General features: G+C 41.4%; 6 protein-coding genes across 11 annotated transcripts; 2 read left to right on the top strand and 4 right to left on the bottom strand.

Annotated features, from left to right (window-relative positions):
* Nucleotides 1–34,620: 34,620 nt before the first annotated feature.
* gdf3 (growth differentiation factor 3) lies at nt 34,621–38,075 on the bottom strand. The gene is made up of 2 exons (XM_068329821.1): nt 37,513–38,075; nt 34,621–35,586 (listed from the first exon to the last, which is right to left on the bottom strand). The coding sequence occupies exons 1-2, from the start codon at nt 37,799–37,801 to the stop codon at nt 34,727–34,729; spliced, it is 1,149 nt and encodes a 382-aa protein (XP_068185922.1). The 5' UTR covers nt 37,802–38,075; the 3' UTR covers nt 34,621–34,726.
* A 617-nt stretch (nt 38,076–38,692) lies between these two features.
* On the bottom strand, nt 38,693–59,089 carry trappc10 (trafficking protein particle complex subunit 10). The gene is made up of 23 exons (XM_068329943.1): nt 58,918–59,089; nt 56,863–56,944; nt 55,420–55,555; nt 54,967–55,166; nt 53,682–53,877; nt 52,519–52,630; nt 52,193–52,440; nt 51,969–52,115; nt 51,555–51,669; nt 50,489–50,565; nt 50,221–50,312; nt 49,300–49,440; nt 48,944–49,053; nt 48,138–48,667; nt 47,859–48,000; nt 47,559–47,717; nt 43,905–44,134; nt 43,039–43,139; nt 42,787–42,910; nt 41,964–42,128; nt 41,591–41,771; nt 40,680–40,874; nt 38,693–40,039 (listed from the first exon to the last, which is right to left on the bottom strand). The coding sequence occupies exons 1-23, from the start codon at nt 58,976–58,978 to the stop codon at nt 39,792–39,794; spliced, it is 3,792 nt and encodes a 1,263-aa protein (XP_068186044.1). The 5' UTR covers nt 58,979–59,089; the 3' UTR covers nt 38,693–39,791.
* A 1,001-nt stretch (nt 59,090–60,090) lies between these two features.
* On the bottom strand, nt 60,091–65,609 carry cnga4 (cyclic nucleotide gated channel subunit alpha 4). The gene is made up of 8 exons (XM_068329311.1): nt 65,388–65,609; nt 64,836–64,937; nt 64,635–64,741; nt 63,937–64,516; nt 63,539–63,542; nt 63,197–63,442; nt 61,805–61,970; nt 60,091–61,321 (listed from the first exon to the last, which is right to left on the bottom strand). Exons 1-8 carry the CDS (start codon nt 65,537–65,539, stop codon nt 60,519–60,521), a joined length of 2,160 nt encoding a protein of 719 aa, XP_068185412.1. The 5' UTR covers nt 65,540–65,609; the 3' UTR covers nt 60,091–60,518.
* Nucleotides 65,610–66,136: 527 nt separating this feature from the next.
* Nucleotides 66,137–93,688, top strand: fhip1b (FHF complex subunit HOOK interacting protein 1B). Its single transcript, XM_068329310.1, has 12 exons — nt 66,137–66,429; nt 71,873–72,364; nt 75,020–75,415; nt 77,263–77,493; nt 79,771–80,016; nt 80,279–80,446; nt 82,495–82,574; nt 82,767–82,936; nt 83,564–84,928; nt 86,850–87,028; nt 87,889–88,051; nt 89,157–93,688. The coding sequence occupies exons 2-12, from the start codon at nt 72,236–72,238 to the stop codon at nt 89,468–89,470; spliced, it is 3,441 nt and encodes a 1,146-aa protein (XP_068185411.1). The 5' UTR covers nt 66,137–66,429; nt 71,873–72,235; the 3' UTR covers nt 89,471–93,688.
* A 16,546-nt stretch (nt 93,689–110,234) lies between these two features.
* Nucleotides 110,235–127,304, bottom strand: ankrd50l (ankyrin repeat domain 50-like). Of its 6 annotated transcripts, none has more exons than XM_068329987.1 (6): nt 127,228–127,304; nt 125,884–127,084; nt 125,139–125,208; nt 120,925–121,640; nt 115,412–115,629; nt 110,235–114,689 (listed from the first exon to the last, which is right to left on the bottom strand). In XM_068329987.1, exons 4-6 carry the CDS (start codon nt 121,371–121,373, stop codon nt 111,151–111,153), a joined length of 4,206 nt encoding a protein of 1,401 aa, XP_068186088.1. In that variant the 5' UTR covers nt 121,374–121,640; nt 125,139–125,208; nt 125,884–127,084; nt 127,228–127,304; the 3' UTR covers nt 110,235–111,150. The 6 variants fall into 6 exon arrangements, with proteins under 6 accessions (XP_068186088.1, XP_068186089.1, XP_068186092.1 ...); XM_068329988.1 differs by lacking the exon at nt 127,228–127,304 and having other exon boundaries at nt 125,884–126,474; nt 126,615–127,198; XM_068329991.1 differs by lacking the exons at nt 125,139–125,208; nt 125,884–127,084 and having other exon boundaries at nt 127,228–127,284.
* Nucleotides 127,305–137,182: 9,878 nt separating this feature from the next.
* hpxa (hemopexin a) lies at nt 137,183–141,080 on the top strand. The gene is made up of 10 exons (XM_068329857.1): nt 137,183–137,316; nt 137,425–137,450; nt 137,588–137,662; nt 137,857–138,011; nt 138,269–138,422; nt 138,578–138,787; nt 139,018–139,122; nt 139,312–139,442; nt 139,535–139,682; nt 140,542–141,080. Exons 1-10 carry the CDS (start codon nt 137,261–137,263, stop codon nt 140,769–140,771), a joined length of 1,290 nt encoding a protein of 429 aa, XP_068185958.1. The 5' UTR covers nt 137,183–137,260; the 3' UTR covers nt 140,772–141,080.
* Nucleotides 141,081–144,179: the final 3,099 nt, after the last annotated feature.

Here is a 144,179-nt window from a genome sequence, read left to right as displayed (position 1 = left end):
CACACACACACACACACACACACACACACACACACACACACAAACTCACCTCAGCCTTGGTCAAAGCTCCAGATGGCTATAAATCATACTTTATGGGCAGGACTTGATGAAAGTGTTCCCCTGGACACTGTTTTTCTTTATTTTGTTATTTTTGTGTGTTTTTTTTATTTATTTTTTCCTCTCTGGCAGAATGGGCCTTTTTACACCACCTCGATCCATCTGCACTGACAAGGACCAGATACAAGCAATACAGCATGCCAGAATAACATGAATTATTTAGATTCAGCCAAAAGTAGGTGTACAGCTTGCTAAAGCTAAACTTTGACAATGTTAAACTAAAAGTAATGCATGTCATCCTGGATGCATTTGTCATATTTAAAACCTTATTCAGTAACATTATAGTCAGCTATGTCCCAACTTAATCACACATAAACTGTCCTGTTGCGCCAAAAATCCCTTCATGAACAAAGCAGCTGACAGAAATCAATGACAGTCATGCACTTTCCTCTCATTTCAGCCCCAAACTCCCTAAATTATGACCAAAAAAAACATTTTTATCAACCAATAGTAATTTATGTATTTTTATTTTATATAGTGATTATAATCTCCGAAGGGAAATTAGTAGCCAACTCTAGTAACACTCAATCGTATGCATTTATATTAGTGTGTACAGGCCCCATGGTGCACCCCAATGAGCAACTTGCATTGCTCGGTAGGTGACCTGACATCATAGGTCATGCTTTTATTTGTGTAGAGAATTCTGGCTTCCTGAATAAAAAGAAACAATGTTTGAAGTGAGGTCGGAGGTTAACGTACAGGCAGCATGAAGATGGGTTGCAATTAAGCAAACTCCCTTCAGGAAAAAAACCAAGATCATCCTGTCGCTGAATTTCACCAATTTCCATTATTTTGAAAAAAAAGAGATGGAATTAATACACAACTCAACAAAAATCTACCTTTGAAGGTCACTTTTGAACTGTTCTTCAAGCAGGATTTTAAAAAATGACATATTCATTATTATCCGGGGGTGACACGGTGGTGCAGTGGGTAGCCTTGTCGCCGCACAGCAAAGGTGGTTCCCGGTTCAAGTCTTGCTCTGTGTGGAGTTTGCCATTGCACCACTGTGCCGCCCCAATAAGAGGAATAGAAGTTACAAAAATAGTTTCCATTTTAACAACAAAAAAAACATAAAAAAATCTCTCCACTCCATTTTTTTTTTGTGGCTTTGATGGCGGTGTGTTCTGAAGGAAACACTGACTGTAACATCTGGTGTTGCTACGGCAGGTCCTGTAATTTCCCTTATCTTTCTGCCTTAAGTCTCCATCATTTGTCATGACTGTGACAGATTTTTAGTCATAGTGAACCGTAGTGGGCATGTCGCTCTGAAGGCTGGGCTCCCACTGCTTTCTCTGCTGATGTGACAAGATGAGGAAGTGGAGGATGCAGGAGGGAAGGGGCTGACGGAGACAGAGAGGTCTGCAGTCCCTGGAGACTCAACTGAGATAAAGAGGGGAGGGAAAGATTGAGATGGGGCGCTGATAAACGTAGAGTTTGGGGGTCTGAAGAAAGGAGTTGATTAAAAGAGGTAAATGGAGCCACGAGGAACATACATTTAGAGAGGAGGAGAGAAAAGAGCCCCTAAAACAATTTTATGGGGCTCCTCTTTCTTTTTCTTTAATTTGCCAGCAGCTCTAGCTGACATTGACCCAGGGCGGTAAAATAATGGAGCTTGGTCTCTTTCATTCTGTCTCTCCCTCCTCTGTTACTTTAACAGACCTCGAAGCACATGGTCAACCTTAACAAAACTGATTTGACAAAGATTGTAGAAATAATTTCTTAAAAAGAATAAACCCAACCCAACCTGCACCTTCATTTCCTGTCTCTCTACCTCTGGAGAGTTTAAGGACTAGATATTCTGCACTGCAGCAGTGAAGACGAGGGTTTTGTTATACTAGAACACAACACTGACAGCAATTTTTGTGCATGAGTTAAATCCACGTCTTGTCAACCCCAATTAGAGGGATGGGAATTTAAAGAAGCTTCTGCAGCTTTGTGAAGAAGTTAAACCTTCAGTTTTACCTCGAGTAGAACTGGAATGACAAGATGATGAACATAGACAGAATACTGTAGTGATGTCTGGTAATTTTTAGACTGGCTTTAACATCCCTTCCAGGTTTCAATGCTACCAACTAGGTTAGTAGTGTGGGTCTATGAGGGAGATTTCTCCAGAGGATTGACCACCAGATGATCGGAGCTGCTCCTCTTCCTCGCAGACCCAGACCAAGGATCACCTTAAGAAGAGAGTTGGAAAAGCATGTTTTTCAGGACTTGAACAGGACTGGCAGAACAGGGAAGCAGATGAGTCAAGGGTCTCATAAAAGTTTAATTCCAAGACCGGGTTCAGGTAAAAATTACAGATTCAAAGGCAGATGAAGCCAACGAGGGGCAGACGAGTAGACAGGGTCCGAGAGTCAGGCAGGGTAAGTCACAAAGGCAATCCAAATCAGGCAGACAGATCGGACAAGGAGTAGGCAATAGGCAGAGTCCGGAGAACAGGCAGACTAAAAACCGAATGGGAAAGTCAGACAGGACACTACGGCTAGTGATGTCTGCTTTGACTCGAAGCTCCGAAACACATCAACACTCCTTGATATAGCCGGTCTTGAAGCCTGCTTCAAACGTGGAAAAAACACGTGACTGATGACATTTAAACCACTCAGGTGCTTCATTCACCAGGTGAAGCAGTTTAGTGGTTCGGTTCAACGGGCGGGGATTTGAAACACCGGCCGGTCCCAGATGTGTTGGAATGGTTGAAACAGTGCATAGCCTATCGTGTCAATACCTTCTGGATTGATTAGATTAGCGTTCAGATTGCTGACGGTTTGCTTTCGAATTGCTTTGCAATGGAACCAACAAGAGATCTTGAGTCTGGGAACATTTACAACTGGTGCCATCAGACATAGTAGATTTTAATTTTTAAGAAACGTATTTTCAAACTTTGTTGCTCATATAGCAGAAAAAATTAAACCACACAAATTTTATTTTTAATTTGCAGGTGTGTTTACTTTATTCCCAGCACCTGACGTACAGTAACAACACGTCGTCAGAGATTATGTCTCAGAATCCCAACTTTTATCTCACAACATAGACCTTGTTTTTTCAAAGAAGATACCCATTTCACTCCGCTACAGAACCGATCCGCGAAATGGGCCCGGACGGAGTCCACTTGCACAGCGGGACAGATTTGGAACAGACAAGGACCGCGGACCCAAACCAGATCCGGCGCGGAGCCATTCTGGATCCGTTCATAAAGCAGCTCAGCCATCTGGATCCGGCCCAGAACTGTTCCGGAGCCTGTAGCGGAGCCGGGACGGATCTGGGGCCAAGTGAAATGGCTATCTGGACTGGCTCCGCTCTCTTTCACTGTGTCTCAAGACTGATGGCTAAAGGCATCCACTGTTCCACTGAGTATCGACACTCCTCCGATCCCCTGAAGAGTAAATGTGATCAATGAGATGAGATCTACCCCCTGAATTATCAAAACGGCTCTGAGTGTCGTTCCTGTCTCCATCAGAAGCCTCGACAGGCAAGAGGTTGAAATCCAGAATGAGATTACGATGTACCACTTTTGTATTGCCTTTGTCATCTTCCAGCTTGTAGATGTGCGTCTGTGGATTTCTGTCTATGACTGTGTACTCTGTCGTCTCCCACTTATCCACTTATCTGCAATTATCTTTCCCCCTCTGTCACCCTTGTTGGTGAGGAGTACTCTGTCTCCCCTGTTCTAGTGATTTCCCTTGACTTTTTGGTTGTAACCTCTGGCCTGCTTGTCCTGTTTTTGGGTGATGTTTGCTGCCTCCCAGAGATGGGCCATGAGTATCTTGGCATAACTATCATAATCAACAACACTGTATCATGAAGCACTTGTCTGAACATAATATCAACAGGGTGCCTTGGGAAACAACCAAACATGGGGTGAAAAGGAGCGTATCCACTCCTTTCATGTACATCTGCGTTACATGCAAATGTTAATTGGTGTCCTGCAATTCATTGTTTCTTTGTCTGTATGTATGTTGACACTTATGTGCTACTGCGTTCTGTTTGTATGTCGAATGCGATGGACAAAACCTTTTGCCTCACCGCAGTCCAAAGCACGCTTGGAGATCATATCATTATACATTCAAGAAGCCGGACTAGTTTTTCTTTTCCTGCGTGGTCAACATTGCAGTAGCTTATGTCAAGATTGCCAAGGCCAGCACCTCGTGGTCTCTGTTCAAGCTATGAAAGACTCACGGGTGGGGTGCCATCCTGAAACTGTGTCCTCAAGGCCTGTGGCACTAGCATCCCACCTGATGAAGGCCCTGGGGGGACTGGTCCTCTCTCATCTCCGCCCCCTGGTGAGCCCATCACTGGATCCACTCCAGTTCGCTTACCAGCCTGCCATTGGGCTGGACAACGCCATCAACGTCATCGTCCTCCAACAACGAGCCATCTCTCACCTGGAGAAGCCTGGGAGCACTAAGAAGATTATATTTTTTGATTTCTCTAGTGCTTTCAATACAATTTGACTGTCACTGCTCAGGGACAAGCTAGAGAACACCAGGCTGGACCATCACCTCACAGACTTGATCTTGGATTATTTAACCAACCGCCAACAGACTGTGTGTCAAACACGGTTGTCTGCAGCACTGGAGCCCCATAGAAACGGTTGTGGCTCTTTTCCTCTTCACCATCTGCAGACTTCCACATCTCCCCCTTTTGTCACCTGCAGAAGTTCTCTGACCTGTGTGAGGTCAGTAATCCTGACCCAGGACTGTGTGGACTGCTGCCAGATCAACACAGGGAAAACCAAGGAGCTGGTGGTGGATTTCCGCAAGCAAGCATTCTGCCCGGTTACACCAGTGAACATCCAGTTAATGGACATAGAGGTGGTGTTGTCGTATAAGTACCTGGGTGTTCACCTCAACAATAAACTGGACTGGTCCAACAATACAACCGCTCTATATAAAAAGGATCAGAGCACACTATCTGCTCAGGAGGCTGAGGTCTTTTGGAGTTCAGGGGCCACTCCTGAAGACCTTCTATGACACTGTGGTGGCCTCGGCTATTTTTCATGGGGTGGACTGCTGGGGGAGCGGCATAACTGCGATGGACAGGAGGAGACTGGACAGGCGGATTAGGAAGGCGGGCTCAGTCCTAGGATCCCCCCTGGACTCAGTGGAGGTGGTGGGAGAGAGGAGGATGATGGCCAAGCTGTCACCAATGATGAAGAACAGCTACCACCCCCTGCAGGGTACGCTATGATCACTGGAGAGCTCCTTCAGCGATAGGTTGCTTCACCCGAAATGCGTGAGGGAACGCTGGTCTTTCCTGCCCACGGCTATCAGACTGTACAATCAACACTCCTCCCACCCGGCCAAAACAGACAATCATGCACACAATCCAGTTGACCGGTGTAGTTTTGTAGTTTCTAGATTGTATCCTGTAGTTTACAGTTGGCAATGTAAATTAGTTATTGTAAATTGTAAAATGTTAAAGCTGGATAATTCACATCAGGAGTGATTGAGAACATATCAGAAGGTCTACGGGTTGGAGATGGACACATTGGTAGACAAAACTCAAATGACTCTTAAGTGTGTGATAATGTCCCTTTGATGTGACTCACTGAAGGAAACCTTGTGTAGACAGTAGCCTCCGGTGACCAAGCTGATGTTGATGCATCAATGTAGCCGGTCTGTCCAAAGTTTGTCCTTTAAACCACTAGTGATGCATTTATTCCTGCATATAATGGAAGGACACATTCACACATATTGTGAAACATGAGCGGGACAGAACACACTAATCTGCAGCAAAGAAAACTCATGAGAAAAAAAAAATTCTTGCGGTGCTGCAGTGTCCCTGAGATTTTTCCTGTGACATACACATACTTTATGATAAAATATTCCATTTGCGACGAACCTTAAACAATAAATTAATTCATTTTGAAAATTAATTTCAGAATAAACAAATTATGTGCAGAGGATATTTGGTGGAATATTTTTTTTTGTATGTGTTACATTGGCAAAAGCATTATCGTATGAATGTCCAGGGGAAGGACTGGGCCAGGTGTTACACTAGTGTGTGCGTGATCCTGTCCAGGATACACCAGTGTTTGCACCTGTATGAGAGTCAGAATCCACAATATTGTAAGGCTTTGGTGATGCCTGACCTGTAACAACATGAAGCAAGCGGAAAGGCCTTGGGCTGAAGTAGCAATCCAGTCCTTTTTTATCCCATTCTCACAGCACCTCCGGTCTATAATTTCAGCAAAATTATTCCATGAAGCCTATAAATCGTATATGTAATAGCTTTATGGTGAAGGAAGGGTGTTTTTCAAGCACTGGCTGGAGGCACAGAGGAGAGACATGGTTCCTTCTGTTTATATACTGTATTTTGTGGCTTTTCCCCCAGATTTCTTCATGTGCTGTATTTATGAGGGGCTGGTAACCAGGCATCTGGGAAATATATTGTGGTTACACGATATATTATATAATGACTGCAAAAGTTATTGAGAACTGTCTAAAAACAGTGAATTTAACATGTAGCCCTCCACTGACTCATCAGAGGGCTACAAAAGGACACATGCCAGAAGCGACTCCAAGAACCTACCAGCCAAAGCCTAGTGCTAGTCCAGCTTCTTGAATCCATGTTACTAAATTTTGCTGTCTGATTGGTCCATGGGTTACCTCCGCAGAGCCCCCCAGGCTAAGCTCACCCTGCCCCAACACCTACTTTAGCAAAGGTTACCTAGTTCTTAGCACCAATCAGATCAATAATCCATGGCACCACACACTTCCCCATCTGGCTGCGTTAGCTCTCCAGCTTTTTGATAAGATTTTGAATTTGGAAGGGAGAATCTACACATACTACCCAATCCAGGTAATAAAGAAGCTGCTAGATGCCATCATTCTCAAACCAGTAAAACCCAGCACAGATTTCCAGTAAGCCTGGTCCCTGCTCATTATCCCTGATGGGTCCAGACCAGGTTCCTGGTCAGAAAGAGAGGGACATGCATCTCCAAACCTGAATTCCAGCCGGAAAAAGGGTTGATATCTTCAAAATGCATGATCTGATCCTTTTGAATGGGCAATGCTGGCCTCCATTCCTCCTGTTACATACCCCAGGTAGAGACAGAGAGATGTGACTTTATTGTGAAATACTTTAAAGCAGTGGTCCCCAACCCCAGGATTGCGAACCGATACCGGTCCATTGGTCAACTGGTACCAGACCGCACAGAAAGAATACATAAAAGTGGACATGGAGTGTAAATTTGACAGCCAGATTAAAGGACTTGTGAAGTCAAGCTTTTTCCAGGTGACAGTTGGCAAAAATTTGACCAATTTTACATTTTCTGTAGCAGCTGCTGAGCTATGGAACGGACTGGCGCTGCACATCAAGCACACTTCTCTCTCATTTTAAATCTCTCCTTCAAACCCAATTGTTTTCCCTGGCCTTTGACAACATCTAGAGTGTTGTACGTTATTTCACATATAATTTAGAGTTATATAATATATAGTTTACTGAACTTGTGCTATAGAAATAAAGTGGATTAGATAACTGATAACAATATTTCTGTTTTATTTATGATCCGATTCCTGAAGATGGAAACTTACCAAATTTTCTCCTCCACACCTGTCTATCAGTCACTCTGATAGACAGATATTACCCTCTCAAGAGGCATGCCTTGGTCACATGACTATCTTCTTAAAGGGGCCGCTGTGGAGTGTAACACAGAATACATTTTCACTAAATTGGAACTCCCAAACTAAGAAATCGAACAAAAAACAAACGTTGGCGTGATGTTTTACGAGGACGCTGCTAATAAAGTTGCATACACATTGGATTCATGTTTATTATTCATTCATTCATTTTCTGAACCTCTTATTCAATTTTTGGGGTTCCCAGAGTCTATCCCAGCGGACTTATGGGCTGTAGGCAGGGAGAATGTTCTGGACACGTGGCAACCACATTGCAGAGGTTTATTATTTTATTCAGGAAAAAAAAAAAAGTTCAATCTGGTCGCATCGTTTTACTTTGTCATATTTATCCTCCACACCTTAAAAGCCGGTCTGTGAGAATCTTGTCTGATGTTAAGTAGGTCCATGGAACAAAAAAGGCTGGGGACCATTAGTTTTAAGCATGGTTCTAGGTCCAGAATATAATTTACTTGTTTTTGAGTATTTCATGCTGAAATGAAATACTGGGGGGAAAAAAGGATTCATAAACAGTTCACAGCTAGGTGAAGGAGCATTACTGCAAAATCCTTTTTCTCAACCATAAGACAACATAAGTCTGGAGAAGAGAAAGTCGTACTTAATCTGGAAGACACTGGATGACACATTTACCAGACGTCATTCAATTTAGTTTCAGTTCTAACTGGTGCTCCCGTCTTTCAGTGGTACTGTAATACAATTATCTAAAAGCCAAATATGTATTTTCCCCCTTTCAGCGATTAAAAATTCAATCATCAGTTAAACCTATTAATATAAATGCTAGCTCATCTCTCTTCTGGATATTTCAATATCTCAGTTGCCGTTCATCTGTCTTCCTCCTCTGCTGCACCAACTTGACAATGGGTCAATGCTTTCTATACCGGACAGGATCTATTCCTCAGAGTACCTCCATCCTTCTCTCTTTGTGCTTGTAAAGGCTAATTGTGCCTCTCATTAAGCATACAGCAACTTTCAGCACTTAATGATGTGGAACTTTTTGATTTGGCTACAGGCTGAACAGAGGAGTTAGGAAGTTTGTCTGCAATGTCGGGATCAAATTAGGGAGATGTGGTCACAGTGCTGAGGGGGGTGGGGGGGTCGTGCTTCCCTCTTAATTTTGTTGTCTATGCTGTATACTGCCATTAAACCAGTCCCCAAAGGACTTTCAGCAATGCATTATGCAGGCTGCCCTTTAACTGGGACACTTTTCAATTCTGTACCATCCGCAACAGTTAAATGAAGGTAATTTATGTTAAAGTAGAGCCAAGCTTTGTCTTTTGTAAGTAGTGTATTGAAAGCAAAGGATATAAATTGGTACCAAAACATGGCCAATGTCCTTTATTGAGTTTTTATTGAAATATAAATCTATATTCTGCCACCAGCAGCAGAAAAGCAGACATCTAAATTCAGGTGTGCACATCTGGAGGCTATAAACTATGTTATTTATTAGTGATGTGAACAGAGAGTCCACTTACGATGCATATCATGGTCATCTCATTATCTCTTTTGTAGTAATGTGAAGAACAACATGCAAACTCTGCACAGAAAATAATCATTTGCCTCACTGTAAATGATTACAGTATTTCCGAAAAAATCATTTCAAGGAGAGGCAAGATGATCAGAACTGAAGGGCTCGACCTACCAGGGGGCAGGATAGGAGATGTCCAGGACAAATACCAGGTTACAAATACCTTGGGATTCTGCAAGCTAATAACAATCATGAGGAGGCCGGAAGGATGTCATCCACAGCCAAATACCTCCAGAGAGTAAGGCAAGTCCTGAGAAGTCAGCTGAATGGTAAGAACAAGGTCCGAGCCATCAACATGTATGCAGCACCAGTCATCAGATACCCCGCTGGGATCATAAGCTGGCCAAAGGAGGGGATAGAAGCCATAGATGTCAAGACTAGAAAGCTCCTCACCGTGCATGGAGGGTTTCACCCCAAGTCCAGCACCCTGAGGCTGTACACTAAGCGGAAAGAGGGAGGCCGAGGACTAGTGAGCATCAGGGCCACTGTCCAGGATGAGACATCAAATATCCAGGGGTCCAGCCATTTTCTGTTACCGCTTTATCTGCTGTCGTGGGTCACAGGGAGCTGAAGCAAATCCCAGCTGGCTTAGGGTGTGAGGCAGGGGAAGCTCTGGGCGTGACGCCAGTGCACTACGGAGCACTAACTACGGTCAATTTGGGACCGGCCAATCAACCTGAAGCGCATGTTCTTGGAGGTGGGAGGAAGACGGAGAACCTGGAGAGAACCTACACAGACACAGGGAGAACATACAAACAATAGAGGGTAATAAAGGCCATGACCTGCCACAGTAGATCTGACCCAAGGTGCAGGCTATGTAAAGAAGCCCCAGAGACAGTCCAGCATGTGGTAGCAGGGTGTAAGATGCAAGCCGAGTCAGCATACATGGAGAAGCACAACCAAGTAGCTCTGATAGTGTACAGGAACATCTGTACCCAGTATGGACTAGAAGTACCCGAATCCCAATGGGACATACCACTCTGTCCATTCTGTCTCCAGACTGTCTCTGAACTCTCAGTGACTGCAACTCTCCATCATCAACCACATTTTGAATGAAGCCTGAGGGGGTTTTTATCGCTGTCAAAACTGGCGGCAAAGTCCAAGCAACTTTCTGAGTCAATCAAGTGGCAGCGAAGCTTCGGACGTCATCATTTTCAGCGCGTCCCCTAAATGAAGCAAATCTTGATACGCGTATCGAGGCTTACGTATGCATCTTCCCCTACTTGGCACATGCTTTGTCATATCACTACACTAATAGTTCTCTGAGTAATGTGATTTACTGTTGCTACTTTGTTCCCTCTGCTATTTCCCTGAACAGGGTGATTTTCTGTCGCCATTTGATTCAATGTACTGTAGCTTTTCCCTGAGTAGGGTGATTTTTCTCTGCTACTTGGTTCATCTAGCTTTTCCTAGAGTAAGGTGATCTTTCACTGCTACATTGTTCCCTATAGCTTTTTAATATGTTTTTTTTTTTTTTTTTTATTGGGCTTTTTTTTGGACATGTTATTATAACAGTCTTCACCACCTTCATCTCATCTGCAACATCAACAACATCCCAAAAAAAAAAGGAGTGACGGGTACAAGCCGTCTTGCTTGTGTAGTCCCCATCCCCAGAATTTAATTTAAACACTTCTCTCATCACAATGTGTTTTTCAACCAATTCATATAATTTTGACAGTCATTGTGGTATTGTTGTTTCAACCATCCATTTCCTTATCAGTGTAGTCATAACATCTTACATCCAATTTTCTGCAACTCTAGGTATTGCCCTTCATCCCAGATATAGAGTAGAGTAGAGTAGAACTTTATTGATCCTTTAAGGAGTTTCCTTATGTAATCTAGAGCTTGACGATATTTACATTCTGCCTAGGTACAGCAAGGTTTGTTAACATTATAGCTGGTCAAAATAAGAAGTTGACCTTTTCAGTGTTCTCAACAAGAATATAAAGAGCATAGTAACCTCTCTCAGCAGACAGACAGTGTTTATCCAAGAATTAACCAGCTTGCCACAAATAATTCAACGGTTACACATTATATATATATTATCAAGAGCATGCTCTTTGAAGTCGGACACTTAATGTTATCCCTTCAAGCAGAAATCCATGTTGTTGTTTTATTAATCCATGTTTCAGACACTGAAATGATGTTGAATGGTCTTTCAACTGTTCTATGTAATAAGTGGTGTAGAGACTCCCACTATTGGAGTGATTTTGGTGCTGATCTTTGGTGTAATAATAACTCTTGTTCATCCAGTTATTGCAGAAGTTGTCAGAGTCAATAATTCCATTTAAGTCAGTCAGAACATAATCCACAAATTGGTCTGTTATCACCTCCACACTATCATGCTCGGCAGTCCTCTGTATAAGTCCGTCATTTCTTCAGACTGGATAAAGATGGTTATTTTCTGCTGTGCTGTAGTTAGTTTGTCTTTTGTTTTTTTGTCATACCTTATTGATCGTATTTTGCCAGCTTTTAAACACTTCTGATCATCATTGATTTCATTTCCTCCGGAGGAAGCCTCTTTGTTTTGATGAAGATCCTGCAGTTGTGTCGTCGATCAACCCGTTCTTCTTCAGTTGAACAGCTTTTTTGGCAATGTCAGCAATGTTTCTAGTGAGACTCTTGATGATGTCAACATTTTTTCCTTTCATTTTGAAGCCTTGTTTAAGACATGCAATCTTGGACCTACGGTTGTAGAATTTTATCAACCCTGCAGGTGGTCTCCTAATCCCAGATGACAGTGAATAACAACTTTGTATGAGCTCCGGATCTAAGATTATCTCAGTATCTCTGAGTTGGGGAATCACCTGATGCTCCACTGTCTGTCTGTGTTTTTTAGAATCAAATTCTGCTTTTCCTTTTTCTCATGTCATTTTATAGAGAATTACAGCAGGAAAACAGGAGACAGAAGAATGTGTTTGCCATCGTTGAAAGCCGGAATAGACCTGAGTAAGGTCATTTTCTCTTGATCTATGAATCCTGGTTTCTGGCCTTGCTTTTGCCTTATGGTACCAAAACAATATGAAGAAATATCTTTCATTGTTTTCAGTTCACCACCCTGACAAAGGAGGTTATTTTTCCATAACTGTTTATCTGTTTGCTAAAATATCTCAGAGCCGTCTCTTTGGTTTTCAGTGAAACGTTTTAACTCTCACTTTAAATGGGTAAGAATCAATCAATAAATTTTACAGACAGAGAAACCCAACAGAATGCTCCAAAAGTGATTGAAATTTCTGGCAGAGCTGGAATGGAATTCAGATACCTTCCTTACTTCTTCAGTGATTTCTGTAAGTTCTCTCACACGTGTAAGAAAATCTTATGTTTATATTGGTCCCATCAGTAAATCCCTGTCATGTAAGTTATTCTTTTGCACGTGTGTATTTTCCTAAGCTTCTCTCAGCTGTCATATTTAATATTCATAGTGCTGATGCTATGCAGCAGTGTGTTGTATCTGACTATGTCAAACATGAATACAACAATTTTGTGGGGTTTAAAACTTTGAAAAGGGTGGAAAGAAATCCCGAAGTGACTGATCACGATGCTCAAACCACAGATCAACTCTCCTGATTCTCTTGATGTAGAAGCTGCAGTTCAGTTTGTGGCGTTCCCCAACAAGTTTGCTGACCTGGACTGATGGTGAAGAAGTTAACACCCATCACACACTTCAGGATGAGCACTCTTCAGAAAATGACTGGCTGTCCTCCTGCCCGCTCAGCTGTAATGACATTTAACCAACCAGCTCAATGGGTCTGTGTGTTCAAGTCTCCATGAAGGTGTGTGTGTAGCATCAATGTGCAGCAACAGTATTTCTCAAATATTTATCGTATTTAAGCCTGTTCTGACATCTAGGAACATACAGAATGGTTCTTGACCTTTAAGACCAACAGAAATAAAACCAGCATGTCTTTTTTTTATTGTGTGAAGTATATTGTGTCTGTCTGCTTTATTGTCACTTGACATTTGGCTGTTCATTCATAGATCAGGTGGTAGAGTTCACGGTGAATGTCTGAGATTGAAAAGATTTTTCTTATTCTCTTCTACTATATTATATAGTTACTTGAAAAAAGTCTCTCTTTGTCTTTTTTTCATAAATATATGTATGTATATATATATATATATATATATATGCCATCAGCCAATAGAATGCGCGTACGGTATCGCGTGACTGCCGACCAAAAATCCGCGATGATGATTGTTGATGCGCGATCTCGTGAGGGCACACTGTATATATATATATACTATATATATATATATATATATATATATATACATATACTATATATATATATATATATTTATATATGTTTATATATATTTATATATATATATATACACTCACGAAATTAATTGGTTCCAGAAGAAATTTCGTAAGTAGAGACGCGTTTTCCATGCAAATACCCTAATCCGCTCCAAGCCCCCCAAAGTTCCGACATAAATGGAGGGACAAGCCCCTACACGGCATGTACCACCGTCAGATAGAGGAAGTGGCTGATATCAAGAAGACCTACCAATGGCTGAATAAAGCTGGACTGACAGACAGCACAGAGGCACTGATCATGGCAGCACAAGAACAGGCCCTAAGTACAAGGGCAATAGGGGCCAATATCTACCACAGTAGATCTGACCCAAGGTGCAGGCTATGTAAAGAAGCCCCAGAGTCAGTGTTTATTAAGACAATTATGATTCTATGTTTGTCTTTAGTCTAGTTAACTCGTTAAGGAGGTACTAGAACAAAGGTATACAGCTACACCTTGGCCTTTGTCATTTAACGTCACTCTCAGTCACAAGTTGGTTTTAAAAAAAATACAGGGAAAAATAAAAATCAAGTTTACGTCATTTTATTCCATTTTACGTCACAAATATTGGAACCCTAAAATCATTAATAAACCATTAAAACCGCATAATATGTGACCTTAATAAGATGGATGGATGGATAGATAGATAGATGGATGGATGGATGGATGGATGGATGGATGGATGGATGGATGGATGGATGGATGGATGGATGGATGGATGGATGGATGGATGGATGGATGGATGGATAGATAGATAGATAGATAGATAGATAGATAGATAGATAGATAGATAGATAGATAGATAGATAGATAGATAGATAGATAGATAGATAGATAGATAGATAGATAGAAATTCAGTTTATTATCTGCTCACAATAAATTATTGATTATACGTTGGCTTCTTTTCTAAAGCCAACGTATAATCAAGAATGACACAACTGGAAATGACATAGGCCGAGGTATACTTGTACAATCTAAAACAATATTACTTTCCTTCACATTACATCAATATTCAAGCACCAGCAAATCCGTGTTCGTATGTATGTATGTATGTATGTATGCAGCTGACATGCAGTCATCTCCAACCGTCTCCAGATCCTCCCTTCTCTTGTTTGCTCCTGTTTTTTATTTTCGGGCTGTTGTGTCTGCACCCACAGGAATGTAATAACAGCTTGTCAAGGCTCTTTGTGCACAAAATATTTGCATATTCAAATGTCATGAATGATGCTTGCCATGGCTAACTCTCTAATGTGCACATTCACACCCTGGGCTGATGCTCGTGCTCATTTTGCACAGCTAATGGAAACATCAGGAACATTATTTTAGCTTTTTGTGTCCTATTTTCACAACAATATTTAATGAAAATAGAGATTTCCTTAATTTGTGTAACTCTCCTGCATTTTCTGCATGTTTTTGTGCATATTTGAATTCCCTTATACCCATAAACAAATACACTTTTTTAAGGCCTGCTTATTCGCTCCCAGGAAACACTATCAGCCCTCAAATAAAAGATAATGGAGGTGATGTAAACACACACTGTGACCATTCAAACTCTGCAGTTTTATCACATCCACACACAGATGTAGAGATTTCTTATAGGGCTTCCTGAATCACACCAGAACCATATTTCATCACAGCGGTTTCCAGTCAGACAGGTCCTTCGATTTTGATTTGTCGTTTTCGGTTTTCAGAGACTTCTGCCACTCATTGAATTCAGTGAAGCTAAATGTTATTATGTTTCAAGAGTCCAAATTATTCAAAGTAATACCCAACACTCAACAGTGAGTTTTGTGTCTCCCCAGACGACGTTCCCAGAGTAAATCTAACAAAGACATTTATCGAAATGAATGAGACATCGCGCCTGGAATCACAAGCAGCTGTTGAGCTGCACAGATTTAACTGGTTTGAGAACTAAATACTGATTATTCTTGTCGTTGGCTTATGTCATTACTAGATAATTTTAATTCATACACATCTATTTTAAGCTTACAAACAATCAAATTCTACTTTTTAATAAAGCACAGAAAAAAACATCATCATCTCACCTTGTGGGTCAGGGATTGCTACGGGCTAATAATATGATATCATATACAGTAATTTATTTCTTATTTACTGTAAATTAAATTATTACATTATTTATCCCAAACTGGGAAATTTAAATAAAATATATCTGTTTCAGTAACATGTGCTTTTAATGGTTTATCAGAGATTTTACAATTCCGATATTTGTAGCAGAAAGATTTAAAGCTGATTTTTATTTTTCTGAGTATTTTCTTGAAAAATGTTGTATAATCAAGAACGACGTGAATCAAAACAGAGTAAGCCTAGCTATACCTGTGAAACCAAACTAGAATGGTAGATGTCATATGAGGGTATTTGGTGACAGCACGGTGGTGTAGTGGTTAGCACTGTTGCCTCACAGCAAGAAGGTCATGGGTTCTAAGCCCAGCATTTCCAACATGACCTTTCTGTGTAGAGTTTGTGTGCTCCAAGTGGGTTTTAACCAGATGCTCCTGTTTTCATTTCATTTATAAGCAATTGTTCTGCTTCCGCAGACAGTGGACAGTAATCTTCCAGCTTCTGGTAACTGATTAAGTGAATTACTTTAGTGAATTAATCAATACCCCCATGCAATGAGCCGGATCCATGAGGAGAGGTTTTTATAAAGTCACTGAGGACGTCATGGCTGGAGAGCAAACCACTGCAGCCTGGATCTAGAATCTGGTGCTGAAGCTACAACCATGTTATCTGTTGTCTGCTTGTGTCTGTCTTCAACAATGTGAGATGGGAGGATTTAACACTGCAAATAATATAAATATAAAATTAAAATGGATCATGCATCAGTTAAGTACAAACCTGGAAGGCATTCTCTTGACTCTTCAGATTTTACTCTCATCAACAGCGTCTTCAATTGTCTGCATATTTTTAGCCTCCTGTTTATTCAGCAGTGGCTAATGCTAATGCTAACTGGACTGCATCTGTTTCACACAAAAGAAAAATAACAGACCATCATAGATGGAGCCCAGTGCTGTATGAAACATTAGTCTTGGAAGTTGCTTTAAATTGACTTGTCAAAGAAAAGAAGGCAAAAAACCCAACATTTATAACGCCTGAGGCTGAAAAATGGGACGCAATGAGCCTTTCATAAACCTAATTTCTCTCCTAGGATTAAGTCGTTATTGGGGGGCGTGTTAATAAGAGTCTGATTTTAGCTCTAAACAGTCAAACAGAAATATTACAACTGTTGCTACCGCAGGGCGGCACAGTTTATATGTAGACTTGATATGTTCTCCCCCCGTCTGCGTGGGCTCTCTTCAGGTTCTCACATGCAGCTCATGGGAACAGGTCACTATAAGATGTTCATACGTGTGAATGTGTGCAGGCATGTTGGCGTCTTATTCAGAATGTACCCTGCCACTTGCCCAGAGCCACCTGGGATAGGCTGCAGCAAAATTGTGAACGCATCATGGATAAGCCCCAAAGCCTGTTCTCCTGTTCCCCTCCCCAGTGCAGGTGTCAGTTATAGCAGGACAAACATAAAATGCTCAGCAGTTCTTTGACAGTGCTTTGAAAACAACAACAACAACAACACCCTGACTGATTTTCTAATGATTAACTTTAGTTTATTTTATTCAGTGTAACTAAACTCTTAGGAGAGAATGGGGCAAAGGTAAAAACCAATGATACACTTGAAATGTGATGAACTCTCAATTGTAATATAAAGTCTAATGAAAGGAGGAAATTAGGAGTGGAGGATGACATTTTGGAAAAAATCACTTTAAAACTAGTCAGGATATTTATTTATTTTAAAAACAAAAACTCTGTTAAGCTCCAGAAAGTTGTTTTCCATTAATTATGAGGCAAAGTTATAATGAACTCACCACTGAACCTGAGTCTTTTTTGCACAAGAGTTGTCTATGATGGCATTAAAGGCATTCTATCATTTATTTATTTATTTATTTATTTACTTGTTTGTTTTTTGGTTTGTTTATTTATTGTGCATCTATTAAAACATTAATGTTACAAACCTTGAAGTGGAGCCCTGCCCAAGGACAGAAATGTGTCCCATGCTGTTAATGCTAAGGTCACAACATCACACACACGCTGTATTAAAATTGGATCATGTCAATTTAGTTTTGATGAATAGGGTGCAGTGTATTGAATTATTGGCTACTGTAAAACTGATCCATACTTTTTCATGAAAGACCTTGACCTGATCGATCCAGTGACATTATCAGGTTCCACACCAAGCATTAATGTTTTATTATTATTCAAACCTGGATAGAATAATGGGCGCATCGCAGACTATTATGGGATAAAAATCTTCAAATACTTTTTATTTTCAGCTGAATTCAGTATAAAAGTGCTGAATGTCTGTTCTGACACACGGCAGCACTGAAGCTCTTTTTGTTGATGTTTCATATCAGGAGTCTTTTGCACCTTGTCTGGTACTCAAATATTTCACTACATTATTTCTTTTGGGTGGGAGGTGTCTCAGCTATTAGTCACTTGTCATCCACCTAAAATAACTCCAACCTCCCGCCGTCAGAATCGTCCCATCATCTGAAAACTTTCCTCGCTCTGCTGCTCTCAGCCCCCATGAACTCCACTGCTCTGATCTCCTTTGCTTCCTCCATCGTTATTCTTCTCCATGTCCTAATTCTCTCTCCATAGCTCCACTTACCCTCCACATCTCTCCCTCCTTCTCTCCCTCCCTTCTTCCCACCCATCTTCCCTCCCTCTGTCGCCTCAGGACAAATTCTGCACTAACTGACAGTCTGATTTAGTTCCAATAGCAACCTCCCATCTCTGTTTCTCTCTCTGTCTCTCCTCTATTTCTCTCCAGAGAGAGGGTGTTGCACATAAATCTCCTCTGTAGCCATCTATTACTTTCTACATTCGAGCCCTGACCTAATTCCTTCCCATCTCCAATGTGTCAGTAGGTCCAGGATATAGTGTAGCAATGTAGCCCGTCTCCATCGCAGTAATCTAGACGGTCTCTTCCGAGTTTTATGGTTAATCATTGTACTAACACTATCTCACATTACCTCACACCACTAATGTAAGATGACTAATTGTTCAGACATAGTTCATTTCCCTGATCACGAGTATTCAGAAGCAGTGTGTAAGTTTATGTGCGTCTATCTAAAATCATGACATATGTACATACTGTATATATATATATATATATATATATATATATATATATATATATATATATATATATATATATATATATATATATATATTACAAGGGAACAACTGGGGTCATTATTATTCCTAATGAAATCAATATTTATACTCAGTATTTCTCCTAAACTACTAAACCACAATCTACCACTAATGTTAATCACTGATACGGATTTCTTTCTGGCACAGAGTGATATATTTATACAGGCAGTTAGAAGCTATGGTCCCTCAGAAACATCTCACTTGTAGTCTGACCAGTGAAGACAGCCAGCTCTACAGAGTCAATGATCTGATCCCTGCATGGATGACTTCACAGATGACAACCTTTACTGCGTGTCTGACATTGCATATGCACTTCCATTTAATTAGACTAGACCGGTCATCATCATGTAATGAGAAAATCTCAGCGGCTCCGTAATTAATCACAGAAAAAAGACACGCAGGGTCAGACGAGGGGAAAATTCATTTGGTAACGCTTTTGTCAAAAACGACAAATGGAATAGGTTGTACTCCAGGTGGAAAAAGAATATATGAAGAAGATGATGGTGGGACTCATTGTGGACCAGAACTGCATCCTGACTTTGTTTAGTTCTGCACCAAACGGAGATGCTGCACATATATAGATGGATATATTTATAGACGGATGTTCAGAAGCAGGAACGATTTCAATTGTCCTCTCAAAAGTTCTCCTTTAAGAGGAGCAATTATTTCCAAAGTGTCCTTCAAAAGGATTTCATCAGAAGGGAGAGTCAGTGTGGACTCACACGAGATGAAATGACCCGTCTCAGGATGCAGTAATGTTGCGTCGCTATGAGCTTGATGGCAAACTGGGGTTTCATGTCATCAGCAATAAAAGGTTAGCCTGAAGGCGCTCTGAAATACGAAAGCAAATACAGGGTTCTGAATGGATCCAGATAAATGTTCAGAACCACATTAATTGTATGGTGTTATCTGGAGCTGCTGTGCTTTCATATGAAAACAGCCAACAGAGATGGAACTAATCCAAACGTCAGCCAATCAGAGTGAAACACAACACAGATGTCAAACATTCCATCCAATAAAACTGATTGTGACAGAAAGAAACCACCAGGATGACTCACTCCTTCTACACTATTGTGAGAACTGTGTTGTTGTTGTTGTTGTTGTTGTTGTTGTTGTTGTTGTTGTTGTTGTTGTTGTTGTTGTTGTTGTTGTTGTTGTTGTTGTTGTTGTTGTTGTTGTTGTTGTTGTTGTTGTTGTTGTTGTTGTTGTTGTTGTTGTGGACACAGATTAAATACTTTAATCTATCAAAACGGATGACTGATAATACTGAGGTGATAATAGTTTTCTATAAAACATTAGAGCAACTAGCTGCCAGAGAATAAACTCACATTACACAGAAATATGATAGACGGTTATCAAACCTTATTAAAGTACTTAGTTACATGATATCACTGTAAACACGATAGCCTGTCGTTTACATTGAAAATATTGATTTATTTTGTAACTGTAAAATTAAAATGTGACTTAATCATTTTTTTAAAATTTCATTTAGTCCAAATACAGAAGTACCCTGAGATACGGGTTCAATCTGTTACTGAGCTCATTAGTCAAGCAACTCGTAATTAAAACAAGATTTCTAGTTTTCTCAAGGTCATCATCTCATTTTCATCTCATTTTCCATTATATGATCTAGCTTGTTATGTATGTTATATATTACCTAACTTGTTATATATGTTATATGTTATGTTGTGTTATATGATCTAGCTCGTTATATATGTTATATGTTATATGATCTAGCTTGTTATATGTTATGTTATGTTATATGTTATATGATCTAGCTCGTTATATATGTTATGTTATGTTATATGTTATATGATCTAGCTCGTTATATATGTTATGTTATGTTATATGTTATATGATCTAGCTTGTTTGTTGGAGTCTCAGTGGTGAGGTTTGGTTTGGTTTCTGCTCTCTGAGAGCTCTTCAGTGGAAAAGTCTGAATTTGACCTTTATCTCTGGTGTTTTATCTTTATTATTTTTCTACAGTATTTATGGAAATGAGAGGTGGGGTTTTTGCAGCAAAGGAGCTGAATGGAGGCATCCAGCATGACATTACTGTGGGTTTTTGGGTTTTTTAAAATGTATTTGCAATGCTCTCTGACGTGTGGAGACATCTTTTAGTTGGTGGCAGCTCAACATGTTTTATCTACAGTGGAGGAAGCAGAAGGAAAAATGTCAAAGTTACAATACATTCAAATCTCTTTTTTCTCAGAGGTCTGGTATTTCTCTTTACTTTTGTAGATGCTTAAACTGAAAATGTGAGTTGAGCTCACATCACTTTCCTGCTGTGAATTTCAGGTGAAGGTGAGGTTAAGTTGACATGTAATATTTTAGAGGGTAGAGGAGAACAGGACGCGTTTGTGGACTTTGGTTGAAGTTTTTGAGGTGGTTTGAAGGTTGGAGGATTAGAGGAGAAGGAAATGGGTTAACGGGAGGGTGGGTGCTTACGTGGGTTAGAATAATGAAGGACAAAGAGTAGGGATTATTTAATTTGGGTGAGACAAGCAAGTGGATCAGAAGGGAATAAACAGAGGTATTAAGGGAGGAAGAAGAATCAACTAAATCTGGACTTTCTTCATTGATTCATCCTGTTTTTTTGTCATCCTTTTCTTTCCATCCTCTCATCCGTTCATCTTTCCTTTCTCAACATTGCTTCCTTACGTCTCCTCTCTTCCTCCACCTCCTCATTTCTCATCTATCTGCTCCTCTGGCCCATTTTTTCTCTCCCTTCTCTTCTCCTCTTTATGTTTCTGATGGTTCTCTCTCTCCTCTCCTCTCAGCAGCTTTATTGATGACCTCTAGTTCTCTGTGGCAGCACAGACGGGATACACAGACCCCCGCATCACAACCTCTCAGGCAGGTGTCCTGGTGTGTGTGTGTGTGTGTGTGTGTGTGTGTGTGTGTGTGTGTGTGTGTGTGTGTGTGTGTGTGTGTGTGTGTGTGTGTGTGTGTGTGTGTGTGTGTGTGTGTGTGTGTTCCTTTCATGCCCATATTGAAGTTATGGTTGTTACACTAACACTGGCAAAAAAAGGAATGGGTTGGGGGGTCATTTTCTTCAGTGGGATGGGTGTGTGTTCACTCTGGCCCCACAGGCCTCTCAGAATAAATGGATTTTCTTTTTTCTATTCTGGGATGCACTGGACCTTATTTCCTTCTCATTCTCCTCTCTTTCAATCTCTGTCTTAATCTCTGCTCTCCCGGAGCAGCGAGAACACGGTCACAGATGTGTTAATCCCCAGGATCTCATTAAGAGACTTTAATTTAATATTGTTTTATTACAGTGCTGTATAATAAGGAGCTGAATCAATGAAGTGAGAGGAGACATGTCATACCTATAAAAAAATAAGGAAAGTAAGAACATACTACGTGTTTGAACGTCCTGTATGTTAAAACACCTGAAATCCAATCAGAGATTGGTATTCTGTGTCCAACACAAAAAGTCTTTGAGATTAAGCCCAGATTGAGCTTCAGATTTCTATTAATGATCAAAAGCTGACTGTTTTATAATTTGCTGCTCTGTTGAAACACATATTTAGGATTGCAGACTGAAAACAAAATATAATTTATAAAGGTTCAACCTTGACGCGGTCCAGTGTCTTACATATGCTGACAGGAAGGTAAGAGTGTGTGCAACTGAATCAGCTGATATCAATCTGTCAGCTAAAACACAAAGTACAGTGTACTGCTAATACTGCTAATAAAAGCAACAGGAACAGCAGATGGATGATGAAGAAATAAACCACAGACAGTATGCCATGCAAAAACTCACCCTTTTCAAAATATCATGCCTATCATTATCAATCCTACAGTAGTAGCAACCCAAAAGTGGATAAAGTAGTGATCAGGATGGCTAGAACCGGCCCAAACGCCAGAATGAAATCCAGAATAAACATAATCTTCAAACCACAGCAGCAGATTATACATCAAAATACATTTGTATGCCACTGCAATCACAGGCGTCCAGATGCATTATGACCAGCAGCTGAGCTAACAGCTATCAGCTTCGATCAATACGAGTAGGAATATGTCATTAAAAAATGAATAAAGCTTATAAAGGCTTTCATTCTGCCGTCACCAAGTCACCAACGTTACAGCAGCTGCTGGTCAATACAAAGTTTTTAACTTTGTAAAAACCGACATGAAGGATAAATTATTATAATCTTGTCAGAATAATCGCCAATCTAAGTGATATTCATGTCGGCTGTGTCGTTCACGCTGTTTCTCATGAGGCGTTCTGCTCAAAATCCTGTCCTTGAGTCGGCCTTTTTTCAGATTCTGCATGTGGGCGTTTGAGAGTCCTCCATCTGCTTTGGCTCTCAGCAGCTCTCAGGCCCGAAATCAAATCTGCACATACAGAACGAGACAGTGATTTTTTGACATTGTCCAAAGACGTCCATCTCCGTGTAATCTCCATGGTGATAACGGCATTATATCAGATGGAAGCTGCGAGGGAGACGGAGGAAGGAAGACGGCAGATGTGTGCAGACAAGTGGAAGCTTTGTGTGAGTATAAATGTGTTTAAATATCAGCAGCAGACCAGCAGAATGAATGGCTAATAACTAATTAAACAGGTGAGAATCATGTAAAACAGTCGTGGTTGTCATCTTGATCGTACTAGTGGATCATTAAAAACAAAGACAGATGAGAAACGATGCATTCACTGCCACGTATCTTTCTCTCCGTGGTGCATTTGTGTCCCCAAATGATCAGGTCGATCCTCTGTTCAGCTTCAGGTGCAGAACATTTGTGTTGTCTGTGTCTGCAGTGTTTCTTCCTGTACATTTAGTGATGCAATAAACTATTCTAACATGAGGATTAGTTATTGATCCTCTTGTAATGTTTCAGCTTTCAGATTGACTTGAATTTTTATCTTTCCTGACTAACTAACACATTCCCATCCCATCTCACCTTATAGCCTTTTTGGTACTACAAGAAGCACTGGATTATAAGACGCACCTCCAATGAATGGCCTCTTTTAGAACTTTTTTATATTTAAGGGGAACAAACGGTAGGCAATGAATGACTATAATTTGTTCAACATATATATTTTAAGTAGAGCTATAAGTCATGTTTTTGTTGTTGTTGTTTTTTTGGTTCTTCATGTCAGAGGCTTTTTCCTTTATTTTTGTGCTTCTAAATGAATATGTGGTAACAAATTCACAATCTGGGTTTGCTTTCTAACGACATACGATCAGGACATTGAACTGACTTCATTGTGATTTTCTATGCAGCTCATTCTGCTCCGTGCAGCTGCCATCGGAAATAAAACTAGAGCTGACTCTGCAGAAGAGAGCCGAGCAGAGAGACACTCCTCAATTTAAATAAACCAGACAAAACCAGCTGTCATAAAGTTGGATGTCTTTATTTTTTATATACCATTCTGCTAATTTCAGTGCTAAATCTATTTATTACTACGTTATCTTGGCTAAAGTAGTTTCAAGTTACGTTGTTCTTGACTACATGTCGGTTTTCAAAAGTATACACGTAAATATAAAAATCATTTTCACATTTTTTGCTCCACTTTACATCAGTCCGTCACAAATAAAATTAATAATAAACCATTAAAAGCAAATAATATCATGCTACCGCACAACATGACAATAAAAAGGCATAATATCATATTATTATCCTGTAGGAACCCGTCTGACCTGCAATGTGGAAGAAGACCGTGACGTTTTTCCTGTACTTAAAAAAAAAAAAATTAAGTAGTTTATGAGATTAAAATAGATTTGTATTAAGCAAATATTGTTCAAAATGCATTCATAAATAAAATTCAGTAGAGAACTGGGAATGGTTGTCTTCAACTTAGCCTGGAGACTAATTAATTTGACTTACGTCACTTTTCAATTGATCACTTCTCAGGTGTGACATTTCTCCATTTCCTTATCATCATCATCTTAGTTTTGTGATCACTGGAATTTAAGGCATTGTAACATTTGCTTGATGGGAGACGTGATCATATTGCAAATGAGATGCACAATTTAATCCCTTCAATTGCCCCTTGGGGACAAATAAAGTTTTTTGAATTGAATTGAATTGAATCTTCATTAATTCCCTAGTTTAACTCTTTCTCATTCACCATTTGCTGTATATTTAACCTTCCTCTTTTTTAAGTTATATATATATCCCTACCCATAAGATTACATTTAATTCAGTAGTGATCAGGTGATCCCAGTCCACCCAGTTCTGGACCTGCAAAACTCAGAGCAAACACACAATAGCCCTCACAACAACCAAATAAAACACAGCTTTAAAGTGATTCTTCCACTAAACTACTATTGGAACAGGAAAAATCATGACGTAAATAGTGGCAGACGACGTGGGAGATCGTTTACAACAAACACGTGAAGTTTCTGGATGAAAACAGTCGAAAGGAAATGGACCAAAGAAGGAAACAAAGCAGTTTTTCAAATGATCCTGAAAGCCTCATTAGAGCACATCATTGGTTCCCTGCTAGGCTGATAAGTGAAAGTATATCATGCATGCTAATGAGTTTGTTTTCATCGTTTAAGTGAGGTGCCTAAATGGTGGTAAAGACTGTCAAGTCTATTTTATCTGTATTAAATATGAGTTTTCATTTCATCATGTGAAACATGCCAACATATAAGTTCTCATTCTAATTCATCTACATGTCCTTCTGTGAGACGGTTCCCTGAGGGACGGAGAGAGAACCTGCACAGAACAGAGCAGGTTTCCTCCTCATCCTCCTGCTAATTGCTCGTGTTTCTACAACCATTGAATTGGATCGAAAGTGTATAATTGCCGCTTTGCAGATAAGAGGAAGGCCGGTCAGTGTCTGGGCCCCGGCACTGCCTGCGTGAACGTTTTACTGTTTTCGGTAATCATGAGTGTGGTTTTACCGATACAGTGTCCTCTGGAGAAATAAGGAGGAAGAAAAACACCGTTATCGTTGGACAGGTGATCATCCAGCGACAAAGCAGACTCTCCTCAGGCCTCATGGAGGAGACGGCAGTCGGCTCTGAGAAGAAATGAATCACTTATTGGAGAGAGAGAGAAAAACAGAGAGCTGTGTGTGTGTGTGTGTGTGTGTGTGTGTGTGTGTGTGTGTGTGTGTGTGTGTGTGTGTGTGTGTGTGTGTGTGTGTGTGTCAGCAATTCCCCTCTCTCACCTCCGACTCAGACAGACTAAAGCCTCGTTCAGACAGGATTTGTGTCCCCAGGTTTCTGTGCTGATCAGCGATTTTAACCTCGTTCAGAGTCGAACACAACTGTGAAGATTTTTGTCAACTTGCTCAATTGCTGATGAGAATTAAAATATATGAAAAAAAAATTTGTTTCTCAAAATTTCAATTACGACAGCAGTTTTTCCCGTTTTCTCTCGTTTACTCAAAACTACATACTATATCCTACATCACAGCTCAGGGGAGTCAAACCCATTTTCACTGAGGGCCACATCAGCATAACGGCTGTCCTCAAAGGGCCAGATGTAACTAATAAATGTAACTCAATGTAACTCAGTGTAATGTAACATAAATGTAACTACTCCTACTCTGATTTTAGTACTTATTCAGGTTACAAACATTACAGTTGCAGAGCAAAAATATGTTTGTTGTTGCTCTCGCGGGCCACATAAAATGATGTGGCGGGCCACATTTGGCCCCCGGGCCTTGAGTTTGACACATGTGACATAGCTGATAACTGTTGACTATTTGTGAACGGCAAAATGTCTTTCCCTTCACATACAGAAGGAAAAACAACAAAATCAACAAAAACTTACAATTTATTGAGTCGTTTTAAGCGCCTTCCAGTCTGGCGCTCTGGAAGCAAACAAGTTTATGTTTTCATCTTGCTTTTTTTTGGTAAAAGATATGCTAAAACTTTTTTTATGCTTGGCTGAAACATTCTCTCCATTGCAATGAAAACAAAATGCGACCAAATGCAAGTAAAAAATCGGCTGTGAATTAATCCTGTTGTGCATGCAGGCAAGCTTTCCTTGAAAACAAATAATGTAAACAGACAGAAAGTAATTTACACAAGTGTAATGCACAGTTTTCATTACTTTGTTTTGACTCATGTTCTTTTAATTCTATCATCTTATTTCACCCTATCCTTCTATGGTTAATGGTATATGACTGTAGAATTTGTGCCAGACACTGTTTGTCCTGATACTCTGAACATCGAATACTTATACAATAACAGTGAACTGAAATATGCATCCATTTGCAAGTTTGATTAACATTTCAACTACAGTTTGAAGTAAATTGAATTTCTATTTAAATAATAATAAATGTTGGTTTGTTTATTTTATGCAACTTTAATTTTAAATCCAGAATGTTCTGTGCAGGACAGTATAAAACCTTTCGTACGATGAAGCAGAGTAGTCTTAAAACTTTGTTATTAAGTGGGTTCTGGTTATTGAGGTAAAGTGAGGAGACTTAGCTGATCAATTTGATTAAGGAATTTGCATGAGATGATATGATGTCTTCTGGTCCAATTAGACTGTGACGAGTGTTCAGCCGCTCCTTGACCATGGGCATTGGAACGTGGTTTCCGGTTCCGGTTCATCTTGTGAACAAAGAACTGAGACCGCCTATGTCCTATAAATGGAATAGTTATTGTAAGGGAGGCAGACACTCTTAGCTTAATCACACAGCTATTTGTTAGTGCCTCTCCATGCTGAGCTGGCGAGCATCTTACACCCTGCTACCACATGCTGGACTGACTCTGGGGCTTCTTTACATAGCCTGCACCTTGGGTCAGATCTACTGTGGTAGATGTTGGCCTCTATTGCCCTTGTACTTAGGGCCTGTTCTTGTGCTGCCATGATCAGTGCCTTTGTGCTGTCTGTCAGTCCAGCTTTATTCAGCCATTGGTAGGTCTTCTTGATATCAGCCACTTCCTCTATCTGACGGTGGTACATGCCGTGTAGGGGCTTGTCCCTCCATGTTGTCTCCTCCTCCTCCTCTTCCTCCTCAGGTTTCTGCTGTCTAAGGCATTCACTGAGCAGTTCATCTGTTGGGGCCATCTTCCTGATGTACTCTTGGATTTTTGATGTCTCATCCTGGACAGTGGCCCTGATGCTCAGTAGTCCTCAGCCTCCCTCTTTCCGCTTAGTGTACAGCCTCAGGATGCTGGACTTGGGGTGAAACCCTCCATGCATGGTGAGGAGCTTTCTAGTCTAATATCTGTCGATTTCTCACTCATTCCTGGCATACAGCTTTATGTCATCCATGTACTGAAGGTGGCTGATTGTTGTCCTGCTTCGGAATCCGTATCCATGACCACTCTTCAACTATCAACAGTGGTGATAGTGCATCCCCTTGGTATATGCCACACTTGATGTTAACTTGGGCAATTGGCTTGGAGTTAGTCTCCAGGGTTGTCTTCCACTTCCCCATTGAGTTCTTGATGAAGGCTCTTAGTGTCCTGTTGATCTTATACAGTTCCAGACATTCCAGTATCCACGTGTGGCATTGAGTCGTAGGCTTTCTGGTAGTCAATCCAGGGGGTGCACAAGTTGGTCTGCCTATTCTTACAGTCTCTGTGTACTGCTCTGTCCACCAGTAGCTGGTGCTTGGCTCCTTTGGTGTTACTACCAACTCCTTTCTGTGTCCCACTCATATATTGATCCATGTGCCTACTCATCTTAGCCGCCATGATGCCTGACAGGAGCTTCCATGTTGTACTGAGACAGGTTATTGGCTGGTAGTTGGATGGGGTAGATTCCTTCTGTGGGTCTTTCATGATCAGGACTGTCCTGCCTTCAGTCAACCATTCTGGGTACGTCCCATCCCTTAGCAGCTGGTTCATCTGTGCTGCTAGACGCTCGTGGAGTGCTGTCAGCTTCTTTAGCCAGTATGTATGGATCATATCGGGGCCCGGTGCTGACCAACTCTTCATCTTTGACACTCTTTCTTGGATGTCTGCCATTGAGATGATTACTGGTTCTTGTTCTGGGAGGCAGCTGTGGTCAGTCCTTAGGTCCACTAGCCACTGGGCATCGGTGTTGCGTGATGCTTCTCTTTCCCATATGCCCTTCCAGTATTTCTCCACCTCAGCTCTTGGTGGGTCTGGCCGGATGCTATTTCCCTGCCACTGAGAGTACACCTTTGCTGGTTGAGTGGAGAAGGTCTTGTTTATTCTCCTGGCCTCAATCTCCTTGGTGTATCTCTTCAGTCGGGTAGCCAGAGCCGTTAGTCTCTGTTTGGCAGTTTGCAGTGCTTCAGGTATGGAGAGCTTGCTGTATTTCCTGGGTGCCCCTTTATTCACCATGTTCCCCTTCTGTAGCTCGGCTAGCTGGCTGACTTCTCTCCGTGTCGCCTTTATCTTGGCCTCTAACTCTAATTTAACTCTGATTATGTATCGGTAAAGTATGCATGTCTATTGCTTGATAAAAAAATGTTTTTTTCCTAATTAACGGGGTTCGGGGCTTTTCAAATGTGCAAATGTTGTTTGACTTTTGAGCTCAGTCACAGAACGGATTAAACTTGTGTATTTTGAGGTACTACTTTTGAATGAATAAACAATTTCACAGTTTACAGGAAACTGCTTCCATTTCACAAAAGCACCCCAAAAAAAAGCATCAGGAGCTCAACTGAATCACTTCACCCTCTGGTAATGATTTCAACATTCTGTAGGTCAAGAATAACTCAACTCCTGACGTTGTGCAGGCCCCTGATTAACAAGAACCATCCTTTATAAAAGTGGCAAACAAACACATTAACCTGAAACAGGTCAGCGACCTTAAGAGTGCGGCGTGTCTAACTATTTGGTGCGGTTATTAAATGCTCATTAAAATCATATTTGTGTAAGAATAATGTGAATATGTTGGACTCTAGTGGCGTGGAGCTTTAGCTCTGCCGTATGGTTTGCAATTAAAAACCACAACTGCCATGGCCCCTCCCACTGTGAACATGCAGATTATAGTGTCAGGGGTAATGGTGTCGCGTCTGTCTGCTGTGTGTCTGTGGAGGTGTCCTTGTGGAATGTTGAAGTGAGTATTGGAGGAGCGTGCTGTCACCTCATTACAGGAAACTGCTGGCCACAACTCACGCTGACATCCAGGGGGCATATCCACACAGCGTTTTATCTTACCACCAGTACTTCTCCTAAATGGCACCAAAAGTTCCGAGCAAAGAATTTTTCCTCTCATGGCTGATTCGTATCGCTGCTGGGACCAAGTTTTACCGAGAAATGGAGCAAACTGAAAGACATTTTAATCTCCATGTTGTTGTTTTGCCAAATGTGCTTAAATTTAGAGTTTGGGATTTCTCTCTTTCTACTGTTGAGAGTTAGGATTTGTCGGTCCAGCATTCATTGGTGTAATTAATATATTCATTGTGATATAAAGTGTTTGGATTAAGAACTGAATTCAAAAGCTACAAGTTTTCCTTTTATCCTTTATATTCCTGGAGAAAATGCCACCTCAACTTTCACTGAGTTGAGGTGAAAAGTGAAAATAATGAAGAAAAAAATAATTTTAATTGACTATTGAAACACTCACAGTTTAGTGTTGTCAATCCACTTAAGTTACATATTTTTTGTTGCTGGGAGGAAGCCGGAGAACCCAGATAGAACCCACTCAGACATGGACAGAGCATAGAGACTCTCCAAAAGACCCCAGGTGGAATCGAACAAAAGGACCTTTTAGCTGCGAGGCCCCACCATGCTGCCCTGCCTCAACAGCACACAGATAAAGAGAATATCAAATAATAATTGGCCAACCAAATTGAAAATACTCAGACAATAATAATTTATTAATTATAATATTTGGAATAAGGACATTTATAATGGGTTACAGTAATGTAACAGAGGGGTGGAGACACTGACGTTGCTTTAAGGTGATTTCCAGGGTCAACAAATCATGTGAATTGCGTGATGGCAGAATGCTCAGCTCCGAGTTCTACTATAATAGTGTTCCACATCTGATTAAACATACTGTTTAATGCACATACATGTTCCAACATGTAGACATGTGTGTCTGAGGGTCCATGTCAGTGTGTTAATGACGCAGGTTTGTGTTACCAGGCAGGATACACTGATTCCATTATCATTGATTAGGTGACAGAGGCTGTAAGGGGATTAGAAATATGGGAGCCGTGTGTGTGTGTGTGTGTGTGTGTGTGTGTGTGTGTGTGTGTGTGTGTGTGTGTGTGTGTGTGTGTGTGTGTGATGTGTGTGTGTGTGTGTGTGTGTGTGTGTGTGTGTGTGTGTGTGTGTGTGTGGTGTGTGTGTGTGTGTGTGTGTGTGTGTGTGTGTGTGTGTGTGTGTGTGTGTGTGTGTGTGTGTGTGTGTGTGTGTGTGTGTGTGTGTGTGTGTGTGTGTGTGTGTGTGTTGCATGTAAGTGAAAGATCTAAACATTTATTTCTTCTATTTCCTTGATTTTAATTTTTATTCTTATCGTACTCGATCTTGTTTTCATCCTCCTCATACTTACAATTATTCTTTTTTACTGAAAATCAATTCCTTGGAGCCTCATTGATTTAGCAGTCATCAGCTCTCCTAATTATGTGATACTAAATCACTGCTATGAGAAGTGTAATCAATCCAAAATTGATAAATGCAAATGATTGATGAATTCCAGTTGGTGAAAGAAAATGGGCTTAAAATTTATATATTTATATATGTATATATAACTATAGTTACGTTTGGCTTGTAGACCGCAACAAATACAGGAGATGTACAGCTGGTGTCCCCACGACCTGAAGCTCTCACTCCACCCCCATCAACCGAATCCTTGAAGCCCCCAGAAGAGGAAGGAGGGACACCAGGAGGGTGAGACACAGAGAACATTTCGATGGGCTCAGTCTCCAAAAGGCTCACGAGACGAGGCATCAGCAATCTCAATGAACCCCCAGAACATCTATCATTGTCCTGTCTCTTCCTGTCGCTGTTGGGTAACTGTTATGTGTATTTATGAATCTATTGTGAGCAGATGATTTACTGAATTTCCCTCAGGATCAATAAAGTATAGAGTATATCTATCTACTGTATCTGTCCTCTCAGCGCCAAACACTGTTAACCAAATATCACATGCTGAGAATGTTCACACACACACACACACACACACACACGCACACACAGGCCAGCCAACTCTGGACTTCTACAAGGAGCCACACTGCCCCCCTGTGGTCAAACAGTTCATTTCATTTCTCTCTAAAATGAATGTTAAACCCCCAAAGAACATAAAAGGAGTGATTTCAGTCATCCAATCAAATAAAAGTAAATAAGCTGAATCTGTTTGCTATTTTACTGTTTGGGGTCAGAAATAATTCAAACATGTCCGGTCTCATATAATAATATATGTACTTTTTAAGTCTTAATCTGTGAAATTAAATAATAGACCCTTAAACAATAAAGTTAAATTAGGGAAATTTTCTACTCAGTTTTACACGTTTATTACTGCACTATGATGTTATATCTAGCATTGTTTAGTGTATATTTATGGTTTTTTTTTAAATATCATACTTTTCACAGTAATACGCAGACAAACAAACATGCAAGTAGATGACTAAATGACCATTTTGGGAACAGGATCTGTACTATTTAAAGTCATGTATTTGTTGTTTTAAAATTTCATCTGATGCGATTTTGTAAATGTAAATTCATAATACTGTACTTAATTTTTAAAAAATTCTTATATTTTTTATACCTGTATTTTTCACCACAAGAGTTGTCTTGTAAATTCCTTTGTACCTTGTGTCTTATAACAATAAAAGCATTTTAATTCTAATTAATTTCTGAGCCCCAAAGCTTGGTGAACATTCAGTTTAAGTTGTATGGGTGTGAAAAAAACTGTCTAAACATTCCTGTTTTCTTCTTCTTTTATTCATTGGAGGACAAGTAATAAAGTTTCACAGGTAAATAATGTTTTAGAGTGATTTATGAATATTCTTTCAATAACAGCCAATCACGTTTTGTGTGAGAGAAGAACTGAAATCTTCACTTTTCTCCTCCTTCACACCTCAAACTCTCCTTCTCTCGCCAATTACTACATCCCGTCAGCCTGTTAGGGTTGCTATGGAGATCAGCCGTTGTCATAGCAACCTGGGTGGCCCATCTGGCTCAGTGATGGTTGGAACTGGGGTGTTATCAGTAGGGACGGTGAGATAAGATTGTTAACATCTCCACCGGTAGACAAGAGTGGCTGGTCTCTGTTGAAGCCACAGGAACCAGATGGGGGGGGGGGGACGTGAGACGACAGAGGGAGGGGTCGCCCGAACCTTCACAGCGAATCCATCCATCCATCCATTCTCTTCCGCTTATCCGGGGTCGGGTCGCGGGGGCAGCAGCTTAAGCAGGGAAGCCCAGACTTCCCTCTGCCTAGCCACTTCATCCAGCTCCTCCGGGAGAATCCCAAGGCGTTCCCAGGCCAGGAGACAAAGTCTCTCCAGCGTGTCCTGGGTCGTCCCCTTCACAGCGAATGTCATCCCAAAACACACCCGAGGCGTTGCTTCTTGACCTATTAACTGGCTATCTTCAGATTAAAGTTGCTGAAAATCTGCCTCAGTAATATCAGATCAGTCAAATCTAAAGTGCCAAAATGTTTACAGCGGGGGTGTTAAAGTCGTTTTCACTGGGGGCCACATCAGCATCACGGCTGTCCTCAAAGGACCAGATGTAACTAATAAATGTAACTAAATGTAACTACTCCTTAATGTAACTAATAAATGTAACTTAATGTAACTCAGCGTAATGTAACTAAATGTAACTACTCCTTAATGTAACTAATAAATGTAACTCAGTGTAATGTAACTAAATGTAACTACTCCTTAATGTAACTAATAAATGTAACTAAATGTAACTCAGTGTAATGTAACTAAATGTAACTACTCCTTAATGTAACTAATAAATGTAACTAAATGTAACTCAGTGTAATGTAACTAAATGTAACTACTCCTTAATGTAACTAATAAATGTAACTAAATGTAACTCAGTGTAATGTAACTAAATGTAACTACTCCTTCATGTTAAATAACTGAATTTCTGACTGATTCTAGTTCCAAACATTACAGTTAGACAGAAAAAACATGTTTGTTTGTTTCTCTGTTCTAACATAAATCCTTTTAATCTGTCAGGTTATTAAACCCACAGAACTCCATCAATCAAGGATCAAACTATCAATCAATAAAGAAAAATAACATCAAACACAAGTTAGGATGTTAACTTTGTTCAAAGCGTTGTTCAATTTGTTCAATGAACTACTGCATTGTGGGAAATGTAGTTTTGGTCAAAGCACACTTTTGACCGATTTATTTTTGGACACTGACCTTTTATGCTCTCGTGGGCCACATTTGGCCCCCCCAGCCGTGAGTTTGACACATGAAGTCTACAGGATGACTAGAAAAGGAAGAGTAGAAAGTATCGACTTCATCTTTTAGCTCGCGTAGTTCTCTAGCAAAAATTTAACTCACTCCCATTTCTTCCAGTCTTTCACTTGAGTCTAGAACCTCGAGACACGAGTTGTTTGAGACACATGCCGTAGCCATGTCCATATTGTTGTTTGACATAGGAGCCAAACCAGAGATCAGATCCGTGCTTCAGGACAGCAGCACTAGTGGGAGGATGGATCCATCAGCTGGAGCGGAGCCAGTGGGCCTCCGACTTTTCTTTTCCTCACTTATGGTTGTTTAAATAACTAACATACAGTTCGCCCTCGCGCATCAACGCTTGTGACTTCAATCAGATTACAAAATAATGCAAACAAACGTTGTCGAGAAGGAAATGCCTTCCGAGTTCAGTCTTCCAGGGTGGTTTTGTTGCAATTTTTATTTGTAATCAGCCTTCACATTAAAACACTTGGGAAATAGAAAACAAGTACAAATTTCAAACTCTTTAAAATAACTGGATGCAAGTAACATTATAGAGGAGGTGGAATCTACCAACCCAGAAACCATGAAGACCCCATCCTAACTTTGGAAAACAGTTCAGACGAGGACCAATCAGGAGCGTGTCCCGGGGTCACCGACACCCGCACTCGTCCACCACCATGTCCTGGTAGTGCCGCAGCACCACGTTGTCGTTGTTGTCGTAGTAGAGCATGGAGACGGGGGAGAAGTGGATCGGGACGCAGCAGGGCTGGGGGGTGTTGTGGGGGTCCAGCGAGTGCACCAGGGTCTGCAGGATGGCGTGGTTGGTCCCGTTCAGACTCTCGCTGAGCGGGAACGGACAGTCGCCGTGGCAATAGTTGGCAAAGTAGCCCTGGGGGGCGATGATCCAGTCCTGCCAGCCCACGTCCCTGAAGTCGATGTAGAGGCGGCGGGTCCGGCACACGTTGCTGGGGGCAACGGGGGAGCGGACGGCGTGCCGTCTCCGTCTGGAGCCGCACTGCTGGGGGTTGAGGGACACCACCACCAGGGTGGGGCGGACCAGCGGGAGGGTGAAGGCCCCCTCCAAGGGGAAGGAGGTCCTGGGCTGGAAAGGAAGGAGATCTTCTGCTTCCACATCCAGGGGACGCAGCTCCAGAACTAAACCGTAGTTCTGTCCCGGTTTGCGCCACTTTTCTGCCAGGGGGGTGAGATCCACATCCATGTGGGTGGGGGTCGGCTCCGCCTTCAGCTGGACCGTCTGGGACAGCAGGAGTCTCCGGTTGACATCAGGGTCGGCTCCCTTCAACGTGATCCGGAACACTTCGAACAAGGAAACGCTGAGAGCCTGGGGGGCCTGCAGGAGCTGTGCTGAGCTGGGGGGTGTCCTGTGGAATGTGATCTCCAGCTGTGCCAGAGACAACAGCTCCGCGGGCTGCAGGACCGACATGTTGAAGAAAAGCTGCTTCTCCAGGCAGGTTTGACAGCTGCTGCTCCAGACGGGCAGCAACCGGCCTGCAAAACATCACGGGGGGGGGGGGTGTATCAGGACATCAGAGGGTCAGCCATTATCTGGGTTCTTTGTTCTACAGGAAGTACCCTAAAGCAGAGGTCCCCAACCTTTGATGTGCCACAGAATATTTAAGGTCAGAATACATTTTCACGGTCCGGCCTTCAAGGTGTGGAAGATGAACACAAGTAAACCTTGGTTTTCAAACGCTTTAGACATCGAACAAATTCGACCGAAAAAAATCCGGAATTTTTTTTTTTGTCTTAGAAGTTGAAAAAAATTTGGAAGTCGAACGCGAAACACACGCCTTCTTCTCGCCGTCAACGTTCACGTATGCCAACTGCTCACCACCACAAAGGTAAAAATTCTTATCTTTATTGTTCTTAAGCTTTAACTGTAATATACTTTTTATTTTAGTTTACTGTATTCACTAATTTTTCACTTAATCTGCGTTCCATTGCCTCTGGTACGAGTTACGGTACCGTAAACGTCTGTCCAAAAGACGACGGTAACCCGTACCTTAGGCTAACAGGATTACGTCCATGTTTTTCTTTCTTCCGTTCTTGTGTTTGCTTCTTTCTTTTACATTTCTTTGATATGTTTCATTGCCATACAATTTGATATATAGATGACATTATGAAATAACATATAATGTTGAAAAAAGGTAGTTTTCTAAGCGTCTTGGAACGGATTAAGACCACTTACATTATTTGATATGGGAAAAATGTATTTGGAATTTGAACAGCCTTCAGGAACACATTGTGGTGGGAAACCCAGGTTTGCCTGTACAACAAAATAAAATGATACCAGCAGCATAAAAAATGCTATTTTGCAGCTTTATTTCTCTTTCGTAGATTCTTTTATATTCTGCGAAAAGAAACTTTCCAAAGACGTTTGTTTATGTTGGTTTTGCCGTCTTAGGGGTTTCAATTTAGAGGTAATGTCCTCCGTTATCGGCTGGAGCAGAACCTCTAAGAAGGTAGTTAATGATCCAGGCGAGAATCTCCACAAACTAAAGATGGACTCAGACAGATGTGGAGGACAGAATCCACTAATTTTCCAAAACTAAATTTCATGCAGGATCAGATGCCACTCCCCAAAAGCATTGAGTAGAGCCATTTCCCATCAGCAGTTACTTAAATGCCCACTATGGCGATGCAGCTGAGACTTACCAAAGTGTGTTCACTGAATGATTTAGTGCAGACACAGGAGTATAATAATAGGCCTTTTTCTGCTTATGTAAAATGAACATGTTTTAATTTCCCTTTGATTTCCCTAAAATCTGCACAATCAGAAAATATCTTTGCATTTACATCATTGCGCAGCACAGGATGCCACCATTATATTGTTTTGCACAAATGAGCTGAACGTCAAAGTCATTCCTTAAGCTGGAAAACTTATTTGTTCATCAGTAGCAATTTATGACTCAACAAAAATTAGGATTTTCTCTAAGGTGTGATTGGGTGTAGTTTTATCTAAATGTCAGCATATGTGTAATGTATGTATGTCATATATTCTATTCTTCGATTATGATCAGGAAATGTATCATAAGAATCGGGAATTATCCCTCACTGAGTATTTATTTTAACTTATTTTTTGAATTATTATAAATAAAAATCTTAAACTAGGCCCCAACACCTAGAGCTGAATCCTCATAATTTACTTTGTTCTTTGCAATCTGCAAAATTCCATCAAAGTCTGTTAACTTTAAGAAACACATTACAGACAAACAAACAAACAAACAAACATGTTCCAACACACAAAAGCTGTGGTGAAATCATTTCCTCACCTTCAACATTCAAAGATTGGAAGAATAATCCAAGAATATTATTCTTTACTAAGAATAAAAATGTTTTATTCTTTGGAATAAAACATTTTTCTCTTTTTTTGTATTTTTAAATGATAAATGAAGTCATGGTGACTCCTCATACCTTCGTCTTGCACGTATCGGACGATGTTTCCGCGGACTCCGAACTCCTCCACCGCGCAGGGCTCCTTCTCCCCGGCCTGGATGTCCTCCGACCTCCGGAACATCCTCCACAGCCTGGACGGGACGCGGTGCCGGGCCTGGGGGCCCCGTGGGGGCCTGGGCCGCCCGGAGAGCCCCATGGAGCGGAGGAAGAGTCGCTCCTTGTGCTTCATCTCCTCCGCTGGAGAAGAGGCGCTGATGTGGAGGAAGCAGGCCGCGATCAGCAGCAGGGGAGCGGCGTGGAGCCTCATGTCTGCGGCGCTCCGGGTGGAAGAGCCTCCGGAGCGGATCCGGGGCTGTTTGAACCTGGGGGGTGGGGGCGTCCAGTCATTAAGATAATGAGATGAGTCTGGGTGGGGAGAAAGAGCTGATCTCAGGTCAGTGCTGATCTATTTATTTCTGATCCATTCATTGATCCTGTCCGGGAGTGTTACCAGTTTAACCATGTCTGGATTCACTGATGGTAAAGTTAGGAAATAAACTTTGATCCAAATAACTTCATTTGAAAATGCAAACTAATGAATTAAAACAGTATTAAAACAGTGATGTTGTCTGAGGAGGCAGAGAAATCTTTGTTTTTACCCCAGACAGACAGATAGAGACAGATAACAGAAACTTTTTTGACATTAGTAATTTAGTTTGCTTTCCTCTTTGAAATCATACAGATGAGACGTGGTCAGGATGCTTGTGCTTTGCAAACTGTCACTCATCTTCTTCATCACATTAAAATGAAGGTGCAAAAGTTCACATTAAACCTAACTGTGACTCACACCTCACCTAGACCTTTTCTGTGAACCTGATCTGAGTTGGAGACGTTGTCTTTCACCCAACTTCCACAGAAGATTCACCTCCTGCTAAACTTCTTTTGTCCTGATGCATCTTATTTCTGATTTACAGCACTTCACCAAACCCCAACAAACGTGTAGATCATACAGTAAAGCTTCAGGTCTGTGCTCGTCTTAAACACAATGTCTGAAGTCATACATGTATTTGTCTTTATGGCTGTGAAGCCGTCTCTATCCACCTGTGGAACAAGGGTTTATGGGTAAACATCAGCGCAGATCCCTGGAGGAGGAGTGGAACTGAAGCGTTTTCTCCTAGACTGAGGTTTCAATCACACCACATCAGGTCCGTTCCCACTTCTTTAATATAGTTGGCAATTAAAGATGATTTAATTTGAAACATTATTTACAGATCAGTATGTACAGTACTCAGGAGGCTGTAGTTACTCTGTGTGTGTGTGTGTGTGTGTGTGTGTGTGTGTGTGTGTGTGTGTGTGTAGCGGGAGAAAAGTTGGTGACATTCATCCTTGAAGGAACTAACAAATGCAGTCAAGACTTATCTCATTCATTTAAGTGGGCATAGCTCACACACAACCAGATGATTCACACACACACACACACACACACACACACACACACACACACACACACACACACACACACACACACACACACACACACACACACACACACACAAACCACTTTTCTGAGCCTCTCATGTCATCAGTGTTCATGTATTTGAGACAATTCTTCCAATTACATTTCAGAAAATAAATCTGCTTTTTGTTCAAAATTAATAGAAATGATAAAAGCATAGATTTTTTTTCACCAGCAGGTGCAAAAACAATGTAAACTTGTCCAAAAAAAATGTTAATTTGAAAAAGAAAATATTGAAACAATGTGTACTGGGGCAAAGGATCACTTGTTTTTGCCTACAGCAGAATTTGTCTCCTTCAATGTGAAACAAAAAAACAAAACAGTTTCATGATAGTTGTGGACAAATTTAACATCAACAGAGTGAAATCTCAAATGAACAAGTACTGATGACTTGAGAGGCACAGGCGCAGCTGGACACTCAGTCAGAGGAAGAGTTTGGAGTGGATGATGGAGGTGTGCACACATCCTGGGACAATCAGGACTATCTTCCACCCATCAGGTTCATCAGTCCGTTCATATTTATATAGAGAGAGCAATAAATCCATCCAGTGAGCTATGTACAAAATATGGCAAAGAAAACTCTTTATTTAAATGTAATCAGCGGATGTCATTGGCCCGTCACTGTGTTCAGTCTGTCATGTGACCGGTGGTGTGAACATTCATGCCTGAGTCCATCCCAGAATGCAGCAGTGTTTGACATGGACTCCTGCACCTGTGCCTCAGAGCGACCGCTCCACAGAATGCGTCCAAGGCCCGGGTTGAGTTCTAAAAGATGGGGGCGGGTGTTCTCGTCCCCCGGGGGTCATGTGGCGTTGACCTCCATGATGTGATCGTCGGTGGAGGGCAGCACCAGGACCTGCTGCGCGTGGCTGTGGTTGGACACTTGTCCGGAGCTGAAGGGCTCCAGCCGCGGCGTGGCCACGCCCCTCTGCTGCTGGTCGCCGCTGCCCACTGAGTGGACGCTGCCCCGGCTGCGGATGCTGGTCGTGTCCGCCTGGTCATCCAGAGTCTTGTCCAGCAGGGACAGACTGTCGTTCTCGATGCAGCTGTCTGAGGAGACAAACACCGGCGAGTCAACGGGACGACGTTTGATTTGATTCATGGAAAAATGTACATTTTATTCTTCCATCTGTAAAGTGTAAACGTCAGTGTTCGTGTGTTCATCCGTCCGTCCGTTAGTCCACCAAATATCTTCACAACCATCGAAGATAGAAAGATGAAACAAAAAGCACATGACTCAGGCAGCAAAGGGGATGAAAATGAAATGATGACCTTCACCTTGAGAAAACTAGGGTCAAAGTCAAATTTCAACTTTTGTCCACTCTTTGTACGCTCTCTGGCTGCCAGTGCTTTGTAGCAATGATTTGCTCAGGCGGACTTTCTCTGATGCTCCGGATATTTATTGGTGTTTCGTTCTGTTCTTGACTGATTGCAAGATCAGTCGTCATGACGCTAAATACCACGATTAGAAGCCTGATTTTCACTGACGAGCTCAGCTAGACCGTCCCCTGTTGAAAAACGTAATTGGCGCCTATAGACGTCAATGAGAGTTAATGATAATTGCTTTAAAAGCCTGGTACTGGCTACTTCCTGGTGCGCACAGATGAACAGTACAAAGAGTCACACACAATGAAACCCAAAACCAACTATTAAAAAGAGAAAACTGCGATGAGAATGGAAACCTTCCTACCGGGGTCTGGCTGGATGGTCACTGCTGCGGTGTGGGGCAGGTACTTCAGCACCTCAATCTTGGGGAAGGGCAAGTGTCCCGCAAACAGGGGCATCACCTCGATTTGCACCTTGTGGGTGGCATTGGCCGCCAAGGGCATCGACACCAACCCTGAACTCTTCCCACATACCGCCCAGTTACTGCTGCTGTCAGCCACTGTGAACACACACACACACACACACACACACACACACACACACACACACACACACACACACACACACGGTGAAGTCAAAAAGGAACCTTTTACTGTCCGTCCAACAGTTTGGTAACTCTAGATAAAGAACAGGTTGTCCTCAACATATGAACACAACTGGTTCCGAGAGGTTGTTCATTGTTCGTAAGTTGTTATTAAATTTAGATTTATAATCGCCAGTTGAGGTCATTAAAAATGCCAATACGAGTCTAAATATAAAAGTACTATTCCCTAAGATTTACCAGAAACAATGACAGGATGTAAAAACAACACATAATGAAATAAAATACAGGTAGAGGTAGTTATGGGTTAACTCGCTCTCAAGTATATGTTGGTTTTCAAAAAATACACGAAAAAAAGTTGACATCATTCCACGCAACTTGACATCTGTTCACCACAAATATTGGACTCGTAAAATCACTAGAAAACCTTTAAAAGACACAACAAAGAACAAATGGAGGGGAAGCGGATGTTGGAGATGCACAAATGCAGCGGTGCTGCTCAGCAGGGGTTGTGGCTGGAAGGAGAACTGCAGGGCAACAGTCAGATATAACAGTGTATGTTTGTTCATATCTCTGAATGTTCTTATGTCAAACGTTCGTATGATGAGGACTACCTGTACAAAGAATTAAACAGTTCCATACAGGTGTTGATCCTCTTCAGAGCCCAGACGTACCTTCATACATGAGTTTGGTGGTTTTGAGGCCGTCGCTGTCAGTCTTGCTTTCCTCTGCCGTCTCCCCTGCCGCTGGTTCGGTCAGTCGTGTAATACACACCTCCAGCCCGCAGAGGACGCCAGAGCGACAGTACTGCTCGCCAGCAGGAGGGAAGATGTTTGCTCGCACGCTATACATCGTCTAGTGGAGTCACACGGCGTTTATTGAGAGAGAGGACAATTCTTATTCAGGTGAGTTCAGAAAACAGACAGGAAGACAGGAAGTGCATGTTTTAATATCTTCTGTTTTTCCTTCTTTTGTCATTGAGCCACTGAAAGAACAAGTAGCTTGACTTACAGAGAATGAGCGTAACAGAAAGTAAAGTGGACTCACGGTAACTCTCTCAAGTTGGAACTGGTAATGGTAGGGTTTGAAGGCAGAGATGTCTCGGTTGAGTGGAGAGAAATTGGTGGAGAAAACACACTGGAGATAGGAAGACAGGTCGTCCTTCCACTTCACCTCCCACAGGCAGAACACACAGTGCTTACTGCACAAAAGCTACACACACACACACACACACTTCGTTTTTTTGTTTTTTATTTTAAAAGAGCACTTTCAAATGACAATGTCATGTTCTGATACTTTCAGCCTCAATCACATATACAATATATACAATGACATTATCATAAAAATACTCGCAGGTCTCCTGATGAAGTTTTTGTGTTGCTCTTTTAAGTTTGTTAACGCTTTATGTGAGTATTAGTGTGAAATATTTACACAAAACAATATATATATATATATATATATATATATATATATATATATATATATATATATACACACACATTTTTCTTCACATTTTCATTTTAACCCTCATTAGTGTGTACATGACCTCATCCTTTTACTTACTCTATAATACATGTTCTATAATAATTCTATATAATTCTATATGTTAATTTTAACAATAATAATATTATAGTATTACCGTCATTATTATTATTATTATAATTATTATTATATTATTCTTATTATTATATATAATAAGAATTATTAATGTTAATATTATAGTTGTATATTATTGTTAATGTTATTTATTATTAATAATAATATATAATAATTCTATAATTATGCATACAGTCACCCAGCTGTTCTATTATACAGTGGAGATGTTTATCAACCCATCCTGAATTTGTTAACTTGTGATTTTTCTGCTCACCTGTTGTGTTTTCTTGTTGAGGGACTGCAGCTCCACTGAGGCGTCCTGCTTCTCCGTCAGCTCCACCTCCGCCAGAGTGAAATTCACATCTGACACATTCTGCACAATCACTTGGATATACTTCCTAGTGGGGTCAGATGTCAGAAGGTAAATATGCGAGTAGGGTGGGACGTGAACTTTGTGAAGAGGTTTAGCAGTAAAGTTAAAATGTTCCTGTTTGTGACAACTTCACACAAAGAAGACGAGGCTGACCTGTTACCAGCAGAAAGCAGAGAGTGTTTGGTCTTGAAGGGGATGTAGAAGGTGAGGGTGAGCAGCGTGGAGTAGATGGACCAGGGACAGTCAATGGACATCTGAGTACAAACACCAGCGAGACACGTCTATTAATACACAAGTAACCATCCGCAATAAGCTGGACGGATGGTACAGAAGGTGCTAAGTTATACTACTCTATGCTATTATATCATATCCTAGTAATCCTCAATGTACGAACACAATTGGTTCCCCAATGCCGACACATTTGAATTGTTTGTAAGTCACTTTTATAAAATTTCGATCTGTAATCACCATTTGAGGTCATTTAAATGTCAAAACTTCTCTAAATACAGAAGCACTATTGGCGAAGATTTACCAGAAACAAAACAGGACATAAAAACAACACATAATGAAATAAAATACAGGTACAGGTGATTTCCAGTTCACTGGTTCTCAATTATATATATATTTTTAAACAAGTTTACATCATTTTAGTCGACTTAAAGTCTGACCTCCATTGGACTACAAAACCATTAAAATCACACATGTTACTTTACAATAAATACAAAAACAGTCATTATATTAAAATATGTACATTTAGTTCCTATATCACTAATTAAGCATCACTCCTGATTCATGCAATTGTTTTGAATTCAGAAAATGTGTTCAGTAATTCAGTAAAAAAATTTCTTATACAGTAATTTAATCTTTGAGAAGAAGAACAAAAGACTTCAAGGACCAGTTATTTAAGCGCATCCAACAACTCTCCACTCCACTCCACAGAAGCCACATCTCGTCTCTATAGTGTGTGTGTGTGTGTGTGTGTGTGTGTGTGTGTGTGTGTGTGTGTGTGAGGGCCTCACCCTCTGGTCGATGGCAGTCATGGGCGTGTTAGGGTGACTGTAGCTACGTGGTCGATGTCGGACCTCCCCATTGGTCAGTCTCTCGTTGGCTGGCCGGTCGACCCCACAAGGTATGACACATAAAACCTCCAGCTGGAACTCCAGGGTGTGGTAAGGAGGGCTGGGGGGCAGGCTGATGCTGGTCACCTTCTCAGACGACTGGATGGACAGGACGCTTTCACCGACCAGCTCTGGAGGAGAAAGAGAAGGAAGTGACGAGACGCCAAAAGCAGAGAATGATTCTGAACAGAACGAATCAAACCTTATCAATATTAATCACACAGGACAGAGAGAAGCTGTTAACACTGTATGTGTGGGGAAACAGAGTGCGCTGTGGAAATAACATACAGAGAGGAGATGCCAGCAAAAATAAATTTTAAAGAAAATTAAAATGTTATGACTATAAAAAGTGTAGTTTGGCATTGGTTTGAATATATTCAAATAGTTATGGTCAATAGTTATTACTGCCACCCTCTGTTGCCAGAGGGTGGCAGTAATAAATCAACACGATGTTCACAACTGCTACTATCAAAAGAAGAAGAATGCACTATGACCACAAGACGCTAATGGTTAAAAGCCTAGTGTGGTAACGCCTATAAATAAATAAAGGAAACTGTGGTGCAGAAACAACTCTGCTGGTCACACCTACAGCATGCAGTGTGATGTTAGACGTGTAGAACCCATGAGGCCGTGCTCACCATCAGCATCATGGCTGTTCTTCAAGAGCCAGATGTACATAATAAATGTAACTAAATGTAACTTCTTCTTTTTCTTCTTTTCCTTTTGACTTTCCCCTTCAGGGGTCTCCACAGCCAATCAGTGTCCTCCATCTAACCCTGTCTTCTGCATCCTCTTCTCTCACACCAACTACCTTCATGTCCTCTTTCACTACATCCATAAACCTCCTCTTTGGTCTTCCTCTAGGCCTCCTGCCTGGTAGTTCAGAACTCAGCATCCTTCTACCAATATATTCACTATCTCTCCTCTGGACATGTCCAAACCATCTCAGTCTGGCCTCTCTGACTTTATCTCCAGAACCTCTAACATGTGCTGTCCCTCTGATGTACTCATTCCTGATCCTATCCATCCTGGTCACTCCCAGAGAGAACCTCAGCATCTTCATCTCTGCTACCTCCAGCTCTGTCTCTTGTCTTTTCTTCAGGGACACTGTCTCTAGACCAAACAACATCGCTGGTCTCACCACAGTTTTGTACACCTTTCCTTTCATTTTAGCTGAAACTCTTCTATCACACATCACACCTGACACTTTCCTCCACCTGTTCCATCCTGCCTGGACACGCTTCTTCACCTCTTTTCCACACTCTCCATTGCTCTGGACTGTTGACCCTAAGTACTTAAAATCCTCCACCTTCTTGATCTCTTCTCCCTGTAACTCTACTGCCACCTCTCCTAGACACTTCCAAACCTCTACAGGTATATCATCAGGACCGACTGCCTTTCCACTCTTCATCCTCTTCAATGCCCTCCTCACTTCATCCTGACTAATCTTTGCTACTTCCTGGTCCACAACAGTCACCTCTTCTAGTCTTTGTTCTCTCTCATTTTCCTTATTCATCAACTCCTCAAAGTACTCTTTCCATCTTCCCATCATACTACTGGCACCTGTCAATAGACTTCCATCCCTATCCTTAATCACCCTAACCTGCTGCACGTCCTTCCCATCTCTATCTCTCTGTCTTGCCAACCTGTATAGATCAGTCTCTCCCTCCTTACTGTCCAACCTAGCATACAAGTCATCATAAGCTTCTTGTTTGGCCTTTGCTACCTCTACCTTCACCTTACGCTGCATCTCCCTGTACTCCTGTCTACTCTCCTCAGTCCTCTCAGTGTCCCACTTCCTCTTAGCTAACCTCTTTCTCTGTATACACTCCTGTACCTCCTCATTCCACCACCAAGTCTCCTGATCTACTTTCCTTCCAGATGACACACCAAGTACTCTCCTACCTGTCTCCCTGATCACATTAGCTGTAGTTGTCCAGTCATCTGGAAGCACCTCCTGACCTCCCAGAGCCTGTCTTAACTCCTTCCTAAAAGTCATGCAACACTCTTCCTTTTTTAGCTTCCACCATTTCGTCCTCTGCTCTGCCTTTGCCCTCTTCATCTTCCTCACCACTAGAGTCATCCTACACACCACCATCCTATGCTGTTTGGCTACACTCTCACCTACCACTACTTTACAGTCACTGATCTCCTTCAGATTACACCGTCTACACCAGATGTAGTCTACCTGTGTGCTCCTACCGCCACTCTTATAGGTCACTCTATGTTCCTGCCTCTTCTGGAAGAAAGTATTCACTACAGCCATTTCCTTCCTTTTTGCAAAGTCAACTGCCATCTGTCCTTCTGTGTTCCTCTCCTGGATACCAAACCTGCCCATCACCTCCTCATCACCTCTGTTTCCTGCACCAACATGTCCATTGAAGTCTGCACCAATGACAACTCTCTCACTTCTAGGCATGCTCTGCATCACTTCATCAAAGTCCAACCAGAATTTCTCCTTCTCCTCCAGCTCACATCCTACCTGTGGAGCATACCCGCTAACAACATTGAACATCACACCTTCTGTTTCTAGCTTCAGACTCATCACTCTATCCGACACTCTTTTTACCTCCAGGACATTTCTAACAAACTCCTCCTTCAAGATAACTCCTACTCCATTTCTCTTCCCATCTACACCATGATAGAACAACTTGAACCCTGCTCCTAAACTTCCTTCTCTGCATCATGTCAATCAACTCTCTACCTTTTCCTGTCATAGTTCCAACATTCAACGTCCCTACTCTCAGTCCTATACTCTTGGTGTTCCTCTTCTCTCTCTTCCTACAAACACACTTTCCTCCTCTCCTTCTTCGACCAACAGTAGTCCAATTTCCACCGGCACCCTGTAGGTCAACAGCACCGAAGGCGGTCGTTCTTAACCCGGGCCTCGACTGATCCGGTATGGCAGTCATAGATTTGATTCGCATGTTTGATTTGGCAAAAGTTTTACGCCGGATGCCCTTCCTGACACAACCCTCTGTATTTATCTGGGCTTGGGACCGGCACAATAAGACACTGGCTTGTGTCCTCTTGTGGCTACATTAACTAAATGTAACTACTAATGTTAAATAACTCTGAAATTAGTGCGTATTAAAGTCACAAACATTACAGTTACACAGAAAAAAATATGTTTGCTTCTCTATGATAACAAATCCTTTTAATTTGTCAGGTTATTAAACCCACAGAAGTCCATCAATCAAGGATCAAACTACCAATGAATAAAGAAAAATAACATCAAACACAAGTTAGGACATTAACTTTGTTTAAAATGCTTTTGTCAAAGCTAAAATGGGCTGAATTACTGCATTGTGGGGAATGTAGTTTTTGGTCAAAGCACACTTTTGACCTTTTATGATCTTGCGGGCCACATTTGTTCCCTGGGCCTTGAGTTTGACAAGTGTGACTTAGAGGGTTTGGGGCTTTTTCACAAGACTGGAACGGATTAAAATGATTTTAGTTATTTCAAACGGGGAAAAGTTGTTTGACCTCAGTCACAGAACCGTTTAAACTCACACCTGGAGGTGCGAGTGAACATTCGTTTGGATGAGTACTGACCAGCAGCAGGGTTGCTGACGCGTGCAGTGCAGCTGCTGGAGGGCAGGATGGGCATGGAGTCGGTGTTGCTGAGCTGCAGGGCGTCGCCTTTCTTCACAGTGTAATGACCAGTCAGCAGGGTGAACTTCACCATCTGGGGCAGGCCCGCCAGCAGGGGCTCTAAAAACACAAACACAATCAAATATAAGCACAAATTTCATTTGGATTTGGATAAATGTCATTTGAACGACAACATTTGATTTATCAGAGGTGTTTCCTGCTGCATTCGTTAATAGTTATGAAGGATTATCAGAGCCAGACCTGAGAGCGGCTCCACAGTCAGCTGGGGCTCCTGAGAATACACTTCATACTGGACAGACGGGTAGAGATGAGGCAGCACAAACTGGACCCGACCCACCGTGGCAAACAGCTGGCGTAATGTGTAAGTGCCTGGTTGTCCACTCTGCACAAACAAAGGTTTTGGGGGGTGTGGAGTGATTTAACATTAAAATGAAATCCCGGGTATTTAGAGTAAATTCTATTTCTAAATCTTGTGATATTAATTTCTACCGATGATATTTTAGTGTTCCCGTCTCTTACTGGTGCTGTGAAGACGATGCTGTTATTCCCAGGCTCTAATATTACATCTTCCACTTTCAGCATCTGTGCTCCTTCCTTCATTGTGACAGCAGGAGGGCTGAGGCAGTTGGGCGTGTCCGGTGGTGAGTTGCTGTCATGGCGACGCATGACCAGGTGAGTGTTTTTACACACTACTCCTGTCAGGCTGAGCGAATTGTCCGTAGGACTCCTGTCCTGAATCTCATCCAACTCTAAGGGGGGACCGCCAGCGGAGGACGGGGGACCCGCCGATGAGCTCCCCTTGTGAAACTCAACAGTCCCTGGGTTTGTCTGTCTCTGAGCGCCCTTAAGCTTTCCGTTCGTCCCTCCGCGCTCCACGTCGAAGTGGATGCTAGCAGCTAGTTGCTGAACGCGCACCGACACGGGCATCAAACATCGCAACGTCAGCTCCACCTGCAGGACCGCTCCGGAGTGGACGGACGCCGTGGACGGACGGAACCGCAGCCGCATCAGCTGAGTGAAGACGTCCATGCTGAGAGTCACTTTATAAGCTGGGGAGGAAATAATAACAGAATAATAGCTGTCATGACTGAGACATGGGTGTGTAAGAGAGTTAAAAAAGGCAACTTCACACAACCATGTTGGAGGAACTGATGTCATTCACATAGTACAGTAATCCATTTTTACAATAATTACGCCAACTGGTAATCTAAGAGGAAGATTACCTGATAATCCAGAGAATTGTGAACTGCAGACTTGTGATACAGAACAGGGGGCGTGGGATAATCTGTTCCCTCTACTTTCAAGTTTTCAACAAAGTGACTTACAGTGATCTCCAGACTTGTCTGCAAAGGTTAGAATCTCCTGACAGAAGTGCGTCCTCTCCTCCATGGTCAGGTTCAAGTCGCCGGCCAACAAGGCACTGGTCTGCAGGTAACTGTGGAGTCTGGTGAAGGAATGCAAACACTACGGTGCACTGGTGGAACTTTCACCAGCCAGCAGATCTGATGAGGGTCATGTAAATCTTTAGGATGCTGTTTAAACTTCTATATCACGACTGGAAAGAAAAGTCTGCACAAACTAAACAACCCTTTGACATTTCAGCTTTGTTCGCATGAGTACAGTACTACACAGAGCCCATGTTGAGGTCCTGTACTACCCCGGACTTGTATTTGAAGGATACTCATCAGTCCTGTTCAGCAGTTTTTGACACTCAGCGATCTGCTTCCTGGTGTGAGTGACAGGGAGGCTCCACCCCTCTGATACGTACGACTTCAAGGCTTCTTGTAATAAAGTTTCTGCACGCTCAGGATCCCCCTTCCTCCTGGTGAAGACACACAAACGTTCTTAAATACATCACCTTCTTTTTCCTAACTATAGATTATAAAGTGTACTCGTCTAGGAGGCAACAGAATTACATCCATCGACATCCAAGATCATCCCCTAAGAGATCCCCAGTCAATGTCGACTACACCATAAGCCACATGTGTCAAAAGCAAGGCCCGGGGGCCAAATGTGGCCCACCACATCATTTTATGTGGCCCACAAAGGCATGAAAGGTCAGAGTGTCTAAAAATAAATAGATCAAAAGTGCGATTAGACCAAAATCTACATTTCCCACAATGCAGTAGTTAATCCCATTTTAACTCTGACAAAAACACTTTGAACAAAGTTAAGGTCATAACTTGTGTCTGATGTTATTTTTCTTTATTCATTGATAGTTTGATCCTTTATAACAGATTTATAACAGAGCAACACGCAAACAATTTTTGTGTGATTGTAATGTTTTTAATTTGAATAAGTAATAAATTCAGAGTTATTTAAAATTAAGGAGTAGTTACATTTAATTTACTTTACACTGAGTTATATTTAGTTACATTTCTAAGTTACATCTGGCCCTCTGAGGACAGCCGTTATGCTGAAAATGAGTTTGACACCCCTGCCATAAGACCTGACATGTTTGGTTTAACAACACTTCAACCTCCATTGTGTCAACAGAAAACACAAATTCACCTAAATGACATCAGAGAGCTCTAAAAAATAATCTAATTTTTGCATCCAGCCACACACTCTTTCCAGATTAGGAACTAGCATGTTTCCTTACATGTAGAACTCAGCCAAGCTTTTCCCCACCAGCCTGGCAGACCTCAGCCGGCCGATGGTCCTGTACATCTCCAAAGCAGCGTGAGACAATTCCTTACGCGACGAGTTGGTGGTGGATGGAGAGAGAGAGGGAAAGGAAGGCGTTTGAGAGGTTTTCACTCAGGCTTCCAGAAGATTACATTTTAAAACACCAAGGCAGTAAATCAAGTCTTTAAGATAGTGTGTGTTGTGTGCCGACAACTGAAAAATGTGACAAGAAACCGACTTACAAGGTAGTGCTTTTCAAAAGCTTCCACTGACGACAGGGCTTCCTTCAGCTTTTTGTAGGGGCTCTGCAAACTGTTGACTGTGGAGGAAGACGGTGGTAGTTTGTAAAGACACACAGGTGTTTAACTGAAGAGTCAGGCCTCTTCATCACCACAGTTAGCATGAATGGCTGAACAAGTTCACAGGTCTTTCAGGGAAAGTTCTATTTCAGCCTTTATACTCATCATCCTAAAAGGCCTAGAGGAAGACCAAAGAGGAGGTTTATGGATGTAGTGAAAGAGGACATGAAGGTAGTTGGTGTGAGAGAAGAGGATGCAGAAGACAGGGTTAGATGGAGGACACTGATTCGCTGTGGCGACCCCTGAAGGGAAAAGCCGAAAGGAGAAGAAGATTCATTTAGAAACTCAAAGGTGTAACATCAGGTCCACCATAAATAGTTGCACTTAAATATACCATATATTCTGGAGTATAAGCCGATACTTTTTTCACACGTTTGCGGCTAATCTACTGTATCTATTTTTACTTCAGGGGGCGCTCTAGCAAGATGTGCAAGAGCGAGACAGACAGGTGGAAAAGATAAAGCACCAAAGAAGACTCTGGGGTTAGGGTGTCTCTTTCTTCTTCTTTGCATTTTGATGGGAAAAATGTGACGAAAGCCATCTGATGCAGCTTTTAAGTTCAAGGCAATCAATCTGGATGTTGAAGCAGAAAACAGACGTGCAACATGTAAACTTGGTGTTAATAAATCAATGGAGACACATTAGAGACAAGAGTGTTGTTTAACTGTCATGTTACAAGAACTGTTCAGAAAAAAGTGGTAATTAAAAATGTTAAAAATGCTCTGTGTGCCATCTTTCTGTGTGGAAAACATTTTAAAAATTTGGTTGGTAAGGCTTATATTCAGGTGCGCTCAATAGTCCGGAAATAATGGTACTACAGTTGAAGCTGAGGGTCCACATGCACACTTTTAACCTTGGTAAAACATTAAGTAAAGCTAAAGGCAGCAGATGACCACACAAATACAGTTTAAACCACAGCAGCAGTCACACGTTGGTTCTGAATCCTCACCAGTCTCGGGCCTCTCATCCCCGAGTCCGGCCAGCAGATCCACCGTCCTGTTCAGATCCTCAGACGTGGGCCCTTTCTCTGACACCAGGCCACAGAGTTCCCCCAGAGACTTTAGCTGGAGGAACCATACAAGAAAAGGTTTTATCCACACTGAGTAGAAGCACGTCTGATTCGTCTAACCTCTTTAATGTCATTCAGTAATCCTACCATGCACCAGTATGAATTAGTTGGGTGAAAATAATTAGAACATGTTTACAAAATTAAAGGCTTAATGGAGACCGATGATGAGGCCAACTGTATTTCTACTAACAGGTCGAGATTCTAAACCAACAGAACCAGACTTGTGTCAAATTCTCAACAATATATACATGAATGAATCCTGATCTGCAGGCAATTAAATCACCGTTTTCTTACCTTGTCAGTCGCGTAAGCCCACAGCCCGACGGTGTGGCAGCAGTTAGCAGCTAGCTGGGCCTGATCGCAACAGCCTTCGATCCTGTGAAGAACCTCCAAGCAGCTGAGAAACACCCAGCAGTCCAGAGCCCCCTCCAGCAGAGACACCTGAACATAACATACACTTATTATTGATCCTTTATTTAAGTATTTTTAAATTATAAGTGGCACAAATATTCTTTTACCTCTAGGAGCCGGAGCTCCTGGACACAGTTGTGGAGCAGCTCCAGGGCTCTCTGGGTGACCTCCCAGGGCCTCTGGAGGAAGATGAGTAAGGTGCACTGACGAGAGAACAGGTAGCTCCTTAGATTTAACAGGCTGGCCTCCCCTCGCTGTATCCTGTCCCTCTTCTCCATATCGATGGGTCGTCGAAGCAGCAAGCCGCTCCAGCTACGCACGGGGGCGCAGAATGAACCCAGCCAGTTTGCTGTATCTGGAACAGGAAGCGGCTGGTGAGACTAAAACCAGTCTTGTCACTGGGAAGACCTTAATACGGACGCTGGCTACTCACCTCCTGCTCCAAAGTTCAGTACATACTGGGTAAACAGAGCGTCGAGCTCATCGTACTGGACCAGAGCATCTTCAAACTGCTGCAGCATCTCAAAAACAAAAGCCAACTCCTCCTGCAGAATGTAAAGACACACAACTGTACATTACAACTCACAGCTGCAAACACTCTAGAGCAGCGGCCCCCAACCCCCCCACAGCAGACTGATACTGGGCCGCACAATGAGAATACACAACTTACATTAGTTGTGTTTTCATTATAATCTGATTCTGAATATTTTTTTCTGGAATATTCTCTCCTTCACATCTGTGTGTGACTCAGTTTTAACGCTTTTCAAGATGCTGGCCTCGGTCACATGACTACCTTCTCAAAGGGGCCGGTAACACAGAATACACTGCTGCTAAACTGACTCTCCAAAGCTAGCAAAGTCAACAACCAAAAAGTTGGTGCAATGTTACAAGGACACTGCTAGTAAAGTTGTGTACACAGTAGATTCACATTTATTATTACAGTATTTCCCACACTATAGGGCGCTTAAGGCGCACCTTCAATGAATGGCACATTTTAAAACTGTTTTCACCAGAATAGGGTGCACCACATGAGAGCCCCCTCCATGACAGCTGCTCTACAGCGACTGCATTCATGACTCTGCAGCCTTTTCTGAAATTTCAAGAGCCAAGTCACTGCTGGCCAAAGGTGTCTGGTGTGCTACGATTGATTTGCAAACGTGGTCGACACCTGAAACAGCAGGTAACTGTGTGTGGGGGAGGGCAGCTTAAACTTGTGTATTATGTCTGGGCTGCTGACCAGATAGGCGACAGCGTGGGGGTTGAGGTAACACCAGAGAGCTGAGAACTCATCTGAGAACTCATCTTCAATTAAGGGCCTATTTTAAAATGTTTTTCATACATACGGCGCACTTTCAGTTTTTTGAGAAAACTTTAGTGGCGCCTTCTAGTGCGGAAAACACTGTATATTTTGCAGACCGTTAAACAGGTCTGTTGCACAAATAAAGTTTGGGGACTACTGATGTGGAGGACAGAAACACACCAATGAAACTGTGCAGGTAAAGTGACGCATCATACAGATACGTGTGCAGCCTCTGTATGTTCAGTTTCAGTTGTGACACAAGTCTAAGCTCATATCCTAGCGCTTTACTGAGGTACCTGGACCATGAAGTATTCACAGAAGCTCCAGCCAGGTTGAGTGCGTTTCTCTCTGAGCGTACGCATGTCGTCCTCAAAGCGGCCCAGGTTCTTGGTGAAGGACATGAGGAGGAGAGTTCGCAGCTTGAGCAACAACGAGTTCCAGGATTCCTGAGACCGAGACGAGTCCTTCAGCGGATCGGATAGAACCACACACCTGTGTCACAGAGGAGAGAGTTTTATGTGCTCAAAGATGGTCAAATCAACAGTTTCTCAATTTACCATGAAATTAACCACAAAATTATAATAGAAAAAAAAGAAAATTAAGACAAAATAGTCAATTTAACTTTAGGAATTAACATAAAAACGAAAGAAATGAATGAAAGTAGAAATCCACATATGTGAGAATGAAATCAGGGAATATCATCATTTTGAGTTTGACTCTTTCCTTTGATGTTTAGTAGATTTCCAAATCAATAAAGTTTTATGCCAAAGGCGAGAACGCTTATTCTCCCACACAAAACATGCCTTCAAAACGGCAAAAAACATCTTTGTCAGCAGTCCTGGTCTGACTGTGTTCCTGACCTACATCATTATGTAACACCACCTCCAGTCGAGGGGCCGCACCACATGTCTGTGGACTGAACGTCTTTCCCACCCCCCACTTTGCTGTTGCACTTCACTAAAGAGAGTGGTTTAACGTAACGTTTATAGGCATGAATCCGTCAAATATTTTTAACCACAGAAGAGCTGGCACAAAGCTAGATCATGAAAGACAATTATTTGTGTGTGTGTGTGTGTGTGTGTGTGTGTGTGTGTGTGTGTGTGTGTGTGTGTGTGTGTGTGTGTGTGTGTGTGTGTGTGTGTGTGTGTAATGAGCTCTAAATGCAACTGCATGCCTTTGTTGTTATACAGTTTGCTAAAAACAGTTTTTAAAAAAATCGGGTTTTTGCAAAAACATTTTTTAATTGTAAAGTAAATTTTAAAAATTTACTTTACTGATTCCCGTCAGGAAATTATTTATTTTTTATTGTTTTAATATTATATTATTAGTTTATACTAATAATAACAATAATAATAATAATATTTTCTATACCACAATATGTCCACTATAGACAACGATAAAATCCCCTTCAGGGATTACTAAAGTATATTAAATTAAAACTAAAAATTAAAAAAATTAAAAGGTTACCACAGACACCATTCCTGTATCAGAAAGCAGGAACACTTTGTCACTCTGTAAACAGTTCTCTTTGCCTTTACAAATTCCAGGCAGACCAAGCAGCGACAGGACACCTGGACTCACCTGTCATTCTGCTTGTTGCAAAAATCGCTGCGGATTTTGTCCACAATGGACGACCGAGGCAGGATGTTGGTCTTGTTCTTCTTCTTAGTATCGTTGGTCTCTACGACAATGAAGACCCAGTCTGCAGATCCGTGAGCTCGCAAGTTGTTCTGCCATCGCATCATGTCTTCCTTCACAGAGCTCTTATAAGCCTCTGTATCCTGCAAAAACGTTCAAATATATAATCAGGATCACTGAATTGATGAACATGAGATGAAACATATAAAAGGGCATTGCATGGGACAGTCTCGCTGATGATCAGATGACCAAAATATCTTTTAGATCACACATTATGGGTTTAAAAATGCTGTGCTTATTACTTATGTGAATCTATATTTATGGTCACACAATGGTTTTAAACATCGATTAAATTACTGATAGACTGACTGAGGATGGTGCGTATGTGTGACTTACACAGCAGTCCGTCCAGTAGATGTGGAGGAAGGGGAAGGTGAGAAGAGCCTTGTTTCCCTCCTTAGGGAGCAGCTCCTCTTTAAACTGGACAAAATTGGCTTCAAGATGGATCATTTTTGGTGCTCGGCCGTATGTCCTGAACACGAAGGAAAATAGTGCTTTATAGCATGTTTATAAAGAATTATTATATAATTACAATAACTACGGTAATATTATTTTCCATACCATTACATCTATGGAGTTTTCTTCCAGACATAAACTCCAAACCAATCACCAATGACCATCAAAATCTAAATTAACATGAACACTCCCTCTTGAACCTCTAAGAAGATCCACCTTTGATAGAAAACAGTGTTTGTATATTGTTCTCCTTAAAAGAAAAATTTGAGACCAGCTATTACTGGTAACAGGCTTCAGCAGTATTTCAGATTTCACATGTTCTTTGAATACAATCTTCGTCTTTTCCTTTCAGCTTTCCCCTTCAGGGGTCTCCACAGCCAATCAGTGTCCTCCATCTAACCCTGTCTTCTGCATCCTCTTCTCTCACACCAACTACCTTCATGTCCTCTTTCACTACATCCATAAACCTCCTCTTTGGTCTTCCTCTAGGCCTCCTGCCTGGCAGTTCAGAACTCATCATCCTTCTACCAATATATTCACTATCTCTCCTCTGGACATGTCCAAACCATCTCAGTCTGGCCTCTCTGACTTTATCTCCAGAACCTCTAACATGTGCTGTCCCTCTGATGTACTCATTCCTGATCCTATCCTTCCTGGTCACTCCCAGAGAGAACCTCAGCATCTTCATCTCTGCTACCTCCAGCTCTGTCTCCTGTCTTTTCCTCAGTGACACTGTCTCTAGACCAAACAACATCGCTGGTCTCACCACAGTTTTGTACACCTTTCCTTTCATTTTAGCTGAAACTCTTCTATCACACATCACACCTGACACTTTCCTCCACCCGTTCCATCCTGCCTGGACACGCTTCTTCACCTCTTTTCCACACTCTCCATTGCTCTGGACCGTTGACCCCAAGTACTTCAAATCCTCCACCTTCTTGATCTCTTCTCCCTGTAACCTCACTCTTTCATTTGGGTCCCTCTCATTCACACACATCTACTCTGTCTTACTGCGGCTAACCTTCATTCCTCACCTTTCCAGGACAAACCTCCACCAGGATAGTCAACGTTCATTATTCTAAACACGACATCATTCGAGCTGTGAGCTGTGTTCAATAAACTCTGATCTCACACTTTAAGATCCAGCATTATGATGATGGAAAACAACATGTAGGTGCATGTTTTGGATCGTGGATGATACCCCTAAACTCATTCAAACTATTCATCTCTGGTATAACTAAAATATGAAAGATAATAATGAAAAGCGTTACAATGATATGAATAATGTTCCTAAACCCAAGCACACACCAGGATAACACTCACCTCCTCCACTCCATTGGCTCTCTGGGAAGTTGTTGGGCCAATGAGGTGTAGAGAGATGCGAACAAGCTCTGGTCTCCAGCACCTGTAAAGAAAAGCCCCGACGAAGAGCACTTAGATAACTGGTCTGACATTAAGACCTCAGGTTGTTCACATGGAACTCTTGACATAACATGTTGACACAAACATGAGGGAAAGAAACATCAGTTATGAGATAAACTTTTATTCATCCCACAGCGGGGAAATTCCAATAACTAAAAAAAAAAGTACTATACAGAACACACAAGAAAGAAGTCATGGGATTGTGTGTCATTATTGACGAAAACCTGTGTGAGTGGAAGAAGCATGAACGTCATGCAACTCTCAGCCTCTTTATTTGCTCTCCTCTGTTTAACAACCCTGTGGAAACACATGATGTTGCCTTGAATAAACTTGTTTCGAGCTTTGTTGGAGGTCAGGGTTTGCAGCATAAATTTTTATTACACTCAAACACAAAAATACTTTCCCTCTCAACGCTTGTGCTCTTCATGCTTTGGCCATTGACGTCATTCGTCTCACACAGAGACTATGCTGTAGGGCAACACAACAGACCATTACAGCTTCTGCATAACAGTGGAGTATAGCCATATTGCAGTGCAACTAATGTCTACAAATGTGACCAAAATTATCAACTTTTTATTTTTGCTGCGTGATACAGAATGAAAACTTGTCAGAGCCTCGGTTTCATTGACCGACGTGCTGCACTGTAAAGTCAGTTCAACTTTTAACCCGTTTATCTTCCACTATGTAGATTACATGAGCTTGATAGCCACTCACCCAAATACCTGTCTATAGGCTGGACGCCAAAACTGAAGGGAAGGCAGAGAGGTGAGCTGTTTGAAAAGGAAGACTTTTAAAATACAACGATGATTAAATTCGGTAGAGAAACGATCTGCAATTTTTCATATTCTCTATGCTGCAGGAAAAATAACTGCAATATTTTGCATATGGTAACAGTCAGTATACGACAAGAAAACTGTTAAAAAAAAAGAAAAAAAGAGAGTAAACATCAGGAAAATCACTTCAACATCAGTACATCCTGCACACAAAGGCAAATATTGCTAAAACTTCATCACCAGTACACAAGGCAGAGAAGATCTTTCAATGAAAACTTTTTAGTCTGAGTAATGACTATTAATTCTGCATCTGATCTCTCAATGTAATCATAACAAATATTGATGAATGATCTATGACCAGGTATGTTGTCTAAAATCAGTCAATCCTCCTCACAAAAATCTGCCCCTAACTTTAGGTAACAAACTAATTCCACTGCTTATGGTAAAATGTAATGTCCAATTCACTCAACATTGACTTTCTTGGAACTTTTTCTATATCGGCCAAATTTTAAGTAATATATGTGGATACTTTCACATTAAAAATCTGCACACATAGTGTTAATTTTCCAAAGCACTACATCTACTCCATTATTAACAGAATAAAGTAACATGTAGCTAAAACAGCTCGCTTTCATTTCATTTTTAGGTCAGAAAAGGCAGAACTTACAGGTGACTTAAATTCTACATCAATGCAATTGAAGACACTCGGATGTGCCCTAATCTACTCAAAACTAATATACACACAGTCATTATGTCTTTAAGATCAACACCAGGGTACGAAACAATGATTTTAGGGTCTAAAACCAGAGTTACGACACAATAACAACGCAGGAAAATAAAAGAATACTAATTTTATCCTTCCCCAAACTGCAGCAGCCAGCAGTGACGTTATGTTAGCAGCTCGGCCTGTTAATCACTGGAGCTACAAGCTACCAAACACACACACACACACACCGTTCTCTCTGAGAACATCAATCACTGACAGCACTGTTCGTGTGTGAACGTGAACATATCACGGCCTTGACAAGCAGACATTTAGCCATCGACCCTCACACACACTTGTCCTTCTATACTAGTGAAGGGGACCTGCTAGCTTAGCTACAAGCTGCTAATGGATCTAGCTAACTTGCAAGCTGTCAAGTGCAGAAAATAACATTCACGTCTCGGTTTAATAAATACTCACATGTCACAATTGGCTTGTTTTCCATAGTGTATATGATCGGCTTTTCCTCTAGACACTCCATATGTGTTAGGGGTAGTGCTCCATGAAAATAACATACAAACACAGCTTTATTAGAAGTAAATGCTTATGTGTGCAGTTGTGTTGAATCGAAGGGGCCTGTGTCCCTCCTGCACTTCCGGGAAGTGCGTAACCTCTGCGTCATTAAAGGGCCAGCGTCCACTTCCGTCTGAAACGTTGTGATGTGTGTGAAATATTGAAGTATAAATAATATTATTATAAATTGGGTCATATCACCTTCCATGAATAATATAATAATGTGTTAAATTAAAATTTAATAATATAAATTACATTTTTTTAAAAAGAAATTGTGTTAAGACATTCAGAAATTGGAACTGGACAACAGAACAACAAAAATTATTCAGTCGAATAATAGTTGGTTGGATCACTGGATCCTTGGTTGAAAACCAAGTTTATTTTTTTAAAAACATGTATCCAAAGCAAGGGATTTGAGTGCATTTTTGTGCATTTTTCCATATATTTGACAGTGAATCTAGTTTCGTCAAGCTAACAAGCAATTTGCTCATCACAGAAAGATCTTACAAAACTAAAAATTTTAATTCACTAACTTGTAGTGTGAAAATTAGTGATAGTTTGATTTCTTATTTTGCACCTTAAATTGGTGAAACAGCTGGACATTGGACTGGTTAATTATCCTGTCATTAATCATTGAAGCAAAACATTGTCATAATATTAATTTAGAAATAAATCAGTTTTGCAATAATTAACATAGAACATGTCTATTAAGCAGTAGCTCAAATTAACAAAAGAAAGTGTACACAAATTAAAAATTAGAATATAATATCCCACTGAAATTCAACACCATCTGTTGTCAATGATACACATTTATCTACAGTAGAGGATGCAATGTTTCTATCTGGTGGTACAATGTTGTATTGCAGGAACACATTGTGCGACCATCTGAAGAAACAGTTGGACACTTTTCAAACTTTATTTTCCTTTGCCGTTTTCACAAAGATAATTAATCCCATCCTATCACTCCGGCCTTCACTCCCCTGATGTTAACCCTTCCCTTCACCATGCAGAAGTAAGAAGAATCAGAATCAAAAATACTTTATTAATCCCTGTCGGGAAAATGTAGCAATGCAGTTGCTGGAACTAAGTATATGTTAAGAAAAAATAACAATAAAAGATAGTCAGAGGTAAAATAAGGCACATTACGATAAATTACAGTACAGTACAACATCATGAGACAAGGTTTGACCACATAGTGACCCCCTCCCTCTGGATCTCTGTACCTAAATGCATGACATCCATCCATTCTCAATCACAATAATTTCATCTAAATCTGCCTTCCAATCAAAGATCTGCTGGAGCCTATCCCAGCTGGCTGAGGGCGAAAGGCAGGGAACACCCCACATGAGACACCAGCTTATCACAAGGCCACATGAAAGACAAACAGTCATTCACTCTCTTACTCACACCTACAGACAATTTGGTGTGACCCATTCACATAATAAATAAGATACAAATCTCCTAATTAATGTACAATAAATGAGAGACAGAGAGCGATAATTTCATTTTTACTTTTTCATCGTTTCTTCCTGCTCTTCAGTTTCATCCCCCTTCTCTTCGTCAGTTTCTTCTCTTTCTTTTTCAGATTTTCTTTCCCCGTTGTCTCTTCTACTCCTATCTTCAAGATCAATCTCAGCTCCGTCTCCTTTCCCAGGCCTGTCGTCTGCCATCTCTCTGTTTTTCTTCCCATTATCTGTTATCTTATTTTCCTGATCATGTGAGTCCTTCAGCCCAGACGTATCTCCATCTGCCGTCCTTTCCACATCCTCTTTTGTACTTTTAGTGCTCTCTCCATCTCCTTCTTTGGTCACACCATCTTCTTCTCCCTGTTCCTGTTTTCTTCCCTTTGGATCCAGACTCTCATCTTCTTCTCCTTCTGCCTCCTCTCGCTCCCATCCAACATCTCCTCCTGTCCCTTCACCTCTTCTCTCTCCTTCCTCCCAATCCTCTGGCAGATGAGCCTCTATCGCCGCAACCTCCCCCTCCAGCTGCTCCACTCGGGCCTGCATTTTGCGGTTGCTGGACTCCAATTCCATCATTAGCCGAGCGAGTTTTGTCTGCAGGATTTCCAACTTGCTCTCCAATCTTTTTATCTTGGATTCTACTTTCTCTGCCTCCAGTTCCTCTCCCTCCCAGCCGTCAACCAACATTCCCATTTTAGTGAGGATCTGTCTGCCTTTCTCTTCCAGGTGAAGTTTGGCTGCGGGGAACTCTGATAACACCTCCGTCAGGTCCTCTTTAGACAAGCTGAACAGGTCGGAATGGCCAATGCTTCGGATGTTGGCGGTGCGACGATTGCCTGACTTGTTGCCTGAAGAGAAATATACAGGGATTTCAGTGCAAAAACAAACAAACAAGCAAACAAATTGCTTTCGTTACAGTTATTCCATTGCAGAACAGAAGTAAAAAGTAAGCGCAAGAGTAGATAATTTAGAATTAAGGGGGAAAAAATAGCAAGAGAGATTAAATTAGAGGATAAATAGATAGAATAATATATCAGCATATGTACAGATATACACATTTAATACTGCTTCATTTATTCTTGTCACTACAGGTCAAGGTGAGACATTGTACAGATTATTGGCCACAGGCAGGAAAGAGTTCCTATGGCGTTCAGTAGTAAAATGAATTATACTAATGTATTTTAGAATTTAAATAATATTGACCTGATGTGCAGCAATTTTTAACTTGATTATTATTTTTAAATGGATACCAACTAAAAGACACAACAGCTTCACACATATGAGATTGGCTTACTTGCAAAAATGTGGAACATTCCTGAGATCTCTATTACCTTTGATATTCAGGATACTTATTTCCCCAAAGAAATTCCCTTCACTTAACACGGCAAACTCTGTGATTCCATCATCGGCAACAACGGCCAGTTTTCCCTCTTTGATGATGTACATTTCATGACCTATATCTCCTTTCCTGCAGACGTACTCGCCTGGACTGAAAACCTGCAAAATAAAACACGCGAGAAAAACTTTCATCCATAAACAGATTTTTATTGATAGCTTTACTAATTAATAGTAAATTTTCCAAGTATATGTGCAATTCAATAATAATGTGTTAATTATTTATTTGATGCATCTCAAACTAAATGTAAAATAATCTCTACTACAAAAATGGACAGTATAAATTGTCCTTCACTGTCCCGGTCAAATGAAGAACTGATTCTTCCATTCCACACTGCAGTGTATACATGCTAATCATCACTGACAACAGGCTCATGATTGTGCAACAAACTAAATTATAATTATCACAATTAATCCTAAATGATGCTCACTTTTCCAATACTGTAATTTTCCATACATCAGTTTGTTCCATTTATATGTGTTTGTTAAAAAGCCAAATTTATCAAATTTGATACTTGATTTTATTCTTCTACATCGTAAATCTTACTTTAATTTTTTTTTTAACTGAAAAACCTGACGAATGTAATCAGACAAATATATATGCATTTTCCATGTGAAAAAAATCTGGATTTAGCCATAATTACACAAATTAATGCTCATATACTATATACATTCATTCATTCATTTTCTATACCTACTTCTTCAGCTGTAGCGGGGAGGTGGAGCCTATCCCAGCCAATGAGAGTGTGAGGCAGGGTACACTCTGGGCGTGACGCCAGTATAACGCGGAGCCACATGTAGACAGACAAGCATGCACGCACACACTCACACCTATGGACAATTTGCGGCCAGCTAATTTGCCTGAAGTGTATGTTTTTGGAGGTGGGAGAAGCTGTAGAACCTGGAAAGAACCCACGCAGACACGGGGAGAACATGTAAACTCCGTATATGACGGAACTTGAACCAGTAACCGCTTTGCTTTGCAGCGACAGCACTACCCACTAAATTTACTTATCATTTCTTTGACAAATTTGTCAGAAGGTTCCAATAGACCCTATTTTCCAAAAGTGTAAATTTTCCAGGGATTATTTCATGGTTCAGGCTGAAGACAATAGGGTTGATTATTGACCAGATATTTTTGTGTTTAAAATAAATGCAGTCCCTCATTATGAAGTACTTTGGAGTTCTTCTCTTCTGTATGGTAATAATCAAACCGGACTTCAATGCTACCTTTAGCTACATGACCTCACAACACTATGATCATAGCCCTTTGCACATAATGGTATTTATGCTAGCTGTACAATTTGAGTGCTGTTCTTTTCCCTGACCTGAGGTGTCAGTTTCAGCACCAGCTCCTCCAGCAGACTCTTCTCACAGCTCTGGAAGATGGTGACTTTGGAGAGTGTTGGGAGATGAACACTGACAGCAATCTCTGTCCTGAGATGTAAAGGTAGCTGCTGCAAGATCTCGTTCTCTCGCATGATCTTCTTGTTGATGTGAAGGTGCTGGTACCAATTGTCAATTCGCTGTCGAAGCTCCTTGCTAATGTGATGGCTACGCAGGTATGCCTTCACCTTTAAGAAGGGAAAAAAACCTTAATTTATATGAAACAAGTGTAGTTAGCATCAAAGCATGTAGCAAGGCAGTCACAGACTGCAACATCCCGTGACACCCCTGAATTCAAATTTTTACCCTGACCTACTTGCCTAGGTCACTAGCTTTGCCTAGGTCACTAGCTTTGATCAATGGTCTTACTCACACTGGCCTTCTCCCTCGTCTTTCTACCTTATCTGGTTCCTGAGTGTAAAAACGCTGAAATTTGACATTGACCTAGTTTTCTAGGTCAAGGTCATCATCTCATTTTTATCCCCTTTGCTGCTCGAGTAATGTGCTTTTTGTTTCATCTTCCTATTCTGTTTCTATTGGACTGTTGCGAAGATATTTGGTGGACTAACGAATGGACAACGGACGAACACACAAACACTTTACAAATTACAAAACACCGCCATACACCAAATATGACAAAAAGTGACACAAAAATAATGATAAAGATTTCCAACTTGCCAACTCATGATTAGGAAAGAAGACATTATCGCGGTCCCTTAGGCTTGTGATGACATTTCCCACATTTCCAACAATTGATGCAAACACCAAGACAGCAATGAGCAGGTCTGCGATCATGAACAGATATTCCTCCTCCCTCTTTGGTAGAGGGGTGTCTCCTACGGTGGTGAAAATCTGGGCAGAGAACCAGAAGCAGTAAAAGTACTGACGTCGCATGGAGGCAAACTCGGTTTTTGTGATGTTTGGGTAGACCCAATTATCACTTCCAAAGCCAATGTAGCTGGACAGCGCAAAGTAGAGACACGCGTTCCAGTGGATCAAAACAAAGATGTAGATCATGAGCTTCGAGATCCGGAATGTGTTGGGGTACGAGGTTCTTGTCTCCATGCGATCCAGGGCCTCATTGAGTCGTGGGAGGCGTAGAAGGCGGTTGATCCTTATCAGAGGAGTCTGAATTCCAAAGACAATGTAGAGAAAGTCAGTCGGGAGCAGGGAGACCAGTTCCCTCAAGAAACGCTTTGAGTGAAAGTAACGCTTCTTCAGCTGATTAAGATCCTTGACGAGGATGCCTTGGTCCAAATAACCTGAAAACAGCAGGACAAAAGTCATTTCATAGCAGGAACCAAGAATCTCATGAATGGAATTTAGTTCAATGACAGATAAAATTAGAGTTTTATTGTATTTCTAAGACAAAATTTTTACCTGTATGTGCAGTGATGATCATGTCAACCACATACATGAGGTCTGACAGATAATCCAGAGTAAGCCAAACCGGTAGGAGGCTCAGAGAGATGGATGTGAAGCATGTCCTGAGAAAACATCACCAACTAAAATAGGTTTCAGCGGTTGTTGATTGATTGCAGCTAATAAGGATAAATATCAGATTACTATTCACATTATTACCTCAAAATAATGATCACTGAGTTGTAGAAAATGGGAAAGATCATGATCTGGAGCCAGATGTAATAAAACTGTTCAGCTGGATCGATCAGCCACTCTGTCCAGCTGAGAGGGGGAGGATGATAGAGAACAGAGAGATGGACATTACGATTCTCAGCCTGATGACTCACTATGATGATGTTGATGTAACGTTAGGATAAATAACACACAGACTACGGTAGAACATACACACTCCACACAGAGCACCATCGTGCCACTGTTTAAATACTTGATTACATTAGAATGCAAACCCACTTTCATATATTCAAAGGGAACTGTTCTTCTTGTGGATGGCGATGATCTCTAATAAAGGACTGGCTAGAATAAAGACATATTTTCTAATTTGCTCACTTGTTTCGAATAAGTAGAGTGTGAATAAATAATTAAAGAATGGACCAAAAACACTTGCACTAATTACTCCATCCAGAGGATCAAATAATGCCACGATGAAGAAACTTCAAATTATAAATTCCTTGTTAGTACAGGCTATGCACAGACCAAACATCCATTACTCACTTTATGTGAAACTTCTTATCCTGAATGTTTCTATGTTTCCCATCATCCTTGACTCCATCTTGTTGGTCATCAGTCACTTTCTGCCCTCGATGCCACCTGAGCAGTCTCTGCCACTGGTTACCTCTAATACCATCATCAGCTGCTTTATCCATTCTTCAAACCACAACCTTTGACCAACACATTTCTTTCTCTGCTGCTCTGACTTCTCGTTAAGTTGCTGTAATGTTGCTGACCTGCATCAGGCTCTGTAAATTGGTCTCCTAACAACAAAAACCCAGGTCAACCTGAGTACTGCCTGGTAATGCATGTCTCTAAGGAAGGAAACCACAACAACTGACATGCATCCTTTGGGAATTGTTCCTTTGTGAGAAATCAGGGAGGTTTTCCTTTGAACACACAGAGGCTGCTACAAAACAACAGGTCATACTGGAGCACAGAAGCGAAACTACACAAAATGTGCCATTAAATTGACCAAATACACAGTAAAAAAAAAAAAGGACAGACCTAATACAAGCTGTAAAAAACAAACTGAAAAAAATGTTTTATGTTTGTATTTAAAAATCTAAATGAAATGGTAAAATTGATATGTAAACAGAAGTAAATGTACTGTTGCCAGTGTGTGACAGCAGGGCCCAGCGCGCTCTTCTAGTTTTGTCGCTTCACGCGTTCCGTCCAGGCGGATGAGGACCGTGGCTGTGGGCGTGACTCAGAGGAGGCGTGTGGGCGGAGCTAAAGTAAGATGGCTGCGGGAGAGAGAGGAGTGTTTGACAAATCATCAAATGGGCTGTTTATGTGTCGTTAACAGGATGCACAGCAGCCCGCATGAAGGAGTGGTTCGTTTGTTGGTTTTATCGGCTCGCTATGGCCTAGCGGCCCGGTTGTCTTTGGGTAATTTAGGGCCTCGTCAACCCTTTTCTGCTCTGACATTGCGGAATTCATTAGCAGCTAGTCGTTAGCAAACCAGCTAACTTAATAGCAACCGGCTAGCAGGCGTTCGTGGAATAAACACCTCACAACTGCTGAGACTCTTCACATATTCAAGGTGAGTAATTTATAAATTACTAAATACTGACTTAACTACTGAACTGTCAGTGTGCACTTGGCATTTTTATGCCAGCTAATTATCATTGTAACTAGCTAGCTGTATGATCTCACCATTGACTTACATTGATGTTTTCCTACGGACCATGACGGTAAACACTCTGGTTGGTCACTGAGGCATGACGGTATCTACGAGGTTGAGTTAAAAACCCAAATAATATTAAAAATAGTAATAATCAAGCAACCCAAATGCTGCCAAGAATATATTAATAAAGAAATAATGATAAATGCAAGGTCATAATATTTGATGGTTGGTCGCTGATGCTGCCCAATGGAGAGAACCCAAAACATTGCAGTGATTTATTCCGATAATAAGTCATTTTCCTCTCCCTCAAACTTGACTTTGTTCATAAAACGCTTAAATACAAATACTGTAGTATAATAAATATCTGGTAGAAACAGCACATCAGATTCAGTGATCCAAGGCGAATTTGTGGTCATCAAGCCCATAATACTCTCAGACTGATTACAAATCAATATAAAGCAGTATTCAGTAGTATAGATCATGTATAGTATTATAAATTAACACTATAATTTATATAATATTGAATATATTGTTTTTAGCTGCCTAATTTGAAAGGTTTTGGTCCATTTTATGCTACACATGTAGACATTATATTCACTGTTAATTAAATTGGTAATATATGATAAAAATATAGCAAGATATTAGGCTTTATAAATATGTGCATAAAAATTCAAGATTTTTTGTGCATTTAGAAAAAATAGGCCTGATATGACTGATCACATGTTGGCATCATTACTTTAAAAATTGGATAGCTGGGAAAGTGTGTGCATCTGCTTTGCACATGTTGACAATTTTATATAAAGCTAGCTTTAATAATACTGTAATAATAGTTCATTATAAAAATTAAAGTGGTATACCAGTACCCATAGCCAGGAAAAAAGAACACAAACACCTGAAAGGGGCACTCAAAACAGGTGTGGCTGATAGCTTGAACTTTGTATGAAGTGACAGAATGTTGAAAGTCCTTACCCTGTTTCAGGCTGTATAATTCTCTGAAAGAGAATATTGACCTCTAGACTCTGGAATGAGAAAGAAGCAGTTAAGGCAAGCTATGGTGTGTTTATTAACCTCTGACACACTCCTCTGTCTTATGAAGGAAGTCCTCCTTTAGTGCAGTCTGTTAGTTAATATTGAACTCCGTCATTGTTTTTTATGCCACTGAAATTATGGCTTGAATTTGTGTTTGTGGAGAACATGGGCTGAATCCTGTATTTGTCTAAAGCACTTGAGCAGAAAAGGGAATGTTCTGTGAGCAACAGGAATTTCATTCATGAGACAGGACTTAGTTATTTAAAAATGTCAACAAAGAAAATATGTTTTGTTATTGATCAAACAAACTAAAGTTATTTAATTTGTTGATCTCACTCAAATCCAAGTCATGTGATATATGTTAATTAGAAATCATAAACAGTACAATAATACTTGGCTTCGGCTGATGCTATTTTGCGTAAACTTCCTGATAGTTATGTGGTATGATAATGTGTATGAAAATAAAAGCTGGGCTGCTGGTGATGAACTCATCAGTTTTCAGAGTGGCCCCATGGGCACACACTGGTTCCAGCGGGATCGCACCATTTTAGCTATAATTCCGTCTATACATCCAATGGCAAAATGTGTGACAATTTTGCTTATGGATGACCTTTTTAATATGAAGCTCATCAAAGTAAAATTCTTGGTGTTCTCTGGCCTATTTTGTGTTAGTTTAGGGATTGGCAAAGAAAAAATGTTTGGGCATCACTAGTATGTTATTTTACACGTGAGACTATGTGTCCCAGACATTCTCAACCTTATGTAACTACCTTTGATAGTTTAAAAAAAACTAGAGGACTCACCTAATAGGTGAGGAGTTGATGTTAATAATCCTGGCTATGTGGTATGCTACCTGTGACTGTTAATCAGCTCAGAGGGACTTTTTTTCTCCCTTGCTAATGTAAAAAAACCAAATAACTTTTTTATTTTTATCAGGGCAGAGTCAAATAGAAAACACACTTCATACAGTGCAGCTCTGACTGCACGAGTCTCGTCATTATCAGTTGAAATCTTTTATTGTTTAATTCATCATTCTTTTGTCAACATTAGTTACCTTGTTGTCAAAGATTTTCTAAGTTAATCTTTCCTCAACCTGGATGCGAATGGAAGCAGGATGATAATTTAGATTTACATTAATATACTGGACAGATCTTGACTTTTGTGTTTAGTATAAGAATGAATAGCTGTAGTTTTAATAAAAAGATTGAGTCATTTCCTTGTTAATGTGCAGGAGAAGTCAAAGCACTAGCTTTGATCTATGGTCTTACTCACACTGGCCTTCTCCCTCGTCTTTCTATATTAGCCAGTTCCTGAGTTTACAAAAAATGAAATTTGACCTTGACCTACTTTTCTGAAGGTCAAGGTCATCATCTCATTTTCATCCCCTTTGTCACCAGAGTAATGTTCTTTTTGTTTCATCTTTCTATCTGCAACGGTTGCGAAGATATTTGGTGGACATAAGAACGAACTAACACTGACAATTATAATACATCACCGCTTTGAAGCAGGATGTAATTAGTGATCAATTAGAAGTTCATGTCAAATGTCCTTAGCGGTGGGTAGCATCAATTCTTCACCAACGGTTAAAGGTTTCTTTGCCTTAGCAATACGATTAGCCACTAGGTCTGATGCTCTCAGTGCGCTCACATGTGTTGATGTGGTGGCCATCAGTGATTGCTTCTGCGCTTTGTGTTCCTGGTTGTTTTTGTCAAAAAAACTTCAAAGCTTTGTCTTTTAAGGCTTTGGTGCTTTGGTCCCCAGGTGCCGAAGCAGCATCGAAGGCATCATTGACTCATTTGTTAGCTTGTCATCACATATTACAGAGTGGGCTCAGTGAGTTTCACCTGTAGGGATAAACCCGTATTGTAAGTAGGACTCTTGATGTTATCTTTAAAATGCATATTTTATGTTTCTGGAAGTCATAGGATCTTCCGTCTCCTCATTGGGCCTTTTCCGCTTTCCAAAGAATCTCCTCAAACGTGTTTTTTCTTTACTAATTTTTTCTTGTAGGAGTAATGGCTGGTAACCTATCACGTGACCGAGACCTGTCAAGAGGCACAGAAGCATGCAATCGGCTGTGCGTTATTCCGCGGAGAAGTCACTTTTGAAAATAAACATCTTTACATTGATTAATACACTGATTACACTGAATAATAAAAGAAAAATTTAAACGTTCTGTGCGTCCTAATGGCCCGCGACCATATACCAGTGGTTGGGTACCACTGCTATAGGACAAACGGAAAAACAGACACTTCACTGCAAATTATATATTTCTGAATGAGTGGGAGTTTCCTTGTTCTGGAGGGTGGGATAAAACATGCTGACTGAGATTTGCTTTTTTGTGGAGATAACATTGTTTAAATATTCATCTTCCGAACAGCTTGCTTTATTATATATATAAGAAGATAGTAAACGTTAAATGTGTTTGATTTAATGATATATAAGATTATTTCATCTTGTAAATAAACAAAGAGAGCTTTGCTAGCAAAGCACTAGGTTTGATCTATGAAAGTAGGTCAGAGCAGTAGCTTTGTCTTTGACCTATGCAAGTAGGTCAGGATACAATTTTGAATTCAGAAGTGTCGTGGGATATTGCAGTCTCTGACTGCCTTGTTTTCTATATACACTGCTCAAAAAAACTACAGGAACACTTCGAAAACACACCATATCTAAACGGGGATTAAATGATCTTGACTATCTTTCCTGATAATTCTGTAAGTAGGTGATATATTGTATTATTTGATAGAAATGAAAATGATCACCCAATAGAGGGGTAAATCAAAAATGAAAGTGAAAAAATGATGCAGTAGACTGGTCCATTTTGCCAAAATGTTATTGTAGCAACTCAAAACAATTCTCAGTAGTTTGTGTGGCCCCCACGTGCTTATATGCATGCCTGACAACGTTGGGGCTCCTAATGAGATGACGTATGAGGTCCTGGGGAATCTCCTCCCAAGTCTGGACCAGAGCATCACTTAGCTCCTTGACAGTCTGAGGAGCAACCTGGCAGCGCCGGATGGACCTAAACATAATGTCCCAGAGGTGTTCTATTGGGTTTAGGTCAGGTGAATGTGGGGGCCAGTCAATGGTTTCGATGCCTTCATCCTCCAGGAATTGCCTTTATACTCCAGCTACATGACGTGGGGTATTGTCATGGACCAGGAGGAACCCAGGTCCCAATTCACCAGCGTAGGGTCTGACAATGGGTCCAAAGATTTCATCCCAATACCTCATAGCAGTTAGGGTGCCGTTATATAACCTGTAGAGGTCTGTGTGTCCTTCCAGGGATATGCTTCCCCAGACTATCCCTGTCCACCACCAAAGCGGTCATGCTGAATGATATTGCTGGCAGCATAACGTTCATTACGGCATCTCCAGAGCCTTTCACGTCTGTCGTATGTGCTCAGGTTGAACCTGCTCTCATTGGTGAAGAGCACAGGGCGCCAGTGGCGTAGTTGCCAATTCTGGTGGTCTATGGCAAATGCCAATCGAGCTCTACGGTGCTGGGCAGCACAGAGCCCACTACAGGACGTCGGGCCCTCAGGCCACGCTCATGGAGCCTGTTTCTGATTGTTTGGTCAGAAACATTCACACCAGTAGCCTGCTGGAAGTCATTATGTAGGACTCTGGCAGTGCTCATCCTGTTCCTCCTTGCACAAAAGGAGCAGATACCGATCCTGCTGAGGGTTTGAGGACCTTCTACGGCCCTGTCCAGCTCTCCTGGAGTAACTACCTGTCTCCTGGAATGTACTCCAGGAGACAGGAGTACATTGAGACTGTGCTGGAGGACAAAGCAAACCTTCTTGCAACGGCACGTATTGATGTGCCGTCCTGGAGGAGTTGGACTATCTTTGTAGTGTCCAGGTACCGCACAATGCTATCAATAGAGACGTTGATCCAAGCCAAATGAAAAACTACAGTAGTAGAAAGTTAGTCAGCAAAAAAACAGCCAAAAGAGATGGGGGGGGGGGGAAGTAGCACTGGCCTCAACCTGGAAAACTATTCCTGTTTTGGGGGCAATGTCATTGTTGCCCCTCTGATGAACCTGTTGTTGATTTCAACAAAGCAGCTGAAACTGTTCAACAACCCCCTCTGCTACTTACCTGCCTAGCATTTGTGAATACAAGTTATATGATATATAACTAATACTAGTTATAATAAACTGTATATAACTAGTGTGTGTATATATACTTCTGTGTGTGTGTGTGTGTGCGTGTGCGTGTGCGTGTGCGTGTGTGTGTAAGTAAATGCATGTTCTGCAGGTGTTGTCTAGAAATGTATAGATGTGTCTACAGACCTCTATGCTAAAGCAGTCTTTTCTTGTTTCCAGGGTGCCCATTGACTGGCTATGGAGTGGTGTTGGCTTCAGACTGGATGACAGGGCCCACAGGAAGGACAGGGTCACACAGATTGTTAAATCAGCAGCAGGCCTCTCCTAGACATAGCCAACAACTGACTGGCAGTGACAACACATTTGTAGCCGACCTCATTCCCCTCCTTCTCTCTGTTTTGATACACCCTCCCCCTTTCCCACCTCTCCTTCCCTCCTCTGTCCCACAATTTGTTTTCTTTTCTTCCTTGTCTTGTTTCTCTTTGAGTTCTTGTACATCAAAATACTCTGAGCCTTATTATTGGAAGTACTCCTCTGGTCTGAGATTTTGTGACCTTTGACCTTACTCTCACTGGATTCACTATGAGCTGGTTGAGCAGATTGAACCCTAGGGGTAGTGGGAGTCGGTCTGGACACAGTGCTGCCCCCTCCAGCCCCTGCATTGCTGACCCAGAGACCTGCCTCATGGTGTTCAAGAACCACTGGAGACAAGTGAGCCGCAGTCACACCACATTTTTGAATCTTGATAAAATTATACATTTAGATTTTGGATTCAATTTTGTTTCTGATGTTCAGGGTTAAAAAGTGTCTTAAGATATTGGCTGGAATGGAATCTATTAGAATGAATGTGAATTTTATCTGGAACAGAAATACTGTGTTAATATTTTGTTTCGTTATTATGACCCCAGTAAAGGAGGCATATGGGGCTCCCCTTGTTTGTATGTCTGGAAAAAACAGGTTATGGTCGGTCCATACCTTATGAAAAAACACTGGAAAAAATTGTTTAATTTATGAATTTATAGTTGCTTCAAAAGTTTGTCTCTTTCGCCTCATTTAAAATTATGGAATGGGGGAAAACGTTGTCTACATCTGCACAAACCGAGTTTCTCTCTGTTAGGCTGAGCAAAACCTAACTCTCAGTTGAACTTGAGATGTGTAATGTTCACTATGCTAGTATTTTCACGCTTGGACTATGTATAGGAAAGCACTGGATTCACATATGAAATGCTGTTTAAGTGCTGCTACTACTAGAACTTGTTTGGCTAGTCTTAAGGTCCAATGACAGATGACAGGACTTCATCTGGATCTCCCTTCAAAGTGAGTGTTTTGGATAATTTTATTAAAGTGAATAGATGGAACCAGAAAGGCTGGTTGGTTGGACATTTCCTGAGTGTTTTTTCTATCGTATAAAATAACGACGACTTGCTGGCTTGGCATTCAATGGTACATTACCAACAGGAATTCCCAATTCTTCCAGACTCTGATAATTCTGTTTTATGTTTTAGCGCTCAAGGTGATTTTTCAAAATTGCTAGTTTTTTTAAGTACCTTCAACCATTCAGTTTTTTTTATGTATAAAGCAGAAGAAACAAGAACCACCGAGTGTTTTGTATGATAAATTGCTTAAGTATTTAACTGTTTTTATGTTAAATTCAGACAGATTTTCCATTGATAAATTCGTTGGTTAATTAAATGTGTTACACCTACATTATGAAAGTTATAATTGTTACAAAAATGAGTACCTGTGCATTCTTTGCCTTGCATGGAGCAGCGCTCAAATGAGAAGTAAATGTTCTTTTGGGTGAACAGTAAATGATGGAGTCCGTTGTTTTAGTGAATCATTGTCTAACAATAAACTCAGTGTGAATATTTGCACAAGTTACTTGTTAGAGTGAGTGAGATCAGGACTCAGGCATGGATTTACGTGCTTCTAAGCCCTACCATTATATTATCTCTGAGGCAATATAAGACATCAGTACTGCTTACTGGTCTGCCGTAGGAGACTGGTCCAAATGGAAACGCTTCAAATGAATGTTGTTTGTGATCAAACATGACTAGAGAAGCCTTGTCAATATTTAGAAATCCCATCCATCCCTCAAATTTTTAAAATGAGGAGACAGCTTTAATACGTTTCCATTTTTCAGTTACATGAAAGTAGATATGAGGGCATTAAAAATAAGAGGTTACATGCATGTGTGTGTGTGTGTACATTCATGAGAACATAAAGAAATGCATCTATCTGTACAACCTGCACACAACTCTACAGCTCCTTGTTTGCCCTTAGTTGTGCTGACTGTTACACCTCTTGGCAAATGGATGTAAAATGTCTGAGTGCATGTGATAAATGTGTGAACACTCTGCCCACGTCATTACACTTTTTACAATTTTGTGACGTATTTTTATCTTAAAACATAAACATTTTAGAAATTCTATTGTACAATAGTTGCAATATCTGCCAGTACTTTTTAGATTTCATGTTTTTTTTTCTTACTACAGTATTTTCTGCACTATAAGGCGCACCTAAAAGCATATAATTTTTTCATAAGCTCACAGTGCGCCTTATAGTCGGATGCGCCTTATATATGGATTAATATTAATAGTAATATTAATATCGCTGAAAAAAAGCTGTCAGTCTGGCTGACAGTTATGCCGCACTACGCCACCAGGGAGCAATGTCACAGTCCTCGATATTTTTGTGTTTTTGAAATGCTCTTTGTCTGGCCCGTCATCCAGGACATGTTTGCCAAGGGAAACCCTACCAGGAGCATAAAGCCCCTGATAACATAGCTCCTGGGATCATCCAGTCGCTCAAACTCCCCATAGTGATAAGGTGGCAGTTCCAGGGAGAGATTTTTGTAAAGATATAATACATAATCCAGACTGTTGGTGTGTTTGATGTACCGACATGGGCCTTTAATGCATTGGGATCCTCCCAAAACAATAAAATGAATCATTATCGTAATTTTTTATATAATTATTAGGTAATATAGTGGCATGAGATGTTTCTATAAAATCTAGATTTGAATCTTCTTCTATCAGAGAATATACAGACGTTACTAATAGTGTAATAATCAAGGCTAAATTCTTATCAAAATGCCCAGTGTGGCATTAATCTATCATTTGATCGCTCACTCGTTGCTCCTCATAAAAGATCAATAGCTGACATTGAATCACCAGATAAAATGTTACCTGACTGTAATTTAATGTGCATAAAAGGTTGCATTAAGTGAAGACAGTATAACTACAAGTGTTGAACTGAATTGAGGGTCTTGCTTTTCAGAGGTCATATCTTTGACTCATCATAGAGAAAAAATGAATTCCAGCATTGAACGTTGGATTGTCATTACGTTGCTGTTTTTTGCTGCAGGTCTCCTGGGTGTTGGAGCAGCAGGAGCCTTCATCCTCCAGCGATGACCTCACAGCAGTGAGGAATCACACTGACCAGATGCTGTGTCTGCTAGCAGAAGAACGGCCCGCTGAGAGCTCAGATGGGAGCACACCCATGGGTCCCATCCTGGAGATGGTGGTCACCAAGAATATTCTGGAGTGTCTGGTTCAGTGGCACCTCCGCCGTGGTCTGGATCCAGACAGCCAAGGGGCGCTGCTGAAACTTTTTGAGATGCTCATTGGTCAATCCCAGCAGCCTCTGCTGCAGTACACCGCGGTCCTGCACCCCCTACTGAGGCTTCTGGGAGCTTGTGCTGATCCAGATCTTGGTTGTCCTTCATCGCTTGAGAACAGCTTAGTACTGCTCCTCAACCAGGTACATTCACCTCTAGTCTGTGTGCTTCTTAAGGGTTTACAGTTAGCCTCAATCTGAAAAAGAGTGTATAGGTTGTTGAATTTTACATCCTCTTCATAACCTAAAGAACAGGTTTTTATTACGATAACATAAAATACTGTAGAATATACACCCAGAAATATTGACCAACCTCACAGATATTTGAGTTTTGCAAATTAATTAAACAGTTTGGTTTGGCGATTCCAGAATGTCCTTTTCTAGGACATTTGCTCTGCAGGACATTTAACTGAAGTATGGCAGATAAATACAACAAAAAAATTATATGACCGGCATAAAAAGTTTTTTTCCACAGCTTTGTTACAGCCCGCAAAGCGGTGATGTAATGTCAGTGTTCGTGTGTTCGTTTGTCCGTCCACCAAATATCTTCACAACTGTTGCAGATAGAAAAATGAAAGAAAAAGCACTCGGGCAGCAAAGGGGGTTAAAATGAAATGATGACCTTGACCTTGAGAAAACTAGGTCAAGGTCAAATTTCAAGTTTGTCAATTTTTTTTGAACATATCTCAGGAACCAGATAAGATAGAAAGACAAAACAAAAAAAATTATATTCAGGGTGGAAAGGGGATGAAAATTAGATCACAACTTTTACCTTTGAAAAACTCGGTCAAGGTCAAATTTTCACTTTTATACCTTTTTAGTACCTTTTTAGGTACACATCTCTGAAACCTGATGAGATATAATCACAAAACAAAAAGCAACATTTTCAGGAAGCCAGAGGAACACAATGTGATGATGACCTTAACTAAGTCAATGTCAACTTACCACTTTTGTATCTTTTAGTGTGGATGAAGGGTACAATTTTGAATTCAGGGGTGTCGCGGGATGTTACAGTCTCTGACTGAGTTGTACGTTTTTCTGTCTCCACATTGGGTCTTTTACCCTGCGCAAAGAAACTTTCCAAAGACATTTTGTTTTTTGTTGATTTTGCTACCTTAGTAGTTTCAGTTGAGACAGATGTGGAGTAGAGAATCTGGTAATTTTACAAAACAAACCATCATTCAGAATCAGATAAATAAAATGGAAAGAATGAAAAATATGTATTCTTTCTGTGTGACCCCATACCAGTAGAGCCACAAACTGGTACTGGTTTGTGGCCTGGAGGTTGGGCACTGTTGAACTAAAAAATCTAACAGACCTTCAAGTTTCAAGTTTATTTATTATATAGCCCAGATTCACAAAGAATGCCTCAAAAGGCTTTACAATCTGCCCATGGCCAGCTGACTTCTTTTTAACTCTAGGAACACACAAGAGACCTGTATTCTGAGAGCAGGGGGCCCTCATTGGAGTGTAAGGTTTAACCAGATCAGACATGTAGGTGGGAGCAAGCCCATTAATGCTTTTGTACGTCAATAGAAGTACCTTAAAGTCGGATCTAACATGAATCGGGAGCCAATGTAATGCAGCTGATACTAATAATTTACCTTTACTGTAAATTCCCATTCACTGTGAACTCTACTATGTTACTGTTTGCTTGTCGATTTCAGACAAAAATGTTTCATTATTTTTCTCACTTTGTGAATTTGACTGCCCCTATTCCAACCCTATAAACAAAATGTCATCATTGTTATAAAAACGAAGGACAGTCACCTGATAAAAGAGGTACAAATATTGAACTCCACAGCCTATGATGTTATCTCCTAATGACACCCATTCATTGCAAGTCCCCCAGAAAACTACACTTTGGCTTAACCAACCGCTGTGATGCTTTCTCGAAAGTGGAAACCCTGATGTCTGTTGACTCCCATTCTAAGAGTTTCCCTCACTGTTTGTTCATTACTGACTTTCTTTAATTGTGATCTTTAATTCAGATCTGTGTCTCCATGGCTCGGCAGCCTGTGGTTCTGGAGATGTTGTTCCAGGCGGCGCCGGCTCAGCAGGGCTCCACCAATCTGCTGATCTTCTCCCTGCTGGTCCCGTTCATCCACCGGGACGGGGCCATCGGACAGCAGGCCCGCGACGCCCTGCTGCTGGTCATGGCGGCCTCAGCCAGCCACCAGGCGGTGGCGCGCTACATCACCGAGAACTCGTACTTCTGCCCGGTGAGTGATGAAGGTCATGGAAAGTTGACATTTACGTAAATTAATTAAAATATTAATTAAAATAGTTTCTCTTGCGGATCTGACTTTATGATATCACATGTGATGAAGTGCTTCGTAAAAATTGGCCTGGATTTCTGATACAGCAATGTTTTTTGCTGTATCAGCAGTTTCAGCGATCGGTAAATTTAACCATACAATATTTCAAACCCTAAATCGTGACCAAATGCTGATTTTGTCATGCTTGTTGCAGTTTTACAATTTATTAGCGGTTTATAAATGTATTTACAAGAAAGGGATGCTCCACTTGGTTTTGAAAGTTTTTGTCTGAATTTAAAAACTGGGAAACTTTTCTTTTGTTGTGATATTTTCATAAAAATGTTTTTTTTTTTTTTTTGCATTTCCTTGGATAGCTGGTGCGTTGGTTCATTGTTTTGTCAAAGAAACCCAAAAAAACCCATGCAAACTGTCTAATCGTACCACCAGGCATGTTTGGTAGCGTGCAGCAGCTATATTTATTTATATGTTGTAGGTTTGAAATCAAGTGTGCTGCTATTTTTAATTTATGAACCAGTAAGGCATCAGTTCTGTCCTTTTTTTTCTTTTAATAATTCTGAATGTGTACGTTGTAGAGCTGCCACAAAGAATTATTTCAACTAATTACAGATGATTTTTTTTGTTTTGATTAGTCGACGACTCGGTCATTCGTAAATTGGAGGTAAAACATAAACCTTATCACACCAGCATGAAGCTGCTTTTAATAACCATCATTAGTTTTCAGCTTGAAGTGTTTAAGATAAATGCTAAACTAAAACTAAAAATAAAGACAATTAAGATCATAGTCCGTTTAACCTTTAATGAAATATGCTTGTAGTGACAAACAGTTGTTTAACTGTGTGGCATAAAGGGCAAACAGCTGAGTAAAATAAGAAAAAGACATTTGCCTAAACAATATAAAAATAAATAATTCAGGTTTATTTTTTTAGGTCTTTTTCTTTCCTCTTTTGTCTTTGGCACCAAACATAGTAACATTGAGGTAGACACCTTAAACAAGGGAATTATTAACAATACAGAAAACACATGAAATATGTGGGCTAAGGGGAGCAAGTGGATCAAATCCTCATTGCTAATGTTAATGTTTTCAGCTATATGAGTAAATAATAAGTTAGTACTCTGTTTACACTAATATTAGCAGCCAACTAGCCAGTCAGCTTACCCAGACAATGGCCCCTCTCCCTCAGTGTCTCAAGCCACAACGCGCTTCCTCTTCAGTTGCATCGAAGTTGTGCTGCCGTGGAAGGGAAGTTCTGTGTTTCAGATACGGCATCACACACTTTTTTCTTTTGTTTTCTTAAAATATTTCCACAAATTTGAGCACCGTTGCTGCCGAGCTGCCGTGATACCAGAGCCTGACTCGTATCACTTTGGGTCAACTATAAGATTAGTTGTCAACAGTTTTAAATTGTCAACATAAACACGACTAGTCGACTAATCATGGCAGCCCTAATACATTGTAGATTATTTATCGTTCTGATTGGGTTGCAGTCTTGTCAGATTCAGCTTTTATTTTGAAGCGTAAACTGACTGAAACCTGACTCAAATGTAAGTTCTTTTCAGTCGCAGTTGTTTTCATCCAGCTGACACTGACTGGAGGGGCCACATCGTTCTGCTTACAGTTAAAACTATTTGGACTGGGTTCAGCTTTTATCAAACCCAGTCAGAAAACCTGTGCAGTAAATCATCTTGACTAATTTCAAGCAGTCATTTATTATCGACTTCAAATTCCAGTTGTTTTTCTATGTTTGTTAGTTGATGTTCCTCATTATTGTATAAATAAGTGTAAATATTCACCTTGTGTGGTTATAAGGACCAAACACTGTTTCACTCCAATGTGTATTTCTCCTCTGTGTGTGATACTGTTCATATACTCCTGTCAACTCTTATAATTATGGTCGGTTAAGGCTCTGTAATCTGATACTGTAATCTGTGCACCTTTTCAGATTTAATTTTCATAAACGACTTGTTTGTTTGAAATGTATTTGTTTAGTGGGGTGATAAATTGTATATGACCAAACAATTTCTATAAACCCATAGTGACATCTGAAAAGGATTTTTTTTGTCAGACTATTTTTTCAGAATTCGACCCAGTATCAGATCACGATTCCATTTCCATCAAACTGCCAATGACTAACTCTGATGTGTTTTTTTTTTGACAAACTGATAAATCTACCTGTATATTTTATCCTTGTCTGACCCCCTGTTCTGTCTGTGTCCTATCAGGTGTTGGCAACGGGCCTCAGCGCTCTTTACTCCTCTCTGCCCAGGAAGATTGAAGTCCGTGGAGACGACTGGCACGCTCTCCGGCGGGAGGACTGGATGGTTGTGTCGTCGCTCGTTCTGTTCATGAACTCGCTGGAATTCTGTAACGCGGTGGTGCAGGTCGCTCATCCCCTGGTCCGCTCCCAGCTGCTGGACTACCTCCACAATGGATTTCTGGTACCTGTCATGGGTCCGGCGCTCCACAAGGTAGGAAAGGATAGGTGATTAAAACAAAACGTCAGCCATAGTTTGACTTTTTGTATAAAAAGGATAAAAAGTTACCTTTTTGAGTTACTGGAAGACCTCTTTAATTTATTATTTAAGTGCAAATTTTATGTCAGGTGATTTGTTCCCTGGACATTTTTGAAAGGATGAATCATGGTCTGAGTCAGAAAAAACCAGCAGATCTCAGATGTCTCGTCGCCCCCTCTGTTACAGTTTTAAAATGTCTCTTTATGTCTGTTTGCAGTCCTCTGTGGATGAGATGATCGCCAGCACTGCCTATCTAGACCTCTTTCTGCGCAGCGTGTCAGAGACGTCTCTCCTGAAAACCTTCCTGCGCTTCATCCTGTTGCATCGTCACGACAATGACACCATCCTGGACACGCTGCTCACACGCATCAGCAGCAATTCAAGGGTACAAAAAGTGTTTGTTATATACCCTCAAGTCCTTATTGAAACTGTGGCATGGGTGTTGAGTGGGCTGACTTAAAGCTGAACACGACTTGGGCAAAAACCAGAAGTGTTGTGTTGAACAATATTTGCAGTTAGTATGTTAATCTCCAGTGTAATTTTCCAAATCTCAGTCGCTCTGGGTGGGGTGGGGTCTGACAAAAGAAACATGAGACGCATGGGTTCATCGCCGCACTTTTTTTGTGTGTGTGAAACTCAAGACCGGCGTGACACACGTCCTAAAATTTTATCTTTTCTGGTATACGCATCACATGAAAGAAAATATTATTTGAAAAAGTAACCCACATATAGCACATCATGCATAAATATCTATGTCGTGTGTGTGTGTTTGTATTTAGATAGATGTGTGTGTTTATCTGCAGTGGTACCTCAAGATACAAGTTTAATCTATTTCGTGACTTAGCTAATCAAACAATTGGTAACTCCAACAACATTTTCCCCTTTTAAAATAACTAATTTCAATTCAATCTGTTCCAGCCTTGTAAAAAAAAGCCCCAAACTCCTCAAAATTATAAAACTTTTTAAAATACAATCAACCAATAGTGCATAATTAATTATATTTGCTGGCTTTTTTTATGATCTCATGATTCCACTTATTTCCCAAAAGAGTCTCTTCTGTGTGACCTGTTTTGTAGATTTAAGGGCACCGAACAGGGAGCGGTTATCATACAGATCAATGGAAGAGCTGCTATTTAGTGTTTCCAGTGGTGAGCTCTGTGAACAGCATTATCTATTCCGTCTGACAGCAAGAGTTTCTACAGCAAGAGCGCTTCTCAACACATGTCAGATCTTCTTGGATTGTTAACATATAGGAGGAAACACCTTCAGTAGCACGATCTATCCCCCCACAGGAAAAAGTCACATTCTCCTTGTGTCCAACATGAAACTTGAATAAAGGGGTCACACTTTGAGAGGTTGTGTGAGCCTGCCCTAAGAAAATCATCAACATGACATACAAGCACTCAAGTAACCTTAAGCTGCTCATTTATCCAATAAAAGTCTGTCATCCTGTGACATTTTACTATCCGTGTTCATCATAATTTCTTTCACCTTGTGGTAACAATAAAGCGATGCATCTGCACGACCAAACACACACTTCATACAAGCTTCCACAGAACACCATCACTGCCTACTTCAGGTGGAGGGCGAACAGAAATGTCTCTTAACAGCTCCATACCCCGCAAGAATGTAAAGTTGATGTCCATAGAACCAACTTCACACTGATTTTTGCAAATTATTGCTAATGGTAGTCTAAGATTCTGAAGCACAGGTTGCAGAATGCTGTAACTGTTCAATGTTAACTTCTTCAAAACCTCTGGCTACAAGTCGTGCTTTGGGCTCAAAACCCTTAGAAGTTTCTTTGAGACTACAGACCCGTCTGGTAGAAACATCCTTCTGACCAACTTACTCAAAACATCATTATTGCGCCAGTTTGAGCATCACGTATGTCAAGGTACCACTATATATACATCTCTATATATCTCTCTCTATATATATATAGATATGTGTGTGTATATATTATATATATATATATATATATATATATATATATATATATATATGTGTGTGTGTGTATATATAGAGACAAATAAATGTATAGATTTTTACATCCCGCTTCAAAGAGGTGATGTATTGTAATTGTCAGTGTTCGTTCGTACGTCCACCAAATATCTTTGCAACCGATGCAGATAGAAAGATGAAACAAAACGCACATTATTTGGGCAGCAAAGTGGATGAAAATGAGATGATGTCCTTGACCTTGAGAAAAGTAGGTAAAATTTAAAGTTTAAACTGCACTCAGGAACTAGAAAAGATAGAAAGACGAGGGGGATGGCAAGTGTTAGTAAGACCATAGATCATAGCTAGTGCTTTGATCTACCTATGCATTAGCTTTGATCTATGGTCAAAAACCTACCCTGGAAGTAGGTCAGGATGCAGCAGTCCCTGACTGCCCTGTTTTTTTCTGAATTTGTCCCCCCTTGTGTGTTGTAGCTCTGCATGGTATCACTGAGTCTCTTCAGGACTCTTCTCTCCCTGAACTGTGAAGACATCATGCTGCAACTAGTTCTCAGGTGTGTCTGCATATTTAAAAACGAAATATTATATTTTCATAGGCTTGTTTAAAATGTATAATCCAGATCAGTGGTGCGTCTGCACAAAGTTTTTGAGATTCACTCAACGTGTAAACTTTGTAAAATTGAGTGAGGGTAGAGTTGCTTCAACTATTATAGAACAATAGAACATACTGTGTTTTACTGTTTTAGGTACCTCCTGCCCTGTACCCATGTTATGCTGAGTCAGCGTCGCGCTATCAGGGAGACGGACATGTATGGAAAGTCAGCAGACAAGTTCCTGTCACTGATTCCACAGTGCTGCCGGCTGAGTGTAGCGCCCTCTGCTGACCGGGATGAGGACAGCGTGTTCTGGGGAAAAGGTGAGCAGGGAGCACTGGGAGCGAACAGGAATTAACGCTCACAGCTGTTAACATGAAGAGATCAGCCTCAAAGCTCCAGCCTTGAAATGTGAACATAAACTAAATGCATTTGATTTGAGCTGATTGGCCAGAATTACATTTCACAGTGAATCTTCACCTATATTTAACTAAGCAAATACTGTAGGTACGGCCTCCTATGAGATTATTTACTACATTTCAGCAACAGTAACCGCCCAAAGAATGAAGTCATTTGACTACCTGAATGTACTGAACGACTAAGGAGTACTGCAAATACAAAAGAGACTTGTTTCATTATAATGACATCACTGCTGGGAAATAACCTGTGTTAGACACGATTGAGGTGATGCAACATCTAGCAGTGTGTTAGTGTATTTCTGTGTTCTGTTTCTCCAGCTGTGGTGTCATGAATGATGGTCATTTCAGCCGGTTTTGTTGTGTGACGTCTGTAACGGTGTGGCCGTGGGTTCTTCTGTGAATGAACCTCCAGAAGTGAGAGAGGGACTATGTTTGAATGTTTTTAGCAGGTCTTTGATGGGATAGTGACGGACAAGAAGGGGCTCACTTGCATTAAATGTTAACTGTTGCGTTTTCCTTCTTCCTCCTCAGTTCTAAACAGCACCAGCGTGGAATCTCCAGCCCCCGTCAGGCCCAGCACCCCGTCTCGCTTAGCCATCTTCATCCGCCAACAGAGCATCGGAGGTGGTTCGGGAGGGGGTCCTTCTGCCCCCACCAGCTTGGAGCAGCTGCAGTCGGGTCCCTCCGGCTCCCACCCCCGCTCCCCTGACAGCCCGATGCGACAGCAGCAGAATCTCCCGGAGAATCTGGACTGGGATTCGGGCTACTTGGAGTACCTCAGAGACGCCAGACGGGGCATCGAACTTTGCTCGTGGGCGTGTCGTGACTGGTCAGCACCTTACGACGGAGAAAAGCCCTCCCCGAGGACGGTTTCTCAGCCCCCACCTCCACCTTCCTTGAACTCCTCTATGACTGTGTTCCCTGAGCACTTCTCTTTACAACAGGAAGGAAGCAGCGCCACCCCTCCAGGACAGCAGAGGGCAGCACCTGTGGCGCGATCTGAGTGGAACAGCTCGGAGCAGGACAGCGGGGAGTGGGACGTCACGATCGGCAAAAACAATTGCATAAGCCTCACCCCACGCTCTATGAAACGCAGCCTGCAGAAAGAAGAGTTCCTGCCAAAGACCGCGCCTCAGCTCGTCCCCTCGTCCTCATCATCATCGTCAGCCACGCCTTTATTAACATCTTCATCTCTAGCCCCTCACATTTTACCTTCTCACATGACCGTGAGCTACCAGGCCATATATAACGGGACAATGGTGCAGGAGCACGACTGCTCAGATAATCGGGACAGAGGACTTGAGGTAAAGAAAGTCAAGAGAGACTTGGGGGAGCAGCAGTATTTGGATGAAAATGCAAATCAAAATGGATCTCTCGTCTCCTGCAGCACTGCTCTCCCCCAGTCCGTTTTTATCCACAGTGAAAAGAGTGATTCAGAATGTGTCTGCATGAACCAGACTCCCTCACACCACTCCATCATCCAATCATCGCCCGACACCAAACTGCTGACCGGCAACACCTCAGACACATCCTCAGATCTTCCACAAACCAACCAGGGGCAGGAATCTGTAGAGAGTCTCATCCAGGAGCTGCTGGAGCAGGCGCCAGGAGAACCTCTGGTCGCCGGGGAAACCAACAACCAGGGCATCAGCATCGAGGCCTTCACGCAGGAACTGAGCGAGCTGGAGGACCGGGTGAAGGAGGGCGGCGGAGCGGCCCGTCAGCAGGAGGAAACGACCAGGCAGGCCCTCCCCACGGAGGGGCAGGAGGAGGAGACACAGTTGACCTCCGCCCTGGAGAGGAAACTGACAAATGACACAAAGGGGGAGGGGGACGCGGTGGGCCTCTGTAGTCCTGTCACACCCCTGAATCAGCCTACCTCGCAGCCGTACACAGGTGAGACCTACTTCTTTTATTTCTGTGCACTATGATGTTATAGTTAGTGTGGTATTTTTAAAATCTATGTGTCTCAGTCTTTCTGATTAAAGGTTCCAATAAAAAAATGACACGTATTAATTTGCATTTTTATGCAACATACTGTTATTCCAAAGCAAGTGAAACTGTTCTGTCACAGTTATAGTGCATAATTCTTAATACCACATTGAGAGGATGCATAAAGCATTACAGTATTTTCTGCACTTTAAGGCGCACCGGATTATAAGGCGCACACAATAAAAAATAAAATTTATTTGATAAACTGCAGCAGCTGTAGTTGCGCAATCCGTCCACTAGGTAGAGCCGCGCTGCTCAGGCAGTCATGATTGCAGTCCTGACTTCCTGACTACCTTTGAATGGCCCCTATTGTTATGTCAATAAGCCATTCTGAGCCTCATCAAGGAAACCTGATCACTTGATCACTTTGCCATCTTAGAAAGAAGTCAACACCCATATTAAAAAACCTGACATTAAAAACTGGTTAAATTCATTACGAGTGCAGTCAGTGCCAACAGAGCGGATTATTTCCTGATCTGAAGTTCGAAGCAGATATTTAAGGTCCGACGTCCGTCTTCGATCGATCGGTAGTCCAGTCGGAGGTGAGGTGCAGCTATTTGCTGCTGTGTGTCCTAAACAATTTTTTAACTAGTTTTTAATGTCAGGCTGCTAATTTACTGTCAAACATGACGCTGTTTTACTCCTAGAACTGACTTTAACGTCGGTGTCTCACCGCCGTGGATCTCAACGCACGTCGCTGCAGACAGAATACACAACCCTGAATGCGCCCCTCCTCCGCCCCCCAGAGATATCAACTACATTTGTAAATCAATGCAGCACACCAGACACCTTTGTCTAGCAGTGACTCTGCTCTTGAAATTTCGAAAAAGGCTGGAAGTTCAGCTTTGAGGGTCTTTCATTCACCTTTATACCAGTTTCTCCGTGTGTTTCCACAAACTAATAGAATGGACCGTCACTAGATTCCAGATGACAGCACAATGGCATTGTTAAGACCAATTCAGTTTAAAGTGGGTTATTTCTGACGCCAAATAGTTAGGAAATACTGAGATCAGTCAGTCAGTCAAACTTTATTCATAGAATTGTTGAAAGTTCCTTATGTTCTACTACGTAACCACCGGTGCTCCTACAGTCTGCTCTACCGTCTGAGAGCAGCTCAGTCAGAGCCGGGACTTCGGTGACGCCCCTTGACTACCGTTGTTAGGGGGCGTGGGCCCGAGTGCCTTGTGAGGGGGCTCCTCTGGTGGTGGAGTGCGGCATGACTGCCGGCCAGACTGCCGGCTTTTTTTCAGCGATCATGTTTTTAACCAATATTAATATGAATATCAATCCATATATAAGATGCACCGGATTATAAGGCGCACTACGGGTTTATGAGAACATTTTAGGCTTTTAGGTGCGCCTTATAGTGCGGAACACGGTACGGTACTTTTATCCATTGTTCTAACATATAAAGGAGACAGCAGTTTATCTACATCTTAATAACCCCTGTATAGACCAATGAAGCTTCACACATACTTCTTAAGGGCAATAAGGTGCGTTCTTTTTCTCAATCTGCTTATTTTTACACTCAATGAACCTTTAACATGATGGATTGATGGACGCCAATTTAATAAGAAGTCAGGAAATGTCATTTTTACCCAGCAGAGTGATTTGTAGAAAAGAGGGTAGAGCAATAATAGGACAAGAAAATAAACACTACGAGATATGATCAATCTCCAAAGCTGTTACCCAAAAAAAAAAAAAGAATCACAAATTTTAGCAAATGGACATCATAGGAAAAACCATGTATTCTTTTGGAATATATGCTGCAGCCTCATGTTTTTGAGCTAAATTTGTATCTTCTGTCTCTCCGGTCTCTGTTCAGGTCCCTTCATGGTGGTTCTGTTTGCTAAGTTGGAGAACATGCTGCAGAACTCGTTGTACGTGAACATCCTGCTCACAGGCATCGTGGCCCAGCTGGCCTGCTATCCTCAGCCACTCCTGCGCTCCTTCCTGCTCAACACCAACATGGTCTTCCAGCCCAGCGTGAAGTCACTTATTCAGGTGAACACGCTACAAACTGTTCAAGGGATGTCCTTGGTGGATTGTGCTCACTGCCAGTTGGAATAAAGTTCTTGTATTTATATTTGAAGTGATGGCAGCTGTGAGTCTTCCTGTTTTTAGACATTATTTCAACCCACGTCACATGTGTGTATACCTGTGTGTATACCTCACTTCCAAAAGCATCATTCTTCTAGCTCATTTGTGTACTTTATTTTCCATATCCTATATCTGTCCACATTCTCAGATAGTGATTTATGATCCTGCTAATGGGGGGTAAAAGGGAGCCAATATGGAATCAGATGGATTTGGTGAAATAAAAAAAATTGCAAGCTTTTCAGATCATTAACACACCAACAACAAAAAAAGAGAGAACTGTTTTATTACAAATGTAAAAGGGACTTTTGCACAATTTTCACTTCAAGTTAATAAAAAAAACAAAAAAACCCTTAAAATTATGTTTTGATCTCTCAAAAGAAAATACTGTATAAAAAAATGCATTAAAAATGGCACATCCTCCAATTCTCTAAAATTGTCCAGGACATACATGCTACGGAGATGATGATCAGCCTTTTCAGTGTCCTGAATATCATCTTTAAATGGAAAATATTTCTTCAGAGATTCTTGTTCAAAGGCTGAGTCATAAGAAGCTGCTCTTTTTTTAGGTTTGAAGATCTGATTCAAGTAGCTTTCTCAGTTCTGACTTATGACTGAAAGCCTTAAACCACTGTTATTGTTCCTCTTGGATTAGAAATGAAATGTGAAATTGTAAAACTGAAAAAAAAGGAATTAAAAAAGAAAGGAATACATCAAATTAATCATTATTTGCCAGTAATTCCAGTGTTTTTCCTGATGACCCACAGGTCTTAGGCTCTGTGAAGAATCGCATTGAGGCGTTTGCTGCATCCCATGAAGACTTTCCAGTCATGCTGAAGAAAGCCCAGCAGTACCTGGTGGCCCGAGGCAAAGTGGACTGGACCGACCCACCTGGAGCAGTTCCCCCCCTGCGGCGCTCTGATTCCCTAGGTGAAGATGATGATGGTGACACCTGAGTTTACACATGAATAGTTGTAGTAGCTACTCAGGCAGACTAGGACATCTGAGTCATGTACAGAACCATATTTCCAAAAGAGCTTAACAGAAGTTTTGGCCCATGTTTTAATTTTGATGAGACAGTCTATATTTCCATGCAAATATTCATTTATTTATCCAGCTATATCTTTAAAAGCAAGCCAGCATACGGAAAATAAATGAATATCTTTTAAATCACTTGACAGTTTACATGGTGTGGCTCATGTGCAGGAGTTTCAAGATCTTTCATACAATTTACCCTTCAAGCGGCAGGAAGTAATTTATATAGAAATAACTTTTTGTTTGGCTCTCCTAAAATTGCATTCTCTAAAATCACTTTGTCCCCCTAGTGACAGAGAGAGTCTGAAAAACATCTGACTTCCATAGCCTCACCTAATGCTTTTAACCTTTGGGAACTGTTTTGGCCCAAAAGTGACATTTTTGTTGCTTTTATGTGTTTCAATCCCAATACATCAGTCAGTTAAAAGACCAAATATAAGACATTTTGCCAGGAATTTTCTTTCATCTTTATTTTCTAAATTCCTTAATGCCTGTCATTGGAAGTGTATAGAATAGCAGATTTTCACTCTGTACACACAATACCTGAAATGGTCAAAAATGGTCCGAGTAACTCCCGTTATAACCACATATTTTTCCATATTTTGTGTTTTTCCCATTGGAAGAAAAACATTGTTTTAATGGCATATTCCATATAAACATATATAATAAAAAAATATAATAAACTTTATATGTATAGATTGGTCGGAAGTAATGGAAAAGATCTGATGCATTGAAAGAAAAAAAAAAATTTCTGTATTACATTTTCTTTTACATTTTTATGAGACGGCCCTTTTGTGACCCGATCAAGTAATGTGTGTAGACATTTTAATAGGTCCCTGAAGGTTAATGTGGTTTGCAAGTCTGCATCTGATCGGAGAGTGTCCATCACATGTGGACCATTATTTTATTTTAAACAAGCACAAACAATAACCAGACGTCAAAAAAGCACGCGCCCTGTTACCATTTATCCCAGCTTCTACGTTTCTATGTTCTCCTGCAGTGAAGAGTCGTAAGCCGTCTCTTGGAGACCTCATCCTTCGTCACACCCACAGCCCGACCCGGGCTCGTCACGCCGCCCAGCTGGCCTTGGCGCACGTGAAAGACAGCGGCCAATCGCTGCACAGCGCTCTGTTCAGGGGTGGAGGAGGAGGAGGAGGGGTCCCCAACTTGGAGAAGCAAGCTGAGGCGCTGAGAGTGAAGAACGCTGTGTACTGCGCTGTCATCTTCTGTGAGTTCCTCAAGGAGCTAGCAGCTCTGGCTCAAGAGCACTCGGTCACTCTGCCTTTCCCTCACAGCCAGGAGGCGGAGGAGTAGATGGACTCGAACCCGTCGATTCTTTGTGTTCGCGGCGTAAAAAAAAGATCCGTTTGATTTCCCGATGTCTAGAGGACAGACTGGATTCACACCGACGAGACGACTATTACGGTGTTTGATTTGGGGTTTTTAAATTTTGCCAAAATCATTACAGGACACCCACAAGACTGCAAGAATTTTATTCATCTGAACACTTATGATGTTGTGCATATCACATATTATATTTAGATTCTATACAGAGAAGGTCTCTGGAAATGTTGGAGGTTTTGGAGCGTGTACATAAATGTACCCTGTCATGGTAAAATGTGTCACAGTAAAGCCACAGATAAAAGAAATTAGTTGCACACACTGGTGCTAGGAAATACCCCGTGTTCTGTTGAAAGGGTGCTTTTTTGTTACACAGGAGAAGAATGTACTGTCCTGAAAGAAATTATGACAAACACCAAAAAATGACGTGTCTGCTCAGCCAACCACAGTGATCCAGTCAGCTTCCAGACCCTCCATCCAGGACTGACCAATAATGACACTGAAAAAAAACTACATGTTGCCCTAGTGACCTCAAGTTTTCAGCTACACTGCAAAGAATAGTCGCAAATAAATGGGATGAAAACTGGATTTTAAAGGCAGCTGTGTAAAAACTCCTGACGGTCAGACAAAACATGAGAAGGGAATGAGTTTTATTTCAATCGGCACCTTTTTCATTCATTTTGACATTTAAAAAAGGTCTCCCACGAGGCGTTGACTGACTTTTCTTTTTAACTGATCTTTGTGAGCTTTTTTGGTAAGTTAACTTCAAAGCTTGTAAGAGGCAATCTCCATATTATGTTCAGCTTCAAACCGAACACACAGCTTGTTGAACACGGAACTTAACACGCTGATGTTTAGTTAGTGTAACAGCTCCTATTTCTTTATTTTGCTCTACCAAGTATACATGGTTTGGAGAGGATGTGGAGTCCATGATGGCAGCGACTAGCTTTTAATTTATTTAATTGTGTGTGAAGATGAACGTTACTGCTGCGAAGGTTTTTTCCAAGACTCAATTCTTTTCCAAAGCCGCCTTGATTCCTTCAGCATCAAGCGAACATTTGAGGTTTTGAATCGTTTGAGTTTCTTCTTTTTGTTGAGGAAATTAAGATAACATTTAAGTCAGACTTCAGCTTCTTGTGAAAATGTTTTCTGCATATACTAGCCATTTTGTCTCAGCCTGTAGCAGCAGAGAATCTGCTAACAGCTCCTGCCATCCTGTCTTAACATTTGAAAACATGTTTGGACAAATGATCCATCTTGTCATAATTGTCATAGCCATCATTTTTGATGTAGTTCTTCATTACTGTTGTAACTCGGTTTTCTATGGAATTTTTTAAATAGATTTCTTAACACTCCACAGTTTTTTAAACACCGTTAGTTAAGAGTTTCTGCATGCCAAGTAAGGCCAGATTTACAAGTAAATATAACAAGGTAGAGTTCTATACAAGTTTTCTTTTGGTTGTGCTGTAGTGCTGATGTTAAATTAGCCTCCATGCAGTAGGTTTCAGTGGTGATGGTAACACGGTTATCTCTGAGTCTCTCCTACATCCTACCCTTTGCCATCCATCCAACCTGGTCAACACCAATCGGTCAGTGGGTTGGTCACATTGTAAACAAGCAGTTACGGTAATTTCTCTGATTTTTGTGATGCATTCATGGACACCAAAGGTAATCTTTCGTTATACCTTGTGTACGTGTCCCATTAGTTTCATGCTACACAACCTGAACACCAACGGACCCTGTCATTTCAATGCTTTCTAAACGTCGGATGTGCTGATTGACAACATGGCAGTTACAAGGCCAAATAGAGTAGAGTCATTCTCGAGATACAAGCTGATGTTGTATCCATCCGCCAACATGTGGGAAAGAAATGAGATCCGGTCTCAGCTGATGTTGTATCCCGACACGCGGCTCGTGTCTCGGATTTCTCTCACATATTGAACAAAATCTAAACAGCGCGACGACTCGTATCTCAAAACACTCACATGTTGAGCAGCCCGTATCTCGAGGTACTACTGCACAGGGAAAATATTAGAATGCTTTATAATCAGAAGGCCTTGGTGCTGAAACATCATGTAGACCCAGTTTAGATCTAATCTATTGTCAAGGCATTTTTTTTGCTACCTGGAGGTGGGAAAATATGTTTAGAAATTTGATCCATTGAAAGGAATGCTGCTACTATTTTGTGTTTTTATTTTTTTTGTTGGGACTTTAGCACATTACACCTCTACACTACCCACAGTGGTTTTCCACTGTTTACTGTGTATATGTATATTTTTATTTTTATTGTCTTTCTTACCTAAAAATTCAAAGACTGATATTGTAAAAGTTGCCATTGGATGTTTTTATAAGGGATTTCCTCCACTGCATGAATTTAATGCTGCAGACAGAGAACTCATCTCGCATACAAACACAAAGTATGACTTGACCTTATGAGAACGGATGCCTATTGAGTGATTACAGGGGACAACCTGCATAAGGATAAACAATATATCCACATTGTCTTTAAACATAGATTTGGGAATAGCATTCTTTTTTTTACTCATAGCGATCACCGTTCTGACACCAGTACAGAAATGTCTCCAAATAGTTGAGTGAACCAGGAACTGTAAGCAGAAAACATTTTACTGCGAGAGGAAAATGGGAAGAAAAAGTTCAATGTGCTAATATAATGTCATTAGCGCCTCACACAGAAATCCAGTGGCAATACCTGATTGTAAAAATGCACCTCAGCTGTGATGAATGCTATGTTCTTGTTTCACGTCTGATTGGATATTGATCAAAGTTTGATTTTTAAAAAAAAAATTTTTTTAATGCATGTGCTCGAACACTACAATTTCCATTTTTGTGCTAAAATTGAGAGGTTTATGTTTGAAGTTTCTGGATTTTGAATGTTGAAGGTTACTGCAAAAAAAAAACCTCGTTAGGTGTTTTGTTTCGTCCTTGATCCTGAATGGCTTTTCTATCACTCAAGTAGATGTGAATTAACTCAAAATTGGAATTTTGGAGGAAACAACTCAGCTCACGTCACCTAAGTGTGCCAAATGGGGCTTCCACGTAAAATGTGCATCAAAGCTGTAAATGCCTGAAGTTGAAATAAATAGAAATGAAAGGGTTTGGGTTTAGGTTTCATCTGAAGTGATGCTTAGAATTTGATTTCTCCATAAATTTTGTGCCATGTTTGACATAGATTGTCCTCCTGGTGACTTGTAATGCCTATCATCACATGTACATTGTTTTCCTTTTTTTTTTTTTTTTCATTTTGGACTCCTCCCCTGTGATCTATGCAAAACATGTGCACATGCCCCCTCCCCAGTTGAAGCTGAACAATGATGTGATTTACTGTAAAAAAGGCAATGGATAAAAATGCAAAGGTATGTGTATTATAATGTACATCAGGACAGAATGAAACATGCTAAAAAATCAATGTAATGATGAATGTTGTCAAAAATATTTTTCTATATTTTAAAATCATTAGAAAACTGACAAAAATACAAATGAGGAAAAAGGATGTCAGAACTCTACAAAGGGACTGTTTTTATTAATTTATAAATTTGCCAAGCAATATCACATTTGTCCTGTGTCACTTATTTATTTTTTTACCTGATAAAAGCGACCCTTCGTGACGAGATGGACTTCATCTCATTTCAATGTGTAGGAGTGGAAAAAAAGTAATTCCCCTGAAGAGATTTATGAAGGATCTATTTATTTATTTATTTATTTAATAGGCGCAGGAGGATTTTTTCTTTCTTGGCCTTTTTTACAGCCTGAAAAGGTAAGACCCCAGTTTTAACAAGAAACAGCAAAAACTTGTAAAGTAGGGTATTTATAAAGTACAATATCATGGGTGAGATACAGATCGGAGAATACACCCAACTTTTGTGCATGAGAACATCCTTGCTGTAGAAATACTTTCCATTGTTCATTTATTATTGATCTTGGAAGGAGGGGCACACTGGCTTCTCAGTTACATCTTTCTTTTAGGAGAACAGTTTCTGTGGTGTCAGAAACCAGGAGAAGTCCACAGGTTTTATTTTTAGAAAGAAACGTCCTTCTGTACCATCAGACACCTTCAGAGTTTTCTGTCTTTATGTTGTGTGATAGATAAATACATGATGAACATAGCGGTGCCCACAACCCTATGTAAGTTCATTCTTGATTACTAATGGACATGTACATGGCATGCATTTTCTGGGGTTTTATTGATGGAGCAGTTATTGATCAACTGAAGAAAGTCAAGTGTTAACTGAAAATAAAAACAATTTTTGTTTCCACTTTAAACACCAGTTTTTCGACTGAGCAGAGCCTGCAAAGTCTGCAGAAGAAATTTCTTAAACCCAGAGCAAAGTATTCACTAAAATCCATGTTAACACTAACCAACCCCAAATAATCAATAAATTCCACGAAGATGTAGAATAATGTCACAAAAACTATCATCTTCACAGCATCAATGTGTGCTGATTCCTCCGGTATCATCCTGCATGAAGGGTATTATTAAAGAATGTCGTCCTTATTCTGCATTAATGACAAAAGTACACAGTTTGTAGGAAAATGTTAATTGTAGATGCACAGTTGAAGTTTTACACAGTGAAGAAACTGGAGCTGGCTGGCTGTTTCCTAGCAACAGCCAACAAGAGGAAAGGTGGCACAAATACAGGCACGAGGTTGATGTAAGCGTACATGAAGATGTGATGAAGAGGAGCGGGGCTTGTGGTCGTAGCGGTGCTGAGTTGTGATTGCAGGTAAGACTTGGAGAATGTTTTGTGTTTTCAGGTCTTAATACAAAGCCAGATGTTAATGGTTTGAAGAACAATGAGTTTTCTTCATTTTTTATATGCGTACATGAATTTGAAATATGTTTGATGGGGTTGAAAAGGTATTAAAATGTTATTTTACAGGTGATTACAGTTTTAACTTTTTTGTTCTTTTGTTTTGACATATACAGTTGGAATAAAACTCACTATTTCTAATAATGTGACCCAGTTAGCCCTTAGCTGAAGATGAGCAACTGGACCGCCTCATCTATAATGGAGTTTGGTAAGTGGAGACCCAAACAGATGGGATTGGATTACTGTCTCTGGTGCACCTGGCACTTCCTGCCATTATAAATAACTAAAATAGAACTGAGGATGAAAAAAACATGAAATTCTTTCCCTGAAATCCAAACACACTGCGGTTCTGTTTTCAGGAAATTGTATTCAGACGTGTTAAGAGACATAAGCAGATTAACAAAATTAATCTGTTTAACAGGCACTGTTAGTTATATAAAATTATAGATTTATACAGTGATCCCTCGTTACTCATGGTTAATGTGTTCCAGGAACTACCTGCAAAAACAAAATTACGCGATATAGCGACAAACTATTATTTGCGGTAATTTAAACATTTATGAACCCTCCCCATACTGATATTACACCACCTTATGTCTGTATGACCTTTTCCCACACTGTTACGGACTGTTTAAAGCACTTTTGTGTCTCACGGAAGTGCGCTGCATTCCAAGACTCACGGAACGGAGCGCACTTCTGGATACCGTCAGCCAATAGAATGCACGTACCTTATCACATGACTACCCACTAAAAATCTGCGATGAGGGGAAGCCGCACATGTTGATGCGCGAATGCTCGAGGGATTAGTGTATGTATTACTGTTAAATTATACATTCATGGTCACTTGCAGTATTAACACTTTGAACTGTTGTCACAAATGACAATTTCCTCTTGCCAAGCATACAAACACATCACACACACATGTATTCTATTTGATTCATTCTAATCATTACTGTTACACTTATTTTCACACAAAACTGCCACCATTTTATGATAGTGTCAGTAAATTTTATTGAAAAATAGTCTTTTGTCTTTAGTCTGTTGCAGTGAAGTTCAAGCCCATTGTTTCCCTTTGAGGAAGGAAATCTCTTACACTCTAATTATTACTTACAACCAGTGGTGGGCCGTCACTGCCGGCAAGGCCTTCCCTGCTGGCCTACCATAACCAGAAATCATGATAATATTTATGATAAAAGTTAATTATATTTTAATGCATTTTTATTAAATAAATTTAAGTATGTATATATATATATATACACACACACACACACACACACATATATACATATATATACATACATATATACATATGTATGTATGTATGTATATATATGTATATATATGTATATATATATATGTATACTGGGATATAATATGACATGGGGAAACACTGGGTCAGTGTTCTATTTTTAGGTTAGAGAGGTTTTATCCAATCAGAATTCAGCTAGCTTGTGTTGTCAGGTTGAATGAAATCTACCCAGGACCTTCAGAATTTAGAATGCAGGTCTCCCTGCACTGTGAGTGAACTGACACATATGGTTAATAGACAGATGTGATAGCCAATCAGATCACTAAAGCATTCCCGTTGGCCTCATGTTGACATGTTGACATGTACGTGTCCTGTGATTGGATACTCACTGAGAAGGCGGCGCTATGCAGACGCACATTTGAAGAGAAGTTTTAGTGAGAGGAGGGTCTGATCCCTGAAGGAGCTAACCTGTTCTAGTTAACCTGAACAAGCTAACCTGTTCTAGTTAACCTGAACGAGCTAACCTGTTCTAGCTAACCTGAACGAGCTAACCTGTACTGGCTAACCTGAACTAGCTAACCTGAACTAGTTAACCTGTTCTAGCTAACCTGAACTAACTAACCTGAGCCAGCTAACCTGTTCTAGCTAACCTGAACTAGCTAGCCTTTTCTAGCTAATCTGAACTAGGTAATCTGAACTAGCTAACCTAAACTAGCTAACCTGTTCCAGCCAACAGAGTGTGTTTAAATAAGCCGTTTGAACAGCTGTTTTGGTGAGTACAAGCATTTTATTAAACTTGTCATAAATTATGTTTTTACAATTTTATTTCGTTAATATAAATCAATTATAATGAAATAAAATGACAAATTTACTAAAAATGAAAAAAAAAATATTGCTCTTCTGCAATGTGTGTAAATAATGTGGTGCACTAACGCATCTGTGTGATTGTAGTGGAAATACACAAAGAGACCTGTTTCATTATATCGCTGTCACTGCTCTAAAATAGCCCATTACACACGGTTGAGGTGAGGCAACAGCGAGTAGTGTGATCGTGTATTTCTGTATTCTGTTTCTCTAGTGGTGGTGTTATAAATGATGGTCATGTGTGTAAATGGCACAGCCGGTTTTATTGTGACGTAGTTGTGTGTCGTCTATTAAGGTGTGGCCGTGGGTTCTTCTGTGTGAGTGACAATAAAGGAGTAGAGCTGACACCTCTCCAAAAGTGATGGTTTTTGTCCCATTTGAGAGAAGTTATTGACGCCTCAGTCTCCTAACGCGACATTGGTGGCAGAGGTGGGAGCCGATTACAGTATTATGGGATGCATTTATGCAAATTTGACTAAGTATCACTGAAGACTTAGATGTGAAATGCACGGCCCGCCACTGCTTTCAACAAATGTTATGTTTTCACCTGCCTATTTGTTGTATTCTTAAGTAGATAGGTATAAAATTGGTTTGGGGGGCAAATCTTTGAATACAGTAGACCTCAGTAATGTTTGGTTTGTACTCAAGGTAAAGATCTAGCATTTATTTTTACTTTAATGTTGTAAGATTTAAAAAAGTTTGTATTTCTGTAATTACTTTTTTATCAATAAATTGAATTACAGATTAAAATACAATGTGGTACGGTGTTCACACTGTGTGTGTGTGTGTGTGTGTGTGTGTGTGTGTGTGTGTGTGTGTGTGTGTGTGTGTGTGTGTGTGTGTGTGTGTGTGTTGTGTGTAAGAGAGACATAAGTAGAGTAGGACATTCATTGTGAAATCACAATAAATCTTGAGACAAAACATTTTTACTGCCATTTCTCTACAAACCTTTGCTTTTCTCAGGAATAAAATATCAAAGCTTTTTCCAGAAACCTACAGAGCTGAAAATACAGCAGTATTGGCTCCTGGGTTGTGTCTTTACCTCCCACTCTCGCCCTCACCCTGGCTGTCCCTGGCTGTCAGCTTCCATTTGAAATGCTAATAGATTTCTCAGTAAAAAACTTTCTTCCATCTGCATGTGTTTTTTGTGTATGCAACCCTCTGGTTTTCTTTGTAGCTGCATCGCCCTTGAATACACAGCTGTTTACTTGGCTGTGTGGAAATGGCTTTAAGAAAAAACATTTCCATGCAGTACAATGAGTGTTAAACTAGTAAAATAGGTGTTTGTTCAGTCATGTTTGCCAGGCTTGTAAGGTATGATGTATGAGGACAAAATATTCCATATGTAATTATCATAAAGCTACATTTCTAGCACAGGTACACAACTGATACTACTGTACTGGACACTATTCTACTACAAAACAATATCACGCTTTTTAAAGGTAAATGTACTTCCACACTCAGAACAAGCACAGAAGTATGGCATTTTAAATTGTAATATAGTGTAAAATAAATGCAGCTTCAATAATTATTTTCAAGATTAAGATTTTAGCAACAGTCCCACCTTAAATGGGTTATGTAAGAAGCGAACGACCCAACATTGCAAATACGCATAAGATGTGCTGTCTTAATTTCCCTTCGGGGATCAAACCAGTATATAAAATTTAAAAAAAAAAAAAAAAAAAAAAAAGAATTGTGCAAATTAGTATCATATTATGTTTCATGTCAAAACTGAAATACTTGACATTATGTGGTTCAGAAGGAATTTGTGATGTTTAATGTTCATCGTTGTTGTTTATGTGTCTTTCATCAGGATCTTAAATTGGAAGCTAAAAATTAAACAAAGATCCATCCACCCATCAACATGTTTGTGGGTACAACTTTGGGTAGCAATTCCACCCCTATTCCAAACCACAACCATGAGTCAAGTCATGAGCATCAATTGGACAGTCCTTTCCCTGCTGTCCTGCCTCAGTCTCATCCATGCTGGGCAGCAAAGGCACAATATGACCTTTCCCAAGCAGAGGCACAGCTGCGTTGCCTACAAGAGCGTCATGCAACTGAGACTGACTCTGTGAAACGTGGGGTGGAGCGGGCTATCTTGGGAGCACGTAGTGAAGAGCGCCGTCTGCTAGAAAGGGTGGAACAGGACCATCGGGATGCTCAACAACACCTGGAGCAGGTCAAAAGGGACAACATGGCAGCAGTCCGAGTAAGTCAGTCCTTGCTGGACCAAAGATTACACAAACTGGCTCAGCTTCAACAGCAGATAACTGAAGCGGGTCAACAGTCAGATCTGTGTGAAAGTGGGCCAGACCAGAACCTTCTGAAGGAGATAGCAGAGTTCTTAAAACCTTGGGAAGTCTCACTCTCCCTAAAGAAAGTGAATTTCAAACCAAGCTCCCAACCTAATGCTATTGCTTTTGGAGACATTCGTGTGCAGGAGCAAAGTTTGTCCCTGTGTGTTGGGAGCAGTGGGCCACAGGGGCAGTTGTGTGCTCTCCATTCCCTAGAGATGCAGTGTGAAGACACTAACCATCAAGGTGCTGGGGGACAAAGAAATGCCTTTGGACAGCGATGGATCTCACCAACAGGCAGAGTTGTCAGAAAGATCAACCTCTCAGCCCACAGTAATCAAGAATCAGAGGAACAAAAGATCTCTTCCACGAAGATATCACATTGGCTTCCAAAGTGTGAAAGGACAGAGTGGGAGGCACAACATGATGATGAGATGGAATCAGCTTCCTGTGTGTCACAAGGGGAGGAAGCAACAAAAAAACTTAAAAACATGGCTACTGGAGGTAAGGAGCAAATGAACAAGACTAATGGTGATGCAAAAAACGATTCTCCCAGGAGTCCTAGGATGTTATTTACTGGAGCCTCTGGTAGAAAGCCATCCCCTTCATCTGAGCAAAGATGGAAACACCCTAAACTGAATTTCAGTTTGGATACTCAGGAAGGACCTAAAAAAAAAGTCAGTCATGATTCCAGTAAAAGAAGTTTGAAATGTTGGAGTAACATGATGGGATCTCCCACAATGATTTTGAGAGAGCCAATGACCAGCCAAAGTTGCCTTGACCTAACTTCCAGTAGTCAAAGACACTGTTGCCTCAGCCAGTCATCTGATGAACACTCCCTAGGGACCCACAGTGACTCTGGCCGAGCACCGTCCCCAACAGACAGCCTTGACTCCAGCTATACTTTTATTATTAGCCATTCTAATGACTACAATGTCAATAAAGGCTTTTCGAACTATAAATGTCATCGGTCAAAGTCTGCTGTGGACCTAACACGTAAGACAGAGCCATTGATACGTGGGACAAATGAACATGCAGGGATGTGGAGACTGACATGTGGACACTTTAACTCTTTGTCAAACTCCACTTCAATGTCACCAGCATTTGGTAGAGGCCATAGGGTTACCGACATGGGACAGAGTCTTCCAAACCCTACATGTAGAAGTCACAGTATTTTGCAACAGCCACAGAAAATAACATTACCTGGCTCTAAACAATCCATGGCTTTTTCCATGTCTGTCATTGATGATTCCTCCCAAGAGCTGAAAAGAGATAGAGGAGAGATGGTAGAGCCCACCCTTGTTGAGTTAGAGGAGGACGGAAACCAGGCATTGACAGTGCTCGACCCCAGAGAGGTTCTTCTAATAAGACAGTTTGGGAAGCAGGGTTCAGGCCGGGCAGACCTTACCCTACCAAGTGGTATCCATGCCACACCACAGGGCCTTCTCTTTATAGTTGACTGTGGAAATGCACGCGTTCAGGTAGGTTGTCTTAAATTACTTTTAGTCAAATATACAGTATATAAAGTGTGGCTGGCACCATTATTAAATCTAAAATATGACTTTGAAACAGGTAACTGATCCTCAGGGCAATGTCCTCCAGCAAGTGACCTCCCTAAATCCTGATGGATCTGGCAGACGATGTCGGAACTACTTTGACGTTGCTGTAAATGCTAAGGGATTGATTGCTCTTAGCTGTGCAGCTGAAAGAGCCCTGCTTGTGTTCAGCCGACATGGCCGTCTTCTTCAGACCTTTGGAGGGACGGGGTTTGGCTCTGCAAAAGATGACCTTGAGGCTCCCAGGGGTGTGACTGTAACCAGGTTGGATGAATTCTTGGTAGCTGATATTCGGAAAGGTATCCTCATTGCCCTCAAGCTTGATCCTAAGACAGGTTCCTGTCTTGAGCGTACAGTGGTGACCGGATTCCACCGGCCCTACTTAGTTGCAGGTTGCTTGAGCTCAGGTATAGTAGCAGTGTCTGAAAGGGGCAATGAAACAGGTAGTGTGCCCTGTATCAAAGTGCTGGAACCAGGCTGGAACACATTAAGAGTTCTGGGTGTATGTGCCGGTATGGGACCCATACTCTCCTGCCCTTGGGGCATCTGTATAGATTCAGATGGTAATGTTCTGGTAACAGACTGGGGAGAGCAACACAGGGTCTTGTTATACTCACCACAGGGAGTGGGATGGCCCATAGTGACTCAGGGCTTAAGTTGTCCACGTGGTCTAACCCTGCTACCCAAAGGCCACCTAGTAGTGTCTGACAGCATGCACCATTGTATAAAAATTTACCAGTACAAAGCTATCCAGAACTAGGAAGAATGCAGTTATGTTTAAATAAAAGTGCTGCAAAGGGAATCAACAACACCTGAGATGTAGTGATTATATTTAATGACTACTATTTTGGGTAATTTTACTGCATAAATGCAGCCCATGTATTATTTCTGTAAGTTTTAAATTCAAAGTGTATTTTGACAAATGACAGTTGTTCTAGCTGGTCTGTGAGTATAGAATAAGCACACACACACACACACACACACACACACACACACACACACACACACACACACACACACACACACACACGAACTATTCCCACCCATATATTTGAATAAGCTCACTTGAAAACCTCACGCTGTCACGCTTCCAGCGTCTACCCGAAAGTTTTGGTTGCTAGCCGAATTAGCTTCGGTCTTCACATTTGTCCATGCCCCCACTTACGGAGCCGTTTTGGCTTCGTCAAACAGCGGTTTGTATTCTTTGATTGTGACAGACCTTAAATTGTCGTATTGGGAACCCCAATGTTTTATTCACCAGGACCGAACTCACAAAGCCGGCGTGTACCTGGATGGCCGGACCTTAACAGCGAAGCGACCTTCGTCTTCGCGTTCGTCCGTCCCACACACACGGAGCCGTTACGGCCTCGGCGGACACAGCGGTTTGTTTTCTTGTGACAGCGAAGAAAAAACAGAAAACAAACAAAGTCTGATATTATTGTTTTTTTGTGGAATCTCCACAGGTTCCCGCTAGTAAATATACAAGGATATATATATATATACATTATATGCATACACACACACACACACACACACACACACACACACACACACACACACACACACACACACACACACACACACACACACACACACATACAGTATATACAGTATATCTATATCCTTGTTTCCAGTTCTATCATTTTGCTGTGATGGTTTTAGTGTTTCAATGGAATCTTACAAAGAGTGTCTTCAGTAATTCCTGTCGATTTCACATTTTTCCTCCCACTCCCTTATTTCAGCAGCAGTTCCTGTCATGTATATCCTCCCCCTTTTGATGGGCTCCGTTTAATAATGTGTGGATGTGCTGCTACCAGGCAGTGAAAAGGGGGCCGTATATTTCCTGGCAAAACCACACTGTCATCCATTTTCACTTCTGTTAAACCTATGTCTCATTAAATGGACTGCTGTATCTGTTACAGTCAGACTGCATTTACACATTACTAGTACATTGGTAGTAATGTTTCTAAACTGTAATTAATTTGCCTTTGTATAACACTGTGTTGCACAATCAAATTGACTTTTCTTGTTCCCTTCAAGCTGTATAGGTGTATGTGTAGTTAAATGTACTCACTTAACATTGATTTTCATATTTATATGTATGTATGCAGGGTTGTGTGTGAGTCATAAGAAGACAAGCTGGTTTTATCTCTTCTAATATTTGTACTACAGTACTGACTACTGCATGGAGTGTGATAATTATGTCAAACACAACATGTTGACTCTGAGAACATTTACATGCAATTGCATGCAAGCAGTAAATAAAGAGTTTGATCGGTCTCTTTTGCTTTGTCTGAGAAATACACAACATAGTTTATCCTCTATATCACATTTCTTGTGTAACAATTAACAATAGGACATTACAGATATAAATGTAGTTAATATCTATCTAAAGTGTCATCTGGAATTTGATTATTATTTGTTAAATGTTATTAGCCGTTCCATTTTTTGTGCTTTATACAAAATGTTTAATTATTTTGTATCCACTATTTAAATGATATCAAGACAATATGCCAGCCATTTCTTGCACTGCCAGAAAATTACGAGTTCAGTTCTGCAGTACATCAAACAAAATTATAATTCTTATATTGATGAAAACCATAAAAAGAAAATGAACTTGCACACAAAGACTTAAAGGAGAAATCTCATAGGTCTAACACCCACTTGCTCATATTTGTTGCCAAGTGACTAATGAAATAAGAGCTTTGCTTGCTTTTTAAAGTCAATTGGAAGATATTAATATCAACCTCTCTGCAGATCAAACCGTTTGTGCAAGCTATTGATCTCTAATCATCCACACTTGCCCATTTATGGCCTGGACTCATGCAGTGGTTTAACTGGGATTTATGTATAAGATGAATACCATACAGCCTCTAATCCTAATGAGACCCAGAGTATGCTGAACGTGTCCTGGGTTAAAAATAAAGAAGCTGAACCTACATGAGCATGACTTTTTATAAGCCAAACGCTTGAGAACTTGTTATTTGTGTTCTCATTATAAATAGAGAGATCTGTTACTCCTTGTCTGGGAATTGGGCCGTCGAGCCCTGCACTGTCGACTGCCCCCCAATCGTATGGTTCCTTCAGCAGGTGTTGAATCCACCAGAGGTTAGGCCCATGTCGTTCTTTTGGGCTGAGCCCCGTCGGGCCCCTTGGGCAGAGGCTCGGTCAGCAGGTGCTCGAGTCTCAAACCTAGGCCTTCCTCCGCTGAGGACCTGGTTGCGTCGTCATTGTCCTCGATTTTCTTTTCTTCATAGGGGTTTTTGAACTGCTCTTAGTCCGGCCCGTGCCATAAAGGGAACATAAAGCCCCCAATAACACAGCTCCTAGGATCATTTGGGCACTCAAGCTCCCACATCACAATAAGGTGACAATTCAAGGGGGAGAATCTTGGGAGTGTTGTTCATGAGTGAGGGAAGGACGGAATCAGTTTCAATCCATCAGCTTTTATTTGTAAAGCGCTTAATCACATCAACAGATATTTCAAAGTGCTTTTACAGGCAGACAAAGCAAACTGGACCCTCCAGAGCAAGTATAAGCGACAGCAGCGGGGAAAAACTCCCTCATTGAGGAAGAATCCTTGGGCAGGACCCAGACACTGGAGGGCAGTCATCTACCTTGACCGGTTGGGTGGAAAAATACAGTGAAGATAAAGACAGGGTAAGATTTGATTTTTGATTTTTTAAGTCACGTTTATTCATAAAAGTCGAAATACAAGATAGTCACGTTGACACAAAATCCAAAAGAGATTCACGTAAACAGGAACTCAAATTTCAACAACAAGTAATATGAAATGTAGGAACATAAGCAAAATATACTGTACGTGACATAAACCAACCACTGACTGAACACAAGTTCCCACTCAACACGGAACATATGACACCTTTGACACACCATAGGTTCTTAAAAGTGTCTAAATCATTCTTAGCTCTGAAATAGTTAAAATAGTTCTGATTCCAGCTGAACACATTCTTCTTAAAATGACTTCTGCACTGCAGTCAGACGAACCTTCAACCTTGTTTCCTCCTGCTTAGATGAATCTCCGTCTTTGCTTGGCCCAGAAGAAAGTTTAGAATCTGCCAATCCTTTTTTTTGATTCTTCCTACGTTTCAAACTAATAATGTACACCTGTTTGTCGAAAACATGACTGAATGAGAGAAAGATTCTCTCTAAAAACAGGAACAGATTGCCGAGTCTCTGACAGTCTAGGTAGCAGTGAAAAACTGTTTCTCTGTGAGAACATAACAGACAGTTTTCCGACATATTTGGATTAAAACTGAAAAATAAAACTGTTGACGGCCTCCATTGGCGGCTTGTAGAACTCTCCCATGAAGGGTTCACACCCGGCGCCAGACCAAGGTGAACCCTCCATGGTGTGTCAACATGATCTTTAAGTTTACCATTGTTTAAAATCTTTACCATCAATTTATAATTTTTTGCATTACTGTCACTGAGGCTGATCGGGTCTGACCCAGAGTCGTTAGAGAAAAGAGAAAAACTCTCTACGGGGAAAGGATCAGCATGATTCAGGTTTAAAAGAAAGAGAGACAGAGAGAGTGGCAGATAGGCCAGATAGACTCAGTGTCTTTATGGTTACGGTTAGGAGATCTGAGGAAACCTGTGAGGACATGGAGCACAGAGACTCTGGGGAAGAGGTGAAGTTATTGTTAGATTGACAAAGAGATCGGTGCGGGGGATGCAGTGATGTAATCGTTGTACAGGTCTGTCATGGTGAAGAAGCAGCTGAGTCAAAATAGATCACCATTTATTGGTCAATCTGTTTCTCCTCTTGCCTATGGTTACGAGCTTTGGGTCATGACCAAAAGTACAAAATCCTGGATACAAGCGACTAAAATGATTTTCCTCCGTAGCCAGTGGAGGTGGCTTGGGCATTGTTTCAAATGCCTCCTGGTCTGGAAATGCCTCGGACCCCCCCCCCCCCCCCGAAGAGCTGGAAGAGGTGTCTGGGGAGAGGGAAGTATGGGCAAAGTTTCTCCTTTGCCTCTTTATCTTTAAAACAGCTTAAATATTTCATAATCTTGAAATCTTAATGGCTTATCCGTGATCTTCTGGTCAACTCTAACAACTGAAATGTTTTTTTCCGCAGTTCCTTAATTTTATAAATTGACCATGCAAAATTAAAATGAGAATTTTTACTAAATTGCTCATATTTTATTGAACTTTCAGTTCAATAAAATATGAAACATATGCAAACTCCATACGAGCAGGTGTTGCTGACTGAAACAAAACATTTTTCTGGTTTTCCAGTATCACTTTCACACCTTGAAGACAAGCGGCTGGTCTATCAGGCTGTTTCTGAATGTTAGTGCTCTGGAATGTATGTATGCAGCTCAGAATGCATCAGATGTGAAAGATCAAATATAGTAGGGTACCTCAAGATACAAGCTGCATGACACATGACTTATTTGAGATACTAGCCATTGCTCTGTCCATATTTTTGTTCCGTGTATGAAAAAATCCGAAATGAATGCTGTGCTTTGTTAAACCACAGTTAGTTGGCGGATCAATACAATATCTCATTTTCTTGGAGTAGACGTAGCTCGTGTGTTCTTGTGAGTTTTTGCAATTCTTCTCATACTTTGTAATTGATTACATAACTTATGTATTATTAATGATAACACAGGTAAAGCATGCATGCAAATTAGTTGATTAAAAACATTTTTTACAAGTATGGAACAGAGTAAAATTATTTCAGTTATTTAAATTGGGAAATGGTTGACTTGCGAGTAGTATTTTTTGCCACTGCCACTAGATGCTGCCATAAGTGATGCTTCTGCATGTGATCCCAACAGATTTAAATCTCTAGTTTGATTGGGATACAACATCAGCAATCTGTAAATCCCTGTAAACTACATCTGCCTCCCTGCAGCCTGCATCTTCCTGTATCCCATCAAGTAGCTCCACGTGTTTCCGAGCTGATGGTCTGTCCTGTTTTACCATTGTTCTCCAATCAGCAAGCCTTGTTGTTTCCTCGCCAGCTGCTCATCCTGTCATTCAGATTTCCCATTCCACTTTTTAACTTCCACAAGCCAGCCCTCCGTTTTACTAAACAGATACATATTTGACATGTTTCAAGAAACATTTCTCCTGCACTCACCAAACAAATGTAGATAGACTTTCCAATCTCGTCAAAAAATTGCAAATCACATCTAGTGCATGGATTGGCCTTCAAAATCTGATGCCCATACTGGTTTGAGACAATATTTGTTTCTTCAAAACATTTATAGTTTTTATCTTGGTCATACCTCTCATTTCAAATGTATTTTGCAGACATTACATATGGAACACATTTTCTTAGATGTTATCAGTGATACAAATAGGGACTGGCCACGGTTTTGTATTTCCATGGTTACATCAGCTGTACTTTATCCGTTACCTTAGTCTTAACTGTCGTTTTTACTCATTATAGTTACGATGTGTCACCACTCACCCATTCACTTAACAGTTTAGTTCACAGTACGTAGCTGTGATAGAGCAGTTTCATCTTCAGTCCTCTTCTAAAGCAGAAATATTCCATGGCGGTTTCTCTTAAGTTCAATAAACAGTGGAGTTGAAAGTCTATTATAACTTGTGACTTGGTGATACTCAAAAACACAATATTAATCTCTTTATAATTTAGTTTATATATGTTAAATAGCAAGAATAAGTGAATCTACATGAAATATAACTAATAGACAAACTGGTGTACATTTTTACCTCTGCCTATGACAGAGAAGAGGTTATTATTGGTGAACAGATTTTAAAATGAGAATTTTGTGAAAAGGTGGACCTTTGGGAGGGAAAGCAGGTGTATACACTCTCTGCGTGCCATTTAGCTAATGAATGTGCTTTATATTCAGGGAAAATCTATGGAAACCGTTGTCATGGAAGTGTCGAGAAGGACTTTATATTGAGTAGGTCCTCATACTTGTGCGAAATACTGTATAAATATTAATAATGTTAGGAACTAGACCTGGATGAGGGCAAATGTTGATAAACACATACACACACAGGTGGTCCTCAACTTACAAACATTCGACTTACGAGCATTCGGAGATACGAACAAATTTATTATAAATTTATTTAACGTTAACTACTGTCTGAGTTACTGAGAAATTTAATGGAAATAAAACAGTAATCAAACATTAAGTGGTGTGTTGGACTTACCAGGAAGTGCATCAGCACTGTATATTAAGACCCACCTGTATACACACACACACACACACACACACACACACACACACACACACACACACACACACACACACACACCTTTGTTTGACATGAAAAGTCACCTTGGGCTCATCTCTCCCCACAATGGTCCAGTGTGTAGACTGTCCCATACGGAAGAACAGAACCATCGATCTGTTCTACACTAATGCTAAAGAGGCACACACCGCCACCCCCCTCCCTCCACTAGGTAAATCAGACCATAACCTAGTGCACCTACAGCCCACCTACATCCCGCTGGTGAAGCGGCTGCCGCCAACAACATGGCAGGTCAGGAGGTGGTCCCCAGAAGCAGAGGAGATGCTGAGGGACTGCTTCCAGACCACCGACTGGGATGTTATTGTGGGCTCACACGGGGAGGACACCGAGGCCCCTGTCAGGACAATCAGGTGTTACCCCAACAACAAACCATGGGTAACCAAGGAAGTCAAGGCTGTCCTGAACAGGAAGAAGCGGGCGTTCAGGAGCAAGAACGAGGAGGAGATGAGGAAGGCCCAGCACGAAGTGAGACTCTGCCTGAGGGAAGCCAAGGAGGCGTACAGGAGGAAGCTGGGGAAGCAGCTGGGGCGCAACCAGGTGTGAGAGGTCTGGAATGGGATGAGAACCATCACCGGACACAGGAAAGGGTGCAGGACTGTGGAGGGGAATATTGAACGAGCGAATGAACTAAACAGCTTTTTCAATCAGTTCAGCTCCCCCACCACTCCCGGCTCCTCGTCCCAGGCCTCTTCCGGTCCTGCAAACCGCTCCACTTATGCTCCCTCCTCCTGTGCTTCCTCTCCTTCCACCCCTGCCACTTCTCCCGAGCCCACTCCAAGAAATGCGAAGCTCAACGGCCCCACCTCAACCATTGGACTTCCAACCTCGCCAAAACCTCCTGCTCCCACCACGACGGAGACCATCATCACTGCAGACCTGGTGACGACAACGCTGAGGAGGCTCCGTCCCTATAAGGTGGCTGGACCAGATAAGGTCTCCCCAAGACTCCTCCGAGCCTGTGCGTCGGAACTAGGGGACCCCCTGCAACAATTGTTCAACCTCAGTCTGCGGCTGGGGAGGGTCCCGTCACTGTGGAAGACCTCCTGCATTGTCCCTGTACCCAAGAAAGGACGCCCTACTGAGCTCAACGACCACCGACCAGTCGCTCTTACCTCCCATGTAATGAAGACCCTAGAGCAACTGGTCCTGGAGCTCATGCGTCCACAGGTGCAGGGTGCTATGGACCCTCTCCAGTTCGCCTACCAGGCCAAGGTTGGGGTTGACGACGCTGTCTTGTACCTCCTCCACCGCATACTCTCCTACCTAGACGCCGGGGGCTGTGCCGTCAGAGTGCTCTTCTTCGACTTTTCGCGTGCCTTCAACACCATCCAGCCCCGGCTCCTGCAGGAAAAACTGACCTTCATGGCTGTGGACCCCTAACTCGTGAGCTGGATTACGGACTACCTAACGGACAGACCCCAGTACGTCCGTATGGGGGACTGTTTGTCTTCTATGGTGCCAGCAGCACGGGGGCGCCACAAGGGACCGTTCTCTCCCCCATTCTCTTCACCCTCTACACATCAGACTTCAAGCAGAACTCGGATACATGCCACATACAGAAGTACTCCGATGACACTTCGATAGTGGCATGTATCCGGGAGGGTGATGAGGGGGGGTACAGGGCATTGGTGGCTGACTTCGTGGAGTGGTACCAACATAACCAGCTCCAGCTCAACGTCTCCAAGACAAAGGAGATGGTGCTGGATTTCCGGCGGGCACCTCCCTCTCCACAGCCGGTGATCATCAAAGGCAGTGAGGTGGAGGTGGTAGAAAACTATAAGTACCTGGGACTGCAGCTAGACAGCAGACTGGACTGGTCACTCAACTCGGACTGTGTGTACAAGAAGGGGCAGAGCAGGATGTACTTCCTAAGGAGGCTGGCCTCCTTCAACATCTGTCCTAAGCTCCTTTTCATGTTCTATCAGTCCGTAGTCTCCAGTGTGCTGTCATACGCCATTGTGTGTTGGGGTGGGGGGGCCAGGAAAAGAGATATGGACCGTCTGAACAGACTCATCCGCAGAGCGGGCTCAGTGGTCGGGCTGAGCCTGGACTCTGTGGAGACGCTTCTGGAGAGCAGGACCATGTCTAAAGTTAAGGCCATCATGAACAACACCAGCCCCCCCTACACACCACCTTCTCCCAGCAGAGAAGCACCTTCAGCAGCAGACTGCTGTCACACAGCGCCTCCACAGAGAGGCTGAGGTCCTCCTTCGTGCCCCGTACCATCAGGGGGTACAATGACTCTCTTAGGAGGAGCGGGGGGGGGGGGGGGTGGCGAGGTCAGCACACGGTTGAATGGATTTAATTTTATACTGTTTATATTTTAGTTTTATACTGTTTATATTTTAATACTGTTATATTTTTTAAATTTTATATTGTTTATATTTTAATTTTTTAGTGTTTATATTTTAGTTATAGTTAGTATATAAGTCCTGTTAGTGCTGCATGTGTCTGCTAGTGTAATGTATGTCTTGTGGTATGTCCTGTGATGTCAGTGTTTCTTTTTCTCCTGGTGTTTATCCAGTATTATTCATTATGTAATGCCTGAGCAGTGGATATATACAATTTCCTCCGGGATTAATAAAATATCCAGCTATCTATCTATCTAAGTGTTGTGAAAAGTTTTAAACCCATAGACTCATTCACAAATAAGAAGAGGTAGACAAGTTATTGCACCATTTGCCATTTTAATGAACAAATGCATTTAAAATATTAATTCAATAAAAATTGTAAAGAACTAGACATTTATTTAGGCCTCGGATTTAAAAAAAAAACCCTCCCAAACACACCCTCATATTTACGGTCCAACTCTCACTTTTCTTCCTGCCGGCTCAAAGACGCAGTTGGTTCAGTAAACTTGGTTGTCTTTTACAATTTTTATCATAAATCTTGCAATGTGTCTGGCTTTGGTAGGTTGTTGTCCTACAATCTATTCTTGGTTCGTTGTCATGGACCTATGAGGTATGAAGGCTGTTCCTAGAATAAAAAAGATTAGGCCACGGGCTGAATGTTATTCAAAGTTGTTTACAGCTTAAAAGCGACCATCACTAGAAAAAATAATTTAAAGGTAACCCAAACTAGACAGTTTCATTCTATAAAAAGAAGGGTTATTCAGTAAAATAAGAAAAATAAGGGGGGAAATAAGAGTTATGCTTTAAATGAATAAGCCTCTCCTTATCTATGAGAGCCCTTCTCAACACACACAACAGCCAATGGAAAGGCAGGAATGTCATTCAGTTCATTTTCCCTTGTATGTCAGAAGAGAGATGGAGAAAGGGATACTTCCCCTGTCCCCTCAACCCAGAAAGCTATTGTACACTGTGAAAAGAGACTTCTTGAAATGTGCAACATTCCAAATACTACAAAAAAGTTTTCTAGATTAAAGAAAGCATATTTCTCAAAATAAGCCCATTTACAATTATTTATTCAAGTCAACTAAATGAATAAACTCTAATATATTAATTTGTCATTGAGTCCAAAGAAAGAAAATTCCTCACACTGGCGACACTGAAATCAAATGACTGATTTTTCTGTTGATACATTTTCAGAAATAATTCACATACTGTTGCTCAGTAAAGTGGGGCATCTATCACAGAGAGGTCTCTCTTTTGTGTAAAGCGGCACTGGTAGGACCTTCAAATTGCAGTTTTATGGCCTGTTTTAGGTTAAGCTGTGGGTCTGTGGTTGTCATAGTGACCATAATATTGTCTTGCAAGGCACTACAGGGTTGGACTGGGGTAAGACTGTAGCAGGGATGTGACAAAATGTCCTTCTGGGGAACAAAATCCCAAGATTCAACTTGAATTGAGTTTTGAAGCCTATGTGGGTAGCCTAGAGGAGGACTCTCTCTGTTTGTACAATGTAATGCAGGGCCCTCTTGCTCTGGCTTGATACCAAGCGAAGCCATGACAGAGTACCAATTGTTTTTGTCTGCTTTTATCAGTTCTGGGTTTTGTCTATTCATTTTGTCTTGACATTCAAGTCCTGATGACAAACCTTTCTGAGGCATCTCACAGTTGTGCACAAGAGCAGTGACTGTGCAAACAATGGGCGGAGGACTGCCTTTGGGATACCTCTGGCTGCTTCCACGGAAGCTAACAACACCTGAGCTCCCTGTTGGGGGGAGGGTGGAGGGACGGCTACGACTGCGGGGAAGTGAGTGCTGTTGGATCTGTTGAATAAAACTGAGGCTGTCCGCTGGCACAGTCTGTACTGTGGCCAGTGAATGGCAGGTAGATGAAGTTTGGGAGCTCTGCATGGAGTGGAATCTTTCTGCAGTGGAGCTGGGAGAAGACACTGAAGAGGAGGAGGTAGTGGCAGTGACTTCACCTCCATTTCTCTCTGAGATGCTTGAGGAGAGGCTCTTGATGGGTTTTATAGATGAGAAAGCACCTGAATTAGACGACAGGCCCACATATGGTTTGGCTCCATAAGTCTGCAAAAGCCTGACTATGTTAAAATGCCCATGTTTCCCAGCCACTCTGACTGGAGTTCGGCCATATTTATCTACATGATCAGGATTTGCACCCCTTTTCAGAAGCATTGCAACAATATTAGAGTGTCCCTCTTGGGCAGCGATGCTCAGAGACGTTGCTCCCTGACGGCAAGAAAGGTCTATCTTGATGTCATTGGCTTTCAGGAGATGATACCCTACAATGGCATGTCCTGTCCAGGCCACGGAATGCAGTGGTGGTCTCCCTTCTGCATCTTGTGCATTTGGGTCAGCTCCGTGCTTTAAAAGTAGGTCTACAAGTTCCACGGATCCCTGCCAGGAGGCCACATGAAGCGCTGTACGACCTTCAGAGTCTTTGGATTCCAAGGGCACGCCCCCTTTCTCTATGAGGAGAGTAGCCATTTCAAGGCAACCCTCTAACACCAGAAGGTAGAGCAGAGGTCTTCCCTCTGCATCCCGGACGTCTGTATCTGCTCCACGTCTCATGAGCAGCTCAGCAGCCTCAACCTGGCCCTCCAGGAGGGCAGCACTCAAGGCTGAATGTCCATCATATGCTCTGTGATCAATAGGGGAACGTCTGTCCAACAACAACTTGACCGTACTCCAGTGACCTTCCTGGGCAGCCAGTATAAGAGGGATGCGTCCTTCAATGTCCATCTCTCCAACACGTGCCATGCTGCCTTGCTCTGTCAAAGCAGCACACACGGCTCGATGACCATCACAGGCAGCCGCGTGCAGTGGAGTCCAACCAAGATCATCCTTGTGGTTCTCATCCAGACCTCGGTCCAGTAGGGCATGAACAAGTTCAACACTGCCTCTTGCTGCTGCGAGGCAAAGTGCTGTTCTACCTTCACAATCAATGGCATCTACAGCTGCTCCCCAGAAAAGGAGCCGTGACACCGTCTTCATGTGGCCCATGGCTGCAGCTGCCAGCAAGGGAGTAACAGCAGCTGCAGCGGAGACATTACTATCAGTATGAGCAGTCTCATCTACATCAGCACCAGCTTCTAACAAAAGTTCAACTATGTCATCATGGCCCTCATAGGCTGCAAGAAGTAATGGCGTCATTCCATCATGGTCTCTGTGTCCTGGATCTGCTTCCTGGTCCAGTAACAGACTTACTACTTCACCATAACCTTTGACTCCAGCTGCTGTAGGGACACAGAGGGCAGTCACTGAGAGGGCAGTGCGTCCATCTCCATCTGCCAAATTAACTTCCGCATTGTGCTCCAGCAACATTTCCACAGTTTCAGGATGTCCCATATATGCGGCAGCAATAAGTGGTGTGCGGCCGTTGTTGTCAGCTTTATTGACCTGCGCACCGTAGTTCAGAAGTATCAGGACGATTTCCTCATGACCCCCCCACGCAGCAGCTCTAAGAGCAGTACGGCCCTCACCATCACACCCATCCACATCTGCTCCTGCATCCAGCAAAAGTCGGACAGCCTCACTGTGTCCTCCCCAAGCTGCAGACCGCAACGCGGTCCAGCCATCATTGTCAATGTGCTCCATCATTTGCATTTTTTGTGGCTCGTGACTTGTTGCCCATTCCAGCAGCACCTTCAACACACTGATGTGACCCTGCTTGGAGGCCAAAATCAGTGGTGTTTGACTATGATGGTCACTTTTCATTGGATCAAATCCGTGAGTTAGGAGAAGCTTGACTATATTTGCAGAACCCTGGTGAGCTGCACTGGTCAGCAAAGTCTGTCCATCTGTAGAAGTGTGGTGGTTTACTGACACCCCACTTTCTAGCATCTTCTTTACAGACAACTCCATTTCAAACTCTTGTTGTGAAATAGTTTCCTTTTCAGTTGCACAATTCACTCCAATGCTTAAGTCTGCATGTGCACAATGGTCTGCAGAGATGAGCCCAGTCCTCGTCAAAAGCTGTAGAACTTCCCGACTAACCAGAACAGGAGGCTGAATTAAAGATGATGTGAGGGAACCACAGCTACCAGCAGTAAAAGTGGGCACACCCATCCAAAGCATCCACAGTGACAACAAAGGAGGGTTGTTCTTATGGTGACCTGAGCAAACCAAATGTGTGGCTAGCTGACAAGTGTCCTCAGTGTCCAGGTGGGGTCCCTGCAAAGACAAAGCCATGGCAAGCATACTGTGACCCTCGGCTCTGCTACACAGGTACTTCTGAGTGCAATACTTAACATCCGTCAGCCAATCAGCAAAGCTGGCATGAAAAAGTAGTTTGGTTCCACCAGGGCCGTCGTTTAGTAACGGAGAGAGGGTTTGGAGCTTATTTTCAAAGTCTTCCAAACTCAGTAAGGTGTCATGAGTCCAGACTGCTGTGAACAGCTGCTGGGGAGTGAGGGGCCTGGGGGCAGCCAAGAGTACATTAAGGACAGGCCTGACAAAGACATACAGTCCTCGAGGGAACAGTCTCTGGCACAGCCAGAGGTAGAGACCACTGAGAGTCCCAGGGATGTCCCGGATCTCCCTGAGACCCACCAGTGCACCTGCCACGCCATCGAGTACACGCTCAAGGAAGAGGAAGCATCCGCTGCTCTTAATGTGGAGCAGATTCAGCATGGCGGCTGTGTCAGGGGTGAGCTGATGGCGAAGGGCTGCATCATCATCCAGTCGGGAGAGGATGTAGTGCTGCACGTCTTGAACTGCAGGGGGCTTCCGCAAGTCATCCAGACAGAGCCTACGAAAACCTACCACACAGAAAAAGAGTAATACATCTTTTTCAACCTTGATATTTCATGCAATTGGCATAGACCTTAACTTTCCTAAATCAATCAATCAATCAATCAATCAATCAATCAATCTTTATATAGCACTCAATCATATCAGCAGACATTTCAAAGTGCTTTAACAGTTAAAACAGTTACAGTAAACAATTATTTTAATCACAGTTAATTAATTTAGCCCATTACAGCCTGAAAAAGGAAATGTCAGGAAAAAAAATCTGATTTTTAGAAAATAAAATCTTAATGAAGCCTTTTGACAAATTTCTCAAACATTTTTAATTAATTTGTATAGATTAGCTTTAATTTATTAATTTTTTTCTAAATGCAGAATTTTTACACATGCAGAATGCAGATGCATGTCTCTGATGGTATAAATCAGGTTGTTCATAAGAAAGTATCCAACTTGTGATGTAGAAGTCTCAACATCCTGAAATCCAAGTGTATCAAATTTCATACTTTGACTTTAAAGGGTTAGCTTGGACACAATAATGATCTTATTAAGGTTGTTAATATAAATGATAGCTACATTTGACTTGAACCACTGTATTTATTGATTTGTAGTTTCTCAAACATTGGACACATTACTAATGTGAGTTTTAAGATCAACCAAATAATAACATGCCAAATATCATCAAATGAAATAATCGATTTTAATTTATAACATTTAAGTCCGTGTTCCTTCATACCTGAGAAAGTTTTGCACACAGCCTTGTTTTGACGACGCACAGAACAAACCAGCAGCAGCCAGCCAGGCAGCAGGTGTTGATTACAGGCCAGGAGCTCTGCAATAGAGCGGCTTTTTCCACCTACTTCAGCTGCTTCATATCCCACATCCAGGTCATCAACCACCACCATCAGATTCTGGACAGGTGGAGGGATGTCCAACAGGGGTCCTAACACTGCTCTAAGTACATGGAAGAAAGAGGAAGACACACAAAGATGGAAATTGAATTGAAAAAGCCTCGTAAATACTGTAGAAATCCTGGGCATTTAAAGAACTTGGAAAGAAATGGGTGTTGGGGCTTGACCTCTCTCTGACAGCAGTCCAACGCATCACAGATGAACACAGCAGGTCAAACAATTCTGCATATAAATCCACCACATCAAGTCAATGCCTGACTGGAGGCCAGTCCACGTCAGACAGGAGAACATCTCGTTGTTTCTTTCTTGTGCTGATGGATCACCCTACTTTACTTTTATACCAGTGGTAAACATGTAAGAGGATGAACCCCATATAAAACTGAATATTAGTTGTGTACTGTAACTTGATACTCTAGGAGTAAAGGTGAAGCCCTTCCACCTGTGGGTTCCATCATTTCCTTTGCACTAAATCAGAAGTGGCCATGGATTTTCATACGATTGATGGACTAACAGCATAACAACGCTTGCAACTTCACCTCATCGCAGATTTTTGGTAGGCAGTCACGTGATACCATACGCGCATTCTACTGGCTGACGGCATCCAGAAGTGCGCTACGTTCCGAGAGACACAAAAGTGGCTTAAACAGCCTATCAGAGTCTATCAAAATACTCAAAACACTCCAAATTTCCTCAGGTAGAAATTCAAATTTTCATATTTAGACTCCAGTGCGTTTCAGTGGCTGGTGGGACAGATCAGAGTTTACAGCAAAAATAAAAGTGGCACCTCATTCTTCAGGCAGTATGTGTGTCATTGAGTAGGTAGAATAAATCATTCACAAGGTGATTAAGGCGTGAATGGGTTTATGAGATAGACTGCTGTGTTTAAACACCTCAGTCTAAGTGTCTATTAAATAGTTCCGTCGGCACACACACCCTCCCGTGATCAGAGAGTGATTCAGCCTCCTGGAACTTCCAAAATTTCCTGCTCCACCCTGCGAGTATGTGCCTACACACAAATACACACCCACGTGGGCTGGTGTGTGCACACACAAACCTAACACACCTGTCCATCTCTCCTTAAGGTCCTGTATTCATTTCCTGATCCTGTAGCATTCCTGTAATATGTCTGAAATTTCAACTCATGTACACACTTAAACAGAAAACAACATTACTAATGTAGGAAATGTGCACAGCAATGGAACTGAAAGGTTTCAAAAAACCTCAAAACATTAAATCAATGCCAAAATCAGTGTAAAATCTTTTTAGAAAATGCTTGTATGAAGTACACCAGAGAGCATAGAGGAAGATATCAGTGCATCATTCATGTGAGTGCAGCGGAATACGGTACTAGAGGATTTTATTTCATTATGTGTTGTTTTTATGTCCTGTAATTGTTTCCGGTCAGTTTTAGGGAATAGTACTTCAGTATTTAGAGCGGTAATGGCATTTATAGATTTATAGATTGAAATTTAACAAATATTACGAACGATTTAGCTGACGGACAGCCTCTCTGAACCAATTGTGGTCATAGGTTGAGGACTACCTGCATTCATTCTGCTGATGTGTTTTGATCTAAAAAAAATAGTCTGAAACTGCACTAACTCGCTCTTCCCCATCTATGGCTGCAAAAAAAGGAATCATCATAAGAAATGTGTAATAATTCCAAAACAACAAAAAATGATTGCAATGTAATGAGTCTTATTTAAAAAAAAATCTGGAACTACATTTTAACATAAAAAAATTTATATATTTCTCCAACATGTTTGGAGAAATATAAAAACTTTGGTTCAGGTGACAAACAGTGTTTAACCCATGACATCAGGATGAGTCACCCCAGGACTGAACTCCAGTGTGTGTGTGTGTGTGTGTGTGTGTGTGTGTGTGTGTGTGTGTGTACTGTTATTAGTGTTAATGTCTGTGTTTAAGAATGACCAGAAGGTCCAGTCACCACACAGGCTTCCTTCTAAACCCATTTTAAGAACAACTTTGAATCGTCATGTACAGAAAACACACCCAACACACCTTTTCATCCAAAGTGTTTGTGTGTTTTTGGTGCCAACAGGAGCAAAGCGGGCTTTTAATTATATAAAAGCAGACTCTGCTGTTCGAAAAAATATCTCCAGAAGTGTTTACACAACACCAGGAGGTTATTGACTAGTAAATAAATGCATGATGCCAGCTCTGAATGTCACTATCTTTCTGGTAGTTCATTAAATACAGTTTTATTCAATTTGCCACACAAAACTGTGAAAATGAAATGACCTAAAAGCAGCTGCGTCACTTTCTAAACCCAATAAGACTAGTAGCCAAAGAATCAGACTAGGGATTAATGAATACCTGTGTTTTTAGACTACGACTCAATCTAGAAATCATTTGATTGGATTTCTAACTTGCTCACTAATAATTCTTGTGTTTGTTCATCTGAAAATAGAATAATATCCAAATCTGGTTGCTTATAGTTACTGTTCCTTCTTTTTTTTTTTACACTTATGGTTAGTCATCATGTGACTCTTATATAAAGGTTTATAACAGCAGCCGTAGTGACGTTTTATTCTGAATTACAGACATTATGACAACTGGACTAAAGGATGAAGCTCAACAACATTAAATGTCATAAAATAATACAGTAATCCCTCGCTTACTTGTGCTTCATGATAAATGGCTTCACTACATCACTGATTTTTAGTAGGTAGTCACGTGATACCGTACGCGCAATTCTATTGGCTGACAGCATCCGGAAGTGCGCTACGTTCCGTGAGTTTGGGACTTACATGAGACACAAAAGTGCTTTAACAGTCTATCAGAGTGTGGGAAAAGGTAATACAGGTAGAAGAAGGTGGTTTAATATCAGTATGGGGGGGGGGTTCAGAAACGCTTAAATTAATGTAAATAATAAAATAGTTTGTCTCTCTATCGTGGAATTTGTTATTTGCGTGCGGTTCCTCGAACGCATTAAGCGCCAGGAACGAGAAATTACTGTATGTAAAATATAGGGGGGTATGGGGGGGGGGGGGGGGCACTGATTACTCATTGTGTAAAATGTTGTTATGCTATATGTTGTCACCAGAGAACACAATGGCTCTTTTATTTTTGGTTAAATTGCAATAATTCTTAAAAGTAATGTTGTTATGACACAAAGTGCTGAAGAAAGTTGCAGGTGACCACATGAATGTGTTTTTCTAATCCTTTTAATGTATTAGAGCGCATCTATTAAAAAACAAGCAACATGTAGCGGTAACTTAGCAACAAGCACCTGAACAGCTCCACAGCAAACATTACGGTCTCTCTCCATCCATCCTTCAAGACTTACAGTCTTATCCATGCACCATCCACTAAATCCACTTATTAGTTTTGCTCTTTACCAACAGAATTCCATGTCCTTGTCCCTGATGGGTTCAGTGTTCTTGATGCTGAGTTAATGTGAACATCAGATGGACCAAACCAGAGGACACCTCAGTGGACTTCCCATCTGTCTATGAAGGTTTCAGGCAGCGTGGAGAGCAGAACCACATCAACGTCAGGAGTCAGGGGTCAGCTGGTTTAGGACACCCCCCCCCACCATGCACAACCCTTTCACGTCTATTCCAGCCCATGTTTCATCAGTTCAACAACGTCTGTCCTCACATAGAAAAGTTTTGCCTGCAGCAACTTTCTCTTGCGAGAGCCACAAACACAAACACAAACTGGCCGTGAGCCAGTCTGGGAGGAATGTAGATGCCCCCACCAGAGGTAAGCAAACAGGGGGGGGGGTGTAAAATGACTGTCTCATCTCAGAGCAAACAGAGACGAGTCCTGGACCTCGCTGGCTGCTGTAGAGATGGACACTTGGGTACGGCATTTTTCACCTCTTTGTTCTTTTTCTCCCTCTTTCGAAGGATGTTGTGTCATAAATTACAGCGTTGCATTCATCCACACTGGAGGCCCATTGTGTGCGCGCTGAATGGGCTGCATTATGAGAGCAGGAATAAAAATAAGACGAGGAAGAATAGCCCCTGTCGTCTTTTTCCTGTCACTGTCTTGGCGTCTCTTTGCCCCAGCGATGGCCACACGGGATTGACGTTCACAGGCTTGGAACTCCTTTTTGCCATTTTTTTTTGGTTTGTTTGTTTGTGTGTTCACGTTCTAAACATCTGCAGGGACTTGTTAGAAACCAGTCTTTAATAGTCTTTAATAGGAAATCCTATATGAAAAAGTAATAATGAAACTTAGCTCCAAACACACAACATAAATCTGATAAATTCGTATTAAAAGTGTCGCGTCAAGTTGGGACGCAAACATTTTGCAATTGTATGACTCACTGACATCAACACTACAGACAGAAACATTAACAGGGCAAATAAACACCCTAGTCCTTCAATATATTTATTAATAACATATTATATTTGCTTTTTTTTTATTTTGACTTGCTCTGTAAGAAACATGCAAACTACATACGTGCAGGATCTTTCAGGTGTCGCTGACTGAAGCAAAACATTTTTCTGGTTTTCCAGTATCTGTTTCACACCTTGAAGACAAGCGGCTGGTCTATCAGGCTGTTTCTGAATGTTAGTGGACTGGAATGTATGTATGCAGCTCAGAATGCATCAGATGTGACATTTTACAAGGATGGAATGGATCAAAATAATTTTAGTAATTTTAAATGGAGAAATATTGTTTGACTTACGAGTTGTTTGACTTGTGAGCTCAGACATGTAATGAACTGAACTCACATCTCAAGGTAATACTGTGCAAAATATTTTGTAATATAACACACTTAACGATATCTAGAGCAATAAAATTATTCTAAATGAAATAACATGACAGATATGTGTTGTTTTTTTTCTCTTGCTCCAATTAAAAATGTTTTAAATAGTAATGACGATGTAACATATTAGCAAAACTGTATGGTGACATTTCCAGTCCTCGATACCGATTTGCATCGAGGAAAATATTCTAATTATGGAACCTTTTCAAATATTTCATCCAGCCCCCGCTAGAACTGCAAAAATTAAAAACGTCCCTGCTTTCATGTTCCAGAGCACCATCATCAATGTGTTCCTGCCTCGTCTTATAAATAGAAACAGACCAGTTTATCGCCTCCTGGCCCGGCGTATGGTGGCTGCAGACGTGAAGTGTTTCTGGTCACCACAATCAAGTGTTGGAACTTGTCATTTACAAAACAAAAGGAACTGGCAGGGCCTGTTTGCTCTCACCAACGTCTGAATCAGATAAAGCCTGTTTTCCTGCTGACACTGAATATAATCAGCAGCCATGTTATTATTCACAGGATGTATCACATATAAGAATACAGTAGAAAGTAGTGATTAAACAAAGTAAATCTGAAGACGACCGGACAAACCTCTTGAAGGTTTCTTCGGGGTCTCTTTGACATGTGAGAGGCTCCAGGGTGGGGGACACCGCCGGGCTGTCGAGGATCTCTCTGTAGCCAGGAGACAACAGAGATGAGGCCTTCAGCTGTTCCACCAGACCCAGGACAAACCTCCAGCACACCGTACTCCTGTGGTCCTCCCTTTGGCAGAAGTGGGAGGCAAGGCAGCGTGGGGCCAAGCCCGCCGCCGTGGCTGCCTGCGAGGTGGGCCAGACCACCTCGCTGCACAGGGCAGTCTTCCCCGTACCCGGACCACCCGTCACAAGAACCCCTGGTGGCTGGCCCGGCACGGAGCGGGCGTCCAGGCAGCACCGCAGCTTCTCCAGGGCCCATTCCCGGCAGTAGAAACGGCGGCCCTGAAGCAAGCTGGGGCTGCTCCCAAATCCACTGCTACTCATTTGTTTCCGGGGGTCTGACATCCAGGGAAAAACTCACTACCCTTACCCCAGGTCCCATACTCCTCTTGGACTCTTCCTCTTTAGGGTCGGGTAGCCGTAGTCGTGATCTTCTTGGTATTATTCTGTAAATTCCTTGGAGCAAATCCAGGTATTATTCTTTGGGGTTGTCCTTTCCTTGCAGATCTTGAGGCATGAGGAACAAACTGGATGTGTCATGTTTTCATGTGGTTTTGCATGCCAAAGGCAAAAAGGGTTCCATTCATTGTGCTTCTCCTGGAGATCGGGCAGCTGTTCAGGAACAAATAAGAAAGAAGGAACAGGAATGAGTCGAGAGAGGATATGACAGCACGCTTTTCACAGATATGACAGTGTCTCAGCCCTACGTGAGCAACACGGCCCCCGTCCTCCACAGCTGCTCCTCTCAGATTCTGTTCCCTTTCCCTTAAAACTGATCTCAAATTGCAGCTGTAGCATAAAATTCCCTTTCTGACATATGTAGCTCCTCACAGCCCTCCGTTCACACCTCACACCTCTCTCGCTCTCTACACAGCTGTCTCTCACACTCTGGTTTTTCTTGTTTTTGTCTCCTCCCTTTCCGTGGTGTGTCTCAGCATGTCAGGACATGCACAGGTGGGAGGACTGAAGTGACTCTGACCACTCTGCAATTCACAGGTGGGAGGGGTTACATGGGGTCAAGGTTCAGCCACAGGGCAGGTCAACATCTCAAGCTTCAGTTTCAGCTAATTCATCCACAAAAAACTTTAAAATGTAGCACAAATATTATTTTAAATCAGGAGTTGTTTGACTTACGAGCTCAGTCCCTTGCAGCTTTTTATCCTACATAATGTCAGAGTCCAGAGACATACACATCTATGCATGACACACAATGTGCAGTCCAACATGCACCAATCAATGAACGGGAAAATTATGCAATGTGTTGCTTTAGCAGGACACTACCATCAGCAATGAGAAAAACTAACAGCAAACAGTTAAGTTGTCAACATTCTTGTCATTACTTGTCGTATTGACATAGAAAAAGCTGGCATGCAGCCTGCAATGACCAAAGCAAAGAGAAGCATCCAGATTGAGATAATCTGAGAAGCTTTCAATATCAGAAGTTCAAATCAGGTCAGGTTGATTTCAGATTGTGTGTTTACAAGCACAAAAAGGAAGCATGTTCTCCTGTCTCGGAAGGAACTAGAGCATTTTAGTGTGGATTCTACTAAAAATATACAATATATGCAATATCCAATCACTTTTTGAGCTCCTTTAACATTAGTTTTAATTTATTTGTCTTTTTTTGATTGCCCCTTGGTGAAAAATGAAGTTATTTAATTTGAAATTAATTATGAGATACGGTTTAAAGCTTGAACTAACTGTCAGGTTGTCATTTGCTCTTTGCTTTCATTAAAAGTGGCGGCTGGGTCATTGCAGAAATACGAGTGCCCTTCCAGTTTAAACATGTCTTAATTTAACATTCAAATGTTATGTAATGGAAAATAACTCATTTAGAAACTTGAAGCTACTCGTGTCAATATCTAAATTCAAACACAATGATTTCTAAAAATGACAAATTTCTGTCTGCCGCTATGCTTTTGGTAATATAGGTAGTCCTCAAGATACAAACATCTGACTTACGAACATTCGTAGATACGAACAACCATGAACCGCCATATCCGCCTACGGTACTTCCCCTTTCTGCTGCAACCTCCACCGACCAGCGTAACAGTAACACCCCACAGATTAAGATTTCACATTTCATGTCAAAATAACTCAGGAAAATACCAGTCTAAGTGAACAGTTTACAGACTTCATGTGGTCTTTTTGTCTTTCCTGTCATCTTTTTATCTACATCTCTTTGAACTTCTGAACCGTGAACGAAGGAACAATGTACTTATATGTATGGGGACGTTCGCCAACAGGATGAAAGTTAGTGTCAGCAATGTAGACTATAGACTACCTGTAAGAGAACTCTTGTCACAAACTACCTGTTATTTGATAGTGTGATAACCTGTGCTAATGTCAGTGTTGCTACGGTTGTGTTGTTGTTGCCCTGGATTTCGTCTATGTGTATGTTGGGCTGTGTGTGAGTTCGTGAGACTTTGAGGGGGACGTGAGAGTGTGTGAACGAGCGGTGAGCAGGAATTTGCATCTTAGTTCTGACTTATGGTTGTTGTGGCTGGAGGCCAAATAAAGTCTGCTAAAGAAAGTGACGTGGATGTCATCTTTGTTGAGCGTTAGAGAACACCCTGGGGTGTTACATTGGTGTCAGAAGCTCAAGATTTGACCTCCTTCAGTACAAGTTTTCCGGAGTCCAGCAAGATTAATCGATGGATGCCTACGGTATCAACGGGGTAAGGGTAAAAATGGAGGTGGACAAATTCACAATGTCTGTGCCTGACTGCCAAAGCCAGCTACCCTGTGGCTTTGGGGGAGCAGCTGACCCCGCGGCGCAGGCAACGGAGCGGCACTGTCAGTCAGAGAGGGTCCCATCGGATCCTCATTCCCACTGTGATACCGAGAAAGATGGCAGTGCCAAACATGTCAGCGGAGAAAAGTTGCAGCGACAATTGCGACAAAGATGGCGACGCCCAGCGTGACACACTGACAACTGAATGTTGCAAGGTGGATAGCCATGATGGTGCCCTCTATTGGGTTTCGATTGGCCCAAATTCTCGGGCAAAGGCAGCTGGGAGGCATACCGAGTACAATTTAAGGCAGGCTGGCCTGATACAAGAATAGCCCTTCAGCTGGCACTGGTGCTGACGGAGGTTGCGTCAGCCTGCTGGCGTACCCAGCTGAACCCAGAGGAGAGAAGTGACTATGTGACATTGGTAAGGGAATCTGACTTGAGAGACTCTTTGCACTGTGAGTTCAAGCACCATGTCAGACTACCAGGACTATGAAATTGAGAGTCTTGACAGGCACACGTATGCTGACATGCTCCAGTCCATGACCAGTTGGTTGAAGCGCGTCTACCTGACAGCGATACGCCTTCATGTACAGTTTAGTCACCAGTAGTCCTTCAGTGAAGCTCTTGACTGCGCAATCGAGAGACAGACTCTGCAGTCTGCGCTACAAGACCATCAGCTCTGTCCTCCATGGCTGCTGCCAGGGTGACTGAAGTATCAGAGCAGAGACCGTCGTGGGCAGACGACCTCGTGCGAATGACAGGGAGTTCAGCAACCCCCCCCAACAACAAGTCCACAGGCGGTGCCCACATCATTCAGTTCAGGGGCTCCTGTTCCCCAGGCCTATCAAATCAGTGTCGAAGGCAGACCATGGAACACCAGGTCAGCAGACACGGGTCTTGGGTGATCGAAAGGAGGCTGGTGGAGAGCCGGTTCGCCGCAGGCGGTGGACACTAGAGTGTGGGAAGCTCGTCAGGAGGAAGAAGAAAAAATGAGACCGTAATAAAGGGCCGTGTCTGACTCTTGATTCCCAGGAAGAATATCAGCGCATCATTCACATCAGTGTGATGGAACACCTCAGTGGATTAAAGCTGGGCTTAGTCTCTACACCCCCACGGCGAAATTCATTCGACAGAGGTACAGATGTTAAAGTTACATTATGGTACTATAGGATTTTATTTCAATATTGATTTATGTCTTGTTCTGTTGAGTCTTAGGGAATATTACTTTTGTATTTATAGATTACATTAGATATACTTAAATGATCCCAAACTGGGAAATTCACAAATGACCCCAAATGGTGATTACAGATTGAAATTTAATAAATTTATGAACAACCTCTCTGAACCAATTGTGTTTGTAGGTTGAGGCCTACCTGTATATGCTCCATCTATTCCACATGTAGCATCCATATCACATGGTCAGCAGAAGGCTTTTTACCCAACCTAAGAACACAATTGTAAATGACTGAAATCTGATTTGAAAATCCAAAATGACAGGTGTAAAAAAAAGTGCCAATGTGTGCCTCATTCGCATCAGCGCTAGATCCAGGTTACATGTAAGTATGAGTGTCAACCATCAACATTACTAAATCTGTTTGAGAAAATCTGCAATTGAATGAGGTTTGTAAAGTGACAGTTCCATGAGAAACACGGTAAAGTATACATTTGGCCAAGGCATAGACGGTCTGCAAGAGATTCCTCTAGTCGGAAAAAATAATTCAACAATGCAACGTACTAGAGGATAAAATACTTCAACAAGATAGCTTGGATGCATTTCAGCATTCAAAAGAAATTATTTACCTGTGAAGAACTAATATGAAAGTGCTAGAATCTACCAAGACACAGTATTCTTCATACAATTAGAAATGGCAATAAATCCTTAATTTTTTTGCCTACATTTTGAAGAAATTAGGTGACATTCTTGGACATTTAATTACATTTTTTGCGTAAAAAAAAAAAAGGAATTCATACAATATGGTCAGAATAGGAGGGTAGCTCTAAAGCTATTTAATACAGGGGCAAATACATGACCAGTGGAATTGCCAAATGCGACTTGATACTTGTATGTTGTAGGTATAGCATAGCGTTACCTGTGGAACTAGCGGCCTTATAACTCACCGAATTGAGGCATGATTCAGTTTTGGATATGTGGGGGTGTCACAGGCCTCCGCGGATCAAAGCTGGACACCAGACAGGACCTGGACACAGCAGTTTAGAGGAAAACCACAGCTCTGGGTGGACAAAACTGGTGTGAAGATTGTTTAAAGAAAGGTTTAGCTTTAGTTGAGCTCTCCTTCAAATAACTGTTTCATGATGGACCAATAACTGTAAATAAAATCACAACCAGTTGTACAAAGTGGTGGAATATAGTGAGTTGTTCATGTTTTCATCCTGATTGCTGGATTGTTATATACTATCATAAAAGTTACAAAAAAACTTTCTGGTAAAATAAATGACAACTAATCCAAAGACTGCCACCATCACCCACATCCACCTCAAACATCCCACCATCTTCACCACACCTTGGCAATATTTCATTGAACTCCGCTGACAGGAAGCTGAGCTGGAGGTGGCAGAAATGAAGATGCTGAGGACATGAGGGCAGTTGGTGTTAGAGGGGATGGTGCAGAATATGGATTGACATGGAAAAGGACGACAAGCTGTGGCGACCAGCAACGGGCCACAGAACTCCATCAATCAAGGATCAAACTATCAATGAATGAAGAAAAATAACATCAAACACAAGACAGGACGTTAACTTTGTTCACAACATTTTTGTCAAAGTTAAAATAGGGGAATGTAGCTTTGGTCAAAACACATTTTTGACCTATTTATTTCTAGACAATCACCTTTTATGCTCTCGGGCCACATAAAATGATGTGGCGGGACACATTTGGCCCCCAGGTTGACACGTGTTGTAGACAAACAAATATAAGAGATAGCCTAACATCCTAATATCAATATTGGGAAGGTAACAAGGGTTTCAAATGCAGAGCAACAGGATGCTTTTAAGAAAATGTGACCTCTCTGGACAACCCAGTGCAGGTCTGACAGGAGTGATGGTTTCTAAAAACCTGGTCCCATGTGGTCCGGAGGGGAGGAATGAAAGTCAAAACGCATTCTTTCTTCACTTTTGGAAACTGAATGAAGGTTTTCAAGTATTTACTAGAAAAGAAAGATGAGTGGCCTTTCAGATTGTGAATTAAAATCCCTTTAACTTTTATCCAAATCATGAGGCATCACAGTCCGTGTCCATCCAGTCTGCAACAGGCCGTCAGCAGGAACGCGCAAAGATTTCCGCGGATAGTGAAGCCGAAATCTGTGAGCAGCAGTAAACAGTAGACGCCATTGTAAACAATAAAACAACAAAACATCGAAAGTCACACGCAGTCTGCTGGTGAGATTATCTTTCTTCCAAATAATGTCTGAGTTTGGAATTCTGCGCTCCCGACATGATCTCACCTGGCACGGCGCGCTCCGTCTCCGTCTCCCCCTCGGCGTCAGACCAGCGGCTGTCACGTGACCACACCCCCACACCCCCACACCCGGCATCATTAATTCAGAGGTGAGATTGACGTTCCGTCCGAGTATAATCTGTATTACCGCCGTGTGTAATCCGTATTACCGTCGGTTCTTCCGGTCCGTCTGCCGCTTCTGCGCCTTTCTGCGCAAAAAGCAAAGCACACGATGGCACCCAGTGTGAGAAGGTTCACACGGTGTGTCACTGCTGCTGGCTCTGACAGGGAAGAGTGGAGGTACAACAGCCTTACAAGTTAAAGGATAACAAACACATTAAGATACAAACCGATGTGCTTTAGTCTTAATTTATTCTTTATTCTTATTCTCAATACTGCAATGCAACTGAAGGAGAGAGAGAGAGAGAGAGAGAGAGAGAGATGAGATTTGATTTTTAACATCACGTTTATTCATGAAAGTCAAATTACAAAATAATCACATTGACACAAAATCCAGAAGAGATTCACGTAAAGAGGATTTTCGATAGTCCTGTGCGTTTTCTAAGCAAAGAAAGATCTAACCTTTTAACATTTATCAAACTAAAAAAAACAAAAAAACAGACAAAATGAAGAAAAAAAATTATATTGTATGTTGTATTATACATAATTATCCGTTCTCTACAATCATCTCTTCTACAATTATGCCTTTTACTTTTTTCTTTATTTTTTTGACACAAAATCTAAAAGAGAATCACTCAAAAAAGGAAGTGACATGTCAAAAACAAACAATGGTAGAATTTTCAACAGTACTGTGTTTCCTGAACAGAGAAAACAACTAACCGTTCTCCACAATCGTCCTTTTTACTTTTGTCATTAGTTTTTTTCAATCTAAAAATCTGTTGGTTTGTAAAAAAATAAGTGGGACAGATGTAGGTCAAAAGCAATGGCACTACTTTATCCAGACAAACAAAAGCCCACCACTAAACATGTAACTTTTCCTTTTAGACTTTATTTTTGGTGAGTTATGTTCAATCTCCAGCTCCGCTCGTCCCCTACATGGGTCACACTTAAGAATCATTAACATCAGCCGACCAAGAAAAAAATGGTTCTCATGTCATTTGCATGTCTTTCTCATGTAAACCATCTGTTTTCCTGCCTATCAGAACCAGATTTCTGATATAGAGGCCGGTATCTACCACAGCCTTCGTTCTAATTTCACAGCTGACATGGAGACATTACATGTTTTTTACAAACAACAAAACTTTGCTTGACATTAACAGAATCCCAAACTGTGTTAAAACCTCAGATGATCTCTGACCTTTTCATCTTGTTAGCCAGTTCTCTCCTGTATAACATATTTAACATATGGAGGAACTCTTTTCTTAAAGAATGAGTTTTATCTAAGTCTAGTCTTTCTCATGAAAACATATTTTACATGATAACGTGTAATGATGAAGTAAAGGAAAATACAAAACACATTTAACATCTATCCAACACATAGCAGAAGCATCCTTTAAAGTTATTTAACAAACTTCTGTTTGCATACTTTGCAGCTTCTTCTTAAGTCAATATTATATTTTTAATTGAGTTTTTTTTTAAATAAATTATGTAAAGTAAATAATCTCTCTATTAAGGAATTAATAAAGTTCATTTCATTATATTGATTTCATTTCAAAGTCAATGTGCTAGATCTGTTTTCTATTAATTTTACAAGGGGGGCCTCTACTGGATATCTGTTCTCATGACAGGCTTCTGTTGAATCTAGCCCACTCTAAAGGAATCCAAGTCATATCACATATCGAGATATCCCATCACATTCATGTTCTACAAAAGTTTCAGGACAGACAGACAGCACAGAGGCACTGATCATGGCAGCACAAGAACATGCCCTAAGTACAAGGGCAATAGAGGCCAATATCTACCACAGTAGATCTGACCCAAGGTGCAGGCTATGTAAAGAAGCCCCAGAGTCAGTCCAGCATGTGGTAGCAGGGTGTAAGATGCTCACCAGGTCAGTATACATGGAGAAGCACAACCAATTAACTGTGATAGTGTACAGGAACATCTGTACCCAGTATGGACTAGAAGTACCTGAGTTCCAGTAGGACATACTGTACTACCGAAGGTGGTTGAGAACGACAAGGCTAAGATCCTGTGGGACTTCAGCTTCCAGACCGACAAACAGCTATTGGCTAACAAACCGGACATAGTGGTGATGGACAAAGAGCAGAAGAGAGCAGTGGTGATAGATGTGGAGATTCCAGCTGACGCCAACATCAGGAAGAAGGAACACGAAAAGATTGAGAAGCATCAAGGGTTGAAAGAACAGCTGGAACAGATGTGGAAGGTCAAGGCTAACATGGTGCCTGTGACAGTGACCCCCAAACTGGAAGAGTGGCTCCAGCAGTTTTCTGGAGCAACATCCGAAGCTTCAGTCCAAACGAGCACAGTCCTAGGAACATCTAAGATACTGACAGAACCCTCAGACTCCCAGAGGTCTGGTTTAGGACCCGAGGTTGAGGATGACACACAGATACCACCCCACAAGGGTGAGAGGGACTTTATTTATATGAAGTCCCTCTCACCCTTGTGTTTGTGTATGTGTGTGTGTGTGTGTGTGTGTGTGTGTGTGTGTGTGTGTGTGTGTGTGTGTGTGTGTGTGTGTGTGTGTACATATAGCTTAATGTCAGCTGGAATAGATTCTGCTGAGCCAGTTAAAGTGGAAGTTTTTCAATAAGTATATATTTGATTGATTACAATTATTATAAGGCTTTTCATTTAAAAAAAAAATTAATTAGTAATGTACAGATTAAATGGGATATGAGAATGAATGCCAAAGTCTCTACCCCTATGCTGCATGAAAGTGACTGCTGCATTTAGGTTCCACTGCAACTGATTATATTTTCTTCCAATGGTCAATATTTACTAAAAGAAAAATATCTAGTGTTTTACAAATATCTACTATGTCACATTTGGACTACGGGTTCCTGTCCTCTGGCACAAATCCTTTATGTAACTATTTGCACATGAGTCAAATGAGGTTGTTTCTTTCATAAGTGAGTCAAAGCAAAGTTGAGCTTTTATTTTTTTGTCTTGTCTGCATGTATTCTCATAGTTTAACCCCATAAAAAGGGTCAACCTTTTATGAGATCAATGCTTATTTTAGTCTTGCAGCAAAATCCTTTATATATTTTAATGCATGCATGTGACCGTCACCACTTCTCTCTGGGAACTAAATTGTCAGTCTTTATTAGAATTTCCTGTTGTGAGCCAGAGAAGGGGGTGCTGCACCCCTGTGAGTTAAGGGGGAAAGCAAAAGGAGACAGGGAGAGAGAACATTAGCAAGGTAGTGGATAGACAGGCAGTGCTGTTGGAGTGAAAAAGGTTTAGGCTGTTTTATCCTATCTTAGAACTGACATCTCAACACCAATGTTACAAAACACCAGACAAGTGGAGGTCCTGATAGTGTAGAACAGGCCACCAGAGGAAACCAGTGTAGGAGGAAGATAATGGTCATCAGATTGTGTTGACTGAAGAGAGACTCATCACATTCTGACGGGACCCAATGGTTCTAAATAATTGGACTCAACAGTAGCTGGTAAACCCTGAACCAACATGCATGTGTGAAGGAAACCGTGGGAGAGAAGCCAAGCTGCCCAGCAACCATCCCGCCCATACAGTGGAACCATACAGTGCAAATTCCGCACCACCCAAACCCCCCGCACTCCCAAGCCAGCCCCCCGCAGCCCGACCCCCGGGCCAGGCCAGATGGCCCACACACCGCCCGATCCCCCCAGCAGTGCCACACCCCCAGTCACCATCACCCCGCGGCGAATCAATGGCCACGACCGACAACCAGCGATCCTCAACTGGTAGCCACCGACAACCATCTACCACCACAAAAAAGCCCGCAACCAAGCCCAGTTCCCCAATAGCCCAATCCCAAGCTGAGCTGCAGGCCCAGGCCAAGCAGCCCGTCCCCAGTCACAGGCCCCAGAGGGCCGCGCCCCACCTGAAGTGCCATTTCCTGTCGGCGTCACCACTACCCTCCCTGTTAATATATGCTTCCCCAATCCCTGACGAGGAAGCAATCTCCCAACCCTGTGATCCTGTGCTACCTTGTGTGGAATGTGGTGCATAAAAAGTCTGATAGGAGGCTTCATCATTTTGTTTGACAGAACTAAGTTCTCTGTATGACTACCAGCTGACGAACAGAATGTGTCTGCTCTGTTCTCCTCTGTTCTGAAACGTCCTGTAGTAAATCTGCTCTGACTTTCCGTTGCATGCTGTTAAAGTGATTCACACAAAAAATACAGTGCTCCCTTCCTTATTGTGTTCTCTTCTTTGCTGCATTAGAGAGACTTCTGCATTATGTTTTGGGTACTTTACAGTATGAACTATAGAGTCTATAGGGACAAAATCTTGACTATGAACACATAGGCAAAGATGACTTACATCCCTCGCTCAGGACTGTCAACGGTTTTAAAAGACAAATAAAGGTCAAAATCTGTCAAGAGTTCAAATTGCCACAGATTGGATTCCTCTGAATGGCTTTTATAATCATTGTAAGAATGACATACAGTCTGCTATATGAATTTAGCATCAGAAATAGTCTATACCTTGGGTCAACAAATAAAGCACCCACAAATTTTCGAGCAATGAAAGCTGATGCCTTTTCATGCATTGGACCAATCCTTTGGCAAAGGGGCTGTCAATTTTGGCCTATCTGTCACTCTCTCTCTCTCCCTCTGTGTCTTTTCCTTGACCTATCTCTATCCCCAATGTATTTCTCTTTCCCAACCGACAGGTCAAGGCGGATGTCCGCCTTCCAGAGCCTGAGTCCTGCCCGGAGTTTCTTCCTCAATGAGGGAGTTTTTCCCCGCCACTGTCACTTATAATTGCTCTGGAGGGCATTGTTGGCTTTCAAACTGTAAAGCGCTTTGAAATGTCTTCAGATGTGATTAAGCACTATATAAATAAAAGTTGAGTTGAGTTGAGTAACCAACAGGCACCTCAGCCACAAATGGTAAAAGTCACCTGCAGTTAGCTGTTCTGACAGAATGCACTGAGTAGTGATTGTTACAGGCTTCACTGACCAGCCACTCATTCAAATGCAGCTCATTCACTGTTGGTGACATGACATCACAAAATGTTCTTAGTTCGCAGTATGTCATGTGTGGAGCGCCATCTCGTTGGACAATCGATTACAGCCCTCCTGTGGCCCATTCCTCTGGGAATGGCCCCAACATCTTGTGTGCGCAACCTTGAAACAAGAGTTCTTGAAACAATGCGTTTGCCACAGGCATATTGCACATTTGGGCAAGATTTGCCACCTTTTCACAAATATTGGCTGAAATAACTGTGAAACCATTTCCAATGGCTTGTTGGAACTTTTGTTTTCTTCACAACTACTGCATCCAGAGTCTTTTGCCCTGTAGAAGCTGTTCTCTTTTGGTCGACTTCAGTGGACAAATTCTTGAAGATGTCTGGATGCTTTTGTTGAATGTCTCTATAAATTTGCCGCCATAATTTTCCTTAAAGTCAGTTCCATAACCATCGAATTTTACACATGGATTTGTTGGTAGATGGGTCATACAAACAATGCTATCGCTTGGGATTCTCACAATGTCTTCCCATCTGAATAGAATGTGGAAATGTCCAAAATTTGAACAAAGCAGCAAAGACGGCTATTGTCATTTTGGACACTATCAAGCCAATTCCTATTAAACAAATTACATCTTTACAATATTTAACAATTATAACATTAATATTAACTAAAACTTATAGCCCAGCCTTATAGATCTGCTTTATTATCCTTGAAAGGGCTTGGGTACAGGAAAACCCCGTGAGGCCTGTGTTTTCAAGTATTATGCTGCCGTGTGTTCCACTCACAGCAGAACCATTGTGTCAGAATGAATGACATGCTTGGTTTGGGTGGACTGATATTAGAGGCAACATGTGTGAAATGTGCCCTCTTGCTTTGGAAGGCATGTATTGGATAGACTGTAGTAGAGGAGGCTGCATAACCTATTGAGGGTATTTGTAAGTTTATCAAAATTATCATTTGCCCGTCTTTACTGATTCCTCATAAATCTAAAATCTAAATCTAAATCTACACGTTGATCCTCTTCCATTACATAAGCAACTGGATCTCAGCTGGCACCTTCCTCTTTAAATGGTCATGTCTGTATGCATTCAGTTTAGCCTTAAAAAGAGATGGTGTCTCTACGCGGGTGTCACACTACTTTCTGGATCTGTGTCAGCATTCAAGGGCTCCATGGTGGACGAGTTGGAGGTGGACAAGAATGGGAACGGCAAGGGAACAGGAAGGTCATCGTACAAGTCGGCTGTTTCACTTCCACCTGGCATGGCTGTGGTGGCGGGAGAACCACCCCATATTTCATCCAGTAGGCAGAAGTTTCAGTGTTCTAGCTCCTTTACTCTGGAACGATCTACCGGCCTTGGTCTGGGGGGCAGACACCCTTATCTTATTTAAGAGTAGATGCCAAACCTTCCTCTTTGACAAAGCTTACAATTAGAAACAAAATAGATTCCTTTAGATAAGCTGCTATAGGCCTAGATTGCTGAGGGTATTTCTCCAGTTAAAGGGAATTACATTAATGACTTTAGGACCTTCTGTTATTTCTCTTTCTTTGCTTTTTGTTGCTCATTGACGCTTCAAATGCTTGCAAGATACTGCCGCTGTCTATGTGCTTCTACTTGACAGGTGGGCAACAGGTATAGTAGACAAGAAATGTGAATGCCTCAGAATACCGCCCCCACTTCAGTGGCTACATCTAAACTTTAGACTGCAATTCTATATCTGGCCTATCTGCCACTCTCTCTTTGCCTTGCCCTGTCCCTACCCCCATTGCATGTCTTTCCCCAACCGGTCAAGGCGGATGGTTGCCCTCCAGAGTCTGGGTCCTGCACAGAGTTTCTTCCTCAATGAAGGGGTTTTCCCCCTGCCACTGTCGCTTACGCTTGCTCTGGAGGGTTCTGTTGGGTTTCTCTGTCTGTGAACGCACTTTGAAATGTTTGCTGATGCGATTAAGCGCTATATGAATAAAAATTGATTGATTTTCATAGATGGGATTTTCTAGCTAAAGGTGAAATTAGGTTTAACACACACACACACACACACACACACACACACACACACACACACACACACACACACACACACACACACACACACACACACACACAAAAACACACACTAATCGAGGTGAGTTAGCCTTGAAATGTAAAAAGAAAAATCAGTACTAGAGAGCAGCCAATCAGTGTGTACTACATTGATGATTTTTTAATATGTGAAGATAATACTGAGAAAGTCTGTTTTAAAATGTGGATCCCATTATCAGTTATTCTTCCTGAAATGCTGTTGAAAGTTCGGTGTCATTCCCTTGAGTCCTGCTTGTCAATGCAACTCTGGTTTTTAACTCGACACCCTCTGGTACCCAAGCCAAGACCTAGCAGACGGAGCCAGTGCTGCCCCCACGGTACACACTGCAGCTTTTACACAACGACGAATGAACCTACTGTACATACAACGTGTTTCTTGCTAGGGTCAAACTATCATGGAACTATTGATTCTAAGTTGAATGACACAATGGTGTAACTGAGTTGCCTTGACAGAGGTTTGCTCTCTCTTGGTCCTATCTTTTATTTGTTTCGTAAATATATTTCCACCCACACTGTCCACAGCTTTCATGAGTGGCACTCATAGACCTAAACTAGCACTGGTTTTCATTGTCCTCAGACGACGTCAGGTATATCTGAGACTCTGGTTTTTTATCTTGTTGAACAGATAAAGTGCCGAAGAAGCCCAAGGAGCTGGTTGGTGGGGGGTGGCGCCTTGCTCAAGGGCAGCCCAGCAGTTCTCCAGAGGTGAACTGGCACCTCTCCAAATGCTGATTCATACTTCTAAATGTTTGGTCTACGAGGGTCGTGAACTGGAAACCCTCTGGTCCCTAGTCCAAGACTTAGTGAACTGAGCTACTGCCACCCCATAAACTCACCAAACTGATGTTAATCTACTCTAAAGGATGATGTTGATTTGTCTTGGAATTATTTTAAATACACTTTCTGCCAATATGTGACAAGCACCACCACTTTAGAGTAAGTAGAAAAGCAATCCTTGATTTATCCAACGATGTTTAAACCAATCCACTGGACTTGGAGAAAGTTCCTTGAAGACGTTTCACTTCTCTTCCAAGAGGATTCTTCAGTTATGGCGGTGGTCGGTTTTACCTCAACTTCAAATCTCTAACGTCAGAAGTTAAGAGGTCAAACGTCTTCAAGGAACTTTCTGCAAGTCCAGTGGACTGATTTAAACACCTTTGGAGAACCGTGACCTGGATGAATGAGAACTTTCACAGACTGCCCAAAGGAAATGCATCTTTGCTTTACAGGGGGTGACAGGGATGACAGTACCTCAATTTTTGGGGGCCTGCAGTTGCTCAGTCCACTAAGTCCTGGACTGGTAACCAGAAAATGCTGGTTCAAGACCCATGAGGGCCAAAACATTCTCAGTGTGAGCTGGCAGTGGAAGGCCTCAATTCACCCCCTGAGTGGTGCCGAGGTGTCCCTGAGCAAGATGCTGCTCATTTGGGGTGCACCACCACGACATAGCTGCCTGTTGCTCTGCCTGCCACTGTATATATAAAAAATTCTATGCTTACAGGTGTGTGTGTTTGTTTCATGGGCCTGTGTACACATATAAAGGCATGTTCAAATATATATAGTGAGTGTAAAGATAGTTTCCCCAATGGGGGTTAATAAAGTGTGTTATTTCTTTCTTCTTCTTCTACATACAAATAATATGGATGTTTCTGGTGTGGCCAGTTTTCTTTTTTATTTTATTTCTTCCTTTATATAATTTATTTATATAAGAAGTCCTTTATAATGTTGAATTGGAAAAATTGAAAGAAAGGACCTTGTATCTCAGTCGTGCCTGCTCAATTTAAAAAACCCCAAAAACTTTATTTTTCCCCAAGGGGCAATTGAAAATATCATAATTACATATAATTGTTCATTTTTTAGGAATCTGACATACTTGTAATGATTGATTTGTTTGCATTACACATAGTTAATTATATCTAAAATCTAAATAAATCTAAAAAAAAATCTAGCTTTACATTGCAAATATCAGTCAGTGCATTTAATTTCACTGAAAAGTATTCCTTATATTTAGGTAAGCCCTTGATCCTGCTAATGTTCCCATATTATAGATCTTAAACAAACTATGAAGTTCAGCGATCGGCAGTTTTTATTTATTTGTGTAGTGCACTGAGTTTATTTACCTCTTATTTGACCCAGGTCTGGGGTACAGATGCTGCTCTAATCAGTCTTGGAAGAGTTCTGGAAGGTTCTGGAATGGATTTGTTTACACTGTCATGTGCACTATTGAAAATCAAAATATGTGCTTCAACCACTTTATTAGCAAACTGTTTAAAAACAGCAACATAAATAGCATGCATACATAAATAGCATGCATTAATAGCACACATACCAACTGATACCAACCACACAAACAGTAATTTCAATATTTAATGACCTATTAACAAAGCTTTGCCTGACTTAAAAATGAAAAAGTGTTGGTGTAATTTCTAACTCTAAAAAGGGACATTACTCAATAACTGGAAATCAATGCTGCACGAAGACCTACTGTAATTTCAGCAAAGTTGGTTTATCACAAATATTTGGTTATGTCTTTGCATTTAGAACGTAGTGTCCTTCAAAGACTATCAGATGTACATCTATTGATTCGGGTAATCACTAATCCTAATCTAAATTCCATGAATCTCTCATTCACGATACTTGCAGCTGGTCTGTGTACTGGGTTGACTGGCAGAGGTCTCTGGAACTGCCCCGTGGCATTTGTGATAACCCCTGACTGTGCATTTTCAGCTCCTCCTCTCTTGGTACCTTGTGTGACGGGGTTCATGTAAACATGACTATAATATAAATGGTGTCTGCAGCAGCAACCAGGGTACCTTTGGTCCAGCTCTGCCGTCCTCATAGGCATCTACATCAAGATGAAGCTGATCAGCCATCTCCTCTGCCTGGCTCTGGCCGTGGCACTGGTTCCATCGTAAGTACGCCTGCACTGAATGTGGATGGACAAATGTCTGAAACTATACATGTTCTCTTCTAAATGAATACAAATCTGAAATCGGACTATTTTCCTTTCTCTGTTCAGTTCGTTGTGTGACCACCACGAGGACGGTGAGCGGAATTTGATGGAAGGCATTCAAACTCATTTCACGATTGGGCATCTGTGTTATTCAGGAGAAAAATCATGATTGCTAACACTTTATTTTAAAAAAATTGTTGGGATTTCACACTACCTTCATATTTTTCAGACCCCTATGATCGTTGCAACATTGAGATGGATGCCATCACTATGAATGAGGATGGAGTCCCATACTTCTTCAAGGGTAAATCTCTACACTGTCCAGTTGTATTCATTGTAATATGTTTCTACAACAGGAAGTCAGTTGTCTTCAAAAAGGTCAAGTGATGCTTTCTTTGAAATTAGAGAACAACTTTTATCACTTCTCAAACTGTATGGAGGAAACTGTTCCTCGTTCTGTCTACATTTTATTACATGTGTCTTCTCTTTGTGTGTCAGGTGACCACCTGTTCAAAGGCTTCCATGGTAAAGCAGAGTTTTCCAATGAGTCCTTCGCTGAAATGGATGACGATCACCACCTGGGCCATGTGGACGCTGCGTTCATCATGCATTACGAGGATGGCAGTGACCATGACCACATTTTCTTCTTCTTGGTACCGTCCACTCTGTGTCCCCTGTGATTGTTACCAGTATAAAAAGTCCTTTTTCAAAGATTATATTTCTGTTCAGAGTTTCCTGAAAATATCTGAAGTTTTTATTCTACTAGCACCACACTAAAACAATACTGACATTCTTTAAGAATCAAATCTTCCTAAAATTACATATGTATACAAGTATAAGGACAATACAATTTTGTATTTTGATTTTGCATTGTGTTTAACCTGGAACTCGCTGCAATCTTTTGCTACAGGACAACAAGGTCTTCAGCTATTATGACCACAAGCTTGAAGACGGTTATCCCAAGAACATTTCTGAAGCATTCCCTGGAATCCCTGATCATCTGGATGCTGCTGTTGAGTGTCCCAAGCCAGACTGTGAAGAACACTCTATCATCTTCTTCAAGGGTCAGTGTACATTCCTACTGACCTCACATAAAGAAAGCATTTTGGCTGTTTCCGACAAACGTACTTGAGTGAATGTCGATTTAAAGGTGTTTTCTCTAAATCCATCTGAACGCTAACTCTATACTTTTAATGCTATGTGTCAATATTTTCTATAGGACTCCACATCTACCACTTCAACATCAAAAACAAGGCCGTGGATGACGTCGAGTTCCAGTCCATGCCAAACTGCACGTCTGCTTTCCGCTTCATGAATCACTACTACTGCTTCCATGGACACGAGTTCTCCAAGTTTGACCCAAAGACAGGCGAGGTGCACGGCAAATATCCCAAAGAGGCCCGTGGCTACTTCATGAGATGCGAGTTTGGTAAGTGAGCAATGTATTTTTCATGAATAGATTAAATGTGTGACACTAGTGTGACAAAAGTCCTTTAAATTTTATTTAGAAAGCTGTCGAAGCTGAGGAAAGCTGTCAGCTTTTATTACCAAAGCTTATCCAGGAACATTAAGAATTGATTAAACAATCCAAGCCATGCTTAATGGCCATTTTTAACATTAATAATCTATATATATACATATATATATTTTGCTGCTCAGGTAAAGAAGGAAACCAGAGCGTTCATAAAGACAGAGAGACTTGCAGCCGTGTCCACCTGGACGCCATCACATCTGACCACGACGGCCACATGTACGCCTACAGAGGTGAGAAGCATATCTTTCCTTAATAAAAGAAAAGAGAAATAATGTGTTACTGTGCAATTTCCTCCGGGATTAATAAAGTATATATCTATCTAATTACGGAGTCATGCAGTTTGGGCAGGTGCCACTAGGGGGACCACATTATTTCTAGTAGTTACCTTGCTTTAACACTGTGTTCCTCTTTCCTAACAGCCCACTATTTCCTCCATAAGGCTGAGGGCAGCAGTGATCTGATAACCGACCAAATCAGTCACGTTTTCAAGGATATGGACGACGAAGTGGATGCTGTGTTCTCTTACCAGGATCACCTTCACATGATCCATGTAATGTTCAGAGGCACACACAACACACATCATTTTGGTTCTGTTTTTACTCAAGGCTAAAATGCATATTTTTCTCTATTTCTACCCTTCAGGGTGACCAAGTATTTTCTTACAAAGCGTCTGAGCCCCACACCAAGCAGGAGGGTTACCCCCAGACAGTGAAGGAGGAGCTGGACCTTGAGGGTCCCATCGATGCTGCATTCGTCTGCGAGGATCATCACATTGCTCATGTTATCAAAGGTAAAGACACTTCAACTGGGATAACAACACTTGTTCTAGGATTCAACTCTTCCTTTTACTGGGTGGATTGTCAAAAAAAACATCTATTCCCATCCCTTATGCCCATCTCTGATTTATATGTTTCACACAAATCATTTGAGAAGTTTCTTGCTGCCATTAAAAAGGATTAAATGTATACCACCCTAAAAAAAATCTCTCCTAAAAAATAATAAAATGATGTGACATAATAACACAGGTTTTGATTAAATCAAAATTAAGTTCATAACCTTGTACAATTGCATATTTGATTTTTATCCAAAATCACAATCGCTTTAAAACCCAATTATCTCCATGATGACCTCAAACCCCTAAATCTACTTTGTGTGCTATGCTAACTAGCTATTAGAATGCTAACATGCAAAATTGGAATGAATGATTTGTTAGGCATTAATAGCTAAACAAGAACATGTGCATATTAAAGTTAGAATTGACCTCAAAACAAACATCAACAGCTAAAAGCATTCAATAATTGATATTACAGTATAATAAAAATAATAAATACAAAAATAAAATATACATTTAAATGACTATATTTCGATGTTCAGATACAATCTGACACGATCAGTTTCACAGAAAATCACATTATGATACAAATACAATCAGATGCAGATACAGTCAGTTTCATAGAAAATGACAATGATTCATTGTCACCAGTTCTTAAAACTGACATTACAATGATTTTATTTTCTTACAGCACAAATCCCACAATTCAGTCATGTTAAAGACAAAGCTGTTGGTTGGATATATTGCTATTGTAGAGCATTCGACTTTTAACAAACACGGTCCCACCTTAAATCTGTCCCTAATTTCTGTTTTCCAGGTGACAAAATCTACGACGTGGAACTGAATGCTACCTCCCGTGTCGCAACAAATGAGCAAACGATTCCCCTCTTCAAGAAAGTCCATGCAGCCATGTGCGATGCCCAAGGGGTGACAGTGGTCGTAGGGCACCACTACTACCGCTTTGCCAGCCTGGAAGTGTTTCTTCATGCCAAGGCGCTCCCTCAGCAGCACACCGTTGCAGAGGAGATGTTTGACTGTGATCACTGAGTGGCTTTCTTGAATGGACAGACTGAATTGTGCAGAGGATCACATACAACACAGTAAAACATAGCACCAACATCAAGTCACTCAGCTGTGACCACTTTCAAGAAATTAGGCAATATTTCATTCTAGATGTTTCCCCAGTGTTACCTTAAGATAACCCGATGTCTGTTAGACATTTTTTGTAGGGGTCACCGCTTTTCACAATCTTGCCAAGTGCTCTGTAGAGTATTATGGTATAATACATGTGTATGCATCTCTGTGATTCATTTTTTACAGTGTTGTTGTGAATAAAAAGAAGAGGCAGCAAAAATGGCAGAGTCTAATTTTTTTTTTTGTATCCTTGGATGTTCATAAGTTGAATGTTCGTATGTTGAAGACTACGTGTATGTAAAATTCAGAAATCCAGGCATGCACTACATCACCTTGGTGGAACCACGCAGCTAATGCTGATAATCTAAAAAGAGATGGCGTGAATATGCAGGATTTATTATGTATGATAATCCTGCATATTCTTATACAAGAAAAAAACCAAAACATTTTAATCTTTGCTACGACCATGTGGACAAAATAACCTGTGAGTTTACATTTGACAACAACAAATAACTGAATCAAAAAATATATAAGAAACAATATTTAAACATACATTAAAGAATTCAAACAATATTGCTGTTATTTGATGCATTAGTGGAATCTATTTGAAGGAAAGGGTATTTTAATTGTTGTTTGGCTGACTATCTGAGCATTTATTATAAGACAAATAAGCTTATTTAGCAATGGCTTTCAAGCAATGCAGTGAAACAATATACAGTATTACTGTATTCACGTTGTAAATGTTAGCTCAAACATGTTGTTCTCATTTTCACCAGCAGAGGGCGAAAGACTTACACTTCAGGAATCAGAAATCAGCTTTAGTAACAGTAACAGTGAGGTCTCTCTCCAGCAGAGAGTTTGTCAGACTGCTAAGTCAGTGCAGGTGTGATATAATTTTATTCCTCTGATGCACAAACTGAGATTTAGTTTAAGCTGTGAAGATTGTGAATTCCTCTGACCCCAGTAGTGTGTAAAATGTTAATATTTATCTATTCACGCTGTCAAGTATGTGCCAGGAGGTCCAGCAGTCCAATCGTCATTTAGTTGAAATCAAAGTAACGTCTTCTAACGTACCGAATATGTATGAATTAAATGATTGTTATATTTTAAATTGGATTATTTTTTATTGTAAATAAGGAGGTTCAAACTATTTTTCCGTTAAATATCAAAGCAATTTAAAAATTACCTTTCACAACCACACTTAAGACTGCTGCATGATATTCAGAATATGTATTATTCTGAATAGCGCAGTATGAAATAGGATTAAATATATGATATACAGCATTATTTTTCACCAATGTAAAATCACAGTAAAAAAGAAGACTGATCATTAACAACCACGTTATGCAGAGAATCCAGGGTCCTCCCGCGGCCCCCCATGACTCGCTGTGTGTCATTCAGTTCCAGACCGAGGAATAGTCTGACGTCAGCTTCGTGATCAGGGTCGGAGCCTCTGGAGGCTTCAATGGATCTCACCATTCCTTACTTCACCACGCTGTCTGCTGGGGTGACAGCGGAGGAATGAACACTGAGGCCCTTCCTCAGCCCTGGTGTGACGCTACAGACGACTGAAGGCTGCCCAACCAAAAGCACTTGTACGTAAATGAAATGACCCAATGAAAAACACTGTTAATGGAAATCTTAAAATCTGTAGTTGTATTTATTGGATCAGTTTTATCTGGTATTTCAGCGTGACGCACCTTTGTTACGCGATGGACCGGTTTAACATCAGACAGTGGCCCGTTTAAGAAGTCAGTCATGTGACCGTTGAAAGATGAAAGACTAGGCCAGCAAGGAGGATGAAAATGAGATGACGACCTTGACCTTGAGAAAACTAGGTCAGGGTCAAATGTCAACTTTTGTACATTTTTTCGCACATATCTCAAGAACCGGATAAGATAGACAAACGAAACAAAAGGCGTTATATTCAGGGAGGCAAGGGGATGAAAACTAGATCACAAGCTTGACCTTGAAAAATGAGGCCACTGTAAAATTTTCACTTTTATAGTGCATCTGGAAGTGCGCTACATACCGTGAGTCTCGGATTTCCGTGAGACACAAAAGTGATTCATCAGAGTGTGGGAAAAGGTAATAAAACAAAACAAAGGCAACATTTTCAGGAAGCCAGAGGCACAAAAACGTGTAGGTTCAGGGTAAAATGTTGAATTCAGGGGTGTCACGGGATGCTGTGGTCTCTGACTGCCTTGTTTTTTCTATGTATTCAGTCATATAGTAAAGTAACTTATTTAGTAGAAAGTAACGGATTAGGGAACAGATGAGAACGTTTCTGTAAACCTCTTTAGACATTGGTTACAGAACTTCAGTTGATGTCCAAGAATCTGGGAGTCCAGTGAAAACCACAATTATCAAGGGAGAAAACTTCAGGTGAGTCAAGTCAGCGTTCATGACTCCACAATCAGAAAGAGACTGGGCAAAAATGGCAAGGTTAAAATCCACTGCAAAAGAAACAAAAACGAACACGTTTGTCACAATTCCTAAAAAAACATCTTTAGAATATATTCTGTGTACTGATGAGACATGAGTGGAACGTTTTGGAAGTTGTCCGTCTTGTTACATGTGGTGTAAAACTTCAACAATGTTAAATAAAAACATAAAACTAGAGTGATGCGAAAAACGGCAGGGAAGCAGACATTGACAAAAGTTATTAAAAACAGGCTTTCGATGTCTTGTTGCCCTTTATTAATGAATTAAATGTTAATTTTGAAACCGCATTTTATCTTCACTCACTGACTTTTTCTTAAAGTTGATGATTTGAAACTTTTAAGTTTGAAAACCACGCAAAAAAAACAACAAAAAAATCCACAAGAGCCAAAATATAAATATGTAAATGCTTTATTGTCAGGATATTCAGAGCAGTCCCGTCAGGATTCCTGACGTTGTTCTCACCTGTGTCTCCGGGCAGAGGTCACTTTCACTTAAACACAACTCACAGACGAGATGTTTCAGATTTGCCCTTGTGGTTGCCCATCTTTTGTGTGTGTTTGTGTGTGTCTGTGTGTGACAGGAAGAGAGAGAGGTGGGGGGGGGGGTCTTCTTGCTGTTTGTATTACTGCTTAATTATCTGAACTGGGAGGCCTGATCGACATCTGCTCTCATCCCGTCACTTAGGGTAGCTTGACCCACGGTAAGTATGTGTGTGTGTGTGTGTGTGTGTGTGTGTGTGTGTGTTTGTGGGGGGGGGGGGGGGTTGAGAGAGAGAGAGAACAAGCAGGTATGGACCTTGGCCAAGCCTGTGCCAGAGGCACGTTGGACCCGTGACCAGATGGTTCCATCCGGCGTCTCCTCTGCAAACTGGTGAAC

This window comes from Antennarius striatus, chromosome 12, assembly GCF_040054535.1.
Source record: "Antennarius striatus isolate MH-2024 chromosome 12, ASM4005453v1, whole genome shotgun sequence".
NCBI lineage: Eukaryota > Metazoa > Chordata > Actinopteri > Lophiiformes > Antennariidae > Antennarius > Antennarius striatus.
This window is presented reverse-complemented; position numbering and strand designations above follow the sequence as displayed.

Bases quoted from the DNA above. Each gene is read 5' to 3' on its own strand.
- gdf3 (XM_068329821.1), bottom strand. From the start codon at position 37,801: ATGAGGCTCCACGCCGCTCCCCTGCTGCTGATCGCGGCCTGCTTCCTC. The intron at 35,587-37,512 runs GTATGAGGAGTC...GATGTTTTGCAG, and splicing joins CCGATACGTGCAAGACGAAG to GCCGGTTGCTGCCCGTCTGG.
- trappc10 (XM_068329943.1), bottom strand. From the start codon at position 58,978: ATGGAGTGTCTAGAGGAAAAGCCGATCATATACACTATGGAAAACAAG. The intron at 49,054-49,299 runs GTATCCTTCAAA...CAGACTCCACAG, and splicing joins CTGCTGAACAGGACTGATGA to TTACCTGCAGACCAGTGCCT. The intron at 40,040-40,679 runs GTAGGAAGGTTT...TTGTCTCCTCAG, and splicing joins GACCATCCAGCCAGACCCCG to ACAGCTGCATCGAGAACGAC.
- cnga4 (XM_068329311.1), bottom strand. From the start codon at position 65,539: ATGGATAAAGCAGCTGATGATGGTATTAGAGGTAACCAGTGGCAGAGA. The intron at 64,742-64,835 runs GTAATAATGTGA...ATGTTTTCTCAG, and splicing joins TCAGTGATCATTATTTTGAG to GACATGCTTCACATCCATCT. The intron at 64,517-64,634 runs GTAAAAATTTTG...TGCTGTTTTCAG, and splicing joins GATCATCACTGCACATACAG to GTTATTTGGACCAAGGCATC.
- fhip1b (XM_068329310.1), top strand. From the start codon at position 72,236: ATGAGCTGGTTGAGCAGATTGAACCCTAGGGGTAGTGGGAGTCGGTCT. The intron at 82,575-82,766 runs GTGTGTCTGCAT...TTACTGTTTTAG, and splicing joins ATGCTGCAACTAGTTCTCAG to GTACCTCCTGCCCTGTACCC. The intron at 84,929-86,849 runs GTGAGACCTACT...GTCTCTGTTCAG, and splicing joins TACCTCGCAGCCGTACACAG to GTCCCTTCATGGTGGTTCTG.
- ankrd50l (XM_068329987.1), bottom strand. From the start codon at position 121,373: ATGTCAGACCCCCGGAAACAAATGAGTAGCAGTGGATTTGGGAGCAGC. The intron at 115,630-120,924 runs GTTTGTCCGGTC...CCATGTACTTAG, and splicing joins CCCGAAGAAACCTTCAAGAG to AGCAGTGTTAGGACCCCTGT. The intron at 114,690-115,411 runs GTATGAAGGAAC...TCTGTGTGGTAG, and splicing joins TGTGTGCAAAACTTTCTCAG to GTTTTCGTAGGCTCTGTCTG.
- hpxa (XM_068329857.1), top strand. From the start codon at position 137,261: ATGAAGCTGATCAGCCATCTCCTCTGCCTGGCTCTGGCCGTGGCACTG. The intron at 137,317-137,424 runs GTAAGTACGCCT...TTCTCTGTTCAG, and splicing joins GCCGTGGCACTGGTTCCATC to TTCGTTGTGTGACCACCACG. The intron at 138,788-139,017 runs GTAAGTGAGCAA...TTTGCTGCTCAG, and splicing joins CTTCATGAGATGCGAGTTTG to GTAAAGAAGGAAACCAGAGC.